Here is a 144179-nt window from a genome sequence, read left to right on the forward strand (position 1 = left end):
TTTATTTTAATAAAACTATTATTTAAAAAGGAAGAAAAGCAACTGATTATATTCCATGAAAAACTCTAAAATAAGTTTTTATCACAAGAAACTTTAATTAATAAATTTAACATTCAGCATGGTTATGCTACTTTATAAACATACAATCATTATATTCCATACAACGTGCTCAGAGACAGTCAGGTATCATCCTGTGGCCTCACATGAGGTTTAGGACAGTAATTTCCTCAGACGAGAAGTTCATTTAACAAATGGTCATGGAGCTTGTCTATTCATAGAGATCTAATGCAAAGCAAAGGCTTCATAGGGGAGGAGAAGAAGGAAGGAAGGAAACTATGTATGAGGGAACCTCTACAAACATCATAGAAGCTCACACTTCCATAGTCATAATCCAGAAACACTCCGATTCTCCCCAGAGGCCTTCTCACATACTGTATTAAGGGTGGGGAGTTTGTGGACAGGATATAATGATTGTTCACCTTCACAGAAAACAGAAAAAATGCTTCTTCAGAATCAATAATGATATCAGTATCACTTATCAGGATGTTTTTACAGACTCCCAGGATCCACCGTGAGGACTGCATCACATCCACCTCCCAGTAGTGCCTCCCGGAGGTGAAGGCCACAGCTCCCCAGGCCACAAAACTCTCCACACTCTGGGGCTGTCTGGACACGCCGTGATGGTCACCTCCAAAAGTCATAGTTGTATAATCCTCAGAAAGGCTCACGTTGAGAATGGTCGTTTTCTGACTCAGAACGTTATCCACTGCAGAAAGAGCAAAAATCAGGTCAGCAAGTGGGATTTCCATGTCCTGAGAGGCAGAGGCTCTCTACCCAATGATTCTTTTCATTTCCCTCCTCCAAGGAAATACAAAACAAAGACAGCGAAGTTCAGACTCGCTCTTCTATGAAAAGCAAGAATCATTGCTATCTCTCCAGCACAAAGACTTCAAATCATATAGAAAAAGGGGAAAAAAGGACAGATATGAATTCTGTAAAGTCTGAGTTAATGTCAATGTCTTGATAGTTTATATCAGGACTCACTGAAAACATTTTTTTTTTCATTTAGAAAACTTTTCTCGTGTCCTTTGTCTTTAATGCCATTTAACATGTAGGTAGCACTTTGCTATCATGTGGGTATATATTGGGCTATAGTCTCTACCTATTACATTTCTAAAGGTCAAAAAATTTGATAGACATCTATCAATGAATAGTTTGGAAGTTTCTGAAAGGATGTCTGGCTACCCATGTTCACATATCCCTTGCCTTTCAGTTGTTTTGAAATTGATCTAATAGCATTACAATTATTCTGCCTAAGCCAGGTTGTCTTTTCTGTCAATTCTTCTTGATTTTAGAAATAACAAATATTTTTGTACAATGCATAATAAATGCACTTTTAATACAAAACAAGTTAAAAATCAGCAATGCCATATTGAATCTTTCAAGAGTGAAATAAACTAAATAAACACAATATTGATGGATACTCGCAAAACTAAATAATCTGTCTCTTTATAACCACATGAGCAAGCTGGTGGCTCTCCTCTTGCTCTGCCTGTGTCAGATGTAACTGAATATATGTATTTGGCTTTGCATTTTCAGTAAAACTATAGGTTGCAAAGTTCAGCCTTGATCTTTGCAATGTGACTATACAGGCAGAAAAAGTGTGACAACTTTGGGAAGTTATGTACTACCTGCCTGTCAGTAAAAATAAAATAACAATAAAAGAAGGCTCCTTCCCAAGAAGCTCTAATAAATGTAGTCCTGCTCACCAAAGGGCTGACTGACTCTTACCTCTGAAGCTGTTCAGCATGTCTAGGATTCCAGCAACAGGCCAGGAAGTGAGCTCTGGGGTCACTGGCTGAGGCTTTTGCATCTGTTCCAAATCAGTCCTGTAACAAACGATGACAATTAATTTCAAGGCCAAAGGCTAATCATAGCACTGTTACAAAAAAAGCAATTTTTAATCCAGGGTATTTTGTCAGAATTCTCCTATCTTTGATTAATTGGATATACGTTATATTCTACACACTTCGGAATATAAAAATGTTACCATATTTTTTCTGAACATAAATTACATCCAATTTAAACTTCCTCATTCTTCTCAGACATAATTCCCATTTTCAACTTATTGAACTTCATTCACTTCCTGTATTCCAACTCAGGTAATGCAAAGATCCTGGGCATTTTACAGAGAGCAAAAAATTCATGCAAAGCCTTAGGGACATCAGAAATTAAGTAGTCATGAAGGACACATTGTGTCTAAAAGGAAGAGTTCACTGAGCCAGACATGTTTGCTCTTGTCAGCCCAGCAAATGAATCCATTTCCAGGCTGGCTGCCCTGGTCCTGAAGGTCTAACTTCCCAGTGGCACCAGGAAGCCATTCCCTCTGAGGTCCTGCCTACAGGGGGGCTTGCTGTGGTGGAACAAGCTGTCACTGGTACTCCTAGGAATAAAATCACAGCCCCTCTTCCCCTTCTTAGGGAATTTGCCTCTTTCCTGCCTTTTTCACCTTGCAACTCACTAGGGTAGGTGCTTCCTCTGTGATATCTTAGAAAAATCCCTTCCCTAAGCTTTATTGTGGTGAGGCTGGAGAGGATGCGGTGAGCAGGTGGAACAAAGCCTAGAATGTCAGAAGGTTTTCAGGTATATTTGAATTCAGCCAAATGTAAAGGAAACATCTAAGGCCAAGCATGAGAAGGCCTTTAGAATTCTTTTGAAGTAAAATAGAAAACAGCCAAAAGACGATGTTAATACATCGAAAGATGTACCGTTCATCATTCATATAAGAGGGTTCCGCATCTGTGGATTCCACCAGGGATTGAAGCTATAACTTCTTTGTTTGTTTGTTTATTTTACAGTATGTCCTTGTTGGTTATCTATTTTATATTATTTAATTTATTTATTTTGGTTATCTATTTTAAATATAGTATTGTGTACATGTCAATCTCAAATTCCCAATCTATCCCTCCCCTACATCTTCCCTCCCTGGTTCAGAATGGAAAATATTCAGAAAAAAAATTCCAGGAAATTCCAAATGTAAAATTGAAAATGCCACATACCAGGAACTATTTACATGGCATTTAATTTACATTTTAGTAAGTGTTATAAGTAGTCTAGAGATGACTAATGTATATGGGAGCATGTTTGTAAGTTATCTGCAAATACTATGGCATTTTGTATAAGGGATTGTGCATCCTGAAATTTAGATTTTGGAAAGGGCCTGAAAACAATTCCCCATGATACCAAGGAATGACTGTCCAACCATTTCATCAAAGAGAACAACTTTTCTAAAAGTCAATACTCATTAGTGTTTACTCACATTTCCGCTACGTTTCCCAAGGTCTGCAATGAAAAAAAAAAGAAAGAAAAATCATGTTAATCATGAGAGTTCTGTCCCTTTGCATCTTCTTTACTATTCTTGTTTGTTCAATAAGGTATTGTTTTTCTAATTCTCCTTTAAGGAACAACCAGAGGCTATGGTAAGTAACAGAACCTAACCTAAAGCATAACAGATTCCTCAGGGCACATTAAGGAAGTAAGAAGGCCAGGAAGAATCTGTGTAATGATGCAAAAACATCTAGGTTTCCAGTGTCACTCATTGCCCAGTCCTATGCCCAAGGGGAGATCTCACCATTTATGGTAACAATTAGAGCAAAACAGGGAGCCATATAAAATGAATTATAGAGTGCAATGAAATTGACTACCAGTTCTAACAATCTTGCCTAGACAACAGGCAAAACCTCAGTGTATTCAGTAAGTGTAGGACAACACAGAGTGACAAGGGAATAGGGGAACATACAGTGAGAAATACTCCAACAAAGTTAACTTTTCCCTGGTCGCAGTATTTTGCTGATTTTGGATAATCTGTCTGGATAGTACGCAGATCACACTGAAAAATTTTTCTCCTATGTTAGCTAACAAAAGGGCAAAAATCTTCCAAAGATTAAAAGCATACGAGGAGATAAGGGATTGGACAAACACAATAATGGGAGTCAAGGAGCATCATCCCTTATTGAGAGTAACAGTATGTACAGGTAATCTTTCACTGTCAGGGCAACACTGCCCAGAAAAGTATTTCTGTCTCTGAGGACGGAAGCTCCCTTCTCACCTGGAGCAGCTCCACATCAGGCTTGTAGCACATCTCCATCAGCTCTCTGTACATTTCTTTCAGACTTTCTTTCTGTTGAGTCATTCTGAATACACTCTCCTTTAGTTGTTCAAAAATCTCCTTTGCCTCTTTCTCCAGTGCCTCCAGATGAAGTTGCTCCTCCTCCTGGAGAAACAGGTGCATCCTTTGATACTGATCTTTAATCATGACCTTCCTTAAGGCCACATAGCTCTGCAGAGATAGTGGGTTCAAAGAATTATTCACCCTCATTCTCAATAGAAAACTTCAAATGTTATTTCCATCATGTCATCAAGAAAGTTCTTGACAAACGTTCTGCCTCACACCTCAAAGGGTCTGGAATATTTGCTGGTCCTTCCTGTCTATCCTTTCTCTAAGTTCCTAGTCTCTTTCCCTCTGTAAATCAAGACAACTGAGGGGTCCCAGGCTCCTCTCCCTAGGAGGATTCCTCAGGCTTCTTACTACATCAGTTATTTCCTCTCTTAACTGACTTTTGCATTTTTCCTCTTCCTTTCCCTGATTTTTTGAAGTATTCTTTTATTAGGTAAACCCCATATTGTACTGTTTTAAAAATATGCTCTATTTCTCCTCTAGATTCTACTATATTCCTCTCCTCTCCTTCACAGCCACACTTGGAACAATGTTGTTTTATGTTCCATGTCTGAGAAGTTTTATTCAAATCTTCAAAATGTGGCCTAGGAATACTTTTTATGCTTTGCTTTTTCCATATACTAGCATTCTTTGAACTAGCTTGTATTGGCCTGTTAGAATTGTGACTACTGACAGGTCATTTGAAAGCACTACTTTTTCCAGGGAAAAGATGACTATCCTTTAGCTGGTAATTTGAATTCTGCTAAAAGTCTAAGCCAGTCTCCATACAAACAAATAGATGATTTTTATTCTTACCTCTAATGTTTGAGTTTTGTTAGCTTCCTGATCCAGACTGTTTTGCATTTCTTGTGTCATTTTCCTTAAAGAGCCCATTCTCTTCAGAAGTTTCTCCTGCAAAATAACCATGAACTTTAGTGACACAGAAGATGATACCGTAAATTTCATCCCCTTGTTGATGAGCAAAGGCAGTCATTTACTAAATGGAAATCTTGAGTTTGAATGATGTGGTCAGATTTTGCCACATTAATCTAATTGAATTCTAAGGTTTTGAATATCAAAGTGACAGAAATGTAAAATAAAGAATTGGGAGAACATTATAGATGATGGAATCCATTTCCTAGGAAACTGATTCTCAGATTTTTATATAACCTGACAAAGAATATATCAAGCTCACATCAGAAGCCAGTGTCCCCGGTGCTGCCACACGCCCCAGGATGCAGCAGTTCCACATGTTTGGACAATTGGGTAACAACATTGAAATGATGCACTATATCTTAGGATCTACAATGAAAAATCCCCACCTCCACCATCTCCATCCCCATCCACTTCATTATCATCCGCAACTTCTCTCTGATTTAGGAGCCTACAGATTCCAAATTGCTTCAGAAGCATCACCTACCCGGGATTCCTCAGCAGCCCATTGTATTGGACTGTGGCTGTGAGCCGCATGCTCTGGGGATTCAGAGCAGGGGCCGCAGAGCAGGGTCTTGTCAACCTCACAGAAGAGCCCTTTGGCTTCTTTGTGTGTCACACAGATCTGCTCCTCCGAGCTGTTGACCTGGTTAGCTCTGGCCTGTCTGGCAAGGGAAGCGAGCCTCTTGAGTACAATATTGGTTTTGAAATCTGGCTTCTCTGATATTCCCCTGCACTCAGGGCAGCTCTTTGGAGTTTGGTCTTCCTCCCAGCAGAGGCACAGGCAGGGCCGGCAGAAGCTGTGCCCACAGTCTATGGTGACAGGATCTATGAAGTAGTTCATACAGATGGAGCAGGTTAGTTTGCTCTGGAAGGCTTGCAAGGTGTCTGAATTCATGTTTCTAAAAATTCAAGAGAGAAATAGAGAGGGTAAGAGAGAAAGTCCTCCTTCTGCCCTGATAAGGGAAAATAAAGCCTTTGGACAAAGTCCTGTCTATTTGAACTCTATCTAATTTACCTATTTGCTTATCCTCAGTACAAACCTAGAAATGGTGAATACAAACAGGTTGGGTTCATGCTATGATACAAATGATGAAATTAGATAAGAGAGTCTCTAGCAACTTTTTGTTTAAAATAAACCATGTTCTCGATCATACCTAAACAACATGGAAATGCTTAAAGATTAGACCAGAGGGTAAATGGTAGGATTAGTCCAGAGTTACTGTTATTAGCTGATTGGTACAGAAGTACATGTAAAATCTCAATCCATCTCTCTCTCTCTCTCTCTTTCTCCGTGACTCCATGACTGGAACCCACATTTGCACACACTTTGTCTCTACACTAATGGTCTCTACGCCTCCTGCCTCTGAACTGATGTACGTGCCTTTCTAAAGGCAAATACAATTGTTGATGAATAATTTAAACTCAACATAAGCAATGTTGCCTTTACCTTTGGCGTCTTGAAACTATAAATAGTGCAGAGTTTGCTTCCAACTTAAATAGCAAAACTCTTCCTTTCAAGACAAAAAGGAAGAAAATATGTTATTTCTAGTTCAGGAAAACAATTTTTCCTGGAGTCAATTCAGATAATCAGAGCACTTCATTTCTTGAACTGGTGAATGTTCAAGCTGCAGCAATAATCAGTAAAAATTAACAGTTGCTCTTTAAAACCAAAGAAAAAAGTTTGACTATACACGATATTTCCTCTCTACACTAGAAATTCCAGAGTTGTAGTTAATGGAAGCAACATCATATCCTCTTTGTTTCTGATATTTTCCTATTTGACCAATGTTACTTCTTGGGAGTCCCTACCAGTTGATTGGATTTATTCTGAACATTTTTCAAATCTAGACTGCAAACTGAAGGCTTTAAAAAGATAGCAAATATGACCTTTGCAAGAAGATATTCTGATGAACTCAACACATATAACTCTTATGTCCATCTGTATAAAGACTATGGAATGTACATACATTACGTGGAACATTTTAGGTGTTCTATGTGATTCATAAATACATGTCTGTAGAAATCTCTTTTAAGACATAAAAGCATCTAAAAACATATAAGGTAAGGGAATAAAAATGATTAAATAACTTAATATCACAAATATCAATATATTACAACTGCTCTAGTTACAGATATTTTAAATACTGTACTTATTTAAAAAAGAAAAACTAAACAAACTACTTGTTTGCTTGGACAAAACCCAAGCAGGCCAAGAGGTACATGGAAAATATTTGGATAAGAGAAAATAGGCATGAAGATATTTATAAGCAATTTTTTACCAGAGTCTACTGTGAGTGGTTTCACCTTTGGAAGGCTGGACGTCCTAGAAGTCTGTGAATGTCAGGATCAACAGGAACTCTCCAGCACCTCGCAGCTGCACTTTTCCTCAGTTCGCCTGAGAGAAGTGGTCACCTCTGGGCAGAGGTGCCTTTTAAAGGATTAGACTCTCCTGAGGCCACACCCACTTCTGGAGATTGGATACTACCTTCAAAGGAAGTGGAAAATACTGATAAGGTTACTCAGGAAGGTGTGGAATAGCTGATTGGGTTTGCAGCATATAGAAAACCCAATCCTAGGTGGCTAAGGCTCTAAAACAATGTAGACTTCATTTTGGGTAAATGCAAAAAACAATTGGTGAAAAATTTTAAACAAAATGCTTTATATATGTTATATATACATATATAATATATACATCGATGTATATATTCATATTAAAATATGAATAAAATGTAACTATTTACACAATAATTATGTGAGTAATTATATTTAATACAATGCATAAGGACAATTGTTTTTTATTGATGTATAATTGACATATAACATTATATAAGTTTCAGGTGTACAACATAATGATTTGGTATTTGCATACACTGATATGATCACCATAATAGTTAACATTCATCACAATACATAGTTAAAAATTATTTTTCTTGTTATGAGAACTTTCAAGATCTACTCTCCTAGCAACTTTCAAATATGGCATACAGTATTATCATCTGTAGTTACCATGCTGTACATACTGTAGAATATTATTTTTAACAGATGCGCCATATTACCTGTCTTTTGCTGACACCAATCATAGTTTATCAAATTACCAATGCTTATATACATGTTATTTCACTAAATTATCTATTGTTTGGTAATTGAAGTCCTACATATTTAAACATATGAAAATAATCTAACCTTGCTAGAAATTTTAAAAGTGAAAATATAAATAAGGTGAACTTTTTAAAATTATCAAAATGAAGAAGAGTGGTCGCCATAATAGCCAGCATATCCTAGAAATATATAAAGCAGTTGCCCTCTTACTCCATGCACAGGATTGTAAATTAATGTAAGCGTCATTTGACTAGCAATAATACTTCAGGCAATGCACCCTAAGGAGATTAAGGCCAGGACAGGAAATAGTATCCACACTAGTAAGGTACAGGTAGATATGGCTATGAGGACTTCTCATGAAATTTAGTTTTGGGAAAATTACCTCAAACATTTCTTCACATCTGCATAAGCATATAAAGGAAGAGTTTCCAATATTCTCATTTTTCAGTGGAGATTAAATGATTAGGTGTGTAAGATGCCTGCCTATAATACTGTTTTTTTCTTTGAAATGTAGATTTTCTTTTTATAAATTTATTTATTTATTTACTGCATTTATTTTTTTATTGCCTATGTTGGGTCTTCATTGCTGTACATGGGCATTCTCTTGTTGCAGCAAGCGGGGGCTGCTCTTCATTGTGGTGTGTGGGATCCTCATTGTGGTGGCTTCTCTTGTTGTGGAGCACAGGCTCTGGGTGCGTGGACTTCAGTAGTTGTGGCACATGGGCTCAATAGTTTTGGCTCACAGGCTTAGTTGCTCCATGGCATATGGTATCTTCCTGGGGCAGGGCTCGAACCCGTGTCCCCTGAATTGTCAGGCAGATTCTTAACCACTGCACCACCTAGGAAGTCCCTATAATACTGTTAAATGATGCTCTTTCTTAGAGGGCTTTATCCAACACTTGCAGGTACCATGATTTCCTGGGTTAGGGATTATTTCACACAGCATTTTAAGGTTGTATAAACCAGGCTCTGTGCTCTCATCCCTATTGCAAATAATACAGTAATTAATTGTTGCTACTCTTTCTAAGTTCTACTAACTACTGTAGTAACTTCTAGATCTACTCCCCTCCCTTTAAAACCTAGTCTACAAATGTAAATGAGACAAAATCCCTAGAATCTGGAGATTTTAGGTTAGTAGGAAATCAAATGCATATATAGAGAAATTAAAATTTTATAACATCTTTAATTAGGATGAGAAATCTTCTGTGTACAAATTGGAGGAGAAAACATCCCCTGAACAAACCTGAGATTCTTTCCCCCTTTTCTTTCCATGGGAAAAGCCCCCTGAAAAAACATTTATTAAAATGCCTTGAGCACCTCAGTTTGGTTCAGCCAACACTGAGCTTACCATAGAGCAGAAAATATCTACTCCTCTGCCTTGTTCCAATTCTAGAACAGTTCCAGTTGCCAGGTATGAATTCACCAACATTTTTGGGCTTAGCGTGATCAAAAAAAAATTAATATGAACATGAATGGAAACACAGGCAGTTGAAAAAAGGTATCTTTTGTTAGGCTAAGAAATGCTAATATCACAAATATCCAGCACATTGGAAATAAAAAAAAAACACATGGAACTTATAATATTTCCAAGAGAACACTAATAATCTATTACACCCAGTGATGCCCAGAGAAGATCAGTTTGCACCAGGGAGATTAAAAGTGACTTTCAGTTTATTCATCCCCCATAACAGGGCCTGGGACAGGTGAAAGATGCTGAGAGAAGCCAGGGCACAAGCAGTTACACATCCATCTGGACTGCTACATGGATTTTGACATGACCAGTGCCAGGCCACCATCCAATTCTATTACCTTCATATCCTGAGTCATGCAGCTCAACTTGGCTACAAGCAAATAGGAATGAACTCCTGGTTGGTATCAGTGTGGTTGGTGGGAAGTACTGCTCAGTCTGTTTACCAGAAGGTTAACAAACAGTTTTAAAACTGCTGTCAGTAATACTTGGGCAACTTGAAATAGATGGAAACACTCACTTAGAAAAACAGGGTAATCAGACTCCCCTGGTCATCTGCTTTTCAGCTTCTATGAACCACTTTTGCAGAAAAGATTTAGAACACAGCCAGAGCCTAAAGCCAGTTAACAACCTGGTATTATCAATACGCTGGATAGCAAGAACCTAAATGCAGGAGCTACAAACTTGTTAGGACTGGGTTTCAAGTGAACATTTGAAAGTATTTTATAGCACAGTTGTCTCCATAACCTAGTGTATTTCCTTCTACGTGTGGGATGCAAGAGCTACCTACTAGCATACTAGGAATCTAGGTTGAAATAATTCTCTTTTAAAGTGTTAATCTACCCACTGGTGGGTGGAGCTGAACCCCAGGTTCTCTGGCTGGAGGGCCTTGAGGTCTTGGGTCTGGTGTCTGCACACTGGTGTGTGGGGCTGGATACTGGGCCCTCTGGTGGGTGTGGCCATGTCCAGAGGCAGCTTTGAGCTCAGTGGTTCTTAAGGCAGCCTATTTGATGATTGGTTGGGCAGTGTAGTGTCCACTCCCAGAGAGTTGCTTGGCCTGCAGTGTCCCAGCATTGGCAACTGCAGAATGTTGGGCCAGAGTGGGACTGAGTCCTGGGGCTTATCAGCTAGTGGGAAGCGTTCACATGGTAGAAGGAGCTCCCCAGGATGGCTGCCACCAGTGTCGTCTATGTCCCCAGGGTAAGCTGAAGCTGCCCCCTGCCGCTCTAGGAGACTGTCCAGGATCAGCAGGTAGATCTGACCCAGGTTCCTATGAAATTTCTTCTTCTGCCCTGGGTCCTAGATTGTGTGAGATTTTGTATATGCTCATTAGGAGTGTAGTCTCTATTTCCCCCAGCCATCTGGGATTCCCCAGGGTAAGCCCTGATGGCCTTAAAAGGCAAACACTCTGAGGGATCATTTTCCAGTTGCCAAACCCCCAGGCTGGGGAGCCCGATGAAGGACTCAGATCTCACTCCTTTGGGAAAACTTTGGCAGTTGTAATTATTCCCCATTTGTGGAATGCCCACTCACTCGTATGCAGTTTGACTATACGGTGAACCTGCCCCCTCCTTCCCATCTTGTTCCGTCTTCATGTATTTAGTTTTAGAAGTTCTTATCTGGTAAGGTGTTTCTTTTTCCATCATTGGCTTTCCTGTGAATAGTTATATTTTTTTAAAATTTTATTGCAGTATAGTTGCTTTATAATACTGTGCTAGTTTCTACTGTACAGTAAAGTGAATCACCTATACATTTACATATATCCCCTCTTTTTTGGATTTTCTTCCCATTTAGGTCACCACAGAGCACTGAGTAGAGTTCCCTGTGCTATACAGTAGGTTCTCATTAGTTATCTATTTTATACATAGTATCAGTAATGTATATATGCCAATCCCAATCTCTCCCAATTCATCCCACTCCTCTTTTCCACCTTGGTTTCCATAAGTGTGTCCTCTAGGTCTGTGTCTCTATTTCTGCTTTGCAAGTAAGATCATCTATACCGTTTTTCTAGATTCCAAATATATGCGAGAATATACGGTATTTGTTTTTCTTTTTCTGACTTCTCTCTCTGTGAGTCTCTGGGTCCAACCATGTCTCAACAAAATGACCCAGTTTTGTTTCTTTTTACAGCTAAGTAATATTCCATTGTATGTATGTACCACATCTTCTTTATCCATTCCTCTGTTGGTGGACATTTAGGTTGCTTACATGTCCTGGCTATTGTAAATAGTGCTGCAATGAACATTGGAGTGCGTGTGACTTTATGAATTATGGTTTTCTCTGGGTTTACTAAACACAGAACTACCATATGACTCAACGATCCCATGGGCATATACCCAAAAAGACGACCATAATAATTATGGTCTTGCTGTGCCTGTGAGAGGAGGGGAGCTCGGCCATCATGCACAGTCTCCCCGTGTTATTGTTGAATATCTTTCCCCTTTGACTTTTAATTTTCCAAATACATCCTTATTATATCAATAGTCTATTTTTGGTCTGTCTGCTTCTATCTTTCTGTGTATTCTTGCATCAGTCCCCAAGAATTTGATATTTGTATCATCATAATATATTTAATATATAGTAGATATTCATTCTCAGAATTCTACTTTTTAAAAATTGCCCCTATATACTCACATTATTTTTCCTCAATCAGTAGCCTTCCTTGAGTGAGGCATCATAGTACACCACTGATTAAATAAGAAAATGTTTTGAGGAGCCTAAATAGGATGCAAACTCAGCCACGATGAAGAAAACATTAAAAGACAGTTGCCCCAAACTTAACAGACAATATCATATTTCTTTCACAAATTGTCTGATTTCTTTTAGTCAGTCATGTGCTATACAACTGACATGATCATTAAATCCACAATGTAGAATCAATATTGCAATTGTGCATATGTATTGAATACCAGGGCAACAGGATATGAGATCACATGCAGGGAACAAGGAAAGGGGGCAGAGTCTTAGAGAAGAACCACCAACAGCTCTCCTGTGTGCAGTTATAGATGAAAAGAAAAAAAGCAATAGTGCGTTACCAAAAAATAAAAACATAAACATAAAACAAACAAAAACTCAGGGAAGAATTTCGTGGAGAATTCAAAGGAAACTATATATTTGAGAGAATTTTAGATCAGATCAGGTTGAGAAGAGCCATCAGGCAGTAGAGGCTACCTCTGCCAGAGCAGCAACGGGTATTATTGGGGAGCCTGACAGCACTGGGTGAAAAATGGAATGTGAAGGACTCCTCTTTCTGAAGAAATATCAAGGAAGTAATACAGGCAGATTGAGACAGGTAACGAAATATGGTGGGTGATAATGGGTCTCTGCAAGGTGGACACTAACATACAGTTCATTAAATGCAGATATGAAATTCATATTTGGGGAGTTCATTTATTTTCCAAATAACTCCATTGTTGTTTACAAGTGTGAAGTCAAGGTGTGACATCTTAGCAGAGATTGGATTGTGACAATTGGATTAAGTAGGTTTCAAAAGGTTTGATTTCAATCATTGTCTTCATGATGTGTTTTCAACCCTGCAAAAATCTAATCATGTGCACCTATACCTTTTCTAAGGCTTGATAACCCTATCACTTGGAGGAAATGGGCGTGGTATTCGGAGAATATATAAAACCTCCAGCAGAGAGCCAAGCTCATTCTTCTCCAGAACCCAGAGCTGTTGTGTTTGGAGTTGGCTGGGCTGTGGAGACTTTGGAAAGTTAACCTCCACCAGGAGGTGAGCAACTAATACCTAAACTGAATTTAACAGAGGGACTTACTGAACAAGAGTGGAACATTTCATTAACTGGACCCAGAGGTGAGTTCTGATCAAGGTACAATGAATTTCTACTTTGTTCACTAAAAATGAAACGATAATGGTAATTGTGGACACAAAAGCTAAGTTGTTTTTTCTATCAGTAATATCTATATGTAAATACTGTATCAAGCATTTATTTCATGTGTGATTTGTAGACAAGTGACTTATTTTACCCACACTAAGTCACGTAACCTCATTATAAAATGGGGCTAAACATAGAAAATTAGTTAATATTGTTTAGAAGATTAAAATAATCAATATAAAAGCAATTAATCCAATGCATAGAAATAGTGAGCAACATATATTAAGTTCTCTTATCATTTGAATATTCAATATTTTCATGATCATTAATGTTAACAATCTAGAAAAGATTATATTCATAATGAATTCTCGGCCAGTTTCTATCCCAGTCTATACAGGGCTTATCTATACTTTCTCCCTGTTCATTAAACTATTTCCTCATTTGAGGCATGTTTGAGTCAATGGCTTTATGTTCTCTACCACTGAAAATTTTGCGGTCATTGATCAGAAGTCCATAACTCCCCTCTCAAGAAATTTTCCTCATAAGTAGATCTTTGCACCATCACTTCACTGCTTATCATTTTTCAAAAAGCATCTTAAAGCTGACATCACAGTTGTTCACAATTGCAATTAAGCAATTGTTTACTTTCTGTCTCTTTTGGGTCAGAACTAAATTCTCAGCCTTGGAAAGAAGTAGCCTCTTCCATTCAACTTCTCATAGACAGGGAAGATAACAGTAATCATATAGTTAAACCAAATATTTAGTTACAATGTATGATAACTGAAAGTATAGCGTCTCTGATTTAAATAATCAAATTAATTTGACATGATGGTAATCAAGTGAGGAACTTATGAACAGATAATCTTTGGGCTGATACTGTTTTTTCCAAATGGTTTTCACATCCACTGATGATTCTCTTCTGAATATATTAATTCTGATGCTTGTGAAATGGTTTTTCTATTTCCTTGATTCATGTTGCATTTATTGATTGTTAATCTCACAGTTGGTTAATTTATTGCCTCGATAACATTGTCCAAAACCATGTCTTCCATTTCTCTGTTGCCCTCAGGTTGTATACTTTGGTCTCTAGGCAAGTGCACTTTGTGATCACAAAAAGGCAGCCCATGCATCACCTTTAAACACTGTCCAATTGCACATAAAATAGTTATGTCCTTATGTTTCATCTAATGAGCAAAAAAAAAAATTGACAAAACCCTCCTAGTAATATTTTCTTCAAATCTCATTGGCCTAATGGGGTCAAATGACCATAGAATCTATCACTGGCAAAGGCATAGGGTGGGTGGTTTTAGGTGGAATACTCTGTGGTAGGGGATTGTACTGGAATTGTATTAGAAGGCTACACCTCTGATGGAAAAGCTGCTTTTGACATATCAATATGCTGTCTGAATACCATAAGGACTCTCTGTTACTCAGCATCCTCTTTCTGTTACATGCAATACATAGCCTGTCCAGCTATTTTCACTAGTGTATTGATATCAGCGGGAAGTAAATAAGTCTCATGCCCCTTGGCATTGTTAATGGTTTTGAAAAGGCACTACTTTTAAGGCCCATGACAACATACTGTTCCCTTTCTTTACCTTTCTCTCCTCAGAAACATGGGTTCCAACAGCTTCCGGAAAGAATTCACCTGTTCCCTATGTGTGAAGTATTTCATAGACCCAGTCACTCTAGGCTGTCAGCACAGCTTTTGCATGCCATGTCTCTGTCTCTGCTGGGAGGAAGGCCAACGTCCTCCTCGCTGCCCTGTGTGTGGGGAAATATCCCATCACGCGACCTTGAAAACCAACATCGTTTTGAAGACACGGGTATTCCTTGCCAGACGGACAGGACCCTATGACTTACCAAGCTCTGCAGAAGAGATATGTGAGATACACATGAAAACAAAGACCTTCTTTTGTGAGGTCACCAAGGACGTGCTTTGCTTGCCCTGCTGTAAGTCTGAGGAGCATGTGGCCCACATGCATTGTTCCATTGAGTGGACGGCTGAGGAATACCGGGTAAGCAGTGGCTGAGAGAGAAGTCTGAATCTGGGGGACTCTCTATCTGAGAGCGAATGCAAAAGAAAGTGAAGATAATTATTCTTCCTTCATGTAAAATACAAAGCAGATACTAACTAGTATTGTGAGGTTGATCGTGCTGGGAATTGTGATAAGTCAGTGTAAGACCGACATGGACAAATCTGTTAATGTCCGTGATTATTGGTCACTGTAATCATGATGGTAACAAGCCTAATCTCACAGAGTCTATTTAGAAACACTGTCTTTTAGCTAAAATAATGAAGCGGTAGATGAGAACTAGAAGCAGGACAAGTAAAATCTGACATGGGATTTACAGTATGAAAATTGAAGTGAAACAAATTTTGAGGACCTGTTTCCTCTATGGAGAAATACTGTTTACAACTCTAAGTCTATTCTGTGGTTATAAACTTCCTACCTATTAGACAATTGGGCTTAACAGGGAAAACAAATTTGCCCTTTGTCTTCTTGAGTGATCATGTATGAGATATTCCCTGCCATTCTTCATCCATCAGGATCTGAGATTTTCAATATCAGCTTCTCTGATACTCACACTGTTGGTTCTTTTGCAGCAAAAGCTTCTGAAGCAGATGAGGTCTGTGTGGCAAAAGATACAAGAAAACAAAAGAAATCTAAATCAAGAAATCAGCAAACTCAGGACATGGGAGGTAAGCAAGAAATTCTGTTTCATTCCACACAAGTTTGGGACAGTTGATGATTATTCGATAAGATCTTGAACTAAAAATCATAATGTGTGTGGTTCTCTATGAGTGACTAACCAGGAGCAAAAAACTCTCATCTCAATGAATTATGTCTCTTTCTAGGATTTCTGTCTAAAATTAAAATATCAAGCTAAAAGATTTTATTTCCTAGGCCACACCATAAATAGAAAAATCACCATCATCAAGGGATACCATAATTAGTGAAAGATAAACTCAGAGTTTCTCATAACTAAAATCTTGAAAATTCAGGGAGATATTTCTCTATTTGGATGGTAAAGGACAAGTTGAAGTTGCAAAGTCATGGGGATGGCAGCCAGGCAAATATGTGTGAGATGAAGACTAGAAACTACAGGAATCATGTGGGTATTGAGATTCTACAAATTTCATATTGTTAAATTGATAGAGAAACACATAGAAAAGGATCTGATTGAAGTCCAAGGTGTATAGGTTTTATAGAAGGAAGGATTGGGTAATAAGGAATAAGTTTTTAGTAACATGCATATTAAGAATTATGTGGATTCAGGAAAGGAGGTTCTTGTTGATATGATGATTGTAGTTTCAATAAAGGACTGGGAATAGAGGAGAGTTCATTGCTTTAATGAAGACTGAGTTTCAGAAATGTGTACAGTTAACTCACACCTGTGATCCAAAAACCTGCTTTCTTGGAGGTTAAAATGACAGCCCAAGAACCAAATGAAGACTTTGGGTCAATGGTGAATGTTTTGTTTTGCTTCTAAATATGTGAGTCAAATATTTAAAAAAGTTGAGAAGAAAGCAGGAAAAGAGAAAGTGACAAAAAGGGAGAAGATGGGAATTAAGACCAGAAGGTGGTTGTCTGTTGACTAACGTTGCTAAGATGGGGGGATGTCGGCTAAGAAGTGCAGTGTATGGCCTCAGGCAGGAGTGAAGCTGCAGGCATGCACACAAGGTTCCGGTTTGCATGCAGTTTGTGAACCTGGATGTTAATATTTTAGAAAAGTCTTATCTAATTCTATGAAGTAATATTTGTTATTATTTCCTAAAAACAGAGTAAATATCTAAGGATGAGACATTAAATATATGTAGTCATTAGAATATATTATTTAGCACAATTATTAAATCACAAGTATTCATTTTTTAGAAAGAGTGGATATTTGAGGCAGAGTTTAGAGTCACAATATCAACTTCACATTCTATGAAATAAAAAATTAGTAGAACAAAAAAGAGTCCCAAAATATCTGTTCTTAATAAATGTACCCAATTTCTAAATATTGGAAGATAAGTTGCTGATAATTGAGATGGATGAAATCAGCCAAAATATAAGACCTAATTAATTCACTGTCCATCCAGGATCATGTGACTCTGTGTAGGAAGATGGTCCGGGCTGAATGTTGGAAGCTGTGCCGCCTTGTCTACAGTGAAGAGAAACGTTATTTAAGGAAACTAGAGGAGGAAAGCGATGAGATTTTTCAACAACTCAAAGAAAGTCAATGCAATATTTACCTAAAGGGGAAACTCTTAAGGAAGATATATGCAGAACTCAAGGAATTGTGCCGTAAACCAGACATGGAGCTGCTCCAGGTAATGACTGAGGGCTAGCGATTCGTGCCGTTGCTTGGATAATATCCACCTTTCCTTGGCCTTCAGTCATGTCCTTGGAATCATGCTTTCTGATGCTGTGGCAAGAGTTTTATCTGTCTAATGACCAAGGGCCATTCTTGCCCTGCACAAGAGTAGCAAAGCTTTGTGGAAAAGTAGGTAAAAGAAATTCTACAGAATAATTCTTCTTAAATTCTCCTAACATATTATACATTCAATTATTGAACAACTGAAACAGTGAAGCTTGTTGGAAGATACATGAATTTGTATCTGGCTGCACCCAACAACGAGAAATTTGAGAATCTTTAGAACTCATTCCCCTTTCCTATTTCCTTGTACATGATACAATTTGCTGAAATTTGGGTTCACCCACCCTTGGGAATAAGAATCTAAGTCTCCACTCTGAATCTTGTGAAGTATACTAAGACTTTATCTTTTCTGTTTCTCTCTTTACAGCATTATGACATCATGTTGAAAAGGTAAGTTTGCCCTCCTTTTCAGGTTTGAAGAACTGTAACTGTTGTCAACCAGTTATGATGCTGAAATGAGCACATAAGTTATCATGATACTATAACCTCTCTCAGAATGTATTTATGTTTCCCTTTCTCCAAAAATAAGACTGTCCGAGGTTGTGTTGCCCTAGGTGCAGCTGGGTAGCGGGGTTATGTGAGGGTTCTGTGCAAAGGTCGCGTGAAGACAACTACCATTCCTGATTTCACTTTTTAGGAATGTGAGCACACAGGGGGAATGTGCCCAAAGTCATGTCAGGATTATGTGTAAGAAGTAAGGGTTTCAGAGAAACCTAACGTGGAAGCAGGAAGAGAATGGGCTTACAGAGGCTCATCAGGGTATTGGCTTTCCATGTACAGGGCAAGGCAACTACAAATGGAAAGGCTGTATGGGGCACTTAGTGAAACTGAGTCCTAGGAAGGAAGATTGCTGCCCTAGCTAAGCTCCTCAGCCGCTAGTTGTGGTTATGTAGACACTGAGCATCTCAGCAGCGGCTAGGGAGGATTAAAAATCACAGTGCCCTTTTTGAATGTGTTCCATTTCAAGCCATGGTGCATAGGTCTTGGATTGGCTGAGAGGAACCCATCATGATTAATTTGAATCAGATGCTAGCAGGTTTACCAGATGGGATAGGATTTTCTTTGATTTTCATAAAAGGAATTGGCATGTGCTACATTCCCTGGTTTGGGGATTTACTTTCATGGCCCCCTGAACCTAATGATGAGGATTGAAATGAAGCATCTTCAGAGAGATGCAGACATAATCATTGTGGTGAAAACTTTGAGCTCAAAGAGAGGAATTAAGTGTTGTTCCTTGCAGGAGTGAGTCCGTGCAGCTGCACACACCCCAGCCTGTAGTCCCACAGCTCAGTTTGTGGCCCATCCCTGGACTGATAGACTGGCTCGACCAATTCCAAGGTAACAGGCAGCCCTCTGGTGGAAGAGCTGTACACTCTCTTCTGGTAGTGTCCTGGGGATGACTTTCCCCATTGCTGGATCTGTGGATTCTTTGCTGGGAACTTTTAGAACCAAATTTACCCTTATAGATGAATAACATGTGTATGGGAAAAAATTAATTGGTATCTGGAAAAAAAGCCATTAGTGATAGGTTTTAGTAAGCTATTGGAGGGTAAAAAGTAGAAAAAGATAACTGATGGCCTGCAGCAGGCTGAGATATAGTGTTGACTGTTCACATGAAACATGAACTCTGCATGTACATTCAGTACATTCCAAGTCCTAGGGAAATGAGTTTATCATTGGTTGTGAGACATTTACAGAGTTTTAACTTGGTTTATAAAACTGTAGTAAATACAAAAGATATTTTATTCACATCATACAAAAATATTCTGTACAATCAATTTTATTACAAACATAATATGAAATTTTATACACAGTTTATACATGACATTGGCAAAATAAGCTGAAAACTTGTTTCATTAGATTTATCCCTTTTTCTCAAGGTATGCTGGCAGAAAATTCTCACAAAAAAACCAATTCAAAAAATATGAATTTTTCTTTCATTTTATTTTAACTTTGCATGCTGTAGTGAAAACTCCTTATGTCAGGAAAGGTGATCACTCTTTAGGAGTTATCATTACTATTATTTTTACTATTGTACATTTTTTGAGGAGATAGGCAAGATACTTTTACTTCTGGCAGTGACTTTTTAATTAATAGCAAATTTCAAATATTGCAAGGAAAATAATGGCCAAAACTTAGCAATACGCTTTTCCTTTTTTATATTTCTAATCTTAATTTTTTCCATTTGATCTGGTTCAAATCTTATTATGAAGACAGACCAGTACAGTTTGGACTGCAAAAGATTTCTAGAGCTCTCTTGCTGTCCTGCTTCCTATTTCGAGTAATAAGCTTGGAAATACAGACACTATATAAAGCTCATGTCCATTAGGAAGTTATAACACTGTTTGTTAATATGAGTTTTTCTTCTTCCTACAGTGTACATTGCCTTGGATAACGAAGTGGTGACTTGTCATGTCCCTGTGTTGGAAGACCTGAGACGTCTGCTGGCTGGTCCTGATCCTCCTGGTGTTGACAACCCTCCACCAAGATCTAAATATTTTCTTGCCTGGGGAGCTGAGTCATTCACTTCTGGGCAACGTTACTGGGAGGTGGATGTGGCAGGCAGTGGCAACTGGGCAATTGGATTTTGTCATGATTCTTGGGCCAGGAAGGATGACATGATGCTTGACTCGGAGGGAATTTTTCTACTTCTTTGTATCCAAGAGAACAACCAGTGCAGCCTCTTTACCTCCTCCCCACTATCACCTCAATATTTCAAAGGGCCTCTAGGCCGGGTGGGGGTATTCCTGGATTATGATGGTGGTGTCTTGAGCTTCGTCAAGGTGGCTAATAGTTCCCTCATTTGTAGTTTCCTCTCCTGCTCCTTCTCTTCTCCTCTCAAACCTTTTCTTTGCTCTGGACACCCCTGATCAGATACAGGTCAAAAATGTGACCCCAGGTGTCAGGAATGTCAATAATTGAGATTGTTAATTTAGTCACTTGATTTTCTGTAACATCACCTTCCTTTTTGAAAAGAATTGATTGATTTTATGAAAGGTTTGATACATTAAGTGTATAAATTTGTTTCTGTTTCCTTTCAATAAAAATAATCTCTCTTGGAACGCTATGCAATCGTTATTCTATGTCTTGTCTGTTCACTTGATTTCTAAGGTAGCTGGACATCAAAGAAGACCTGACATGTTTAGCCAGTTTAGTAGGTTAGAGCAAGGGTTCTTCTCACTGGCAGACTTGAAAATCTCTTCTCCCTGCTAAGCATCTGCTAAATCATGTTCCTTCATCAAATCTGTTTGAAAATGTTTTTTTTATCATGAGTATGTTTTAAAACTTCCAGACTAAATGACAGCATCTTGTTGGATAGACTCAGCACATTTTATATTTTTCTTGGTAAAACTCATAGCCTAATATTGGCCTTCCCATCTAGTTTGCCTATTTAGAAGCTTGATGTCTGCAATACACACAGATAAGTTCCAAACAAGTAGAACAATCCTACCTGCTTGAAATATATCTGTGTAAGTTAATAGAGGTACAAGGTCATAAATAAAAACATGATCTACCACTGTTTAAAAGATTATTAAATGTAACCAAAATGACATGGGAAAATAATAGAGGCTATTATTTAACAAAGTGTGAAACAGCCTACCTACAAAATTCATAGGCTCAACAAATTCTCTATTAACAGACATACTAAATAAAAATGCATACATATCTTAGAATGAAATTAATAAAGAAGAGTGCATAGCTCAGAAATTGCAGAAATTTTAATGAAGCCTGTAATTACAGAAATCTTGAATTTTCACTTACCAGAATAGACAGTAAAACTTTTTGCTGTGTAAAATGAAGATTATTCAAGAAAATAATTGCATTTAAAATGTTTCTAAATTAATCAAATTTTAAAAGTTTCAATGTAATATTACATTCCTACCATGTGAACCATATGATCCAGCAGTTTCATCCTGGGTGTGTGGTAGAAGAATCAGAAGGACTACCTGGAAAAGATATATGCACCCAATATTCATTGCAGTGAATATGATTTCCTGTGTCCCTTTATCAGAAGTTAGTTTGGGTTTTTCCCTCCCTCCTGTGTTGCAGAGGTACGTTTTGAAGGACTAAATGCATAAGTTGATAGAAGATGGCTGCCTATGTTTTTAAGATTCAAATTCATAAACTTATTCAGGTGTATAGGATAATTTTCCATAGGTAATGTGTAACAGAGGCAAGCACTTCTGAGAGAAGAGTGGAAGCAGACAAGCAGAGAATAGTCAGAAAGATTCTCTAAGAATGATACAAATCTATCTGATGTTTGTGCATGTATAACACAACATGAGAAAAAGGTTTTGATGAAACATTTTCAGGTGAATGTGTAGGTCATTCGTAAACACTATGATGAAGCCTGTGGCACCCAAAAGAGGAACTCTTGCAGGAATCCTCTTTGCAGGAATGAGTCAGTCTTGCTGTCCACGTGCCAGCCTGTGATCCCAGATCTCAGTCCAGAACCCATCACTGGACTGGTGGACAGGCTCAACCACTTCTGAGATGAGTGTAGCCCATTCGCAGAACCACAATTCCATGTCCTTCAACACTGGCTTTGCATTGACCATCTTTCCCTCTTTATCAATTTTCAACTCAGGAGAGGAAATTGGCCTGTGAATAGGCATGTATAGTCATATTTCTACTATGAAAATATGGACCAATCTACACGAAATCTGGTGAGACGATAATGAGATTCAAGCCCGTGATACATTTTTTGTATATTGAGAGAAAATAAATTCTTTGAAAAAGGGTTGCTTGAGACCTACAGTCAATCTTGGGTACAATGTCAATTGCTCAGTGAATCACAGAAAACTACAAATTAATTCAGGACATTCAAATTTCAAATTAAGTTAATTTGAAACATAAAAAACATTCAAATTTCAATTAATGATTATGATACAATGCTTTACTTTTAAAAATTTCCCCTAAAAACTTCTTAGTAATGAATTTGTTACAATGAAAACTATAATTGATACAATCATAAAAATACATCAATAAAAATGTGTTCACAGCAATTTTTATGAACAACAAAATAATGCAAGTTGGTGGCTGACAAAGATTGATGAAGCAGTATATAGATCCAAACCTGGAGGGCAACAAAGCAGGCAGAGGAAAATGACACTTCATATGCAACCAGGAATAAAAGGCAGAAAATTTCTAATAGGAAATCTCTCCTAAGAAGGAATATTTAGATTTTCTTCTTAAGTCTGAGTCTTCTCAACTAACATCACATAATAACCCTGGCAAGGTGATTATCATTTAATTAGGTCTTAGAATGGTCCCCTTCTTCCTTGACTCAAGAAGAAGCATTGGAAGTAAGTTATATTGCTAAGGACTTGCAGCAATGCACAGGTCATGATTTTTCACGTGCCAGGAAAAGTCACCAGAAAGAAGTAGCCATAGTCACCCGCCCCTTTATAATCTCAGAATTTTTAGGAAGTTTTCCCTCCATGGTCAGATATTATTTCTTCCACAGATTTGCTGGTAGCCCTTGAGTCTTACATTTTTCCAGCCAGAACTGTCCATGAAATCTTAGCCAGCTTTCTTTTTTCCCAGGGAGATTCTCTTAGGTCAAAGACAATTTGAACTTTAAAACTGATTTTCACTGGACTTTTCTACTGTTTTAACAGTGTAAATTTCCTAAATAACCAACTACAACCACAGGCTGTTTGACAATGTGAAAAGTTGGAGATATAGACATGACCATCAAGAAACATCTTTGAATTCTGAAAGATCTAACTTTGTTGTAGGGGGAACCAAGACCTTCAATCGTATACAAACATTACTGGAAGCAGGATGTAAATGGCTCTTGGGACTGAGCTCCAGGCATGTGTAAGGATTCCTGGATAAGAAAGATAGCAGACTGATTGAATCCAAAGACATAGTTCTTAGAGTCAAAAAAGATATTTCTCACACTCTTTTGTCCACCCTTCCAATGTTTTGTCCTTACATAGAGAAACTTCTGGGCAGGGTTGGTGTGTTCCTTGATGTTGAAAATAGAGATGTCAGTTTCTTGAATGTTGCCAAGAATTCTCTCATACTCAGATGAGTCCTTCTATTTCCCTGTCAGGGTTTCTTTTATACTGCACACAAATGAGGAATAAATCAGGTCCCAGACTGGTTGCCTGGGAACTCCATACCTGAGGTTGTCATTCGTAGGTGAAGCAAATAAGTAATATTTTATTATCTTTTAAATCTTCTGTAGAGGTAAAAGGAAGTGGAAATCCTATAGTAAACAAAGATTCCTTGGCTTAACTGTTGCCAGGAAAGAAGGCTTTCTTCTTATTGGGTTCTGCTCAGCTCCCAGGGCATGAGAGCGCCCCCTCCTGGTCTCCTGACTCCATTTCATTGAAGCTTTGGAGGTTTCTTGTGGGGGTTTTTTGTTTGTTTTATTTATTACAGTCTTCACTCCAACAAGAAACTGGGTTTTGAAGAAATGTTCTAAATTTCCTAAACTCTTCCAAGGCAATAAGCTTTTAACACCAATATATCCTATTAACTTGTAATGCTTTTACTCTAAAGAATTTGTGGTAAAACGAGAACATAATATGTGAAATAAAATCAAGAGAAAAATCCTTTAAATCTTTTTCATTGAAGAGCTGGATGACCTGCCCAGGTCAGGGTTAGGAAAGGGACAGGCAGGAAACTGAATGAGATAGTGGAATTGTTGGAAGAAGAAAGGAGAGGGTCCAGCATGATTTCAAATCTCATGAGTCTCATTTGCATACAAATTCCTCTTATATATATGAATATATAAATCTTTCATACATATATTTCCTATATATACAACGCCACAACTACTGAGCCTGCACTCTAGAGTCCATGAGCACACAACTATTGAGCCCGCACATGCCACAGCTACTGAAGCCCGTGCCTAGAGCCTGTGCTCTGAAACAAGAGAAGCCACCGCAATGAGAAGCCCAGGCACTGCAATGAAGAGTAGCCCCCACTCTCTGCAACTATAGAAAGCCCGTGCGCAGCAATGAAGACCAAATGCAGCCAATAAAAATAAATAAATAAATAAATAAATTTATATATATAAAAAAAGATTATGAGATGTTATTGCTGGCTTATTTTTGTGAATATAAGATTTTGATAGGTATCTCCAGACAATGCAGTTGCAGAGTGGGATGGTGCTGCTCTGAGTGGTGTGGTCTGAGACTTCTCTGATCCTGCGTCCTAACCTATTCATTGAATCAGGAGTGCATGCCATAGGCATGGAGAAAGGAATTATAGGACCAGGGTTTCAGCAGGCACGCACAGCAAGACACACCCAGATATTAAAGGGTATAGGAACTCCTATAATATGTGTGGTGAGGAAAACTGCAAGCAGGTTTAGAAAAGAAACCAGAGCCCTGGGAGTGGTGGGAATGGTGGGGCGGGCAGTGATCCCAATCAGTTTTTCCCAGTGCCCACTCCTCCCCACCCCCACACACAGAGCACTCTTGTGGGTATGATTCCAGATTCCTTTCTTGAATGCAGCAGAAGCATGGAGCCATGTGGCAAGTGAATCTGCAAGGTCTCAGCTTCTGAGACCAAAGCAGCCGCAGCCACTTCTTGTGCAGCCTGAAGGGTTCAGCATTATCATCTCCTACTTGTCTGCTATCTTCAGGTCCCACTGCCATAACCTGAAGAAAGATAGAGCACCTAGAGTTTCCTGAACAACTCTTAGGGGCCTGACACTATCTGAGACTGGAGAGAGCATCTGCAGATAGTATGTAAATTATCATTCAGTTAAAAGCGATGTTAATCTGTATTATTCTATTATTATTATCTAAGTCTTGTTGAAGAAAGTGAACTATTTTTTCTGCTTATCTCATGAGAATGTTAATATTTAATATTTCAGATTATTTTTCTTTGGCATAAAAATTTGACCTTTCCCCCCAAAAATGGATTAGAATTTACCTATGCGACTGCAAAACACAGGAAGATCAACTCAATGATTGGTGATGACCTAGAGGGGCTGCATAGGGAGGGTAGGAGGGAGGCTCAAGAGAGAGGGGATATGGGGATATATCTATAAATACAGCTAATTCACTTTGTTGTACAGCAGAAACTAGCACAACAGTGTAAAGTAATTTTACTCCAATAAAGATCTGGGGAAAAAAAAGAGAGAGAGAATATGATTGCATTTTTTAATTTAGGTGCATGGATTTCACTGTTTTTATTTGTAATGTTTAAAATTGTAAGTCATATTGATTTCATTGAGCTTTATGGCATTTTCTTTGGAAAAATACTTAACTGTATTTATAAGCCTATCAGGGGAAAATATTGAGTATGTAAGGGTACAGTTGGTCCCTGGATGCCACAGGAACCATGCAATGAAATATGTATCACTATAATTTGTCTCAGGGGTAAGTGTCATGCAGGTCCATGACAAGTCAAGGCCAACTTCCAAAGGAAGGTTAAGTACAGCCTCTGGATCTGCATCCGGCTACCTGAGGGAACCTGGTTCCAACAAGTGCACTCTAGGCTCAATGGTAATAAGGAGCAAACCATAGAGATTCTCATGTCACTGAAGAATCCTGGATAGATAGCACAGAGTTACAAGCAGGAGGAGCCAGGGAACTGGGAACCCAACTTTTTTAGCTGCAGTACCTCAGACACCTGCTTACAGGGACTGGTGGTATGAGAGAGCTCCCGTCTCCCAAGGACTGGATCTCATGAGGGTCTGAGGAAAAGCCTTCTGCTCCATTAGCTCTGAAAAAACCCCATGAGTAGGCAAGGCTCATGGACCAGAAGGGAATTCAGGGCTTAAAAATGTGATTCTCCAGGAACTCACAAAACATCTTGGGTTGAGGAAGCACTTGGCTGTACCAAGGATTCCCGGTGGCTTCGTAAGGAACTGGACATGGGAGGAAGGTTATCTGAGTGTCCCCACAAAGGCAATCTGCCCGCAGCAGATGAGGGGCCACTGGAGGCTCAGCCCTGGGCTCACGGTGGGCTGCCCACAGGGATGTGACTTCTGGATGGACGGGGACCCTGCGGCCTTTTCCAGTGGCAATCCTTGGATCCCAATCCCCTTCCTTGCCTTTTTAGGTACTCAGACTTTGACAGTTCAATGTGGTTTTCTCCAAAGAAGTTTTTCCAAAAGGACCCAAGAGCACACCTGTACTTGGAGCAGTGGCAGAAAAGCTTGGATCAAGTCTCTTTTCAGCTCAGAAATCATCCTTGGAGAATGTGTGAGTGGAAGTGACAGGCTGGTCCTAGAGCTGCTCTTCTTCCTTTTTTTTTTACACACAAAGTTGCAGCCCTCACCTCTAGCTCCTGTAGCGCTAGGAAATCCAGATCCACTCCACTCCTGGACAGAGCTGGCAAAATAACAGAAAGGACTCAGGTCCTAAGGAGTTCAAGAACCTCTGTGCTTGATTGAAAGAGCAGCTGTGGACCAGGAAAGGGGAGAATCCTGTGAGGAAGAATCCCTGGCACCTGCATTTCTCCTACTGTTGCCCAGCATTTGTCCTTCTATAGTAAAAGAACCAAAAGTTTAGGCTGAGAAAGTTCCACAAGCAAGGTCTAATAAAGTGGAGCATCTGAGTCCCTCAGCCAAAAAGGCAGAAATGCCTCTGGGGCTGAGTTGCTAGATTCCTGGCTTCAATTACATTTCTAGGGTAAAATGGAGAAGTTGTCTGGCACTCAGTGAGCAGCGCCTCCCACTCTTCTAGGTGAATTTTTCAATCAAACGGTATTTATACATTTGGCAGGAAGAAAGAAACCCATTTAACACTTTTGTGTGTGTGAATGAACTGGGAGCCAGGCACTTCATAAGCACTAAATAAATCTAATTTTCACTTCCATCCTATTTGATTGCAGTTTTATTCCCAGTTCAGGAATGAACAGATGATGAAACAGACAGGTACTCATATTATTATTTTAACCAATGCCATCTTCTAACAGTAAATTCAGAATTTTAACCTATATTCATTCAGTAATTGTACTTTCTTGCATCTTACTGATAACACTCACTGGTCCTTCTTCCTAGCTACATTATGAGTATAAGAAGATCAATAATTGGTACCTTTCATCACTGTATTTCCCTGTAACTGGGACAAGGCTTAGAAAACAGTAGACTCTGAATGAATTGGAACATGTATGATTTAAAACCATGATTCACAACCAGAGGCATAAAAATTGCAGTATTGCCATTATCTTCTGACACTGTAAGTGTATACTTATAAAAACACTATAAGGAATGAAATCTTTCATTAAGACATCAAGGAGTGCAATGAACTCTCAGTATTCAAAGGTTTTCAGATATAAGAATACAGCTACTTGCGATCAGAGTCAAGACGGCAGAATAGGAGGACTTGGGGTTCACCTCTCCTCACAAGTGCGTTAAGAATACATATGCAAGTGGAACATTTTGCACAGAGCACCTGCTGAGCACTAGCAGAGGACCTCGGAAACCTAAAAGGATAAGAAAAGATCCCCGTGAAACTGGTTAGGATGAAAGAGAGTAAAGGAAGAAAAAGAATAGAGGAAACGGGATGGGACCTGCACCTCTTGGAGGGAGCTGAAGGAAAGGAGAGTTTACCTCACCCATGGAAACCCCCTCACCTGTAGCGAGATTAGCTAAAATAGAAGGGGAGCTTCAGAGGCTATTGGAGGAAAGTGCAGCAGCCGATCTGTGGCAGGCAGGACAGAGCGAGACTTACATGGCTGACTGTACCACAGCCCTTGCATGCCAGCCTGAGATGAGTGTCCATCAGTGCTGGCGGGGACTGGGTGCTGAAGCATGGGGTTTGGAGAGTGGACCCAGGGAGACAACTGTTTTGGCTGCATGGAGACAGCCTGAGGGGATGGAAGTGAGGAGCTCTGCAGCCAGGAATGCTTCTAGAGGAAGTGTGGACTGCCATAAAAGAGAGGTGCCATTGTTGAGTGGAGCGTGAAGGGTGGGGCAGCCATCATGGTCTCTCTCCCCACATGCTAGCCCCTGCCTCTGCAGGCACTGGGAGGGGCTCCCACCACAGCAAGTGCGAGTGCCTCAGTCCCACAGACACCTCAAAACACACCCTTTGACAAGGCCCTGCACAACAGAGAGACAAGACAGAGCTCCACCCACCAGAGGGCAGGCACCAGTCCCTCCCAGGAAGCCTACACAAGCCCCTGGACCATACTTATCCACAAGGGGGCAGACACAAGAAGCAAGAGAAACTACAACCCTGCAGCCTGAGGAAAGGAGATCACAAAGTTAGACAAAATGAGATGATAGAGAAATATGTTGTAAATGAAGGAGCACATTAAAACCTACAAGACCAGCTAAATGAAGAGGAGATAGTCAATCTACCTGAAAAAGACTGCGGAGTGAGCTTCCTAGGTGGTGCAGTGGTTGAGAATCTGCCTGCCAATGCAGGGGACACAGGTTTGATCCCTGCTCCAGGAAGATCCCACATGCCACAGAGCAACTAAGCCCATGCACCACAACCATTGAGCCTGCGCTTTAGAGCCCATGAGCCACAACTGTTGAGCCCATGTTCTGCAACTACTGAAGCCCATGTGCCTATAGCCTGTGCTCCACAACAAGAGAAGCCACAGCAATGAGGAGCCCGCGCACCACAACGAAGAGTAGCCCCCACTCACCGCAACTAAAAAGAAAGCCCAGGCGCAGCAACAAAGACCCAACACAGCCAATAAAATAAATAAATAAATAAATAAATTTATTTAAAAAAAAAAGAGACTGCAGAGTAATTATAGTAAGGATGATCCAAGATCATCGAAAAAAAAAAATGGAGGCAAGAATTGAGAAGATATGAGAAATGTTTAACAAAGACCTAGAAGAACTAAAGAACAAACAGTGATGAACAATAACCAAAATGAAAAATACAATAGAAGGAATCAGTAGTAGAATAACTGAGGCAGTAGAACAGATAAGTGAGCTGGAAGGTAGAATGGTTGAAATCATTGCCGCAGAACAGAATAAATTAAAAAGAATGAAAAGAAATGAGGACAGTCTCAAAGAACTCTGGAACAACATTAAGGGCACCAACACTCAAAGGGCACCAACACTCTCAGAAGAAGAGAAAGAGAAAGAGCCTGAGGAAATATTTGAAGAAATTATAGTCAAAAACATCCCTAACATGGGAAAAGAAATAGTCACCCAAGTCCAGAAAGTGCAGAGAGTCCCATACAAGATAAACCCAAGGAGGAACACTCTAAAGATACATATTAATCAAAGTAACAAAGTTAAATACAAGGAAAAAATATTAAAAGCAGCAAGGGAAAAGCAACAAATAACATACAAGGGAATCCTCATAAGGTTATCAGCTAATTTTTCAGCAGAAACTCTTCAGGCCAGAAGGCAGTGGCATGATATATTTAAAGTGATAAAAGGAAAAAACCTAAAACCGAGAGTATTCTACCCAGCAAGGCTCTCTTTCAGATTTGACAGGGAAATCAAAAGCTTTATAGACAAACAAAAGCTAAGAGAATTCAGCACCATCAAATCAGCTTTACAACAAATGCTAAAGGAAATTCTCTAGGCAAGAAACACAGGACAAGAGAACAAAAGAGGAAGGGAAGAAAAAAGATCTACAAAAACAAACCCAAAACAATTAAGAAAATGGCAATAGGACCATACATATCAATAATTACCTTAAATTTAAATGGATTAAATGCTCCAACCAAAAGACACAGGCTGGACGAATGGAAGAAAAACAAGAGACACATTTCAGACCTAGAGACACGTACAGACTGAAAGTGAGGGGATGGAAAAAAATGGAAAATTTTCATGCAAATGGAAATCAAAAACAAGTAGCAATACTCATAGCAAACAAAATAGATGTTAAAATAAAGACTATTACAAGAGACAAAGAAGGAGACTATGCAATGATCAAGGGATCAATCCAAGAAGAAGACATAATAATGGTAAATATATATGCACCCAACTTAGGAGTGCCTCAAAATATAAGGCAAATGCTAATAGCCATAAAAGGAGAAATCAACAGTAACACAATAATAGTGGGGGACTTTAACACCTCACTTACACTGATGAACAGATCATCCAGATAGAAAATTATAATAATAAGGAAACACAAAACTTAAGTGACACATTAGACAAGATAGACAATATTTAGAAGACATTCCATCTGAAAGCAGCAGAATACATTTTCTTCTCAAGTGCACATGGAACATTCTCTAGGATAGATAAATTCTTGGGTCACAAATCAAGCATCAGTAAATTTAAGAAAATTGAAATCATATCAAGCATCTTTTCTGACCACAATGCTATGAGATTAGAAATCAATTACAGGAGAAAAATTGTAAGAAACACAAACACATGGAGGCTAAACAATATGTTACTAAATAATAAATTGGATCATCGAATAAATCAAAGAGAAAATAAAAAAATACCTAAAGACAAATGGCAATGAAAACACAATGATCTAAAACCTATGGGGCGGAGCAAAAGCAGTTATAAGAGGGAAGTTTATAGCAATACAATCTTACCTCGAGAAACAAGAAAAATCTCAAATAAATAACATATCCTTACACCTAAAGCAACTAGAAAAAGAACAAACAAAACCCCAAATTAGTAGAAGGAAAGAAATGATAAAAATTATAGCAGAAGTAAATGAAATACAGACAAAGAAGCCAATAGTAAAGAGCAATGAAACTAAAAGCTGGTTCTTTGAGAAGATAAACAAAGTTGGTAAATCTTTAACCAGAATCAAGAAAAAAAAGGGAGGGAACTCAAATCAATAAGATTAGAAATGAAAAAGAAGTTATATCGGACAACACAGAAATAAAAAGGATCATGAGAGATTACTACAAGGAACTATACACCAATAAAATGGATAACTTGGGAGAAATGGACAAATTCTCAGAAAGATACAAATGTCCAAGACTGAATCAGGAAGAAATAGAAAATATGAACAGACCAATCACAAGTACTGAAATTGAAACTTTGATTAAAAATCTTCCAAAAACAAAAGTCCAGGACAAGATGGCTTCACAGGTGAATTCTATCCAACATCTAAAGTCTCTTCCCAAAAATTGAAGAGGAAGGAGCAGGCCCAAGCTCATTCTACAAGACCACCATCACTCTGATACCAAAACCAGCCGAAGATATGACAAAAAAGAAAATTACAGGCCAATGTCACTGATGAACATAGACGTAAGTTAAAAGATTTTAAGAAGAACTGTGCGGAAAACAAAAAAGAAATTATATAATATAGCATATATTAATATATTAGCAGAAATTAAAACTCAGTGGATGGACTTCCCTGGTGGTCCAGTGTTAAGAATTTGCCTTCCAATGCAGGGGATGTGAGTTCAGTCTCTGATCGGGGAACTAAGATCCCTAATGCTGCAGGGCAACTAAGCCCATAGGCTGCAACTACTGAACCTTCAGGCTCTAGATCCTGAGTGCCACAACTAGAGAGCCCACATGCCGCAAATATTGAGCCCACATGCTCTGGAGCCTACACGTCGCAACTAGAGAGAAGCCCACACACTTCAATTAGAGAAGCCTGCACACCGCAACAAAGAGCCCATGTGCCACAACGAAAGATCCCTCATGCCATAACTAAGACCTGATGCAGCCAAATAATAAAAAAAGAAGTTTAAAATTACACATCATAAAATTCTTCTTTAAAAGAGGAAAAAACTCAGTAGAAGATGAAAATACAATTGAAAAATATAATGACAATTTTAAATACTTTTAAAAACCTATTTTTACTAAAATATACTATCACATATATATATATCCCTCATATAGCTCACATAAATAGCATGTAGATATCAGCAGTTATAGTTTTATTTTACTATTTTATCACCTACAGAAAATAATTAAGGAATCAATAGATGTTGCATTTTTAGGTTTATAATGCCAAATTTGGATTAAATTTTGATAGATTCACTATACTGAAAATTAAGAACTTCCATTACATTAATGAAGAGTTATTCAATTCCTTTAGAAAACAAATAGGTGAATAAATTTATTTGTAATGCCTTGAAAAGGATGAAAAGGGAATGGACTTTTTTTTTTTTTAAAGCTCTTTATTGGAATATATTTGCTTTACACCCTTGTACCAGTTTTTGAGGTACACCAAAGTGAATCAGCTGTATTTATACATATATCCCCATATCCCCTCCCTCCCGTGACTCCCTCCCACCCTCCCTGTCCCGGCCCTCTAAGGCATCACCCATCATCTAGTTGATCTCCCTTTGTTATACAGCAACTTTCCACTAGCTATCTATTTTACACTTTGTAGTGTATATATGTCAGTGTTACTCTCTCTTTTCATCCCAGCTTCCCCTTCACACCCCCTCCCCACCCAACCCTGTGTCCTCCAGTCCATTCTCTGCATCTGCATCCTTATTCTTGCCCTGGCACTGGATTCATCAGTACCATTTTTTTAGATTCCATATATATGAGTTAGCATACAGTATTTGTTTTCCTCTTTCTGGCTTACTTTGCTCTGTATGACAATCTCTAGGTCTATCTACCTCATTACATATAGCTCCACTTCATTGCCTTTTATGGCTGAATAATATTCCATTGTATATATGTGCCACATCTTCTTTATCCATTCATCTGTTGATGGGCATTTAGGTTGCTTCCATGTTCTGCCTATTGTAAATAGTGCTGCAATGAACATTGGAGTGCCTGTGCCTTTTTGAATTATGGTTTTCTCAGGGTATATGGCCAGTAGTGGGATTACTTGGTCATAGGGTAGTTCTATTTTTAGTTTTTTAAGGAACCTCCAAACTGTTTTCCATAGTGGCTGCACCAGCTTACATTCCCACCAACAGTACAGAAGAGTTCCCTTTTCTCCACACCCTCTCCAACATTTATTGTTTCTAGATGTTTTGTTGATGGCCATTCTGACTGGTGTGAGGTGATACCTCATTGTGGCTTTGACTTGCATTTCTCTAATGATTAGTGATGTTGAACATCTTTTCATGTGTTTGTTGGCCATCTGCATGTCTTCTTTGGAGAAATGTCTGTTTAGGTCTTCTGCCCATTTGTGGATTGGCTTATTTGCTTTTTTGATATTAAGCTGCATGAGCTGCTTGGGAATGGACTTTAAAAGGAAGAAAAGGGAATGTTATGAACAACTCTAGGCAAACAGATTTGACATTCTTAACAAAAAGTAAATTTCATGAAAGGCACAATTTACCAAAATCAAAATAAGAAAAAAATAGACAATGTCTATAGTCCTATTTTATTAAGGAATTTGAGTCAAGAGGTAGACCCTTCCAAATTAGAAAAGGTTGAAATTTATTCACTGGTGAAATGTACCACATTTTAAATGAAGAAATAATTTTTTGCAACATTTTCCAGAAGGTAGAAGCAGAGGAAATATAGCCTAACATTATTTGAAGCCAGAATTCAGTACCCAAAGATCAAAAACAGACAAAAATATCACAAGAAAAGAAAAGAACATATCAATATCTTTACTGAACATAGATACAAAATTTCTCAGCAAAATAAGAGAAAATCCAATTCAATACTGTGTAAAAGGGAGTCTACATCATCACCAAGTGAGGCTTATTCCACTTTCTAATGAAGATAAATGACATGATTGTATCAATAGATGCAACAATAGCATTTCACAAAATCCAATCTTTTATTATAAAAAAATCTCAGCAAACAAGAAAAAGAAGGGAACATCCTTGATTTGCTAAAGAACATCGACAAAAATGTACAGCTAACATTGTACTTAATTGTGAGAAACCAGAAGCTTTCAGCTAAAATCAGGAAGAAAGCAAAGGAGTTCTCTCTTTCACCTCTCCTTTTCAACACTGAATTTGAAGTCCCACCTAATATAATAAGAAAAGAGCATAAAATTAAAGGTATAGAGATTGAAAAAGAAAAGGTAAACATGTCTTTACTTGCACATGACAAGCTATTCTATGCAGAAAATATAAAAGATTGACAAAAAATCCTGGAAATTAAAAGCAATTATGGAAAAGATTGAAGAATGGAAGGTCAACTAATTTCTTATATACCAGCAAGGAACAAGTAGTGTTTGAAATTAAAAACACAAAACCACTTACATTACCACCTCTGAAAATGAAATATTAAATATAAATATACAAAATAGGTGCAAGATCAATAAGAAGAAAGCTAGGAAAGTCTGATGAAGGAAATCAAAGAAAAAGTAGGGAAATTGAAGGATATTCCACGATTGTGGATAGGAAGACTCTACAGTGTCAAGACATCAGTTCTTCCCAACTTGGTGTATAGATTCAATTCAATTCCTATCAAAATCCCAGCCAGTTTGCTGTGGTTCTTCTGGAGCTAAAGCCCTAACACATCCAGGGAGAGAAGGCTGAAGTGCCCAACTGTTTGCCCCTGGCTCCTCACCTCTGCTGCAACCAGCAAAGCAACATGGACTTCAGTCCATAGTGGAGCTGCTGGTAGTGCTGCTGTGTGTGGAGTGTTCATGTGCAGCAGCAGGGGTTACAAATAGAAAGATTTGGTTGAAATTCCACTCTCCCTTCACCAAGTTTCATCCTTTTTCTAAGCCAATGGCCAATGTTTCTCACATCACCGAGGAGTCCACCCTCCTCCACCCTGATGGGTGTGACTACACTGGCCTGCCTGCTGTGCTTCTGGTCACTATAACTCCATCCTCCAGAGCCTCTGTTTTATAAGGACTCCCTTCTCAAATTTGTCCTGAGATTAAGAAAGGCAGATGCTTCACAGGTGGTGCTGCCCTGGCTAAGACACCTGAGCAGCTGGCAGGAGACCTGCAATCCCTCTTCCTTCCTTGGTTCTGAGCTGCGTTCATCTCACCACACTTCTCATTTAGTGGAGGCTTAAGGAAACCAGCTCACAGTCCCACATATATCCAGTCACAGCAAGGCCATCCCAGTCTGAATCAGGACAGTCCACTGGCAACTATCAAAAGCTTATATCCACATATCCTTTTAACCCAACAACATTATCCTTAGCCATCCTTCCAACAGGAATTCTCACAAACAAGGATATATGCACAAAAGGATGTATTATGTAGCGTTTTCAACAGCCAAACCAGTAAACATAAAATCACTCAAAATTTCAGTAATGTGAAGTATCATTTTATAAGTATACTACATATTATTAACCTGTTATGTCAGTGACAATGTTTGGTAATTATTGACTTCGTCCATGATCTCTTATTTTCAAATAATGGATTTCATTAATATTCTAAAACAACTGATTCTACATGAAAACAAAAAACACTGCAAGACAATTCACAATACTGACTGATGTAAAATTAAAAATAAAGTTGCTGACATCTGTCAAGTTGAGAGTACACTTAGAAGCCAAAATTTTACTTTCTTCCTTTTTTAATTGGAAATGCATTAACCCTGTGCTAACACAGATATACGGAATCTAAAAAAAAAAATGGTGCTAATGAACCTAGTGGCATCTAAGATCCAGATGTAGAGAATGGACTCGAGGATGCGGGGGGAAGGGGAAGCTGGGACAAAGTGAGAGTAGCAATGATATATATACACCACCAAATGTAAAATAGAAGGCTAGTGGGAAGCTGCTGCATAGCCCAGGAGGATCAGCTCGATGCTTGGTGATGACCTATAAGGGTGGCAGAGGGAGGGTGGGAGGGAGGCTCAAAAGGGAGGGGATATGGGGATATACATATAAATACAGCTGATTCACTTTGTTGTACAGCGGAAACTAGCATAACATCGTAAAGCAATTATATGCCACTAAAGATCTGAAGGAAAAAAAGGAAATGTATTAAGATCCGTTTCATGAGTACCAGAACATATATCTAGGACATTTACTCTGTGAGTGGTCTTCATAGTAAACTTACAGTGGAACTGGGAGATTTGTTTTTATGTTTGATAATTTTTGTGGCATATAACCTCATGATGGCTTCTTGACATGACAACTTGGCAGGGCTAGACCACAAAGGGGTTGTGAGGGCAGCCGCATATTGTAGCATGCGCACACCTGCTTTGCTGATTCACTCAGGCACTAAACTAATCCAAGTGGTTCCATGAAGGGAGTTTTCACACCTAATTAAGTTTCTTATCGTGATTTTAAGCTAGAGAGCTTACACTAATTTATCTTCCTAGCTGCTGCCTGAGGGGCAGGCTCCTAAGTAAACACAGTCTTACAGGCCCAATGTCATCCTCTCCAGGGAACTCTGGGCTAGTGCTGTCTTCAAGCTGCTCCTCTGAGGAGATCCAGAGCACCAGTGCCTCCACAAGAGGAACCTGTATACTTGGCTCTGGTGCCCTCATTTTGTGCCTGCCATCATTTTGTAAAATTCAGAAAAACAGAAATAAAATAAAATCACTTTCATGTCACCATTCCTAAAAACACTTTATGACTGATGTATAACAGAGTTATTATTGTAGTAATTAACCTATATTGCCATCCTTCACTTAGGAAAGGAGGGTGTTAGGGAAATTGGTTAAGACTTGGAAAATAAAGCCCTTGGGGTTGCTGTTAACAAGAGTCAGTTCCCAGGAGAGAGTGGTTGTGCTTTTGCATTTCAGGGTCATTTTAGAAAGCTTGTTCGTAAGCACTTAGGAGCAACAACAACTTGAAATATATCTGTACTGTACAGGTGTCTTAAAAGACTTAAAGACGGGGTCATGATTCCCACTCCTTCCAAAAACTCTGTGCTCTCAGGTAGATGTTTTGGTGGGAAATATATCAGGAAAGGAAGGTAAGGGTGTGTATTATTTCTTCAAAATGTTTCTTTGTCCTAATTTTCCCATTGCCGTCATTGTTGTTTCTGTTTGGTTCCAAAGCAACCTATAAATGACATTCTCCCAAAGGGGTCTCTGTGCCGGGGCCTTTCTCTACTGTCCCCCCTGAACTGGGTGGGGGAGCACCAGGCAGAGAACCTCCTGTCATGCTGTTGCTGGGACACACTGTGAGGGGCAGCGGGAGTCGCAAGAGAAATTTCCATTCTGGAGTGGTGGCCGCAGGTGTTCTTACATTAAAGAGTTACTTTAACATGCAAAAACAAATCAGTCAATAAAATGAAGCTCTTCCTTCATGACAAAACATATGTAACCAAACCTCAGGAAACAGATTTCCAAGTTTTCTAAGACATTTGCTAAACTAAGTGATGAAATAATCTTTCCAACTCCTTTGGTAAGTTAAAAATTATTGATATTCAGAAACTCACATATCAAGGTATGTTTGAAGGTGGGTTTGTGGTACAACCGGAGACTCTTGATGAGATGATGTCTGCCGAGATGTGTTTATGAAGATAAGCCAAGGTGTTAAAGCAATCTTGTGCTAGCTTTCAGACAATCTAATTATCTGTATTAACCCCATTGGAAGACTGGTGAAATGCAATCACTTGGAACAAATAGGTGTGGTTTAGAGACAATATAAGGAGAATCCAGGAGCTAAACTCAGTCTCATCCAGAACTGATAGTGAGTGTTTAGAGCTCATCTGGCTCTGGAGACTTCTGAAAGCTGCTCCCACCTCATTTGGAATCCTTGACCCTGAGCAAACTTCATCTTATTCTCCAGGGAACGCTCCTTAGGTGAGTACACAGTTCACCATAGAGCAGCTCCTGGGAATATCCTGAGGTAAACAAACAAAATTTCCTAATTTTAATTTATCAGCAAACTGAGGTTGTTTAAATGAAATAACTCGATTTACCAACTTAGTGAAATGACTCCATTCCCACTGTGTCATTTTGTCCCAGCAGGTATGTTGGAATCAATAGGGGGATTAATTTTACTTCTGTGATTGTATTCCTTTCTTAAGAGTCCCTATGCATTATAAGGACCTAGAAAGTGGTTGCCTGATATCTTATAGTTCTGTGTTTGATGTAGATTCTAAAAATATTTCTTAGGACTAATGATTCTACATACAGTACCTATCATCATTTACCCTAAAAGTGGAGCATGTCTGTAAATAGAGGAGAGAGGATATTCCACACGGTAGAAGTACACAATGCATGCAACGACACGTAGAAAATACTGTTAAAGTGAGGGAATTGTCTCTTCAGAAATATGCATTTTCTGACTGAAATTTAAAAGAAGGTAGGAAATGATTGAGCAGGCAGAAAAGTGACACTGGTGAACATACCAAAATATGAGAAAGTGGAGGCATTTCTATACTTCACTAGTACAGACACAGGACCCAATTTTTTTTAAGCTCTTTATTGGAATATAATTTCTTTACACTCTTGTACCAGTTTTTGAAGTACACCAAAGTGAATCAGCTGTATTTATACATATACCCCCATATCCCCTCCCTCCCGCGACTCCCTCCCATAACTCCTTCCCACTCTCCCTGTCCTGGCCCTCTAAGGCATCACCCATCATGGAGTTGATCTCCCTTTGTTATAAAGCAACTTCCCACTAGCTATCTATTTTACAGTTGGTAGTGTATATATGTCAGTGCTACTCTCTCACTTCATCGCAGCTTCCCCTTCACACCCCCTCCCCCCAAACCCCATGTCCTCCAGTCCATTCACTGCATCTGTATCCTTATTCTTGCCCTGCCACTGGGTTCATCAGTACCATTTTTTTAGATTCCATATATATGAGTTAGCATACAGTATTTGTTTTCCTCTTTCTGGCTTACTTCCTCTGTGTGACAGTCTCTAGGTCTATCCACCTCATTACATATAGCTCCACTTCATTCCCATTGTATATATGTGCCACATCTTCTTTATCCATTCATCTGTTGATGAGCATTTAGGTTGCTTCCATGTCCTGGCTATTGCAAATGGTGCTGCAATGAACATTATGGTACATGTTTCTTCTTGGATGATGGTTTCCTCTGGGTATACAGCCAGTAGTGGGATTACTGGATCATATGGTAGTTCTATTTGTAGTTTTTTAAGGAACCTCCAAACTGTTTTCCATAGTGGCTGCACCAGCTTACATTCCCACCAACAGTGCAGGAGGGTTCCCTTTTCTCCACACCCTCTCCAACATTTATTGTTTCTAGATGTTTTGATGATGGCCATTCTGGCTGGTGTGAGGTGATACCCCATTGTGGCTTTGACTTGCATTTCTCTAATGACTAGTGATGTTGAGCATCTTTTCATGTGTTTTTTGGCCATCTGCATGTCTTCTTTGGAGAAATGCCTATTTAGGTCTTCTGCCCATTTGTGGATTGGGTTATTTGCCTTTTTGGTATTAAGCTGCATGAGCTGCTTGTATATTTTAGAGATTAATCTTTTGTCAATTGCTTCATTGGCAAGTATTTTCTCCCTTTCTGAGGGTTGCCTTCTTGTCTTGTTTATGTTTTCTTGTGTTGTGCAAAAGCTTTTAAGTTTCATGAGGTCCCATTTGTTTATTCTTGATTTTATTTCCATTAATCTAGGAAGTGGGTCAAAAAGGATCTTGCTTTGATGTATGTCATAGAGTGTTCTGCCTATGTTTTCCTCTAGGAGTTTTATACTGTCTGGCCTTACATTTAGGTCTTTAATCCATTTGGAGTTTATTTTTGTGTATGGTGTTAGGAAGTGTTCTACTTTCATTCTTTTACATGTTGCTAGGACCTAATTTTTTAAGAAGTAAAATTTTAAAAACATGATTTTTTTTGTGACTTATTATCATAAAATATAAAATGCATCTGATCACAATGTGAAAGGGATACTTGAAAATATTTTAAAGATTGGAAGATATAAACATTCTCTTTTTTTGTTTGCTTGATGAGTGTGGATAGGAAGAAAAATTCAATCAATTAGTGTGTTCATGTAAATCAGTTCTGGCTAGAATAGGATCCGACTTACCAAGATTTAGTTTCCTCTTTACTACACATTTCTTTATTATACATTCAGAAAGTGTTTTAGAAAGAAAAAATTCGGGGATATGGGTTCAGAGTGAGACAAAAAAAGGACATCTAAGGAAAAAGGCCTGACAATTACATGAAATAATAAAAATACAAGCATAGTCAAGTGTCTTGCACTAAATCAATGACTGACATTGAGTGTCATGATTGTTTATGGCAATCAGGAACCACCACGTAGAGCTATAAATCAGGTTAAACTCCTGAAGCTCATGCTATCTAAAGGAAAACAAGATCTCGATGAAACTGAGCTTGTCCTTTAGGTAGGGGAAAAGAGGGCAAGAAATAAATGGTGTTGATTTAGCAGCTAAGAAAATTTTTTGCAGATTTTGAGAGTTCTCTTTCTCTGTAAGCTTTCCATTTGTGTCAAATGAAAAATCCAGCCTCTTCTGTTCCCAAAGTAGTGTATTACTTAGTCACAACCTAAGTCTGATTTTGTTTAGACCTTTTTTGTCTTTAGGGTTAGAGAAATAAACTCCTGATTTTCTTCCTTCAGAAAAATGGACTCAGACATCCCAGAAGCCTTCCAGAAAGAGCTCACCTGCCTCGTGTGCCTGAATTACCTTCTAGACCCAGTTACCATAGGCTGCGGGCACAGCTTCTGTTGGTCCTGTCTCTGTCTTTTCTGGGAGCAAGCCAAAGATCCTGCCCGTTGCCCAGTGTGCAGGCAACAATCAGAGCAGACCAGCCTCAAAACCAATTTTCTTCTGAAGAATCTGGTGTCCATCGCCAGAAAAGCCAATCTCAGGCGGTTCCTGAACTCTGAGGAACATGTGTGCGGGACACACAAGGAGACAAAGAAGATATTCTGTGAAGCCGACAAGAGCTGGCTCTGTGTGGTCTGCTCTCAAAGTCAGGAGCACAGGGCTCACAGACACCGTCCCACTGAGGAGGCTGCTGAGGAGTCCTGGGTACGTGATGCCTCTGGGAGCACTTTGAAAGCTGGAGGACAGCACACCTAAGAGATTAAAAGGAGATGATGATCGTGATGATGATTAAGCCCTCTTTTTGCTGAGGGTCAGGTGCAGATCTAGTGAGCAATGATAAAGCTGTGAAGAAAATACAGCAGTATACCTGCTTTATGGAACTTGTATCCAATGGTTGGATAATGAAGTTCACTGAAGTTATTTGAATGATATGTTATTATGCTAAAGGCACTGTAAGGCCTTCATTTTAAGAGAACTCTTTGGCTCTAAAAACTCTAAGTGTAAAAAGTCTCTTCCATTGGATACAGGTTTCCTAATTCTGGACAAAGAAAGAATATACAGTACATTGGAATTAGCAGGGGATGAGCATCACTAGATCCAATTTCTGTTACAACTGGGTTGTAACTGTTACTACCTGAAAAGTAGTCACACCGTAGACAGATGATTACCTAATGGCGTGTGGCTCTGCACTGTAGAATTTCACAAAACTGACCATTAGTGAGGAAGAATAGGGAAACGTGATGATCTGTCATGGTCCTTGGTGTCTCCCTCAAGGACCTGTATATAACAACCCTTGGTACACTCCATCATTTGAGCTCTGAAACCTCACTCTGTTTGCATTTCTTTTACTAAAATTCATAGTTCTTTTACAGGAGAAGCTGTCAAACCAGATGAGATCTTTATGGGAAAAGATCCAAGAAATTGAAAGAAATCTCAAGAAAGATGGCAGAGGAACTGACCCTTGGATGGTAAGTAGGAGAATGTACTTCTCTTTGAAAGAGGTTGAGGCAGATGTGCTAGAAACTTAGCCATTAATAATGTGAGCTGAAATCACCATGTATCAAGAAATCCAGAGAATGGGTTGAACACCATCAGAAAAAATATTCCATCCACCATTTCAATCAACATTCCCATGTCTCTTGGGAGCTTTAGAATGTAGTGGATCAGTAACTACAACAAAAGATCAATTAGAAGAATGTGCCGCACGTGCTTAGGTGGAGGCCAATGGAGTGACGTAGATGATTCCATATGCATGATTTAGAATCTCAGGGAAATTTTCTCAGGTTTAAGATCAACTCCAGTTCTGAAGTTCAAGTGGGTATTAAAAATCCAAGGGTTATTTCAGGCACAGATTTCTGTAAGTCATACATTCCAGAAGGTAAAGGGCATGTCAGGGGAAAAAGTACTTAAATCCATTTAGTACAGGAGCCTAGGGGAATACAAACGAAACATGAACAGCCGTTTAAGGAAGTGTGCCTGTCATGATGAAAAGTGACAGCTCACTATCTAGAGAGTGATATTTGTTCAAGTAGGAGAAAATGTGACACGTTAAAGCAAAACCTCAGAGCGGAAAGAAACAAGGAGAAAAACAGAGGTGGAGAGTGAGAGTGAATCCATCAGTACTGGGGGGCATATGCAGTGGAATCAGGACGAACAGCCTTCAGAACAACACAAGGAGGAGCCTGGGAGCTCCACAGAGGGAGGATGGAAACCCATTCATGGGGTGGTGGGGGCGGGGTTAGAACGAAATGGCTATGAGGCTGGCCATGTGTTTGAGCTCAGGCAGTGAGATTCTTAGGAAGGTATTTCCTGAGGACACCAATGCTGAGAGTAAAATGGAACATGGCTGCTAAGAGAGAAAGTCAGGCTGTGACATTCAGGAGGTATTAAATGACATAAATTTACTTATTAACATGGAAATGAGGATATTGCATAGGATGTATGCAGTGATTTCCCTGAGATTCTGAATCACCCATAAATTTCAATTGCCTGCCTGGGGTCTTTCAGATCTGACAGGAGGCATATGAAAGAAATGATCCATGAAAAATTTTTCTCCAGATGTTTCAGGAACTCATGAATTAGATGAAAGTGGTTTGAGGAAAGACTGGGTTTGGCTCTTGATCTGGTTTTGAAGAATGGGAAACAAATGATGGAAAGAGAAATGAATTTGGTTTCTGAGAAGAGGGAGGACATGAATTTGGGATGGATGTAGCTTCTTGGGAGAGAACAGGAATCAGAGCAAACTAAATGCTGTTGTTGAAATCCATCTCCCAACAGTTTTACGTGTATCGACATGGAGACATGATTAGGAAAACTTATCAGATGTCACCTCCATTTCTCCAGGAGGAAGAAAATTACTGCATAGAGAGTATTATAAATGAAGGCCAAAAGTTGTGTAAGCAAATCAGAAAAAGGCAAGAGGAAATGATTGGAAAGAAGACAGACCTCAGAGTAATACACAAAGAGCTCATGAACATGTGTTCTAAACCAGACGTGGAGCTGCTCCAGGTAAGAACTGAGGACTGCCTTGAAAATACATTATGTGAAGCTCACACCTTTGACTTCCATGACATGGTAGTCATGACTAGGGGAGTCTCTTCTAGGTGGAAATGTAGATGAAGTACAATTCATCCAAATCATGATTGAGCAAGTTTACAGGATTGCAATTCTAGAGATTTTCCAGGGAATTTTCCCTTCTTAAAAGCTTCTTTTGTACCTTGCTTCTGTCAAAATTAGAAAGGAACAACTTATGTATTGTCATTCAATTTTTTGGTCTCCAAATGGCCAATGGGAGAAATCTGGGAAACGCTCATATGTATATTTCCACCTCTGTTGGGATATCCAAGGTTTCAGTTGCCTTTAGTTTGGGGCATATTACCCTTTGGGACAAACCTTAGGAAAGACCAATTTGCAGATAGCTGAGGGTTGTCCAATCATTACCCTTGTCCTTGCTCTCTTTCTCTCCTTCTCTCTTTCACCCTCAGCTTTGTTAACTCATCAAGAAATTGCATTCTGTCCATGTGCAATATGTAGTGCTAGAGGGTTTTGTTTTTGTTTTTTTTTTTTTGGAAGAAAAGGAAAATGGATTTCTGAGACTCTTTTCTGGAGGTGGTGTTCAGAACTCTACTGAAGTTTCCCCCAAATCCTGGTTAGCTATGTATGAAAAAGTCTAAATTATCTTTTTTATTTTTTTCTTGACAGGAATTGGAAGTCAAACTGAAATGGTAAGTTTTCCAATGCTGTTGAGGACACCCTGAGGGCTGTGAAAGAGATAAAGCAGCATTTAACAAAGTGATGACATAATTTACTAGATAATAGTACATTGCTTTTATGCGTGTCTGTGCCTGTTTCACTGCATATGATTTCCTGTTAAAAGGAAGTTAGCCTACTTGCTCCTGTGGCCAAGGGAGGTTTCTGTTGTCCAGCTCAATGCAAAGGTTTCTAAAAGGCCAATTATTTCTGAGTTTAGATTTCAAAATCATAAACACATTGAAGTGCAAGGACTAGTTTTTTTCAGGCATCAGATAAGAGAGGTAAGTATCTCTGAGAAATGGGCTGGAATCAGGCCAAGAAGAATAGTGAAAATAAATTTCCAAAAATGGCACAGTTCTATTCCCTGAGGGTGGAGAAAGGATTTTGACCAAGAATGTTGAGCTGAAGGATGCCCACTTATCTTAAAGTCTGTGGTTAAGAACCCTGGGCAGCAGAAAGATTAAGCGCACTTCCCTCCCTGCAGGAGCGAGTCGGCACAGCTGCACCTGCCTCAGCCTCTGCTGCCAGAACTCCGTGCACGACCCATGTCTGGGCTGATGGACTGGCTCAGCCGCTTCCGAGGTGAGTGTCTCCCCATCGGTGTGTCCACCCTGCAGGGTGCTTCCATCATGGTTTCCACAGACAATCTTTCCCTCTTCATCTCTCACCTAGTACAGGACAACAGTCTGCAAAGAGGCACGTATAGACCTGTGTCGTCACAGAGTCACTAAAATTCTTACAAAATACAAGCTGCCGCAGGGACAGATGTGATTCACACCTCATCAATTACTTATACATTTGATAAATAATTTGTATAATGAAAAAAAAGGACATGCTCCAAAATGGCTCCTTAAGCCCTAGAAGTACCATCACATACAATATCAGGTGTTCACTGAATTCTAGAAAACAGGTTATGAATCCAGGATATTCCAATTTCAGAGTCTAATGCAGTTACTTAGAGTTTAAAAACATTTTTGCTTGAAAGTTTTAGCAATTGAATGTGTAATGTGTTTTTCTATTGATACAATCTGAAAAAAATGCATAAGGCTCAAAAATTAAATGCATAAACCACCAGGAAGCAAATGATGAGCCACACGGAGCTCCATAATAAACATGACCCTGGAGGTTCCTTAGCAGAAAGTGGAAGATGAGGCCTCAGGTTGGAACCACATACCAAAATCAGAAAAACCCTGCAAGGAAACTACTCTTAAAAAGCCACACTTAATTTTTGTTTTTTCAGTATCCATTTGCTAACTTAACTGAAATAGAATGATCACCGATTCTCTATTCTACAATGTATTTTTCCCCTAAGCAGGGGTGTGAGAGATGGAGCTAAGATATATTGTCATGGTCTTGGAGGTGATCAATGCCCAGGTGTCCAGGCTTTTAGATGCCATGAAAACTACCCAGCCAGAATAGCTGTGATCTTCCTCTAATTTAAAATTTCTGAACTTGTGGGAAGTTTTTTCCATGGTAACTAGTTATTTGTTTCTTCAGCAGATATGCTGGCAACATTTGAATCCAATACTTTCTAGTCAGAGCTGCTCTTCTAATCTTAAAATATTTTTCCAATAAGAATCTCGTGGACTCTCTTCTCTGGTAGATAATTTTATTTTTAACATTAATTTTGACGGGCATATTCTCTCATCTCTCCACAGTAAAAGTTTCATTCAATAACGAAGTAAGCAGTCAGCACATCAGGCTGTTTGATGATGCGAGAAGTTTGACGTGTACACATGACAGCCTCTATGCGTCTTCGGATGGTGGAACGTCACAGTATTCTGCTGCATGGGGAGCCCGGGGCTTCACCTCTGGCAAACAATACTGGGAGGTGCATGTGGACAGCTCCTGGGACTGGGCTGTAGGCGTCTGTAAGGATTCCTGGATAAGGAAGGAGGACAGCATACTGAAGGAATCCAACAGGGACAACTTTCTCCTTGTGTGTGTGAAGGAGGACCATCATTACCGGCTCTGGACCACCGCCCCGACCACTCCTGTGTACATAGAGAAACCCCTGGGCAGGGTTGGTGTGTTCCTTGACTTTGACAGTGGGAGTGTGAGTTTTGTGGATGTTGCCAGGCGCTCCCTCCTTTGGAGGTACGAGGATGGTGTGTGCACTTTCCCTGTCAGGCCTTTCATTTGCACTGGCCACACGTGAGGAGGGCCAAGTCAGGACCCTGACTGGACGTTCAGGACTCCTTCTGTGAGGGAGCCCTGCTCAGGTGCAGCAAATCGAGGATACTTCATTGTCTTTAGGCTCTTTCTACTGTAATGGAAACTTCTTTATTGTTGTTTGGTGTGAAAGTGTCAAATGCAAACTTTTGTTGGTTTCTTCCTTCTTCTTGACAATAAAATCTTGCCTTATAGACCTGTGTCTGGAATATATGTTGTGGTTGTTCACCTCTGTTGTGAGCTTGCTGGATTCACCACAATATGACCATGTGCTTCCCACTTCCTGGTCCCCAGTACAGGAACCCAGGGCTGGCACAGCATAAACAGGCCTGCTCACCAACCAGACCCAGGTCAGCCCCCAACCTTCTCCTCCTTCCTCGTGATCTACTCTGTCCTACACAGCTATCCACCCTCAGGGTGAAAACTGATATACAGGGAAGTCTCCACTGCCCTTGGAGATTGGGATAAGCATTTCTTTTAGAGAACTCAGACTTTGCAGATCCTTCTCTTTTGCAATAGATTAAGGGAAAAGAGATAAAGAAAGAAAGCACCTCTTAAAGGAAGCCCTGTGTGGCTTCTCTTTGGCATATCCGATATACCACCATCACTACTACCGCACTTTGGCACCACTGTTAAATATAATAAGGGTTACTTGAACACCAGCAGCATGATTTTAGGACAGTGGATCTGATAACCCAGAAAGCTACTAAGTGAAGGAGGGTGGGATGAGCAGGACAAAGGGATGATTCACGTTCCTGGCGGGATAGAGCTGGACGGTGTGGGAGTTCATCACACTACACAGAATGGCTCACAATTAAACACGTCTGAATTATTTATTTCTGGGCATGTCCATTTAATATTTTATGAACAAGGTTTTAACAACCAGGTAACTGAAATTAAGGAAAGCAAAACTGTGGATAAGGGTGGATTACTGTATATTTAAAAAAAAAATTTAGGGAAGGGAGTGAAAGAAGTGCTTAGACTTCAGGTAATCGCCATGTTTCCTGTGGGTCATGTTACTCTGGAACACACAATAAACATCTAGGTCATCAGAAATAGGAAGGTATAAATTTTACATACCCAGAGCCCTTGCATAAATGTGATTTTGCTGCTATAACAAAGGTGGAGAGAATTTGCCTGAATTTGTCGTACTGTCAATGAAGCATGAATATGTGGGTTCATTTCCGGAAAGTCACAGAACTTATTAAGTAACCCATTAATATATTTGCCTTATATTAATGTGTCTGAGGAAAAATCAGATTGATAGATGAAAGAAACAGTTTGATAAACAAATTAATACCCATCATGGACTAAAACCAAAAATAAATAAATAGATATTGACTCAACATGTTAAGAATAATTTAAATTCTGTAAAATCAGCACATCACTGGAAACGCTGCTTTAGAGCTTTGAAGCATCAGCTTTAAAGCCATAACCAGGACGAGAACATAGCATCACTATCAACACTGTTTCAGACACATTGTAAAATAAATTTCAGGTATTAAAAGTTAAATACTATCACTACTTCTGATATTATGATTGATCACCTGAAACACACTTATAAACAGTAAAATAAATCACTAAGATTTCTGGAAACAAAATTAACACTCAAATTTTTTTTGTATATAAAAGATACAACTAAGTAAATGCAAATGTTTATGAAAACAAAAAATGAAAAAAAAAAAAAAACAACACAGGAACTTTAAGGGGAAAAAAAGAAAAAAGAATCATGTGAGTGCATTAGTCCTAAACAGATTTTCCAATATCATTCATATATCAGTGGGATAATATATATATATATAAGCAGAAAAGAGTTGCGGTTTTTACGGAGAATAAATGCAGATACAGCCTGGAAAACAAGTGAAGCACCTCTTTCAAATGAAACAGGTAAGTTTGTATTTTTTTTTTTCTAAGTCAGAAAGAAACCCTTTATTGGCAGATTAGTTTAAATATACATATGGAAATACTGCTGCGCACAATCTATTCCCTCCCAGTTGGAGAATGGCTTACTCCTAAATTGAGGCAGTAAGGAAAAGAGATACTAAGACTTTGGCCATTTTCTTCAAGTCCCCTAGCCCACCTCCCATCCAAACGCCCCACTGCAGTTCCAGTACAGGGGTCCATGAGGAGAGAGCCACAGAAAAGGAATGGATCATGGACTGATGATGAGAGCAACACTTTTCACTCCAGGATAAACAGTCTAACCATTGTTTCTATACCCAGCAGCTCAATTATCTCATTGTTTTCTTTTGTTTTTGTTTTCCAAGAACCTTAATTGCGTGGATTTCCAGGAGGAGGGGTGGGTGGTATTAGAGCTGGGAGCAATAATAACTCATATTTACAGTCATTCTCCCAGTAGAGTCCCCCTCCTCCCCTGTTTATAGACTTGATGCAGTGGCTACTGCCTCAAATTCTCTCCTTCCCAATCTGTCCTACTTTATATGGAGAAGGAAGTAGGAGGGAAGGAAGGAAGGAAGGGCGGGAGGGAGGGTAAGAGAGAGGGAGGGAGGGAAGGAAGGAGGGACTGGCAAGGAGGAGAGTCCCCTCCCTTTGGCATAGATTTCCTAGAGTTTTGCTTGAAATTCCTCTGTCCTACCCGGTAAGGGATGAAAAACTATTCAGTTGGAATCTGAGTCAGAGAAGAAAACAGACAGCCCCTGACTGAACGTAACATCCTTTCCCCCCTCACCTTTCCATGAGAAAAGCCTCCTGAAAAAAAAAAATTAAAATGTCTTGAGCCCCTGAGATGGCCAACACTGAGCCTGCAAAGATGCAGAAAATATCTACTCTGCCATGTGCTAGTTCTGCAACAGCTGTCAGATGTAAATTCACCAAGGTTCATGGACTTAGCTCGATAAAATCTCAATTTGAACATGAATCTAAAAATAGGCAGTTGAAAAAGATATCTTTTATTAGGCTGAGGGATACTAATATCATAAATATCAGACACTTTGGAAATAAAAAACAGATGGAACAAATAATATTTCCAAGGGAACACTAATAATTTGTCATGCCTAGTGATGCCCAGGGAAGATCAGTTTACACAAGGGAGATTAAAAAAGGGACTTTCAGTTCATTCATCTCCCACGACAGGGCCTGGGGCAGGTGAGGGATGCTGTGGGAGGCCAGGGCACAAGCAGTTATACATCCATGTGGACTGAAACATGGATTTTGACATGACCAGTGCCAGGCTACCAACAAATTCTGGCACCTTCCTATCCTGAGTGGTGCATGGATGGATGTTGAGTTACACGAAATGTTTTTTTCCTGCACATATGTGTGTGTGTGTGTGTGTGTGTATGTGTATATATATATATATATATATTTTTTTTTTTTCCTGCTTTCAGGTGTTAAAGACTTTACCTTTTTAAAACAAACCCCACTAGGGTTTGTTTCATTCTGCTTTCAGGTGTTAAAAGACTTTACCTTTTTAAAACAAACCCCACTAGGACATGGTATATAATGCCTTTCTCTCTCACTAGGTTTGATTAGCTCATTTTCTTGTTTAGAATTGTTCCATCTATGTTTATGTGGGAGTCTGTACCATAATTTTCATTTCTCTTAATACCTTTGTCAGGCTTAGATATCAAAATTGTGATTTGGGAAGTATTATTTCTCTCTCTGATATATGAAAGAGTATGTCTAAATTTGTGGTGTTTTGGGTTTTTTGGGTTTTTTTCCTTAAAATTTAGGAAGATTTCACTGAAAGATTAGTGAACATTTTTTTTTTCAAATATGGGCTCAATTCCTTCAATATAAATCCTGTCATTTCAAATTTTCTATTTGTTTTTCTGTCAGCTTTTGTAAGATGTGTTTTTCAAAGAATTTGTTCATATCAGCTAAATTGTCAAGTGCCAAGACATAAAATTGTTCATAAAAACCTCATATTACCTTATTAATGTCTAAGGAATCTATGTTTGCCTTCTTATTCTTGATTTAAACATCCCTTCTTTTTTGCTGGAGGATTATCAGTTTAATTGCTCTATTCAAAAAGCCAGTTTTTGATGTTGTTGATTTTATTTATTGTCTGCTTTTCTTTTTTATTTTCAGAATTTTCTGCAAAATTTATTATTATTTTAATCCCAGTTTATTTGCCATAGATTTGCTTTTCTTTCTTTATCTCTGTGAGATAGGCTTTTCTTCTTTTTAATTATGTGCATTCAGTGCTACAAATTTCCTTCTAAGCATTGCTTTCATTGCATCTCAAAAGTTTTGCTTGGATGCATCCTTAATATTATTCAATTAAAATATTCCATCACTGGTTTTTATTTAATTCTTGCAGTTGCATAAGAAATACATAGCAGGAGGAAAATAGAAGCTGAGTGCCAAAAAGAATGGACTGTCCCGGCTGGGACTTGAATGTGTTCAGAATCTCTGTACATCTTCCCCCTAGTTTGTTGTTTATCTCATGTAGCCTGACACTATAGGCTGAGATTCCAAAACTTTTATACAAATTGGTGTCTAGCAGGCTCTGGAAAGACGTTAGAGGGTGAGAGAAAGGGAGAAGTCCCTATATTTCTTCTCTGTCTCAGACACCACCTCCTTCATGGTTCCATCCTCCATCCCTGACTCTGGCTCTGAGAATAAGTAATATCACTACCACCCTAGTTTGTGGTGGCTCCTGCTGATGCTAATCTCTGAGTGGTTCTGCTGTCTCTTATTTCTATTCTTGTGTCTCATTTCAGCAGTATAACCAGTGTAACACAACTTGGTTGCACTACATTCCTTCTGTTTTAAATGCCCAGAATGTTTTCAATTTTTTTTTGTTTAGATTCTTACTGACCTATTTTCCCTTCATATTTTAAAGCCTCAAGACCACGAGTTATAATGTGAATCAGATCCAGGTAACAAATTGTCCTTTATAAAATGAAACAAATGCAGTAATCTCTTCTAAAATGGACTAAGCGTGCCCTATTTGTGTTTCCAAGAGGAGAGCATAATCTTTTTCCTCTTTTTTTCCCCCAGAGTTTTTGATTTATACATAACTCTGAGCTGTCAATATTTATTTAAATTTGCTGAAATTTATTTAAAGCTACATCTATAAACTAAAGGCGTTAAAGATATACAAAAGTATGGCATTTCACTACCTGTGTTCTCAATTGATTCAACACAATCCAGTCTATATGAAACACTTACCTTTATCTCTCAGGTATGGTAGGTGAACCAAAACAAGACAGCTGAGACTTCTTCCCTAGAAAACTTATTAGAGAGTTAGAAAGATAAGGCAAACACAAAACAGTTTTTGGAAATGTGGTTAAATTAATCACAAGATTTAATAAAATACAACTGAAATGCTTAACGCAAAAAAGATTTAAAGAATAAAATAATAATAAAATTTTTATAGAAATATAATCTGAGCCATATATGTATTTTTAAACTCCTTAGTGTCCACATCATAAAAGGTAACCAAAAACACTTGAAGTGAATTTAAATAATATATTCAAACCAATATATTAAAAAATTATCATTAAAAATATAATTAATATTGAAAATATTAGAGAGCTATTTTATATTCTTTTTCCTATACTGTTTTTGATGTCCAGCATGCATTTTATACTAACAGCACAGCTCAATTCAGAATAGTCACATTTAAGTGCTTGATATCTACATGTGGCTACCTATTAGGCATTATGGAATTACACGAACCACCTATTACATGGGAGACAACTTATTTTCAAATCCTCAGCTGATAGAACAATTTCAAGTAGTCTTAGGAAGAGAGGGTGGATTGAAACCCACTATCTCCAAATTCCATAGCAACAGATGAGCATTATAAATGGTCTCATGATGATAGTCTTAGAGGAAAAGTTGTCAAAGTCAGCCAGGCTGTTTGCTTTCTAAGAGAGGACTCACTGGCGGCTGTATTTGGCATCCTAATGTCCAACAGTGAGGATTTTTATTTTCTGGATAATGTGAATTGTATTCTTTAACCCTTCTGTAGAATTTCCAAAGACTGGACTTTTCTTAGGATATTATACTACACTCTTAAAGGAGATTAGGTTATCGTAGGTGTAAACACAAGCTCAGATCACTTTGACTGGGTTTATACAGTGGCCTAATTTATTTAAGAAAATATCTACATGTTCCTGCAATCCTCAATCCAAGGGACGGTGATTGTTCCATATATCCATAATTCTTATATTCTTTAAACTTCTTTTTACCTTCGACTAAACAATACTTCATTGCTCCAATGCTATTATAATTAATCATTGTTTATGTTAACTTTCCTTGTTTACATTTCTGTGTGGTTTCTCTGTTTCGACTGGATAAGTGTTAAATCCATGCAAGCAAATGCTCTATGTCAGTGAAATCTAATGACCTATAACCACAATAACACAGGGATGAAATGTCAAAGGTAAGTGAAAAAATCAAGTCCTAGAAAAATACACATGGTACAATTTTATTTATAAAAATTCTAAAAATACACAAAGCCAAAAATATGAAAGGGATACAGCCATGTATGGTAAAATTATGAATAACAGGAAAGATTAACATAAAATTCAAGAAAGTGAGAATCTCTGGAAGAAGAGGAAGGTATATGGTCAGCAGTATACATGGGACCCAAAGATACTGGTAATGTTCCTTTTCTCAATCTGGTTATTGCAGGGGGTTTACAAATGCTCATTTTTTAATTACTTATCACTGTACATATATGTTATGTATACCTTCTGGTATACACAACATATTTGCTAATTTTAAAAAAGTAATTATCCTTTCTGTTATAGAGAGACTATACTTACCTCCAATGTGTTTAAACTAGAGTTGCCCAGCTAGTGAAATAATATAGTGATTCTCTCAGCCCTGGGAGGTCAGGCAGACCAAGGCCTCTGGCTTGGAGCAGCCCTGTGCATTTTCCAGTGTGTTCTATAACAAACCGATGCTTTCTATGTGTGCAATGACAGGAGTAGATTCGGAAGTCCTTAATCAGACATGATTCTCTGATAATGCCACATAAGTGTATTAAAATTGTAGGCTCTTCTTAGTTTCAACACTTAGTTCAACTTCAGAATAACTTTCTATAAAAAATCATCCATCTTTCTTATTTGATCTAAAGGGAGAAGAAAAAAGAATGCCTAGATGGATATATGTACCTATCTGTATCTATATGTGTATATGTATATATGTACACAACTTTATTTTTCAGTTTATCAATACATCCAACATGATTCTTTCTGACGGATACATCATACCGATTCAATGTGTTCTCTGAAGAAACTTCTTAGGCTACTTCTCTCAGAGTCCCTGCTGCAGCCTGCACTGTGAAGGACGCAATAGAAATCTGTCTCTTCACTTCTCCCCAGGCCTTGGAAGGATCCACTTTGCTTTCAATATCAAACAGAGCATCGTAGATCCCTGGGAATGACTCCCCCATGTACTTGTTGTGGCTGCTTGGAGCATAGATGACATGCCTGTTGATAAAAATAATTTGCAATCAGTTGCTCAAATGATAGACATAACGGAAAAAACAGGGCACTCTACAATTCATGGATTGTATAATTCTAATTGCCACTTGTCAACTAAACTTCCAAGTTCAAACTCCAAAGACTAGTCTATGAAATACATAGCAATTAATTGTATTTTGACTTTAGACAGATGATTTAAAGTGGCTCAGAGCAACAAAAATGACAGCAATGACAGCAACAGCCTGTCACCTGCTATGGATCACGTGTGGCATTAAATCAGTTACCTCTAATTTTTCTAATCCTTGAAAATAAGCTCTACAAAGTCGACATTAACATTTCAAAGAGGATGAAATTGAGGTCTGGGAGATGCAGTGATCAGTCTCGAGGCACACTGCAAAGCAGTGATAACTTCGAAACACCACTCTGTCCTCTGAAATGTAGCACAATTGTGATGATAAGGTCTCATTTGTGACCAGCCAACCTATCATTGTGTTTTCCTCCCATTTAAAAAAGAAGTCCTGTTACAATACCTAGCGTCAAGCATGAAGAATCATTGAAAACAGTTTTATAACATTCAACCTGACCTCGGAAGAAGATGATGTTTTACTGAAGGAGCTACACCAGTGCGTGTAACAGCCCTGGAAGAGGACAAGTCCCACAGTAAAGAGGTAAAGAAGGAAAGGGCACCATCCCGCCACCAGGGGGAGACCATTCACCCTGTTTGAATGATGCCCTTACTCCCAATTCTAATTCTTTCATAGATAATCCCTAAACAGAAAGATGGGGCCATTTCTGGCTGGTCAATGATTTGACTCTTTCTGAATACTTAGTAAGATCAACCTGGGGACAGTTGGTGTTTATCAGAAATTATTATGATTGTCAAAAATTAAGGAAAAAACTAAATGTCAACATTAAGAGATAGAGTAAATAAGTACATATTTATTATGTCATATATACACATAAATACACATATATTTAAAACAAAATAAGAGAGGGGCTAAAATTATGTATACCAAAGGACAAGCATGATTTTATATATGACAAATAGAATTGGGGAGATTTTTATTTTCTACTTCTGGCTTCCTGGGTCTTCTAAATTTCCTACAATGAACACATACTCTTTTATATACAGAAACAAAAAATACAATAAAAAATAGATCAGTAGTAATCATATTACATTATATAAATAAATATTTATCATTTACTACATATATTTTGGAATTTTTTATTTGCTTGCAAGAAATCAATTATATTTTTCCCACAGTGCAAAAAATTATATTAAAATAAAGAGTCATATTTTTATCCTTACCTATAGAAAGGCCTGTCTGGTAATCCTAAAGGATCAATAAATGCTCGTTCTAAAAACATCAGTTGATCATTCATAATTCTTAATAATATTGGGCTAGAAAAGGAAAGGAATACAGTTGTAGCTTCATGAAAATATGTGCACTACTCAGCAAACTAAAAGCTCAGAACAAAACTAAACACAGCTACTTTAGCCAGCATTTACTTTCATTATGCACAAAACACAGCTGCAGGTGTTTCAGGATATGTAAACAAAATATAGAGACACAAACTGTACCTTAATTGTCATTTAGAGATGATAAGACAAATACAGAAATGCTCAAAGAAGTGAAAGCCCAGTGTTCTAGATTATCATACCATGCCATCAGGCAGTTCCCCAGAAGGAAGAAACATCATTTATTTAATGATAGAAAATCAGCTTTATAAACTGTACAGTATTTGGCATTTCTCTAAAATTTATTTAACACTGTTGACTTTTTTTTACCCACATAAGAAACTTGGAATTTTCTTAAAGCTCTTTATTAGAACATAATTGCTTTACACTGTTGTGCTAGTTTTTGCTGTATAACAAAGTGAATCAGCTATATTTATACATATATCCCCACATCCCCTCCCTCCCACGACTCTTTCCTACCCTCCCTATCCCAGCCCTCTAAGTCATCACCCATCATCAAGTTGATCTCCCTGTGTTATGCAGCAGCTTCCCACTAGCTATCTATTTTACATTTGGTAGTGTATATGTGTCAATGCTACTCTCTCACTTCATCCCAGCTTCCCCTTCACCCCCCACCCCGTGTCCTCAAGTCTGTTCTCTACATATGCATCTTTATTCTTGTCCTGTCACTGGGTTCATCAGTATCATTTTTTTAGATTCCATATTTATGAGTTAGCATACAAGACAAGAAGACAACCCTCAGAATGGGAGAAAATATTTGCCAACGAAGCAACTGACAAAGAATTAATCTCCAAAATGTACAAGCAGCTCATGCAGCTCAATATCAAAAAAGCAAATAACCCCATTCAAAAATGGGCGAAAGACCTAAATAGACATTTCTCCAAAGAAGACATGCAGATAGCTAACAAACACATGAAAAGATGCTCAACATCACTGATCATTAGAGAAATGCAAGTCAAAGCCACAATGAGGTATCACCTCACACCGGTCAGAACAGCCATCATCAAAAAATCTAAAAACAATAAATCCTGGAGAGGGTGCTGAGAAGAGGGAACCCTACTGCACTGTTGGTGGGAATGAAAATTGGTACAGCCACTATGGAAAACAGTATGGAGTTTCCCTAAAAAACTAAAACTAGAACTACCATATGACCCAGCAATCCCACTACTGGGCATATATCCTGAGAAAACCATTATCCAAAAAGAAACATGTACCATAATGTTTGCTGCAGCACTATTGACAAAAATTTGGAATTTTAAAGTATAAGAAAAAAAAAATCTCCATATTCACCCAAGGATAACACAATTATTATACTGATTAGTTTTCTGTAAGATTTTCTCTATATTCAATAAAATATTGTATATGTACAATTTCATGACCTCTTTGTATGCGTAACATTTTATTACAAGTATCTTATTATACTTCCTTCATAATCATCAATTTTATTGCTTACAAAATGTTTAAACTGGTGCACATTTGAGCGTTTAGTAATTGCTGTCCTCATAGGTATTGAGGATGTTTTGAGTTATTCAGTATTATAATTTGTAACTTTCTCTGAGAAGCCATTTTATTTCCTCAAACTTGAGACTCTTTCCTGAAGAAAAAAAATTCAAGGAATAGAAAAACTATGGCAAAGTGTAAGAACCCTGTCATGGCCCTAGAAACTTTAATAGTATGTATTTATGCTTTTTAATAGCTAAAGATGCAGATGTAGAGAATGGACTTGAGGACACAGGGTGGGGGCGGGGTGGGGGGCAGGGAAGGTGGGACAAGGGACAAAGCGAGAGAGTAGCATTGACATAAATATGCTACCAAATGTAAAATAGATAGCTAGTGGGAAGCTGCTGCATAACACAGGGAGATCAACTCGATGATCTGATTGGTGATGACCTAGAGGGGTGGGATAGGGAGGGTGGGAGGGAGGCTCAAGAGGAAGGGGATATGGGGGTATATGTATAAATACAGTTGATTCACTTTGTTGTACAGCAGAAACTGGCACAACAGTGTAAAGCAGTTATACTCCAATAAAGATCTGAAAAAAGAAAAAATTTAAAAAAAGAAAATATAAAGAACTTCTACAACTCAACAACAAAAAGGCAAACAATGCAATTAAAAAAAATGAGCATAGGACCTGAACAGACTTTTTCCAAAGAAGATATACGATTGGCCAGCAAATTTATGAAAAGATGCTCAACATCATTAGTCACTGGGAAGTGCAGATCAAAACTACAAAGGAAATATCACTTCACACCCACTAGCATGGCTATAATAAAAACAACAACAGCATAATAAGGGCTGATGAAGATGTGGAGAAATTCGAACATGCATATGTTGCCAATAGGAATATAAGATGGTGCAACTATTGTGTGCAAAAGTTTGGCAGTCCCTTAATACGTTAACACAGAATTACCACGTGACCCAGTAATTCCACTTCTAGGTATATACCTGAAATAATTGTAAAAAGTGCTCAAACAAAAATTGTACACAAATGTTCAGAGTGTCACTGTCACAATAGCCAAAGGAGGAAACACCTAAATATCTATTAACTAATGACTGCATGAAAATAAAATGTGGTATATCATACAATGGAACATTATTCAGCCATGAAAAGAATGAAGCACTGATACATTCTACAACATGGGTGAACCTTGAAAGATGCTAAGTGAAAGAAGCCAGACACAAAAGGTCACATACTGCATGATTCCATTTATAGGAAATATCCAGAATAGTCAAATCCATAAAAACAGAAAGCAGATCAGTGGTTGTCAGAAACTGGGGGAATGTGCAGTGACTGCTTAACGGGTGTGGGGTTTCCTTTCAGGGAGATTAAAAAATTTTAAAAATAGTGGCGCTGGTTGCATTACATGGTGAATGTACTAAATGTTACTGAATTTAGACTTTTAAATGGTAAAAATGGTAAAGTTTATGTTATGTGTATTTTACCAAAATAAAAAATGATGTTTTCCAAGTATAAAAAAGAAAAAAAAAAAAGAGAGAGAGAAAGAAAAACATGAGAGCATCTGCTTCAATGTACTTGCCTGTAGCAATGTGCACAAACAAGTTTTAAATTGCTACTCATTGGTATGAAAATAGTATGACATTATTTTCATTTGTATTTTTGAATTATTAGTAAGTTTGAACACTACATTATTTCCATTTGTAATTTTGAATTAATAGTAAATTCGAATTTTTTTATATCTGTTTCTGTACAGGTGGTATCTTCTTTTCGAATTATTTCTCTTGTCTATTGCCAACATTTCCAACTTTGTTATTTTGATTTTTTTATCAATTTTCAAAAAAAATTTTTATAATGTCTATACCACCCCAGTCCACATTTTCTATAAAAGTTTTTCCAGTCTTTTATCTTTGATTTGGATTATTAGTTTTCATACTATTAACCATTTTAATGTTCTCAAATCTGATTGCATTGTCATTTCTAAATCTGTAATCTCACTTCCAAGATATTTCAATTTTTATTAAAAAATTCTTCTATACCTGTTGTTTATCTTTGTATAGAATGTGTAGTGAGATTTCAAATTCACCTGCTTATCAATTCCTGAAAGAGCTTATACAATATTATTGTTGAATACTTTTCTTTCTCATTAGATTTTAATATATCCTTCATTACAAATACATCCTTATATATCACTAGCCTATTTTTCGGTCTGTCTGCCCTTTGTCATTCTATGTATTTTTCTATCAGTCCCCGATGATTTGATATTTGTATCACCATAATACATGTAATATGTAGTAAATATTCACTCCCCAAATTCTACTTTTAAAAAATTGTCCCCAATATTCTCTTTTTCTCCAATCTTAAAATTTTGTTCGTATTACCTTTTACTTTTGTGATTTTACAAGAATTAATCCCAAATGCTCAACATTTGAAAAAAAAATAATGGCTTTGCCTTATTTGCTAATCTGAATATATTTTCCAGGTGGAAGTGGAGATTAGGAACCCTTTGTGGGGGTAATGACATAAAGAAGGAGGAGGATGGAGGTGTGTTTTGGGAATATGAGTTTGGTTGAAGTATGATGAACAGATGCTGAAAGAACAAGAGATAAAACTGGAAAAAGATGGGGAGATACAGTGGAGGAAATCTTGAGGTTGAAATTTGATAACTACTACCCAGTTAGTAGTAAAGGCAGCACCAGCATTTCTCAACAGCACACATGCCACTCAGAATGTCAAAAATATCTCTGTGAGAGATACGGCAGCCCTGTATGGGATGTGTCAGAATGGAGAGAAAGAAAGCAGAAAGAAACTTTCCAAAGATACTTCAACAACAAAGATGTCAACTAGTATTTCTTTTTCATTATATCTATTACATGCATAACTTATATCTATATATATAGAACATACTTGTTTTTGTCCAAGTCTTGGAGTCTCTCACTGAAGTTAGAAGCAATTTCTGTAAAATTCTTCACTGCAGAAAAGAGTGAATCTGAAATAGAAATTAGGACTTAATAGCATTGTTCTATAGTCTAAGTAAAGGGAGCAATATAGGAAGCTGTTCTCTTTTGTATTTAAAAAGGTATTTATATTTTGTATATTGCAAGACAGGCATCAATGAAATAGAAGATACCTTTATATGCATAGAATATTTGATCATATGGAATAGCAATAAATAATAAATGGACCTAAGGTAAGTATTACATTTTAGAGATTAATAGAAACATACTGATTGTGAATTTTGAAAGAGGAAGGGCAGCATACCAAATGACACACTGTATGTTTTCATTTCTTCTGGATGTTTCATTGAAATATTGTAGATAGTATCAGCATACTTTCTTAAGACAACAGCATAATCTCGACAGTCAAAAGGGAGCACTATGGAATTGGCTAGTTCAAAGATGATTCCTCCCCGAACCTTGGCCACAGCAAGGTGATACTTAAAAGCTGGATCATAAAACTTTTCCACTAATTCATATGTTTCATAGACACTGTGATACAGTGGATAGCTGCTGATTTTGTTTGTTGCCTACAAAAAAAACCAAAAAACAAAATATATCTCTTGTAATACAACTTATATAAAATGCATAGTATATTTATATTAATATCAGTAAGAATGTTTTTGTCAGTAATGAGTAAAGTATTTAAGTATCTCAATAAGCCACTTACTAAAGGGTTAACATTATAATATTAAAACCCGCCCCAGGGATTTCCCTGGTGGCACAGTGGTTAAGAATCCGCCTGCCAATACAGGGGACACAGGTTCCAGCTTTGGTCCGGGAAGATCCCATATACCACAGAACAGCTAAGCCCGTGCACCACAACTACTGAGCCTGCACTCTGGAGCCCGTGAGCCACAACTACTGAGCCCATGCTCTGCAAGAAGAGAAGCCACAGCAATGATAAGCCTGTGCACTGCAACAAAGAGTGGCCCCCTCTCACCGCAACTAGAGAAAGCCCGTGCACAGCAAGGAAGACCCAACACAGCCAAAAATAAATAAATAAATAAATTTATAAAAATTAATTAATTAATTAAAACAGATATATTTTAAAAATAAAGAAACCCGCCCCAGGTTTTCACTAGTAAAAAAGTATCTGTGTATAACATAAACAATACTGTAAAAATTATCTTGGAAAAAAACTAATATTCTTGCCTTTAAGAAAACAGGAGTTGTAATAGAAATATTTCTGAAATAAAACTCAAGACGATGTTGCATATGAGTGAAAATAACTTAAGATAGAGAATCATTAGAAGAAGCAAGGAAATAAGCATGATACAATATTATATAGGGCAATGCTGCAAATCATTTAATGATTGAAATTCCATGAATGAGTACTTTTCTGTCAAGCAGTGTGCTGACAAGTGAAGAGTCTGAACAGTGAGGATTTTAGTAGTAGATCCAAAAATCTCACTAAGAAGAGAAGTAATGTTCAAACAGGTATAAGAAAACAAGAACACACACAAAAGGCAAGAGGGTACAACTTTTCAAATTCTAAGTTGCTGATTTATGCTTTTTGCCAATCTTTTAGATGCTTATCTATTTATTCTTTTTTTTATACTGATTTAATAGAATACTTTATGTAATGGTGCATTGAGAGTGGGACTCTGGAATTAGCCTGCCAGAGTTTGAATCCAGGCTTCAGGACTTATTACGAAATAACTTTGAGAGGTTATTAACCCAAAAGTTATTTACCTTTCTTTGCTGTAGTTTTCTCATAAGTAAAATGTAGATAATATTAACACCTACCCTCATCAACAACCCCAGTGGTAAGAGATTATAAAGATTTTCTGTCTGGGGAGAATAGCCCAAGACAAAAGACCTATAGATTCTCAGTGTTAGTTGGCTCCCAACAAAGCAACTGGAGAACAGGTGTTCTCAATCCCTCTCGTGTGAAGCTTCCCCTTCAACATGTACCACCCCTGCACACAGGGATTCAGTCAGCTTTTTATGGTCTCACTCCCAAATAAGACAGATTGCCAAAGATGGCTAGGCATTTGAAGAAAGCCTTTAACTTGAAAGATACAGACCAAGCACACAAACTAAAATAAAATCAACTCAGAGTAAGGAGGTACTACAGGGAATGGAGGGAAACAATAAAAAAGAATGAATGAATGGTGGAGGTGAGAAAAATATCACAGAATGTGTCAATAGAAAAAGATACAGACAGGAACACAAGAGAACAGATAAAAACACTGAAAAATAATCGCCCAGATGCTAAACAAATTAATAATAGTTTGAGAATGAGGAAAGATGGGATAATCAAAGAAAAAAAAATTTCCTCCAACTACAATACACAGGATTCCAGAACAAAGAGTTCACTTTGTTCCCAGCTCAGCACATTAAAAAGTGGCATAATACACACCTGTACCCCAAGGAAACACAGTCATAGAGAGAAGACAATAAAATCTTCCTTTTAAAAAAAATAAAACACAGAGACGAGAGATCAGAAAACAAACCCTGATCTCTCAACAGGCTGGGAGGCAATGAAGCAATGAGTTCAAAATTCTAAAGGTACAGAATTTTCAACCAAAATTTTGTTCCCAGTGAAATTATTGAAGAATTTTGTATAGCATGACAGACATGCAAGGCGTTTAGCTTTCATTCACCCTTTTCAAGAAGTGCCTGAAGGATGTGCTCCAAAAAAAATGGAGAGTAAATTAGAAAAAGGAAAACACAAAATCTGGGAAACAGAAAATCCAAAATACGAGTGAAATGAAAAGATACTCTCAGATTTCTTAGTGAAGGAAGATTTCACAGCCAAGAGCTGTGCCACTGGCAGAAAGAATAACCAGAGAACCCAGAGAAGCAGGAGAACCCCAACAGGGAGAATGAACTCTGCCACATCACCTGATGTGTTTGAATGTACTAAGAGTTCAAGGTGAGTTAATCATGGATACATGGAGGAAAAAAATGTCTTCTAATCAACAAGTGTAGCACAACTATATACTGAAAAAAATGCCATGAGGGAAAGTATTTGGGGATATGGAAGAAGAAGTGATATAAGAGAACCAAATGCCTAGCTTCCCTAGTAAGAAGTAAATGGATAGTACCTAAAACTGAAAAAGAAAGAAATAGCAGCAGAAGCACATTATTTACAAACATGCAGATAGATAGCAAAAGAAACCAATTAAAAAATTGAAAGAATTTTAATTTGCTGAACAGAATTAGAGATGGCACAAGCATGGTACTTGTCACTTTTTTGATCCAGAATTATCTGTTTAGCTAAAATATATTCATAATTAATCATGAAGAACTTATTGATAGACTTACCCAATTTTTAGTATACCGTGCTCTGCCTGAAGCAATTCCAAGTCTTTGGAAGAACACTTCAAAATCATTACCAGATCCTAATTTGCTAATCCTTTTAGGGATAAAATACAGGATTACTTGAGTAACTTCTTCACTGAGTACAGATCAAAATTAATTATACTAATCTCCACTCAATACTATAAATATAATTTTTAAATCTATTGCCTTTAGACAAGCAGCAAAAAAAAGGGGGGGGAGAGGGAGGGGAAGGAATGTCAATTCTGATCACAAAATATCTACTTCCATAAGACTATTTTGGAGAGGGGTGACCACTGTTCTTTTGGGTTTCTGGACCCAATTTCAACCTATTTGTGTGGGGGGGGGTGGCGGGGGGTTTCCCCCACACCAACAACAAGCAATTCCCCAGGACATCAGCTGGGTGTTCTACAACTCAATTCTGACACTGTCCACCCAGAGATAATATCAGGTCCCACACATTAAGGGCTCAGTCCCAAGAGACTCTCCCCCTCCCCACCCAACACCACCACCTGGTACTTCTGACCAACTGGCTACAGATGGGAGGTTCCCATAAGCCCCTCCTTGTGCTTGCTAGAGTGGCTCACAGAACTCAGAGAAACATTTACCTACGAGATCATCAATTTATTATGAAAGGTTATAGCTCAGGAACAGCCAGATGGAAGAGAGGCACAGGGTGAGGTATGGGAAGGAGGTCAGAACTTCCACACCCTGTCCAGGCTCGCCACTCTTCCGGCACCTCCACGTGTTCACCAACCAGGAAGCTCCCTAAACCCTACCCTTTCGGGGTTTTATGAAAGCCTCATTCCACAGTCATGATCAGTTAAGTCACTGGACACTGGTCAACCTCCAGGCTCTCTCCCTTCCTCGGAGGCTGAGGGTCAGACTGCAAGTTGAGACCCTCAGATCACTTGGCTGGTTCTCCTGGCAACCAGCCCCCACCTCAGGTGGGGGTCCACGTCACCTCATTAACATAACAAAAGAACTTTGTCCCTCTCATCACTTAGAAAATTCCAGGGGTTTAGAATCAGGAGGACTTCTTATTATGAATCACAATATCACGATTGTATGTCACTTTTTTAAAAAAAACTTCTTGAAGTTGTAAAACATTTTCCGTCACCAATTTATTTTATTACCTATATTTGCTGTACATGATAAAGTTAAAAGAATCAGAAAATTTTCAGATAACTCATATTTCAATCTTAACCTTAAAAATTTCAATCATTACACGAGGGGGGGGGGAGTCAAGGAAGGGAGGGAATACGGGGATATGTGTATAAAAACAGTTGATTGGGGACCTCCTAGGTGACACAGTGGTTAAGAATCCGCCTGCCAATGCAGGGAACACAGGTTCGAGCCCTGCCCCAGGAAGATCCCACATGCCACAGAGCAACTAAGCCCATGCGCCACAACTGTTGAGCCTGCGCTCTAGAGTCCGTGAGCCACAACTATTGAGCCTGTGTGCTGCAACTACTGAAGCCCATGTGCCTAGAGCCTGTGCTCCGCAACAAGAGGAGCCACCGTGATGAGGAGCCCGCGCACCACAATGAAGAGTAGCTCCTGCTTGCCACAACTAGAGAAAACCTGTGTGCAGCAACAAAGACCCAACGCAGCCAATAAATAAATATATATTTAAAAAAAAAAAAACAGTTGATTGAACTTGGTGTACCCCCCAAAAAATAATAAATAAATAAAATTAAAAAAAAAATTTCAATCATTGGTACTATTATCTTTAATCTCAAACTACTGAGATATTTATTCCTCTTCCCATGTTGGGAAGACACAAACCTGAAAAGATGCCTATGTTCTTCTCAGAACATTATGCAATTAGCAAAACACTTGTTAATTGTATAATGTTCAGAAAAAAGAAAATTTATAATGTGATGCGAGGACAGACTTAGGCACCATGTGTATATATTATCCATTCAAAAGTGAACTATATTTTGATGTCCTACAGATTTAATTTCAAAAGACACAGCAATATTTTGTAAGCCAATAGGGTAGGGGGTCTGGAAGCCTACCTCTTTTCTCCAGAACCTGGAGAAAGAAAACTAGGCATGGCTTTCTTGACATAAGACAACTCAGTTTTGGCCTAAGCCATTTTGTGATAAAGGCCTGGCCACAATGCTTATCCTTGAACAGGTCTCAGTAATTAATGATCTTAAAAGAACAAAATAATTCAGGAACAAATGACTTATCAGGCAAAAGAAGTAACAATAGCAAAGAAAATAAACCAGTTGTAAAGACTCCCAGTTCTGTTACAATGGCAAAGATTAGCCTGAAGAACATTTTTGAGCTGTTTTGCAGAATTTGGACCCCCTTGTGTGCTCAACCACCAGATCAGCTGGAAGCTAAGGAATGGTGATGTTGACCCTTTCTGAATTCAATCAACTAAAGCTTAGACTCCATCAAACTTTGTCCCAAATTTATCATGAATTCTCCTCTGCTCAAGCCCCCTCATGAATATGTATATACCCTTAGCTTAAAACTTACCCAATTTTGCTGTTCAGGGAGACACTGCTTTGGGAAAGATCCCCAGTGTTCCCCATACTTGCCATTGCACATCCTTCCTTCTCCCAGTCTTTGGCTTGGTTGTGTCTTTTGGCGAAACCCACCAAGAGGCGAATCCAGTTTTCGTTCGGGTAACAATTTTATGTGTAAACCTAAGCTTCGCTTTTTCTTTATTGGATGTTAGAGAATTTTAAATTAAATTTTTTTTATTTATTGAAAGAAACTACCCCTTTTATTTTCAACACAATTCCACACTGAATTCAGCAGAGAGCTTTATTTGTTTACCTAGGCAAGCCACTGAATTCCGGTGAAGGACTTTTTTCATTCCAGCTCTCAAAAAGAGATCTGCCTTCAAAATCTTCATCAGGACTTTGGAGCTACACAAGTTAAAAGGAGAAAAGGAGAGAAAGAGAGAGAGGGAATACTTATAAATCAGATGTTTTAAAACCTAAACATCTATTAACCTGGGAATGAGTAACTAAATTATATTCAGGAAAATAAGGAAGGCAATTCATACATTAGCAGCCATTAAGAATTACAACAATGAGTTCCTGACAATATGGGAAAATGCTCATGCTATTATATATAATGCACATATTATTAAAAAAAATACATGGAGTGTATGGAAAAGAAGGCTATACCAAATTATTACTGAGCCATTGTATTCAGATGAATGGTCATATTATAAGATTTTTTTTTTTCAGTCCATTTTTCCGAATAAAGGGAAGCTGCTCTCAAAAACACATTCCTCCTTCTCTTATTAAAAAAAAAAAGAAAAGAAAAGAAGCAAGCTGGTTTAAGGGAAGGTCTTTTTTTTTTTTAAATACTGCTTTGTGCCAACAGGGTTGTCAGTCATTGAATAATACATAACAAAACAAATGTACTAATATTTTATTTAATTAGTTGAGTATCTATTGGAATGGTGTTAAACACAGGGCTTTCAATACATTTTCAGGTTTCACAGATGAGAAAACTAAGGGAGTAAAATATGCCCTACTATTGAATGCTAGAGTCAGAGCATTAAATGTTACGCCAAAACATTTAGCATACTAAATAATACTCCATCATTATTCACAGGTAATTGAATAATATATAGTATAAAAAGTTTTTATTTTCTATTTAATAAAAGTGCTATGCTCTATTTTTAACAGATTCAACTCAAAATTTTTATAAACTACTTATGCTGTGGAAGACTTTTTGTAGATGCCAGCCATATAAAGTTTAATAATACAAATTACATACCATCTACTAGTGGGAACTGTAAATAAAAATGTGGAATTCATGTGCTAGGTGCTATAATAGAGAGATGTGCAAAGGTCAATGGGAACACAAATAAATTTATATAAGCATGGGGAGAGAGTCAGAAGTTATGTCAACATCTTAACTCATAAAATATCAATACACAAAGCAACAAAATAATTTCACCCAAGCTTATAAATTTACACAAAACTTTGATACAAGGGACAGTACCACTCCACTTATTTTAAGTAATATGAATTTGAAATAATGTATTTAGAGATATATTACTAAAGTTCAGTTTATCACAAAAATTTGAAATATGGCAAATCACCTTCCCCAAACAAAAACAGAATTTAAAAAATCCAAGTGCCAAGCATCGTATAAGTTCAAACTGGACCTAAAAGGTAATATTTTTTTGCATTTGTCACAGGGAGCCACCAATCCACCTGTAAACAAATATAACTGCCAAGCTTCCTTAGCATTGACCTTAAATTACATAAATGGTGGGAATTCTCTGAGACACAATGTTTCAGATATTTAATTCTGTACACACTTCATGGGAATTGAGAAAACTACAGGTATCTGACAGAGCTCTCAAGTAACAATATGAGTACATTAGTGCCAAATTAAACTCTTCTATTCCTACTGGAGATGTTAATAAATTAAATTCCATGCTTATGAAACCAAAGCTTAACAATATGTTTAGGACCTATTTAAAATCCCTATCTGAAGGAAGTAATTGTCTTTCTTGGAAATTACATTTCAGTTGGTAATTCTGTTAAATAAGCAAGCCTTTTTATCCTTTCCAGTTCAAATCAGGTAATTAGCAGTAACAGCAAAAATCTGCCATGCAAAACATTCATTATGACTGACTTTAGGAGCAATGGTTTTATGGGGCAGGAGAACTAAAGTGAAGAGATGCCCGTCGGTCCTATAGAAATTCAGGGACCACCTCACCACCAGGTTCAGTATCTTGTGCTGCTGTCAGAATTAAGATAACATTAGCTCAGTGGACTGAAGCCCACAGCAGGAAATCAGGAATTGGGTACACGGTCTTAGCCAGTCTCTGCCCCAGGAGTCAGCACCTGGTGTTTTCACACATATTCTTTCTCAATCGGTTAGAAATGTCAGCTCTTCCTAAGTCCTGAACTAATGGTACCACTATGTTAAAGAACAAAAACCAGTTTTAAAATTAAGGAGCTAACCCACAGGACCAAGTCCTGGTTCAGCTACTTGCACAAGTTGTGTGACTTTAGTGGCTTACGCTTTTCCAACTCAGCTTTCTCATTTTCAAGTGGCGATGGCAGATGCAGAATTCCCCATACACTGCCTCAGACGGGTGTGGGGAGACACAGGCTAGCATGTGTCAACCTTATATTAGATGTTTTTGTGGAGTGGATCTTCGCTATGTGAAAAAAAAAAGTTATAAAACAACACAGGTATTTAACATCATATGCCACCTCAGAAAAACATATTTGTAGAACTTAAAATTCCATGTAATTATTTTTACCTCCTTTGTTATGTTGTATATCAAGCTGTACATAAGTGGGGTGCAATCAACTCTTAGCGTGTAGTTTCCTGAAATACAAAGAGAAGATAGTTTGTTTTCTATTTCATTTCTTTATTTTATTCTTCCATTCAAAGACCATTCCTAACTTCTTAGCTAGAATGATCCCTTTATAACCTAAGTCTGGGGAATTCCCTGGCCGTCTGGTGGTTAGGACTTCGCACTTCCACTTCAGGGGGCATGGGTTCAATCCCTGGCTGGGGAACTAAGATCCTGCAAGCCCAAAATAAATAAATAAATAGATAAAACCTAAGTCTGATCAAACTTCTCCAACTCATCACTCAATAAAATACATCCTCACCCATGACCCTTGGAGCCTCACATGAAACCACCTCAGGTCAGCTCTCTAAATCTTCACCTCCTATTCCACCCAAGCAAATGTTCTATACAAGAGAGACAATAAAAGTACTTACCTGGCAGGATTATTGTGTTAAATATATGTTTATTTTTAAAGCACGTAAGTCAGTGCCTGCTGCTGTTAGCACTTTGTGTGAGCTAAATTCTATATGTGAATGTCAACATGATGGAAACACCCCGAACTGAGGACAACGGTGCCTTTGAAGAGAGGGTTATTTGAGAATGGTTTCGGTAGAAATTTTTCCTTTGTAAGTTTTGCATTTAACATTAGAAAGCTAATATATAACTTTGAGAAATGAACAGTTAATAAAATTTTAAATATAAAACGAAGTGAGATAAGGTAAGTTCCAATCACAGTAATGAGTGTTATTTGCTCTTGATCCTGAAAATGCTGAGGAGACAAGGCAGCATTTTAAACCAGGGAATGACATAATCAGCAAAATCAAAGATGAAAAAGATGCATTACAATCAAGTTAGCGTAGACGTAGAGAATGGACTTCAGGACCCGGGGAGTTGGGGCGAAGCTGGGAGGAAGTGAGAGAGTAGCATTGACATATACACACTACCAAGGGTAGAATGAATGGCTAGTGGGAAACTGCTTCATAGCCCAGGGAGATCAGCTCGGTGCTTTGTGACAACCTAGAGGGGTGGGATCCAGAGGGTGGGAGGGAGGCTCAAGAAGGAGGGGAGATGGGGATATATGTATACATACAGCTGATTCACTTTGTCCAACAGCTGAAACTAACACAACATTGTAAAGCAATTATACTCCAGTAAAGATCTAAAAAAAAAAATCAAGTCCTAAAAAACAAACTAGCAATAGAGAGAACATTATCGTACTTTCGAAAAATATGTGCTTGGTGTACTAATTCTGTGTGGCAAAGGTGTTTCATCTTCATATGTATGTTTAAATAAGGATAATAGGGAATTCCCTGGAGGTCCAGTGGTTGGGACTGCACATTCTCACTGCCGAGGGCCTAGGTTCAGTTCCTGGTCGAGGAACTAAGATCCCATGAGTCACATAGCACAGCTAATAAATAATAAATAAATAAGGATAATAATAATCCAAGCTAACATTTTTGAACATTTACCCTGTGCAAGGCACAAGTCTGGGAGTTTTGCAAATATTAACTTCTTTTGCCCTTATAACAGCCTTTGAGAAACGTGCTCTTAGGAACTCTATGGAGAGGTGAGACAGTAACAACCTGAGGTCACATAACTGCTGTGGGAAGTAGCAGTGCCAGGAATAAGGCCAATCCCTGAGCCATTAACTAAGGAAAGTTAGAGGGAGGAAGAAGAGATTACTGAAACGCACTAACTAAGTTAGGGGACAATGCAGCTCAGATACGTGGACAAAGAAGAAAATGTAAATGCCAATGCGCCTCCATCAGTAGGAAATGCCCCAACTATTTTTGACATGGCAGAGTTACTAATAAACTAAAGAAAATATTCTGTAAGTCCAGCCTGCACTCATTCATTCATTCATTCATTGCACCCAAGCAGACAGCATTTATTTATTAAGACATTAAGAATCCAGGAATGAAGAAGTATGATCTTGCCTGTTCCTGCCAGAAGAATATAGTCTAGAAAGGGAGATAGTTTGTAAAACGGATAATTAATGAATAACAGCAGTGATGAGTTCTACAAAGATACGGCTTCTCAGAAAAAAACAACATTCCTGGGGACACTGTAAGAATAAGAATTAAACAGACGGTGTGTCGAACAGCAATCTGAGTACAGAGAACAGCAGCCACAATGGCTAAGTTGCATGTGGTCAAGGAACAGAAAGATCGCGAGGCTACAGTATAGTGAGTGACAATGGACTGTTGGAGTTTCTTGAAAATTGACTTGAGATTGTCCCTTAATTTGAATCTCTGTTTATCAAAGCAAATCCATTCTGAAAGATCTGTCCTTGATGCCTATCTCATTTCTCAAGCCTTCCCTGAAGTTGCTATCATTCTCTCTCCTCTGAACTCCAAAACGAGTCTGATAATATCCTTCTGAGAGTATCTGCATATATTAGAATCCTAGACTGATTTATTTTATCATCTCTACTGAGTCTGAAACTCTTGAGTACTAGACTGTTCTTCACTAACCCCTAATTCCTTTGAAATCCTGGAAAGTACATTGCATAGAGAGGTGCTTAGTAAATATTTGTTGAAGAAAAAAAAATTTAAGAAGAAAAAATTCTTGGTAAAAGATGAAATCTTGGAAATCAGCATTTGTTTTCAAAATTTGTATGCATGATATTATGATGACAGGAGTTAAATCATACCTTTTTGCTACCCCATTCTAAAATCAGAGAAATCTTTAGTTCCATAACTGACATTCATTTAACAGATATTCACTGAATTCCTACCATAGATAAGATCATCTGTGAGATGAAACAAACAAATCAAAGAGTGTTGCTTCAAGAGAGCTCAAACAGCACCCTAGAGCTCACAGCTGCCATGGGCATGACAAACGAGCAGCAAATTCCCTCACCACCTGTTAATGAACTTGAATTCCCTGTTAGTGCATAATTTATGAACTAAACTGCTGTTACTACCAAAATCATATATGTTCCTATTAAACCAATGATATTCACCTTCTATAGAAGAATCAGCATTAATATAGGCCACACCACGCTCTTGAAGGAGTCTGGAATTCTCCTATAATATAAATAAATAAATACATACATACATACATAAATACACAAACAAATAGCCATAACCCTCTTCTAAAAAATGCACATCTACATTTACTGTATGGAGGTCTCTGAGTTAAGCTGGCCCAAGTTCACTGCAAATTTGACATATAAGATTTTCAAGGGTATGTCTGAAAGAATTTCAGTAAAGGTGATTGGTAAGAAATAACAAGCAAAACATTTTTGAGACTAAAATTTGAGATGAAACTGTCCACATTCTTAATATGGTGAGTGAAAAAGGAGTTGATTTCCTTATCTTTTTAAATAAGTTTACTTATTTTATTTATTTATTGTCTGCGTTGGGTCTTCGTTGCGGGGGCTACGTTTCATTGTGGTGCACGGGTTCTTCACTGTAGTGGCTTCTCTTGTTGCAGAGCACACAGGCTCTAGGCACCTGGCGTTCAATAGTTGTGGCTCATGGGCTGTAGAGAACAGGCTCAATAGCTGTGGCACACGGGCTTAATTGCTCCGCGGGATGTGGAATCTTCCCAGAGAAGGGCTTGAACCTGTGTCCCCTGCATTGGCAGGCAGATTCTTAACCACTGCGCCACCTAGAAAGTTCAAGGAGTTGGTTTCTTAAGCACACTATGGTTTAATCCTTCCAAGGTGCGTTCTCCTGTGTGATGGTACCACCTACTGGTCAAAATTTTGAAACTTTTTTCCAGCTGACAAAGTGTAGCAGGATTTTTTGGATATAAGTGTATTTTGAATCACCAAATCAAGCAATTTTCTAAGTGTCCTGACTGTAAGAAATAAAGTGAAAAAACATGCAGCTCTAGGTGATGAGAATAATATGAAAGAGGCAAATTACACCCTTAAAATATTTAGAATTTTCATGATGCCAGCATAAATCTTTATCTACAGGAGTACTATTTTTTTTCTACCCAAATAAAATTGAAGTTTACAGGGCTTCTCATAATTCCTAGATAATAAGATCCAAGTAAATATTTACAACATGACTAGAAGTTAATGGAATAAGTGTAAATTTTGCATATATTTACCTTACAAGTAACACTTGTATTCCACAAAGCCAACAATGCATGCAGGTAAAATTACTTTCCAAGGAGCCTAGTGAATATTCTGTGCTGGGGCTTTCCATTTCACTTTTAGCATGATTTAGAGTAGGTTATTATGATATAAGGAAGACAATACAAGCTCAAGGAGCATTTAAATGTGATAAGCTTTAGGAGCTAATTTGAAAACATTAAAGCATAATTATCTTATTATGATGTCCAGTTTCTAGTGAATTTACTTAGCTACTATCAAACTCCTAGACAACAAAGATTAAATTGTTTCCACAACTGATATCAAGTGCCTTTAAAAGTTCAAAGCAAACTTAGTTCTCAAGTGATGGAAAAAATTTTATCATTAATTTTTGAACAAGATATGTTGCTTCAGACTTTCTGGAAAAAAGTTTGAATATTTTCTGGCTGGACTGACTTGTTATTCTTACATTCTTGTGAATTAAATACTAACTGCTATATTATTATGAAAATGTATCTTGTATCAAAGTATCAACTAACCTCTGCCCACTCAGTGGAACCAAGAAGACCAAATTCTTCTGCATCCCAGCTTGCAAACAAAATTGTTCTTCTAGGCCTCCATCCTGAAATATATGTACATACCTATAAAAGCTGGAAAAATGCATAATATAGCCAAGACATCACCATGCCCAACAGAATAACAGCAGCAAAACTTCTTTGATTGTTTAGGAAGGGTGAATTAGGGTGACAATCTTTACTTAATTTCCTCTTTGAAAGATTTTAAAGCTAATCTGTCAATACAAAATAGCACATCTGTATTGAAAAAGGGGGAAATGTAGACATGGTAAAAATCCTGTGAGATCATATAATATTCTAATAAGTTTATAATGATTGGCTACGCATAGGAAGCCATCTGTGGTCTGCAGCTGCCTGGAGGGAAAAAAGAAAGCGCTAGATGCGGTCTGTGCTCTAAGACAATAGAACTGAGAGAAAATCCTTTACAACTCTTCCATGCTGTGTTGGCATCACACAAACAATTGTTCAATGTCAGCTGATTGCATGATTTCACTCCATTCTCTGCCAGAATTAGTCAACAGAAGCTCCACTCGCAACACTAGTGTCTGCTGCTGCTGAAAAGTACACCATTCAGTAGGAAGGTCATATGGCTTGTAGTTATAAACACTGATCTTGGAGTTAAAGAAGATTTTATTTCAAGCCCTGGTTTTTTTGCTTACTAGCAGTATGACCAAGGGAATATTACTCAACCTTGTTAAGCCTCTGTTTCTTCATCTGTACACCAGGAAAGGCAGAGTAAAGATAATACTCCTCAATTGTTGGGAGGATTAAATGGAATCATATTTATAAATATAGCACTGAACAAGTGCTCCAAACATGAATTGTCATTATTTGAGTACAAATTTCATTTGTGCTTATTAAGAATGTATATCCTTCTAGCTGCTGAGTCCAGTGCTTCATTTTTGATAAGTGTATTAATAGTATTATCCAAATCTATTAATTATTATTCCCCATCCTTGCAGTCTTCTGGTATACTCTGTAATTGTCATAGTGATGTTTGGTATTTGGCACAGGAAATCTTCTTTCAAAATCATGAAACTTTTTGTAATACTATTAAACACAACCTAATTCACAAACTATGTAAATTCAGGTCTCCATAGTTCTATTTTCTTAGAAAAATAAGATAACTGTGTGGAAAAAAAAATAGAGCACCTTCACATTTGATTTCAAAGAGTGATGGTTTTGTGGACTGGGAGCCAGAAATCTGAATTTTATCCCTAGTTCTCTGACTCTGCCACACACCAGCTGTACAATATTGGGTGAATTACTTGATTCTGAAAACCTCAGTTAACTTATTTATAAAATGAAAACAGAAATAACTAAACATCTCCCTCATCCTATAAATTCAAAAAAGATAACAGGTGACAACACTGTTTCTCTGAGAAAGTAAGTACTAGGCAAACGTAACATAGTTTTACCACGTTCATTGTTGCTAAAAATATATATACATGGATCACATTTACAGCTGGTAGACACCTTGTTTGCAGGGTCAGTAAGCAAAGCAGATCTTCTGTTCTCAGTATGTAATGTTTATTTTAAAAAGCAACCATTTGAACTAAATTTTATTTTGCTTTTCACATGAAGATTTTAAAATGACTGAAGTAATGATGCTAATAGTATAATTTTAAATTCTGTGAGAGAAACCAAAGTTGGGGATGCGAGAATGCAGGTTTCAAACTTTTGGCAGCATCTTATGAAGCAAGAAGACCAGCATTTTTCTGAATAAACTTTCGTCTCCTCAGTCACTTAGTGCACTTGACCTGAGGCCTGAGGCTGGAAGAGCCCAAAGAATTCCTGCTCACATTTCTCAGAACAGGACACTTTGGCTTCTGGCCTAATTCTGGTATCTACTCTCCAGTGAAGAAACCTGTCTCCATCTTCTTTGTTGCCAAAAGAAACCACTAACTGTATAATATCTTTACTTCAGATTATAAGTTAATATACAAATGTAAATAATATGAATATTGTATAAATAAATGAATTATTTAAAACGAATATATAAAAACAAACAATATCATTAACCAACATAAGTAATATAGCTGCTAGTTATTGAAAGCTACCCTCTGCTACTAAATACTACTAAGCACTCTATGCCACTAAAATGATATGATTTGCATGCAGCCTCTCCGTTGTGTTTCACACAAACCTAGGAGGTAGCATTTTTACACTCACTTTACTGAGGACCAACCTGAGAGTCAGAAAAAATGGTCTTTTTACTTTTTGTTTACATTACCTTCTTTTTTCAACTTTCCAAAACTCCTGACAATTTCATGAACAACAGCTGCTCCACTCTGAGGGTCAATGCCACCAAATACCCACGAGTCACGGTGACCTCCAAGGATGACATATCTGTCTAGAAAGCATCACTGCAAAATTATTTGCTATTCCAGGTCAAAAACAGAGCAAATTGCAGATGACTAAATAGCTTCTAAACACAAAGCACTCAGGACTCAAGTTATAAGAGCAAGGTTCCTGAGGACTTATGTAGATATATCACTTTATTCTGAATTTGATGTATGAAGAAAATGTGAATGTGATAAGCAAATGTATACTTCAATGAATTGCAGTGATTATAAGTATATAAGTGAATATAAAAGTATCCTCATCCACCTCTTCATATAATTCTGTTGCTCCTTTCTTACCTATTTACACTATTCCCAGTATTTTTCAGAGCAACAGAACACAGTGGCCATATGAGTTCTCCGCTTCCTACTCCTTCTACTTAGTTTTTAAGGTATGCCTCAAAGAATCTACCCCTCTATGATCTGCTCCTATTTTCTACAGGGAGAGGGAACAGCACCCCTACCCAGCTTTCAAGGCAGTCTTTTCATATTGATAAAGCATTTACCACACTTAAATGTAGGAGGTTTCTTATCCCTGGTCTGTGTCTTTTTTAAAAATCCCTCCAACCCCAGACCTAGAGTCTGTCATACAGAGTGAAGTGAGTCAGAAAGAGAAAAACAAATACCGTATATTAACACATATATGTGGAATATAGAAAAATGGTACAAATCAACCGGTTTGCAAGGCGGAAATAGAGACACAGATGTAGAGAACAAACATATGGACACCAAGTAGGGAAAGCAGGGAGGGTTGGGGGGGGGGGAATGAACTGGGAGATTGAGACTGCCATATATACATTACTAATAAGAAAAAAATACCAAGTTGTACACTTTAAATACATGCAGTTTATTGTATGTCAATTGTATCTCAATAAAAGTTCTTAAAGGAAAAAAAAAATCCCTCCATCCCCAAAGCCTAGCACAGAGCTGGCACAAAATACATACTCAGTGAGATTCGATAAATAGCCAGCTATATATTATCTAGTGCTCATTGGAAGCATATCAATATTCATTATCCCTGAAAGAAAGTACTGGTTTCTTGTACAAAAGATATGCAGTTCAATTCTATCTGCTTTGGTAAGAAATATATAATCATATACTTCCTAAGGAATCAAAACATAATAAAGTAAGATTATTTTCAAATGTACCACTGAGCAGGTTATCTGAAATCATATGGGAATCACGTGTCTATACATTTTATCCATTTCAATGTAAAAAAAAAAAACACCATGTAAGGGATTCATTATCTTAAGGTTATACACGTATTAATTTTCTAAGAGTGCTATTGATCATTATAATGAAGATATTTCTCCATGCAAAACTGCGGTAAAGAAATCCAGAAAGCTCACATTAAACACCTGTAAACGATCTCTCTCTGTTCTTCCTCCCTTGATCCTTTAATTGAAGCATGCATAGTTTATCACCAACCTTGGTCATCTGACCAATCTAGTCCCAACATTTATTTTCTTCACAACAGTATCACAATGCAAAATTATCTCCTATTGATCTATTTTGTGTTTATGTGAGTTCCATCAGGACGAAGAGTCGCTTTGCTTTGTACACCCTACATTCCCAGAGCTCAGAGCAGTGCCTGGTACCAAAGAATTGTCTGACCGATATTTGCTGAGCAAATAATTAACTTACCTGGCTCCGCTGCCCCTCTGAGAGTTCCAATCACATTGTAAATTCTTTTCACTTCATTGTTGGAATGGATGTGCATCTTGACTTTTCTAATGCAAAAATAAAGGACACAGGATAAAAATACTGGCTAATAGCTTGCCACCTACAATTTTTAAATCTTACATTGCTTTGAATATTTCTAAATGCACACAGGCAATAATTACATTGGCCAATTGTGCAATTGTGAGGATATAAGTGTATTCCCCTTTTCAACCTGTTGTTAGGTCTCCTGCTGGTAGATTTTACTTTCCAGTCATCCTCTATAATTGTTTGTTGAAAAAGGTTTCCGCCCCCTAAAGAGAGTTACAATAAAAATAGTCTCTTAACTGGGTAGAAAAATTTCCAGTAAATCCAGGTCCGACATTGTAGGGCACTTGGAGACCTCCTCTCCAGCTGTAATCTGGTGGTGCTGATCCACCCATTTTTCTGTTGAACACAAAAAATATTATTAGTTGAAGGAAACCTTTGAAGTTATAACTTGAAATGTCAATGAATTTGCCTTCTTGAGTGCCTGTTCATAATAGCCTCCATGAGTCAGGGTAGTACAAAGTGCTTTGCATAGGGTTACGCTATTTAACTCTCACTCTACCTCTTACAAGGTGGTTCTGCTATTACACCCACTTCAAAGATAAGGAGGGTGAGGCTTAGAGAGATTAGGTAACATGCCCTAAGTCAGGCAGCTGACTAGTGGTGCCACTGGGATTCAAACAGTTGGTAAGAATTTGGACTCTGTGTTACCAGTTTCCAGCAGTAAACCATGTGAAAAGTGCTCTCCAGAGCATGCTCTGAAGAAACAGCTGATAACAAACTCTTTGGAATTTTCCGTTATGTTATTTCTCCCACTGATGAATACACTACCAAATATGTGTATGGTCATCCTTCACAAAGTACTTTCATACTCATCTATTACATAGGAAGGAAGAGCAAAGGAAAGGATATCACTTCAACCAACAGCCCCTCAAAGCTTTATACTCAATTTGTCTTTTTTAATTCAAAAAGGTGGAAAGACTCAGGTGGACCAGCATGTATATGCCACTAGCCCAGGTTATCTCTCAGCAGGTGATTGAGAAAAATAATAATATTTGTGGAACGGTGAGGTTCTTGTTGTTTCATTTCAGCATGCCTGCCTTTACTGTTTAAGAGCATGGTCTGACATTGATTTGGGCATGGAAACCAAATGTACCTTCACTAAAGAGAAGCAGAGAGAAGAAGGTGGCTCTAGACAAACTTCAGAGAGTGGAAAACATCAATCTGTCTTTTGTGGCCCAATCTCTGGTCCACATACCTGCATGCACCCTATGATTTACAGTGAAACATTTCCTGTAGCTTCCTCCTTTTTCCTGCACCTGCACACAGGTGCTTATTCCCTGCCTACTCATTTGAGATAATGTGAATAGCTCCACTTGACCTAGAATATATTATATACGGAAAACTAAATCAATATGATTATCTTCTCGAAAACTAAGTATAAATAATGTCGTTTTAAAACGCCCTATCAGACAGTAAATGCTTACTCTTTTTTTTCTATCTCACAAAGGAGTTTGTTTAATAAACATAATTTCATGCACTCTACTAAATAATTTATCTATTGACAATAAAATTTCAGGTGAAAAGCATCAAGTAAAATGAAGGGGCATTATACATTGTTAAGTATCATAATGGATAGTCAAAACAGCAAAGTATTATGCATGCGAAAAATGGCAGAAGGCAAGTGAAGAATACACATATACTTGAGCATACATGAAATAGTCCTATAATACTATATTGTAGACTAATAACATTGATTGCCATTGGGATGGAAATGGGTAAGAGGGAAACTTTTTATTGCATACACCTTTGAATTTTGAACTGTGTAAATGTATTTCCTTTTCAAAATAAAAATATGAAAAGCAAGGTGTAAATTCATCAGGAAATCAATTATAAATTCTAATATAAGGAAGGTAATAAACAGTCCATATTCCCAGAATATAATAAAATATCAAGCCAGGATTATAGTGCCCCCACAAGGACAAGTAAATAGATGACTGGAACAGAACATAATAATACTTGTAGGTAAGAAATCTGATGTATTAATGAAGGAAATACACATCTATGGAGAACAGAGGTTTTGGTCACTAAATTTCACTGGGATAATTAATCAGGGATATAATATTCTTTAGGTCCCTCTCTCACTCTATAAATAAAAAATAAGTTCTGGGAAAATTAAAAGGTTGAATATTTAAATTTGAAACCACAGACATTTCAGAAAATATAATATTGGAAATATCTTTGAAAGGATTTGATAGATAGTAGATGCTCAATAAATATATATAAACAACACAATTTTAAAATCTGCATTGTGTAGCATGTTAATCTTTATTTATCCATTTAGCAAATACTTATTCTCTGTAATGTTCAAGCACTTATTGCACTCACTAAGGAACACAAATGTGTGTAAGACATGATCATTCTACCAAAGAGCTTATAAGTCAGTTAGAAAAAGATAGGTATAAAAAACCAACTATAACATAAAACAGAGCATGACAGATGACAGAAAAAGTTCTGAAGGACAAAAGAGAGCTTGATTCCTCTTGTGGGATCAGAAGTAACTCTTTCTATAGGAGGTTTTACTTATCTGGATTTTAAAGGATGAGTAAGATGTGGGCAGGGAAGATGGAGGTGAAGAGCATTCCAGATACAATGTATGATGTAAACAAGCGTGAAGGCAGAAGAGTCAAAGCAAAAGTAAGGCATGGTGATTAATCTGGCTGGGGTATAAGATGATTAGGACACCACAGCAGCAAAGCTTGAAAAGTAGTGAGACTTTGCTTCTGAGAAGATAGAGAAGATGCACTTTACCTTATTCCTCCTGCTAAGTACAACTAAAGTCTCTGGACCATAAATATACAGAAAATAAACATATAAGACTCTGAAAGGTGGAGAAAAGAAAATAAACCAGCTCAGGACCTCAGGGTACAGGAATTTACAAAGTGGTGAGTTCCTTGGGCATTCTTGTGAGCTCACATATCTCAGACATAGAGCTGAAGAAGCTGGCAAATCAGAAAAGCCAAGTGGCACATATGGAACACATTACCCAACAAAAGCCTGGGGTGTGAATACGTATTCTTCTCAAGTGCACCTAGGCCAGTTTTCAGGACACACCATATACTAGGCTATAAAACAACTCTGAATAAATTTGAAAGGCTGAAATCATATTATCTCTTTATTAATCATACAATCCTTTTATTAACCCAGCTACAATATAAAGAACTTAGAAAGCAATAACAGAAGAAAATTTGGAAAATTTGCAAATATATGAAAGCTAAACAACTGACTTCTAAATAACCAAGGGTCATAGAAGAAAAAACCACGAGAGTAAATAGAAAGTACTTTGAAATGAATAAAAATGAAGACATAAGACACCAAAAGTTACGAGATGCAGTTAAAACAGTGCTTAGAGGAAAATATATAGCTGTAAACACCTATATTAAAAAAAGTAGAAAGCTATCAAATCAATAAACTAATCTGCCACCTAAAGAAACTTAACAATGAAGAGCAAGCTAAACTCATACCAAGCATAAGAAAGGAAATAAAGATTGGAACAAAAATAATGAAATAGAGACTAGAAAAAAAAATAAAGAACAATCAATGAAAGCAAAAATTGGTTCTTTGGAAAAGATCAACAAAATTGACATATCATTAGCTAGACTGACCAAGAGAAAGAGGGGTGAAGACTGTTACTAAAATCAGGAACAAAAGAGGGAATACTACTACTGACGTTACAGAAATAAAAAGGATTATAAGGGAACACTATACACAACTGTATATCAACTAATTAATGTACATGAAATGAATTCCTAAAAAGACACAAACTACCAAAACTGAAGAAAGAGAAAATGCAAGTAATCAAAACTTCTCAGAAAGAGAAGCCGATATGGCTTCGCTGCTGAATGCTACCATTCAACAAAGAATAGACACCAATCCTTCACATCCTCTTCCAAAAAACTGAAGGAACATTTCTAAAGTTATTCTTTGTGACAAATATTACTGATACCAAAACCGGATAAAGGAACTAACGATTCTTTGTGACAAATATTACTGATACCAAAACCGGATAAGGAAACTAAAGATGACTATGAATATTGACACAAAAATCCTCAATAAAATACTAGCAAACCAAATTCAATAGCACAATGACCAAGTGGGATTTATTCCATGAATGCAAGGCTGATACCACATAAAATCAAAAAGTGTAATATACCACACTAAGAGGCTATAGAGAAACCACATGATCATAATAATTGATGCAGAAAACAACCACAGCAACAATAAAACACTGGAAAAAATTCAACACCATCATGATGAAAATTACCAGAAAACCAGAAATACAGAAAGAAAATACAAGATAAACCTGAAATATATTGTGATGTCAGAAAACAAGGGCTTAAAAAAGGATTGGAAGGACTGTATCTTTTTTTACATTGCTGGTAGGATGTAAAATGATACTACCACTATGGAAAAAGTTTGTCAGATTCTTAAAAAAGTAAACATGCTACTATTGTACGACCCAGCAACCGCACTCCAGAGAAATGAAAACTTATGTTGATGCAGAAATCTGTACACAATTACCTGCAGCAGCTTTATTCATAGTAGCCACAAACTAGTTGTCCTTCGACTGGTGAAACAAACTGTGATACTAAATACAACAGAACACTCAGTATTCAAAAGAAAAACTATGTACATGACAACTTGAACAAATCTCCAGAGAATTACGCTGAGTGAAAAAAAATCCCAAAAGGGTACACATTTATATAACATTCTTGAAATGATGATGTTAATAGAAATGGTAACAGATTAGTAGTTGCTAGGAGTTAAGGTCAGAGGGTATGGATGGAAGGGGACAAGAGAGGAGTGGGTATGGCTAAAAGGGCAACATGAGGGATTCTGGTGATGATGTGTCATAACTATAAAAAAAAATCAGTATCTTGGTTGTGATACTGTACTGCATTTTGCAAGATGTTACCATTGGGGAAAGCTGGGTAAATGGCCTATGAAGACTATTACTTCTTATAGCTGCGTGTGGATCACAATTATCTCAAAATAATGAGCTTAATTCTTAAAAATTAGGGATGAGTTAGATGGGGCAGAAAATGATGTGCTAGAATTTTGTGGTTTGTCATGTAGCCTCTATTAAGCTGTGAGCCTGTATACTATATTTTGAGCCCCCTGGGAACAAAGCCTATATATAAATCATACTTTTACCTCAGTGCTCGACAAAAAGAAGAGATTCCATAAACAACCCTTGAGTGGACAGGCTGTGAGAAGCCATTAAAGGTCTTCTGAGCAGAGACACGAGAATAAGACAGTGCCTTGATGAAGAGGTGCCTACTAGATGCTTGTGTTGTTGAACAGAGAACAAGTGACGCTCAGCAAAGCAGCCTTTTACATCAGACATGAGTTTGCGTCCCAGATCTCTCACATACTCTCTGAACTTTGATTTCTTTATTTGTAAAATTAGCTATCATGATACGAACTCACGTAGTTGTTTTATGGGTGAATTGATAAAAAGTACATAAAGCATTTAGTACAAAGTAAGTGCTAGAACATTACTAGCACTCTGTTAGATGCTGTTGTCACTCTATTATTATTGTTGTTGCTATCATTATAATCCTGGTAGTTACTCAGGGAGGCAAAGAGAAACCATATAATCACGTTCCTTTCACTAGAGATGTAAAACAGAATAAGAAAGAACATACACATTATTCCCCTTTTCTCCCACCTAGGTAAAAACAATTTTCTTTTACTATAATTCACATTTCATCAACTTTTTATTAAGGTTCTTGGCATTCCTGCACCATTATATAATTTTATGTCTCTCTTCTCACGTAGTTATTAAGAAACTTTCATTTTATGATATATCCAATTTATAAAATACTGTCTATTCTAATTAATACATAATGTTACACTGCTAACCATTTGTGGGAATATGAGAACTGACCATAGTGGACATGTAGCACACTCCCTAGGTAATTATGCAGAGGGAGTAAATAGTCCCAATGAAATTCATAAACAAACTACATGTTCTTAAAATTTTTTAGGACTAAATTCCAGCCTGAACAATGTTTCACTATACCTGAGAAGGTATGAATGGTGAAACAGAAATTATCTTATTGTTTTTAGTATACAGAGCTCATCTCCCCCTTCCAAATACATTGTACTTCCAAAATTCATTTTTAATTACAGTGTTTTGAATGTGAAATATACTTCCATAGAAGTTATGTTATTAATGATGATTGCATGTACAAAATAACTTACTAAAGCTGACAAATACATTTGGTAATTTTTTTGATCAAGTATTAATAATTCTACTACACAGCCTATTTCAACTAGTTTACCAGAGCAGTCAAATGGTAGACATGGTCAAGTAAACCTCACATCCAATTCCATATGATCTTTCCTTCTTTCCTTCCATGCACTCTTTTTCTAACTACAAAGATAATACAGGTTCACTTTTTAAAACTTTTATAGCATGAAGATTATTTTATGTATATATAATGTTATGTATATATATATTTGAAATCTACTTTTCCCATTTAATAGCATAGCATAAGCATGTACCTACATCATTAAAAACTCTTGTACAATGTGAATTTTAATGGCTTCATGTACTGCCATTGCCAGTAATGTATTTAACTACTTATCAATTATTGAAGATGTGTGTTGTTTACAGTTTTCCACTACCACAAGCAATGCTACAATCACATCCATCTTTTAAATATAATGAATATTTAGATTTTATATTAATACAAACACATGGTCTGTGGTGCTCTCCAAAGTTGAGCCCCATCCTGAATCCTAACCCATGTGGTAAAGCTAAGAGCTCAAAGGAAAAAAAGACCAGGCTGCTTGCTGTTCTTTAATCTGCCCTTAAATTGGACAGACCCCTCCGACTCTCTGATGACAGCCTCCTCACCTGTAAAAATGAGAATACTGAACTAGGTCATAAAAGGTTTTCTTATACATTCTAGAATAAAATGATTAAGAATGCCTTAAACTCAAAGAAGAAAAGAGACTAACTGGATGGATGCTTTGGTCTCTAGCGATTCTACTTTCAGAGAAGTCAGTGCTCTCTCCCCTCCTCAAGGAAATGGAGAAGAAGGGGCATGCAGATGGCAGAAAGCAGGACAGGAAAGAGGAAAGGGCTCCAATGTCAAGTTAAACAATAACAACTTTGGAGAAGCTTCAATAATGAAAGCAGAGGAAGAAGAGGAATGGATAAAGATGAAAATCAATGCAAGATGCTTTCAAAGGTCCACCAAGAAGTAGACAATAAGAGGATTCAATAAGTAAGAGATTTATTAGGGGAGGGGCATGTGAAGGAAATAGCAAGGGAGCTAAGAGAGGCTGAGAAAGCCATCAGACTGCAATGCAGGTCGGAAAAGGGGTAAAAGAGAAAGAGAAGAAAGGAGAGTACTGATGGCAGTATCCCCTGACAGCAAGAGCCAGAGTCTCCCACCAGAGGAGTCCCATGCCGCCCAGTAACGGGCCTCATTTAGTACCCTTGCTGCATTTATTACCGACTGGGAGCAACTGGGGGAAGCCTTGACACAAGCAGAGTGATGGATTTCAAAGCACAATGGAGTACCTTATCAGTTATACTCCCCACAGTCTGGAAGACACTTTCATGGCTGTCACACACTGGATACCAGTATTTAAACCAAATCCCAGATTAGAACCACTGTTGTATAAAATGGTGATAAAATTGTATGCTCCACTCACCACAGAAAACTTCAGTATCGAATAACGGAGATAAAAGCATGGAAGTTGAAGACTGCCAATAAAGAAAATCACCCAAATAGCCATCTGTTTGATTCTTACAAACTTACTCCAGGAGCTTCTGCGCATCATAGTATCCAATCGGATGAACAGGAATATTTGGAAGACCAACAGCCTCTGTGATTGCACGTCTATAGGCATATTCTGAAAAAAGTTGAACACACTTCTAATAAAAATGGAGTCCTTTTCAAAATGTTCTCTGTAAATCACACAAAACACATTCTTAAACTGCATCTACTAGAACTGTTACAATGAAAAAGACAGACAACTTCAAATGTTGGGGAAAATGTGGAGCAACTGAAAGTCTCATACATTTCTTGGAAGAGTGTATAATTATAGTCACTTTAAATAACCTTTTTTTTAAACTTCATTTATTTAATTTGTGGCTGTGTTTGGTTTGTTGCTGTGCGCAGTCTTTCTCTAGTTGCGACGAGCAGGAGCTGTTCTTCATTGTGGTGCAGGGGTGCACTTCTCATTGAGGTGGCTTCTCTTGTAGAGCACGGCCTCTAGGTACATGGGCTTCAGTAGTTGCAGCACGTGGCTCAGTAATTGTGGCACACGGGCTTAGTTGCTCCGTGGCATGTGGGATCTTCCTGGCGCAGGAATCAAACCCATGTCCCCTGAATTGGCAGGCAGATTCTTACCCACTGTGCCACCAGGGAAATCCCTTAAATAACTTCTTTGAAAAGTAATATTACACAGAATTCTGCCCTATGGCAGGAACAATTACACTCCTAGGTATTTACCCAAGAAAGATGGAAACATATGTCCACAAAAAGACCTGCACAAAATTGCTCATAGCAGCTGAATCTGGGTAGCCAATATTGGACACAGTCCAGCTGTTTGTAAACAGGAGAATGAATAAGCAATTTGTAGAACCGTCCCATATTTGAATTCAGCTCAACAAATAAAGGGAAGAAACTATTAACACACACAATAACATGACTAACCTCTAATCGTTATACTGAGTGAAAGCAGCAAGGTAAATGATGAGGAAAAATCATAAATTTTTCTATGATAGGAAAAGCAAACTAAGACAGAAAAAAAAATAATGCCTGCTTTGTGGTAGACCTTTCCCAATGTGCAATGTGCATCTGCATTATACATTAACCAGACCTCCTCAAAGCAGAAGGGTGTAATCAACCTTTAAGAAAAACGGTCCCTTTATGCAGACACCAGCATTGTAATTTTTAAGTTCTTTTAATTTCTTTTTCATCCCATACAGGGGGTTGTATTGACCAAAGGCTCACACTATACATGCATAACTGACCAAAACGTCTTTGATCAACTTTATGTAGAATGCTAACCTGTCAATATAACACATAAATTCTTTGTCTCAGAAATGTATAAAACTGCATCTCTAACTCCTGACCAGTGGAACAGTTCTCAGAGCTTTTGAAAATCTGTTCCCTGGGTTATAATCCTCAGTTTGGCTCAAATAAAATTCTCTTTTCTTTCTCCTTAGTTTGACTGTTCTTTGATTTTCTGTCAACACACAAAAGAATATATATTATCTGATTCCATTTATATGAAGTTCAAAACCAAACTAATCAATGATGATAAATATCAGAAAGTGGTTGCTTCTAGGGGGTATGGTAAAAATTGACCAGAAAGGGGCACCAGAGAATTTTCTAGAGTCATAAAAATATCCTATGTCTTATTTTGAGTGATATAGATGTATGCAATTTTAAAAATTTATTGAATTAACTCAAGATCTGTGATTTTGTTACATGTAAACTCTACCTCAGAATAAAAACACATTTTCTGTCATTTCTTCACATTTAAAAAAAATAAGAGCTTTTTTTCCATTTTTTTCTGGAAAATTTTAAATTATAAGACCTTTAGGTGATTGCAAAAGCTATTCTTTTCATGGTAAAATGACATAATAATAAGTTGCATGGGATTTGTTTTAAATTTCTTTAGAGTAATCATCAAAAAAGGGAAGATGAGATAAAAGAAGATTGACAAAGTGGTGATAATTTTCTCTATTTTTTATATGTTAGAACTATTCCATAATAAAAAGTAAAATTAAAAGGAAAAGAAAAAAGAATAGGGCACAAAAAGGAATTCAACAAATGTAAGCCTCACAGGCATAACATGATTTTTCCTTCTACATAATGTCATCTTTTAAAGTTGAGGGTAATAAACAGAAATATTCCAGCTAATCTTATTTTATGTTCATAATTTTAACTTTGTATAACCAACAGAGCTCGGGAGAAGTTGCATTTTTCAAAACTTAGGAATAAAAAGGCTAAGTAAGTAAAATTCAGGTAGACTTATGTGATTTTATTATAGGCTAACATGTATTGCCAAAAAAGAAAAATCTATGACAATGTATATGTTCCAAGAAGACTTACAAAGCCAAAACACATAAGCTTTAAGGGAGTCTACAATTTGAGAGAAAAAAAAAAAGGATGAAAAATAAATATGGAAATGCCATGGATACTTTGGTAACCTATTTTATCCAAGTTACACACCTTAGTTAGTTTTAAACCACACAAACTCAATGATTGCAGATTTTTGTAAATGTCATCAACTAACTGAGCATGTGCAAAACAAATAAATTAGCTGCCTTTGTTAATGATCTACAGTTTTACAGCAGAGCATTTCAGCGTAAGAAAAACAAGTGGAATCTGGAGCCAGACCACCTGAATTTGAATCCCCACGGCTCATTTCGTGTGCTGGTCTAGGGCAGATTGCTTACTTCTAGTCTCACTTTCCTCCTCTGTCAAATAGAGACAATAATACAACAAAGCTTGTAGGGTTGTTAATGCATGTAAAGAGCTAGCATTTAGGAAATGCTCCTTGAAAGTGATCACTATGGTCTTTATACAGAATGATACAATAAGCATTTTCTAGCCTCTACATTCTAAATATGCCATTTCAGGGATTTATAGAACTTCTGCTGTTCTACTATCCCTTATCTACAGCTAGAAATTTTAAAAACTGTGAAATCCATTAATTGGGGGGAATTTACTTGGCAACAAAACGTGATCTGATGTAAACTAATTTGGCAGCAAGATCTGACTTGAGTAGACATGAGGCTATTGACATTACTTAGGTACCTCTGCTTAATATGATTATTCATACATTTTACTACAAAAATATTTACACGCTTGCTTCCCATATTCTGCCCCAGCCTCCTATATGAATGCTATGCAAGAAATGGTATATGCACCATATTACTTTTAAATATCTGAAAATATCTGCATTTCAAAACCTATCGGACCCAAGGATTCCAAATAAGGGATAAGGGACCTGAACCAACAATTTTCTGAGTTCAAAATCCTCTAATTTACTGAACAAGAGGGGCTTCCCTGGTGGCACAGTGGTTAAGAATCTGCCTGCCAATACAGGGGATATGGGTTCAAGCCCTGGTCCAGGAAGATCCCACATGCCGCTGGAGCAACTAAGCCCGTGGGCCACAACTACTGAGCCTGTGCTCTGGAGCTCACGTGCCACAACTACTGAAGCCCACATGCCTAGAGCCCGTGCTCTGCAACAAGAGAAGCCACCGCAATGAGAAGCCTGTGCACCACAAGAAAGAGTAGCCCCCACTCGCCACAACTAGAGAAAGCCCTCGCACAGCAACAACGACCCAACGCAGCCAACAAATAAATAAATAAGTAAATTTAAAAAAAAGAGAGAGAGAACAAGAAAAAGACATACTTTATCCATATGTCAAAGGAAATCCTTTGATAAAATCACTTTAAAATGTTAAGGTTTTTGTGATTACGGCCTGATCGCTTACCATTTGCTGGGTAGCCAGGTGTTAGAGGGTCCCCTGCACCATTAAGATTTAAGATATTTCCACGCTGAACACCACCTCCAGGAAGATTCCAACTATCTGGATAGGATTCCACCCCAGGAGCAAAGTAATCAGCAGGGTCTGAGTACAAAATGAGCCCTCTGGCCCCTGCCAGTTGGGCATTTTTAACCTGGAAAACAGAGTCTTTCTTATTTTAGGTTGGTTACTCAAAATTACACTTAAATAAGTAGCTAAACCTTATCTTCAATCTTTTATCCTTAGACTTACAACAAAGGACATCTCAGAGAACTGGCTTTTTCTTTTTCCTACTGCAAGCTCTAAAGATGAGTTTCCAGGGCTGCGTCAGCCCTCAGAGCAGCCGATTTTAAAAATGTACATATTTGTGGTCATGAGTATGTGCTGTTTCCTTCCTCTAGTCTAGAAGCACAATAAGCAAGTAGACTCCACAGACTGGATTCCCATTTCTTCTGTGATTGAAAGGGAATACTTCTGAAATCTAATTTCCCACAAAGGAGGAAAAAATATTAGCATGTTAATTTGATAGTAACTTTCAAAACTGCTGTTGTATAAATTGTTTTTCTCATTACCTATAATAATTAATACTAAAATTTAATTTAGTAAATATTTTCAAAGATAACATTTAAAACAAATATATTGAAGGTTAACAACAAATCCAATGCATGCTTCTTTGTTGACCACAGGCACAATGTATAGCTATGGAAAAAACCTATTCTGTTCTCCCTGAACTTCTACACTGGCCAAATTCTGATGACCCAGTTTAAAATCCCTGTCTACAGCTAGTAAATGTATCTTCCCTGCTAGGTGGGCTGGTGGAGAGTATGAGAAGATCACAGTCCTCCAAAAGTTTTAAGGATGTGGTTCTACCCATGTAAGATACAATATAACTTTTTATTCTTGTGGAAAAGAAAAAAGAGATTATGTTTTACCTTATTTCCTCTGAAAATTTTCCCATATCTGGCAATCAGAATCTTTCCAGAACAATTGATTTTCATGTCCCGTTCTAGTTTAAAGAAGTCTTCAGTTCGTGCATAGTTAACATACACTAGGTCACCCTGTTGAGATTACAGACGACTTAGTACAAGTAAGATTTAATAAAAGAGGTTTTTCTGCATGAAGACTGTTTCACATCTTTGAAAGAGGGAAGAAACAGGAGTATGCAAGAGCATCAGAAAAGCATGAGCCTCAGATAAGAGTTTTAAGGGAGAAATGAACTTGAATTGAGAAGACAATTAGCTGGGTAGAGACATGAATTAAATATTAAGTTTTCTTTATGTTGATGTCTCCTATAAGGTGACTATAAAACTATAGAAGCACTCCCCAGAAAAATGCACATAAATATACACTCTGCCACATGCAATTTAGAGGGGGCCAGGTACCCTAGGTTAAAAAGCCCTTGATGAGAGCTTTATTCTCTTTGAAGTGTATCCACAATGGGTCTTCACACCACCAGGTAAAAAAATGTCAAGCAATATCACTGATTTACAGGTCTGGCTTCACATCATTAGAATGATTATGTGCGAGTCCTCTAACATCTCTGAGTCTCAACATTATCATCTGTAAAATGGCCTGTTAGAGTAGATCAGTGTCCTTCACACATTTTTTTTTTTTTTGCTCACCTACTCTGTAAGTTATTTTTGAAAAGCAATGTATCCCTCCTTTAAGTTGACATCTGAAATTTTTTGTCATGTCTTTAAGTTGCAGCAAAGAACGCAATTTCCAGCACATTATAAATATTAACATTTTAGAAGCAATTTTATCTCACTTTTTATGTATATCCAAAGGAATTTAAGTAGTAATGAATTATTATTCAGTATCACCCATTTTAAAACCACACTCTTCAGTCAGAATTTTATCATCACTTTTTCTCCTTGAACTTGTATTTGACCCTTTCCCTAAAGCATTTTACTCTAAAGTAAAACATATTTGTGCTGGACACCAGGGTGCGCTGCCCAGATTCCCCTTCATTGATGATGTTCTTGCTCCGGCTGCAGGGAAGGCTCTCTGCAGGCAGGCTTCAGTAGTCAGGACCTCGCTCAGGATCAGCTACAGACAGCAACCTTGCTCAAGGTCATGCCCCTTCTTAGGATGCACACGTTCAATGACTGATTGATGTGGAGATATAAATACCTAGACATCTTTGTCCAGCCCAAGACAAATCCTGAAGGGCTATTCTGACTCCAGAGTGGCCCATCAGGTCAGCTGAGGCTGTCTTTGAGCTGGCATTGAGGTGCAACTTCTCCCTCTGCCAGCTTCCTTCTCCTCCATACCACAGATATTGGTCCCAAGAGAATACTACTTAATTAACATCTAACATGCTAAATTCCATTTCAGTTTCTGTTACCTAGGATCTGGGTAGGTTTGTAAGTCTTTTATTAATTACTGCCAAACTTGGCTTGATTAAGAATGTGTGTGTGTGTGTGTATGTGTGTGTGTGTGTGTGTGTGTGTAGTGTTTAAAAATATTTATTTCCTATGACAAGCTATACGTGTTAAGAAAATTCTTCAAGAGTAACTTACTATTATAATTATTAGTAGTGTCAAATTGAGTCTAACAACATTATATCATTATAAACTTTTATAAATAATGCCTAAACATAAAATTTTATTTCAAATACAACTTTTAGTACTATGCGATGTTAAAACATTAGGTCATGGATCTATGGATGAATAAATTATTTCCAGAATGAGTTAGGACTCACTTTCAGTTCTATTCCCATTTCTTGTTTTTAGACATAAGTTCTGAGAAACCTTGGGATGGGGATGAAAAAAAAATTGGAATTTTCCTTAAATTATTTAAACTCTTTCCAAGTTACAACCCCTAAATTTCACACTGATCTATTATTATTATAGTTAACTCTAATGATATCAGCCGGAAACTCAATTAGGCTTATCTTTAATTTTGTTCAAATATAAACCATTTGACTTGCCGAATTTTTGTTACATAGCTATTAGAATCTTTCACCATTGTCTCTTTGTTTGGAGCCCCAGAGATTTTTTTTTATAACTCAGAGATATTCTTCATACTGTTTTAGGATGGAGGAGTGATGTTTCTCATTCATAACTTAAGAGAAAAAAATAATTGTAAATAGGGAGGTGGAGACAGAGTACCAGCAGGACCTTACCACAGGCTAGTTCTCAATTCCATGAAAGAGTCCACTGAAAAATTGATGATGCAACTGACTTATTTAAAACAATCCTATGTCTGCCTTTGGAAAGTCTTCACAACCCTAGAGTTTGAAGTCCCTGTCCTACATGATTTCTAACATCCTATACTTTTCTTTTGGTTATTGTTTTCCCCTTTGACTACATCTCATAACATGTACACAACAAATTTATGACATACTGCCATAAAGTCGTTTCAAAGCTGATTGCAGGATTCATTTCACAAACTTGCTGAAGGCATATCATTCTAGGAATTAGGGATACAGCAAATCCCTGTCCTTACATTCATGTAGAAAACAGAGAGATAAGATAATAAACAATAAAATTAATAACTAAGTAAATTGTATATTAAAAGCTGATGAGTTCAAAAAAAAGGTTAAATACAGCAGGCGAACAGAACTTGTACTGTACTCAGTTGGGTGCAATTTTCAAAATAGGGAGAAAGTCTATTGAGAAGGTGACATTTGAATCTTTGCTTCAGTAAAAGGTTTACTTTTAGCTATTACTTTTCTTCCTAAGATCAACGCAATATTAATGCACTATTGATGATAGAACTGTATGTCTGATTTATAACTGTCAGTCTTCTCTGCAGCTCTTATTCTAACTGTGAATACAGAGCCATTAACCAATTTGATTTCAGTGAATTCTGTTTTAGTGTAAATGTTCTACTTGAAATGTATTCCTATTTAATATCACCAACTTTGGGAAGACTGCTTCTTTAAATGTCTGTAAATTGTGGCTATCTTTTAATAAATCTGCACTCCTCACAAAGCAAATTATGATGGAGAAGGGATTGGAGAAGATATTACTTTGAAAATGACAGTAACCTTTGAAAATGAAAACAAGTGTGGACAGATAGGCCCTCCCGGCACTTCACAAACGCAAGCTGTCACTGCTAGTTAGAAAAAATCTTTGTTTTCAGACAATGACCTTCTTGTAAAATTTACACTGTGCCATTGTTCTATAACTGGGAAAAAATACAATCTTGCACTGTTAGCCTAAAATTTTCCATTTGTCTCCAGCTTCCATTTTCCTGCTCTTGTTAACAGAGACAGAATTGGGATGTGAGACCAGTGGTTATCAAAGCATGGTTCTTGAACCCACAGAATCAACAATATCTAGGACCTTGCTGGAAACAAACTCTGAGGCTTCACCCAAGACCTACTGAGACTCAGGCGGTGGGAATCAGAATCTGTGTTTCATAAGCCCTCTGGATTATTGTGATACATGCTGAGTTTGAGAACCAGATTAAACTATATTTTATGGACAATGTCAAATTGCTAATTTCAAATAACCTAAAGCAAAACCCAGTATTTCATACTTCAGAGGATTCCCGATGTAGATTCATAGATTACTCATAGTGAAATACATATACAGACATACATCATTAAAAAATAAAATTAACACTCCACTGCCTGGGTTACAGGTAATCCGGCGAAACATACCAGCCAACAAACTAATTTAATATTTGAACATAAACAACAATTCCTTGAAGAATCATATGCACCTTCTAGCCTCCTCTTAATGTGGAAGAGTTTAAATTTACTTGAAAGAAATGAGTTAATAATCTCTATGATTTTCTCATGAGTAGAATAATTCTGTCAAAACTGGACATCTACATGCAAAAGAATCAAACTGGACCACTTTCTTACACCATATACAAAAATAAATTCAAAATGATTAAAGACTTAAATGTAAGACCTGAAAACATAAAACTTCTAGAAGAAAACACAGGCAGGACATTCCTTGACTTCAGACTTAGCAATATTTGTTTTTGGATAGGTCTCCTCAGGTAAGGGAAACAAAAGCAAAAACAAACAAATGGGACTACATCAAAATAAAAAAAGTTTTGCATAGCAAAGGAAACTCTCGATACAATTAAAAGGCTACCTACTAAATGGGAAAAGATATTTGCAAATGATATATCCGATAAGAGGCTAATATCAAAATATACAAAGAATACCTACAAATCAATATCAAAAAAACCAAACATCCCAATTGAAAAAATGGTCAGAGAACTGAATAGATATTTTTCCAAAGAAGACATACATGTGGCCAACAGGCACATGAAAAGATGTTCAACATCATTAATCATCAGGGAAATGTAAATCAAAACTACAATGAGACATCACCTTACGCCTGTCAGAATGGCTATCCAAAATGACAACAAATAATATGTTGGTGAGAAGGCAGAGCAAAGGGAACCCTCTTGCACTGTTGGTGGGAATGTTAGAGGGTGAGTCAAAAATTATCCACACTCTGGCTGTAGAATTCATTTTAATTAACTTTCAGAAAAGACAAATACATCACTTTTCGATGTAATCTTCTTGCTTTTCAATACACTTTGTCCATCTGTCAATGAGATTTTGTATTCCCTCATTAAAAAATGTTTTAGGCTGAGCTGCGAGCCACGAATGCACCACTGTCTTCACTTCATCAGAAGTGAACCTTCATCCTTGTAGGGCTGCTTTCAGGAGACCAAAGAGGTCAAAGTCCAATGGAGCAAGATCATGACTATAGGGAGGATGATTTAACACCTCAAAATGAAGTTTTTGCAGAGTGTCAACAGTGTGGGCAGAAGTGTGTGGACATGCATTGTCATGCAAGATCACCATGTCCCTGGATAGTAGTCCTCTGCGTTTAATCCAAAGCTTAGACTTCAGCTCTTCAGTAAGCATTTCTATCCATTCATACACACTTCGCGACAAAACATTTTCTACATACTGCACACAAAGTCTTCGATAAATAACGGCACCAGGTACACCCTCAGACCACAAAAAATGAATCCCTGCACACTGCTTTTCTTTCATGCAAATCACAAGTGGGGCATCCATTTTTGCTCGCACCGCAGTTACAAGTGAATTGATGTAACACATTCTCACCTGCACAGCAGTGACTGAGGAGACAGTAGCCTTGAACGGAAAGCACTGATATGACAGTGCAGCCAACAGAAGTTTTAATATAACTGGAGTGCAGATAATTTTTGATTCACCCTCATAAATTGGTGCAGACACTATGGAAACAGTATGGAGGTTTCCTCCAAGATTAAAAATAGAACTAGCATACAATCCAGCAATCCCACTCCTAGGGTATTTATCAGAAAAAAAAAAAAATACCAATTCTAAAAGATACATGCAACCCTATGTTCATTTCCTCATTATTTACAATAGTCAAAACATGGAAGCAACCCAAATTCCCATCAATACATGGATGGATAAAGATGTGGTATATACAATGTAATATTACTCAGCCACAAAAAAAATGAAATCTTGCTATTTGCAGCAACATGGATGGACCTACAGGGTATTCAGCTAAGTGAAATAAGTCAGATAGAGAAAGACAAATACCTGATGATTCGACTTATATGTAGAATCTAAAAAACAAACGAACAAACAGAAACAGTCATAGATACAGGGGACAAGCAGTTAGTTGCCAACGGGGAGAGGGTGAAAGGTGGAGAGAAACATGTGAGGGAGATTAAGAGGTATAAACTTCCATCATAAAATAAATGAGTCACAGGTATGAAATGTACAGTGTGGGGAATATAGTTAATAACTATATCATATCTTTGTATGGTGATAGATGGTAACGACTTATTGTGGTGATCATTTTGAAATATATAGAAATATTGAATTATATTGTGTAGTAGAAACTAATAGAGTGTTGTGGGTCGATTATACTTTAAAAACAAATAAACAAACTCATAGAAAGAGATCAGATCTGTGGTTACCAGAGACAGGGGATGGGGGGAGGGGGAATTGGATAAAGGTAGTCAAAGGACGGAAGAGCAGTAAGAGAAATTAAGGAAACTCTCCCATTCACCAAACAGAATAAAATACCTAGGAATAAACCTGCCTAAGGAGGCAAAAGATCTGTATGCAGAAAACTTTAAGACATTGATGAAAGAAATCAAAGACGACACAAACAGATGGAGGGACATACCATGTTCCTGGATTGGAAGAATCAACATCGTGAAAATGACTGTACTACCCAAAGCAATTTACAGATTCAATGCAATCCTGATCAAATTACCAATGGCATTTTTCACAGAACTAGAGCAAGAAATCTTATGATTTGTATGGAAACGCAAAAGACCCCGAATAGCCAAAGCAATCTGGAGAAGGAAAAATGGAGTTGGTGGAATCAGGCTTCCTGACTTCAAACTATACTACAAGGCCATAGTGATCAAGACAGTATGGTACTGGCACAAAAATAGAAAGGAAGATCAATGGAATAGAATAGAGAACTCAGAAGTAAGCCCAAACACATATGGGCACCTTATCTTTGACAAAGGAGGCAAGAATATACAATGGAAAAAAGACAGCCTCTTCCATAAGTGGTGCTGGGAAAATTGGACAGCTACATGTAAAAGAATGAACTTAGAACACTTCCTAACACCATACACAAAAATAAACTCCAAATGGATTAAAGACCTCAATGTAAGGCTAGACACTATAAAACTCCTAGAGGAAAACATAGGCAGAACACTCTATGACATCCATCAAAGCAAGATCCTTTTTTGACCCACCTCCTAGAATCATGGAAATAAAATCAAGAATAAACAAATGGGATCTCATGAAACTTCAAAGCTTTTGCACAGCGAAAGAAACCATAAACAAGACTAAAAGGCAACCCTCAGAATGGGAAAAAATAATTGCCTATGAAACAACGGACAAAGGATTAACCTGCAAAATATACAAGCAGCTCATGCAGCTGAATACCAAAAAAGCAAATAACCCAATCCACAAATGGGTGGAAGACCTAAATAGACATTTCTCCAAAGAAGACATACAGATGCCAACAAACACATGAAAAGATGCTCAGCATCACTAATCATCAGAGAAATGCAAGTCAAAGCCACAATGAGGTATCACCTCACACCAATCAGGATGGCCATCATCACAAAATCTGGAAACAACAAATGTTGGAGAGGTGTGGAGAAAAGGAAACTCTCCTGCACTGTTGATGGGAATGTAAGTTGGTACAGCCACTATGGAAAACAGTTTGGAGGTTCCTTAAAAAACTACAAATAGAACTACCATATGATCCAGTAATCCCACTCCTGGGCATATACCCAAAGAAAACCATAATCCCAAAAGAAACTTGTACCATAATGTTTATTGCAGCACTCTTTACAATAGCCAGGACATGGAAGCAACCTAAATGCCCATCAACAAATGAATGGATAAAGAAGATGTGGCACATATATACAATGGAATATTACTCAGCTCTAAAAAGGGATGAGATGGAGCTATATGTAATGAGGTGGATAGAACTACAGTCTGTCATACAGAGTGAAGTAAGTCAGAAAGAGAAAGACAAATATTGTATGCTAACTCATATATACGGAATCTAAAAATGGTACTGATGAACTCAGTGACAGGAACAAGGACGCAGATACAGAGAATGGACTGGAGAACTCGAGGTTTGGGAGGGGGCAGGGGGTGAAGGGGAAGCTGAGACGAAGAGAGAGAGTAGCACAGACATATATATACTACCAAGTGTAAAATAGATAGTCAGTGGGAAGTTGCTGTATAACAAAGGGAGTCCAACTCGAGGATGGAAGATGCCTTAGAGGACTGGGGCGGGGAGGGTGGGGGGACTTGAGGGGGGGGAGTCAAGGAAGGGAGGGAATACGGGGATATGTGTATAAAAACAGATGATTGAACTTGGTGTACCCCCAAAAAATAATAAATTTAAAAAAAAAAAAAGGGTAGTCAAAGGGTACAAACTTCCAATTATAAGATAAACAAATACCAGGGACGTAATGTACAACATGAGAAATATAATTAACTCTGCTGTATGTTACATACGAAAGTTGTCAAGAGAGTAAATCCTAAGATTTCTTATCACAAGAAAAAAAAATTTTTGTCTATTTCGCTTTGTATCTATATGAGATGATGGATGTTCGCTAAATTTATTGTGATAATCATGTCATGATGTATGTAAGTCATTATGCTATACACCTTAAACTTATACAGTGCTGTATATCAATCACATCTCAATAAAACTGGAAGAAAAGAAAACAAAACTGAAAAAACAAAAAGAAACAAAAAAAAGTACAAAAAATAATTGGTGGATTTTAATTGATTATACAGTAAACCCACAAACTACTGTGGGTTTAATGTTCTCCTTATAACATTCTGTCTTCCCATGCAGAAACATGATCTTTTTCTTTATATACAATATTTTCACTGCTCAATAAATTTCAGTATTCTTCAACTAGTTCACACTCATTTAATTTAATAATTTTTACAATATATTTTATATTTTACCGCTATTTTTAATTATATCTTTGTTATATTTTCTGCTCTTATCATTTGTCCATATATTTAACTGTAATCTGGTAACATTAACACTACTTTTAAGTAAAGAGATATTAGTATTTTCGGTATATTCTTGTTACACAGACATATCACTGTAAACAATGAATGAGGAAATTAATAAAGACCTAAAGTGTGAAAATATAAAGAGAACATTAGACAATATCACAATTAAAAAATTCTTTTCATAAAAAGCAACACAGATAACACGAACAAATATGGGTGAAAAATTAGGAGAAGCTGTTTGCAATATTTAAACCAAAATGAGATGAATAACTAAAGTATTTAAGAAACCTCTGTAGTTAATAAGAAAAAGGCCAGACACTCAACAGGAAAAGATGGCTATAATTAATCATTTCAAAGAGCAAAAAAACAGAATAGCTAATAAATATGTTTAGAGACGTACAGTCTCATTTGTAATCAAAAGATGTGAATCTAAATAAATTAAAACAATAAAACAATTAGATGGGCAAAATTTAGAAAGTTACATAATTTCAATCATTGATGAAAATGTGAAGAAAAAGGAACACTCATATAGTGTTGGGAAGGAGCAATAAACTGCTACAGTCTGGACATTGTGAAATGAAGTATTCCCTACAAACCAGCAATCCCACACCTGGTTTAGTTTACACAGAGTCCATGAATGAGCATATTCACGCCAAGACTGTTTGTGGTCGTTTAAATTTAGAGGCAAACCATGTGTCTGCCACTAAGAGAATGGATAAGTTACATGCGGTGTGCACATAACATGGGATAATATGCAGCAGTGAAAAGTGACAAACTACTCTGACATAAAGCAATAGATTAAAAAAAAAGTTGATTGAAAACAGAGACCAAGTAAGACCTAAGGTATAATATTATTTGTGTACACTTAAAATAAACCGGTCACAAAATCAAGGCCATGTTTCTGTAAGAATACATACAGTGCTAAAGTATAAATACATTAGAGTGGGTGGCAGGGTGTAGTGGGGTGGAGAAGAGGAACGAGATTGAAAATAGGGATGAGCAATGAAAGGAAAGAAATTGAATGAGGGCTCTTACATGGACCCTTAATGGTAACGTGCCTTACCCTGAGGGATAAGTCTATATGACTTCAGGACACTTGAGATCTAAAATATACTATCTCTTCATTCCCAATTATTATCTCCCTTCTTTCTATGTCATGTCAATTATGAAATAATAACAATGGTTGTAAGCATTCTATTTACGTGCAAATTCTTAGGGAGGATTTTTCTAATATTGTGTCATTAACTATGATGTAAACTGCTCATCTGAAGTAAATACCATACAACCAATAGAAAATATTCTATTCTAAGTTTATGATAATTTTTAAATTACAAATTAATCAAATACATTAGAAAATAACAAAAAGTACGTTCATTAACTTTACTTATTAAAAAATATGGCATTGCCTAATATTTAATCATCCTTATGTTCTTGCAATAAATCTTAATTGATTGGTAAAGACAGAGCTTTAAATATCAATTCAATTCTAAACAAATTTTTTACTTAGGATGTTTCTGGTGGCAGTCAAGCCCTTATCTCTCTGTTGAGCAATACTTCAATATGTCCAACTGTCTATTAGCAACATCTTGGAATATATCCTAGACACCTCAAACTCAATGTGCCCAGAACTGAATCCACTTGATGTTGAATATTACAGTAGGAGAGATAACATTTTTAAAAGACATTAATAAATTACAGTCAACGCTTTCAAATTTAGCTTTCTTATAAAAACACACAGCACTATGCAAGAATCTGGTGATTTACTTTAAAATTTCAGATGATAGTTATGCACACAGCTTTACTGAGTAAACCACATAACATTTTCTTTTCTTTTTTTTTTAAATTTATTTATTGTTTTTTGGGGGGTACACCAAGTTCAATCATCTGTTTTTATACACATATCCCCATATTCCCTCCCTCCCTCAAGTCCCCCCCACCCTCCCCGTCCCAGTCCTCTAAGGCATCTTCCATCCTCGAGTTGGACTCCCTTTGTTATACAGCAACTTCCCACTGACTATCTATTTAACAGTTGGTACTATATATATGTCTGTGCTACTCTCTAGCTTTGTCTCAGCTTCCCCTTCACCCCTGCCCCCACCAAACCTCGAGTTCTCCACTCCATTCTCTGCATCTGCATCCTTGTTCTTGTTACTAAGTTCATCAGTACCATTTTTAGATTCTGTATATGTGAGTTAGCATACAATATTTGTCTTTCTCTTTTTGACTTACTTCACTCTGTATGACAGACTCTAGGTCTATCCACCTGGACATTTGTACTTTCATTTGAAAATGGTAACAATTTCAAATTCTCATTCGAGTTCTTTGAAAATGGATCCAAGTTATACAATGGTGGTAAGATATGTAGTATTTTCATACAAAGGAAATTACTTGGCAATAAAAAGAAACAGCCAACAGATAAATGAAAAACGTGAATTTCACAGGTCCTATGTTTAGTGAAAGGAAACAGACACAAATGATTACATGTTGTCAATTCCATTTATATGAATTTCTAGTGTAGGCAAAACTAATCAAAGGAGGCAAAAAAAAAATCAGGAGAATGATTGCCTTGGGAGTATGTGGAGTTGATTGAGAAGGGGCTTAAAGTATAATCCAAAGTGACAGTAATATTCTGTATGTTGATGGGGTTTGAATTACACAGGTATATGCATCTGTCAAAAGTCAATAAATGTACATTTTGGAGTTCTCCATCTCAGTGTAGTAAATTTTATCTTAAAAATCACTATGAACACAAAACAATATATATTCCTTTTTATTACTAAGAAATTCTATTTCTTAAATGTGGAAAAAGATGAATTTGTATTACATCAAAAACCTCCTTAATATCCCTTTAATTATTGCCTGTATGTATGAGGAAGTTCTGTTTGTTATTTTTATTTTATTGCATGCATTTTTACCTCTGGCATTCCTTGTGGAGAAAAGGCACTAAAAGGTGGCACAACATCAGAAACATTTTCATAACCTGGAGGAGGTGGTTCAAATAATGATGTGTTGAAAATCTAGAGAAACAAAATATAATAATCAGAAGCAAATCAGGTGTAGTTTGATCACTAAAACCAAAAAAGGAAATGTGTATTATCTCTTCCATCAGTAGACAGTTAATCAAGCCTTTGGTATTTTAAAGCTACAAATCAAAAAGCCAGCTCTGTGCTAGAAGCTATGAGGACTTCATGAAATGAATAAACTACAGACCTCTGGAGGATCTATAGGCACCAGCTTTTGATTTAGAATGAAAGTTTAATTCCCAAATAAAAAATAATATCATATAGTATTCTTAGTCACTTATAGAACTGCTAAGATAATTACTATGGAGCAAATTAAATGTTAAATTCACTTCGAACCAAATATAATCTTTTAACTATATCACTGACATTGTGAGGTAGGGATCAATTTTTTTTTAGTTTCCAACCTACTAAAAGAAGAAGAAAAAGGAAGCAGAAAAAGGAGCATTAGAGGGGAAAAAAGAAAAAGTAAAAATCATATAATAAGAAAGCAGAACTATAATTACTACCAGTCAGTAATTACAAAAAATTAAAGCAAAAATCTGTGATTAAAAAGCATAGTATGTCAGACTAGATAAATTCAGCTGTGTACCATTTCACAAGAAGTGACTTAAACATGTCACAGCAAGTTTGAAAGTAACAAACTAAAAAAGAAATACCAAGAAAATACTATTTACATCTAAAAGAGAGCTCCAAACTACCGGAAGAAGAAATTGACAAGATTCCAAAGAAAAACAAAAATAATCCACCACTATAGTGAGATAATCTAATATTCCTTTACCAGTAATTAATAAAGATTGCAGACAAAATGAGAGCACATCAAGGATAAAGGAGATTGTAGCCAAACAATTAACAAACTTGAACTAATGAACAAATATAAAATTATTAAACTCAACTGAAGAATAACATTTTTTTCAAATAAACACAGAACATTTATAAAAATTGACCACATAACAGGCTGTAAAGGAAGCCTCAACAAATGCCAAACAATGTGTCATACAAACCATATTATCTGATCACGATGTAGTTAATTTAGAAAATCAGATCAAACTGATAGTGGAATAACCTTTAAATTTAGAATTTTAAAAATACCTCTAAATAGCTCCAAGGTTCAAAGATGAAAACATAGCAATTAGAAAATATTAAGATATTAATAACTAAAACACTTCAAACTTGTGATTTCTAGTTGAAGTGGTTCTTAGAAGGAAATTTATGGTTTTAAAAACTCATAATAGAAAAGAAGAAAGGTTGAACATCAATAAATTAAGTATTCAACTGAAAATGCTACAAAGAACAGCAAAATAGACACCAGGAAGGTAAAAGAGGAAATCATATAAAGTAAGAACAGAATTAATGGAGCATAAAACAGATATACAAGAAATGATTGCCAAAGCTGAAGGTTTAGTCTTTGAAAATACAGGTAAAATTGACACATCTCTGCCAATGTCAATAAGAAAAAAATATAAGGTAAGCACAAATAAATAATATTAGGAGTAGAAAAAAAAACATATCTATAGATGTTGCACAGATTCAAAAAGATAATAAGAAAATACGAGGAAGAACTATGCCAGTAATTGAAAACTTAGATGAAATAGAAAAATGCATTTTAAAATATTTACTAAAACTGACAGAATGCATTTTTTAAAAATCTAAATAGTCCTATAACAATAAAGAAATTGAATCAGGAGTTTAAAATCTCCCACAAAACAAAGAATCAAAACCAACTGGTTTTCCTTTGAGTTTGAAAGATTAAAGTAAAAGATCATTTAAATATAACACAACCTATTTCAGACATTAAAAACTCAACTCATTTTGTAAGGCAAGTCTAATCTAGAAATTATAACCCAATAAGCAAATTGCAGAAATACAGGCCAAATATGCTATGAAAATAACCTGAATATATATAGATATGAGCTGAAAACTCTACTACTAATATTACAAATTTTAAAAATATAAGATTAGTCTAATATTAGAATATTATTTAATATAATTATCATTATGAAAAAGAAAAATTATATGCTCATCTCAAAAGATATCCAAAAAAAAGAAGAAAAGTGTTGATAAAATTCAACATAAATCCATGACAAAAAGTCTTAGTAAACTTGGAAAGGACGTGAATTAACGTAACCTGATATAAATATCAAAATTAAGGTGAAACATTAAAAACATTCAAGTCAAGGACACCTGTTATCACCACTCATTTTTAACATTAAACTATAAGTCCTGGTCAGTGCAATAATGCAAAGGGTGATGGGAGATGGGGAGTGAGTCTGAGCTGACATTGTATTGTAGTAACCAGAGTACCAGTTACCTACTTCTGATGCTGATAGACTCTAAAGCGATACCAAATCAACTACTACTCTACAGAAATTCCCACATCTTTCATCTTTCCTGTAATTTTTCTGTGATCCACATAGGGTACAAACTCAACTGAATCACTGGGAAAGATTATAAGAAACACTATACTAAGTGCAACAAAAATCCACCTAGAGACAAAGTCAACCCACCAGCAAGTCTTTTAGGCAAGGAAGTATTCAAATTCGTCTCACCTGATTTGCCTTTATGGTAATCTTCAATTTTACAATACTACTGAGCAGGTGGATTTTACATGAAGTGTATGAGTTATTCTAACAACAAGGAAAAGTTTCTTAAAGTCAAGGAAATGATGCTTTCAGGTGACTTTATCAAAGGTAGACTATACACCAGTGAGCACTGCTCACTAACCAAAATTCATTAACATAGCCTCAAATTATGTGTTCTGGGTATAAGTAAAATAATTTTGGTTTACGAATTTCTATTTACTTTTCTGTGACATAAAAAAGGCAATATTTACAGTTCAATCTATATGGCATATTACCCTAAATAAACAAAAATAAAATAATTCATATATGTATTACAAATACTTCCTGCAGAATCTACTAAATACTAATCATATTTGTTCCCTGTGGGAAGGGGAACTCATCTGTGTTGTGCAGGAGAGTAAAAGTTTGCAGTTTATCACATAGCTTGGCTATGAATAGTCACAATAATTAAACTGGGAGATGGGGACACAGTAAAAGAGCATTTGTAGTTGGGGTAAGAATAGAGCTGAACTGTCACAAGGTCAAAAGATATAATGTCTGAATCTGAAACACAAACAATACAAACATGTCATTTAAAGAAACAGAGGTAAATATCAAAAGAATCAACTCAGGGCAGAATAGTGATTGCCTCGGGGAAGGGAGATATAGGGAAGCCCTTTGGAGAACTGTGTGATTCTTTATGTGCAGGTATAACTTGGATAAAAATAAAAATGAATCAATGATATAACTTTCAAAAAAGTTAATAAGCTTTTGGCAGCTAACACCATTCAGGAAAATCTCCAAAATGAAACTTCTACAAGATAGATTTATATTATGTGGCAGGCTTTAGAAATTTCATAAATGCTTATAATAGTAAAAACAAGAAATGAAATAAAAGCAAAGGTACTGTCAAAATTGGAAGTGAAGAGGAAGGAAAAAAGAAGAGAAATGAAAGTTTGCTATTTTTCTCATTGTACACAATTGCCAGATTTGATAGATCAAATTTAAGTACACGTATTTTTTAACATTACCAATATTTTACTGTATCATTAAATAATCTTCCTAAATACACAAAGACCTCAATATTTAATTATATAGACATGTCCCCACTTATTTAATAAAGGTTATGGGACCACATGAAGTATATTGATATTCCCCATACCTACCATAAAAATATTTTTAAAATTTTGAAATAGTTTGATAATATTTTTAAAAGTTAAACTGTATTAACTACTATACTTTAAAATAGTGAATATGGAAAGTTTCAACTCATGCTAGGAAATTTAGCATGGGATTACATCACTGACTGCAAAACAACATATTAGTTGTTAAGAGGCTGATTCATTAGTCAATAAGAGGAGGTGATTAAAAATTTACATATACTTAAATCATATGACATTTTGAGCTGACTGATCAAACTGGACATATCTGAATCTATATGCAATTTAGAAGGCCCAGCTAACAAAAGGACTGAAAGAAGCTATCTAGAGTAAAAGGGGCTATTTTAGATATGATAGCTCTAAGGCAAATAGGGATGAATGTGTGTTATATTTTATGAGCTTTCATATCAAATATCTACAGTGATAAGAAATATCTCAATTACTTGTGTTATCTTCTTTCCCAGGTATGTGCCCTAACTAGCAAAGAAGACTGTAAATTCTTTAGCATAGATATAATTCTATAGCATTTCTCTCCAAACTTTCTTCCTTCCAAATGCCCACATCCAAGTTCATTAAGTACCAATAAAAACCTGCTAGCTCAAACAGCACATCTCTGAATTTCCTAGCATCTTCAAATCTATGCAAGATCTTTATAGTCTGAACCTATCAAAAATGTATCTAATTTAGTTGTTTAAAAGTTTATTAATATATCATTTTATATTAGTGTACAATATTAAAAAACAGAAAATAGCAACTGTCACCAAGCATCAATTTCTCAGAATCTTTCCAACATCACATTAAATTCAAACATCATAAGAAAACGTGGGCACCGGTAGGAAGATTATTAAAGGGATCATTCACAAGTGTCAATACTGATTTCCATTGATATCTGGAGATAGTATAGAGCATTCTTTCACAGAAGGTATTTCAAAAGATTATACCAGGGGGCTTATATTTTCTTTCCTTTTACCTCATTTCCATCCTCATCAATAATTGAGATGTAGTTGGGATGTGTCTTATTTGGATAGGACAACAGGACATCATAATGGGCTAACTCAACAGAATCCAGGCCAAATTCTTTCCACTGAGATTGAATTTGCTTTGCAAGCTGAAAGTTTTGTTCTGTTCCAGCTAAATGTGGTATCCGTGTAAAATTACTGTAGAATAAAAATTCAAAGTGGTTAGAAATTGTTTAGTCAGCCTTTATTTTAAATCAACAACCAAATAAGGCAGATTTACATTAAAAAATGAAGTGTTATACATTAAAAAAGCAAAGTGGAACTATTATTGCGTCAAATAGATTTTCAAATGTGCTTTGAAATTTTCATGCTCTAATTTGTACTCATTCAAGAGAATAATTAGAAAAACTGATCTTTGTAGAGAATTGTTATATGCAATCCTATAGATGTATCTCTATATATTAAATGAGGAAAGTGTTATATTCTTTCCTTAAGACTCATGCATCTTTGCACTTTCATGGAATTATCTGTTTACTTCACCTTATAAAATATAATTGGAAGATAAAAAATATTTTCAATCAAAGATCAAGCTGTGACATGTTAAGAACTACTGATAATTACATTTACTTTTAAATACTGAAAGTTATAGCCAAGTGAGAAACCTTTTGATTAGTAACCATTTTAAAGTATCTTCATTAAGGAGTAATCTGAACCTATTTACACAAGCTCAAACTGAATTTTTTGTACTCTCTTCACCATGCATAGTAAGTATAATACTTAAAATCAAAGATGAGAATTAGTCTGACCAGGAATATCTTTAACAAATTAACTATGTGGCTAAAATTTTAGCTACCACAAATACTTTCATGGACTAATTTCTCATTTAATATGTCCAGATACTGGTGCTTTTGTTTGTTTTAAATTTCTCTCTCTTGGAAATTTGTTGTTTCCCTGAAGATTCAGTTCATTGGTATTTTTCAACTTAAACCCCTTCAAAAAAAAAAATTCCATATGACAAAGCGTCATGTATCATGAAGACATTTATTTATTTCTAGCTCATGAACTTCTTGAATTTCATGAATTTCTGGTTCTAAATATGTAGATCTTTTCTAAGCTCAACACACTCCCATCCTTTTGGTGATTTAAAAAAACTGATAGCTAACATGGCTATGAGCATCCCAATTTCAAATGTTTGATTTTACTGTGTATCTTTAAAAAAAAAAAGAAGGGGGATTCCTGTGATTAATTTTATAATTATATTAAAATAATTTAAATTGTATTTACAAAAATAGTATTAAAATTCTCATTCAATAAATTTTTTAGGGGCTTTAAACCTTACATAGGATTTCTAATTTGTATTTGCAAAATTATGAAAAGAACACAATCTTAAGAGGCAGCTGAGGAGTCTATATATGCCTTCATCAATGGATACCTGCAAAGAAAACAGAAAACAGCCAACACATTGATATTGTCTTCCAAATTACATAAATCCAAACTGTAACAGAATTAAAGTAGATGCAGATTATGCATATTTCCTTAAATCACAGTTATAACTGTTCTTACATGAAAGAAGAATTGTTACGGGAATCTTGAAGCTGCTACATACACAGAGGAGATCATTATCAGATTTTGTTATTATTGAAACCAAGTCCCCTTAAAACTGAGCTCCCCTGCCAAGTTTATGATTAACCTCTCTAACCAAAGCTTTATTCTCTTTCTCATTCCACACCTGTTCCTCTCAGGATTAAAGAGTATCAAAGAAAAGGGGTGATTAAAACCAAGCAGCACCCCCCAGGCCCCTGCAGTCAAGCAAGAAAAGTAATGATAGCTGAAACAATATAACAATCTGATGCATATCTCTGAGCTGTTCTGCAGAAACTAAGAACCCCATCCAGGTGGAGGATGGTGACTACATGCTGACCACAAGCACAGACCAAAGACTAGTTAGAACCAGTAGGTTGATGACTCAGATTTCCAAACCATCACCGTCGCCACCAACCAATCAGAAGAAAGTCCATGAGCTGCAACCCTCACCCCAAATGTTGCCTTTAAAAACCTTCCCCACGAGAGAGTAGCACAGACATATATGTACTACCAACTGTAAAATAGTCAGTGGGAAGTTGTTGTATAACAAAGGGAGTCCAACTCGAGGATGGAAGATGCCTTAGAGGACTGGGGCAGGGAGGGTGGGGGGGACTCGAGGTGGGGGAGTCAAGGAAGGGAGGGAATACGGGGATATGTGTATAAAAACAGATGATTGAACCTGGTGTACCCCCAAAAAATAAAAAAATATATTAAAAAAAAAAAAAAACCTTCCTCTGAAAGCCACCTGGATTTCTAGTTTTCCAAGCATAAGCTGTCTGTTCTCCCTATTTAGCACCCTACAATAAATGCTGTACTCCTTCACCTTAACCCAGTGTCAGTAGATTGGCTTTGCTGTACAGTAGACTAGCAGACCCAAGTTTGGTTAGGTAACATTGAATGAAATTCCTGGTAAAAGTTCTGTCATTACCCACCAAGATGCAATGGTGTTCTATGATCAGGTTTAGAACCCACTCATTTGGAGCAAGCTTGATCCTGAAAATGATGAGTAGGAAACAAACATTTGTTTCCAAGGATAAATAAATCAATTGGCACAAAATCAGTGTATTACAGGTGACAACCACAATTGGCATTTGCCATCTACCTCTATGAAGATTAAATCATGTGCTGCTGCAGCTGCTAACTGCCAATGCCCCCCTGAAAGGTGTCCAGGGTGGAGAGCTGAAATGAGGCACTCTGTGCTCTGGGAAAAACTGGCAGAACAGGCCTTTAGATAGATATTTTCAGGAGCCAACTTTATAAGCCCAATTCTTGTATCTCCTCATATCTAGGAAAAAAAAAAAAAAACCTCCTTCATGGTGATGACTGCTCCTCATGACTAGCAGTAACCTGCACAAGACTAGCAGAAAGCTTCTGTAAACAATATGTGCTTGATTGCAAGTTTTTCCCTTTCACCAAAATCACATATATACAGATCTTCCCCCTTACCTCTTCGGAACAGTTTCTCAGAGCTATCTGGGATGCTGTCTCCCAGGCTACAGTTCTGATTTTGCTCCAAATAAAACTTAACTCACAACTCTCTCGTTGTGCATTGTTTTTTAAGTCGACACAGGTTTTGCCACTAACTTGTGTATAATCCTGGCCATGTCTTAAATTTCTCATCCCTACATGGGGAGAATATTGCTACCTCACTAATTCACAAAGATTTGAGGCTCAATTAGACAACATCTAGTAAACAGAAATTCATACTTTTTTTTGTTTTAATCATTTGAGAAGTGTGTCACAATTTCTTGCTTCTATTAGAACGTTATTTTTTAATAAGAAGAATAATTTACAAATTATCCAAAATAGCCAACAACATGTATTTGAAAAATAGGCTCATATATCTCTGTCTGCTAGAAAAGTTTAAACATATTCCAAGTATCATCATATTATCTCAGTTAATAAAGGGAGCTACTGTATTCCTGTTTTAATACATTGCATCTGGTTTACAAATGAACAGTGCTTAGAAAAGTTAGATAACTTAAAGACAGTCTGTGAAAGTTGGAACTGGTATTCAAATGCAGAAAAGTGAAATTCTAAAACTCCCTTCTAAAATAATCTTGTCTTTCAGAACTGGGTGGAGAAGGAATAGATCTGAGAATTTAACCAGGTGTTACAAAACAAAACAGAAAACAGAGGACAAGGGAGACTGAAAAGGCAGCCCCTACTTAAGATCCTCCCAGTCACTACTGAGAGTCAGATAACTTAGAAGTAGTGGAGAATCTTTAGTAGTAAAGCAAAAGATTAGAAAGGGGGACAAGATACAAGATCTGAGGCTTTAATGACCCCTCACCTAAGGGCCTAAATACACTGAAAGCACTCTGATGGACAAATGGCAAATTGGAATTTTGGAGAGTCCAGGAGGCTTCTGGAGATTCTGTGGTCCTTGGAGGGATGAGTGGGGGTTCTGTTAATCTCTTTCTTTTGTATGTTAATGATGAAAATCCTTGAGTTCTAAACAGTTAGAGGAGCTTGGTCAAAGCCATGGAGAATAAGCAAGAAGTTGATGGCCCAGAAAGTGAGCTAGAGGGAGACACTCATTTTATTTCTTTGCTAGTCACTCCTTGTCACAGGTCAGAACAGGAAGGAAGAAGCAGAGGTAGCACCTCTGTCTATCTCGCCAGACTTCCACTTTTATTATGACTATTATATATAATTACAGTAAAAGAAATGCAAGAGGCAGATGGATTTCCACAAAATTTAAGCTTCCAGATCTCTCACTTGAAATGGCTCTTCCAAAGACTTGATAGGTGCCCTAGTAAATTTTATTGTTTTAATTCTATCATAATTAAATAGACATATGTGTTTTTATGACTACATGTATGTACATCTATATGTATATACATGTATATATTTACTTGACTGTTTTTACATAAAATTGTAACTTGCGTTCACTAAGGAATCCTTTAATTGTCATCAGGACTTCAAGTACTTCGCTCTGAAAAAGCTAAGTATTCCAGTCAATTATTCAATTAAAGTGTTTTATTTTTAGTTGCCTTGCAAATACCTTTTAAATTTACTCATTTGCCCCTTTCTCTCTATACCAGGGATAGCATGCTCTTTCAGGAAATAAGGAGCTGGTTTTTACACCAGGTCACATACATGCTCCCTAATTTCATGCTCATCAGAACAATATCACTCTCTGCATTTTACAGACGTGAAAATGAGAGCTCAGGAAGGTTAAGTATTCACTCAAAGTTACTTTAATATCAACAGGCAGAGATGGAATTTAAACTCGTGTATGTCTGACTTCAAAGTCCAAATTTATTCTTTTGAGTAAAATACACCATCTTCATCTAAAACAGGAGTCAGCAAACTATGTTTCATTGACCAAATCCAGCTCACTTCCTTTTTTTTGTACAACCAAGAAGCTGAAAATGGTCATCACATTTTAAATAGTTGAAAAAAATCAAGAGGAATAATACTTTGTGACATATTCATATGAAATTTAAATTTCAGTGTCTACAAATGAAGTTTTATTGAAAGCATCACACTTATTGATCATGTATTTTCTAACACTTTTTTTGGTGCTACAATAGCAGAGTTGAGTAGTTGTGACAGAGATCAGCCGGCCTACAAAAGCTGGCCCTTTACAGGAAAAGTTTGCTGACACCTGCTTTAAAACACCTATCATGATAAAGTTCAGCAGAAGGTACAATCCTCTGCAGATGAAATGTGACACAAGATCTTCAATAATAAAACTTCTTTTAAAAGTCAGTCTCTGTTTATGAAATATTGGATCAAAACTTCTAAACAGAATAATAAATTTTTCTAAGTCCATATAAACTCTGAAGTATATGCTTACTACAAGAACATCTTGATGTTCTCTGCTTTCAGCTCATCCCAAAATGCTTTCTTCACATTATGCTGGGGAATGTTAGTAGCTTCATTGGAGGATTTTATAAACCATCCTGTAAAACACGAACAAATATAGGAATGAGATATGAGCTTACAGCACAGGGCCTGTCTTTCCTTATTATTATATTTATCATATGTAAAACATAAATTATCAATGACCTCTGGCATTAACTGAGATTTTCTTAAGTTTTACTGCTCTTGCCTACTTTCATCAGGAAAAAAAATCATGCAGACAGACTTAACTACAAATCAGTCACAACATATGTTTTAATCTAATTTCAAAAAGTATTGCTGTTATTCTAAGACGTTTTATGAAATCAGCACTAAAACTGAATACCATTCAACTAATGGGGGAAATGAAGGGAAAAAGGAGATTCACCTTCTTTCTCCTTAAAGCTTCTTTCCCCAGTGACCACTCTGCTGATCCAGAATAAGCATTTAGTAAATGTCTGTAATGAATTAATTATGAGTATATTTCAAGTACCTAAATTATTTCAAAGAGTTGAAGGCAATTCAGCCTTGTAATGTGTTCTGAAGGTAAAACAAAATGTGCTGAAGTATTTTGTGCTTGCAGTTGAAGTAGGCTTGAGAAGTTCAACTTCAGAGAGTTACAGTGAAACTACAGTTCACCCAGCATCTCTGCAAGGCACACAGTGAACACAAGCTAGAGGCAGTGCGTAGCCAGATCGCATAGTGCCATTAGCCCTTGTAGTTGGCTTCAGGACAGAGTTTATTTAGATAATGATATGATTTGTGCATAAAATGGTTACCAAAATCACCCAACTAGCTTTCATGGAGCTTTCCAGTTATTAATCACATACATGCTACAAACATGCATATATACATGTATACTGACATAAATGGTTGGCAGTAAATGGAAATACAGTTCCACCAGTACGTAAAATAAAGGGACTTGGATTGGACTGTAGAATCAGGGCACATGGAGGATGAAATGCTTGAGTCGTGATCTAAACAGTGGATAAAGAGGATGGAGGCCTAGGGGAGGGAGGGAGCAGAGAATCCCAGGAAAAAATTAACAAACATTAATAAAGAACCCATTCTGTGTCAGCCACTGAGCAGTGAACATAAGGATGGGCTGAGGGCAATACTGGGAAGAATACAATGCTTTTAAAAGACGCAGATCTTGATCCTCATGTTAGCCTTGCCAAGTGTATTTCTCATGTTTTCAGTTGACAAAATTGAGTCTTACGTTGGTGTGTGTTCTTAATGACACACTTATCTAAGCCCCACAACTCTAATAGCCACCTTAGTTACGAGCAGTGTGGCTCAAAGGTCACACAGCAAGTAAGAAAAGACTGCATTTGAGCCAACTTAACTGGTCTATGCCCTTCTAAATCTCAGAAAGCAACCCAGAATTCAGAGTAGGGGCGAACTATCTGGCAATACCTTACACTCGTCCTGTGCATTAAAGCCCAATTAGAAGCATCTCCTCACCAGGGAAGAATAAAGAAAAGTGCCAATACTGTGTCAGGAGCTTCAGATGCTATTTGGCTTACTATTCCCAGTAAGTTACAGATAGTATGTATCGTATAAAGATTGACAAACTGAGTCTAACAGAGACTCCCTAACTTGCTCAAGGCCACAAAGAAGTTGCAGTTAAAATTAGAATTCAAGAGTCTCAGCGTATCTGTCCTGCTACCTGGTTATCTTGGAGAGCTGGGTTAAGTCTACAAATCAGTACACAGGGGAAAACTCCAAAGAACTGCTGTTAAACATCTGTTCAGAGTACTGACAATGTCAGCCAAGTAGTTCCTAAATGTTCCTCTATTACTTACTCCCAAGGACGAAAGAACGTGAGAAAAGGGCTCCCACGCAGCAATCCCCTGAGTTCTACCTACTGTATACACGAGGCAGTTCCAGGCACAGACACAATACTAGATAAAGACCCCAAACAGCTAAGAGTTGTTTCTTGCAAAGCTCCTTGGGCGATGTAGCAAATGCCCCAGGGCCGCTCCTGCTAAAACGTACCGATTTCTCGCAGGGCCTCAGCAGGTGGAACTTTCTCGAGTCCAGAGTCTCTCTGTTCTCCTCCTCACCCTGGGTGACTGTTCTACAGTAGCCTCCAGAACCCCCAACTGTGCACCGCCCCCAGCAATTCCCACCTAACTCGCGGGAGTTCGTCCCCACGTTCCCCCAGCCCGATCACCGCCCCCCGGGAGACCCGGAGACCAGCCGCGGGACCGCACGCGGCAGCTGGCCTGCGAGTCCCGCGAATCTCGGAACAGCCGCGTATGCAGGGGGCTGGGCCTGGCGAGAGCCCCCGTACCGAAGAGGAAGCCGAGGACGAAGAGGCAGGCGGCCAGCACCAGGGTCCCCGCACACAGCCAGCGCGGGCGGCGCCAGGCGACAGAGGTTGAGTCGGTTTCGTGAAGGGGATTCCACATCTCGGCGTGTGGCCGGCGGGACCTCCGGGGACCGGTGCCTCTGCGGTGGCCCCACTGCGGCCACGCGGGCGGCGGGGCAAAGGCTTCCTCCCTCCAGGGCCGCGCTTATCAGTTATGCAGCCTAGAATCCACTCCCAGCCCAGGGCTCCAGTTTCTCCGCCCCTGAAAATATTTCTAGTTTACTCTCAACCAATCCGGGCGAGCGAGAGGCAGTATCCGTCCCCAGAAGAAGAAAACCTGGCACCTTTGGGGAGGTGGCTTAAAAAAAAATAAAAAAGTAAAAAGTTTCGCTTGAAAACGTGTAGTCCTTATTTTAAAATAAAAGGAAAAGAGGGAAGAAAGGGAAGGAGGAAGCAAAGAACAAACTCTTCTCCTTTGTGCACTCCCAGACCACAATCCGATTCACAAAAACAAACACAAACAAACAAAAAAACAGTTTCCTGTAATTCAGTAGAATGATCCTCTTTTTTTCTGTCTAGGAAAATGCGTATCCAAGGCTGGTTGGTAGACTAGACTAAATTATTCCTCAACTTTTTTCAGATCCGATATCCTATTAAATATTATTACAGCCCTATAAGGAGTAAAATCAAGTAGAAAACGATGGTGTCTGGCACTGCTTTGGATATTCAGGGAGTGAATTCTGGTGTCAATGTGAGTTACGACTGTGCTCTTTCTCCTAATGAAGATCATTGATATTAATAAATTATTAGGGAATTATTCCTCCCCTTACATAACACAACCATTTTTAAAGAAATAATATTGGAATTTGCTGAAGGCAGAGACTGCATCGCTTTTTATATCAGAGCTGCACTTGGCACTCTCTGACATTGTAGGTATGAAATCAGTCTTTGTTGAATTAACCTGAAGAGTCAGTCACACATAATTCTACCCCGGTTATAAATTCTTAAAAAATTATAACAATGATATCTGAAGGGGGACAATAACCACATGCTTTATAAAATCAACGATGTTCTTATAGTCTGTACGGGAGACTGCATGCATAGCCTCTAGCTAGGAGTGCTTTATGGAAGCATTGTATTTAACAGAATCGTGAAGTACCAGCAGAGTTTGAACCAGGGGAGATGAGAAGAAACTTTGGGTCTGGGAGCTGGAGGGATAGTCAAGGAATGGCAGATAGTTTGCTTTTGGGAAGGAAGTGAACAGAGTGAGGAGAGACAGGGCTAAATCATAGAGAGTCTTGGGTACTTTGATAAAGAATTTCTAACCTAAGTGAAGAGATGTGGGAAAATTAAAATGTTAACAGTGAACCAAGACAACTGCTGGATGACTTAGGACAGGAAAGGAAGGAGTTTCTTAATCCCTTTCTAACAATATCTTATATTTTTTTGATGTCTACTACTGTTCCTATTTTTAAATGTAACCAGGAATGGTGGAAGGATAATACTTACTGAGCACTTTCTAAATGAAGCACTTTATATACATTAACTCATTTAATCATTGGTACCCTTCATGGCTGATACCATCACCCTTCCCATTTTACATGTAGGAAAACTGAAATTTAATGAGATGAAATAAATCATTCAAAGTCACAAAGCTAAGACATAATCCAACGTCTGCCTTACTCTAAACCACTCTACTGTCTCCCTTGAGCATGGGCGACATTTGCTAAGAGCTTTGCTTGTATTGGGAGAAGCACTGGGCTTGGAGTCAGAAGACTTGGTCTTAAGCTTTTGATCTGGTCCTGTTTAAGCCATGTGCCCTCAAGAGCCACATGTTCAGTTTACTTGAATGTATCTTCTCATTTGTAAAATATAGGATCATCTAATAACATTATTAAGTACCAACTGTTAATAAAGATTTTCTTCTGAAGGTCAGATGCTAGTATAAATGAGGTAAATTATATTTATTAACTATAAGAAGTTTTTGAACGATACTAGAACTACCTAACAATTTAATTAATATCCTTTATGGTGAGGTGGGCTGCATTTGAAGAAATCAGAGAACAAATGAACATCTGTCAAATCCTATTGAAAGGATTCCTTCTCTCCTCATGAAGCTTACAGTTTGGTGGGAAAGACATAGCTTTTATGAGTGATTGGTGACTAATTAATATTATGAGCACATTCTACGTGGCAGGCACTTGCTATATGCTTGACAGAATTATTTCATTTAATTATCAGGATTTTGCCCGAAAGAATTTGAAATCTCTAACAGGTGGCTTTGCAAGCCACACTAGATTTTTCTGTTGTTATTGCTTCTCTTTTACAGCTGACAAAACAAAGATTTAGTGAAGTTGATTAACTACACACACACCCCCCAAGAAAACAGGCATATGTTTGCTTTGATAAGTGTTACATCACACTATACTTCCTTCTTTGACTATTGAAGAAAGATTGTAGATGACTCTTCATATAAGGACGTGTAGAAGAAGAGGAATGCCAAACCCAGTAAGATACATTCTTATTTCTCTTTTTGTTTTGTTTTGTTTTTGTGGCGCACGGGCTTAGTTGCTCCGCGGCATGTGGGATCTTCCTGGAGCAGGGATCGAACCCTTGTCCTCTGTATTGGCAGGCGGATTCTTAACCACTTCACCACCTGGGAAGCCCAAGTTTTGTTTTTGTTTTTTTTGTTTTGTATTTCTCTTAATTATGACATTTATCATACTATATTGTGACTGTATTCACTTGTCTGTCTTCCTGGATATTGTGTTTTTTGAGGTTCAGGGACTTTATTTGACACATATTTATACCTATAATTCCTGGCACAAAATGGCTACTTGATAAATACACTTTTAATGAATGAATAAATGAATGATTGAACTGAAGAACAACTTTAATGTTAAAAAGGAAAGCCATTTGCTTGATAATTCACTATGTATTATGTCACCTAATGACAAATGAAAAATCTGATATACCTACATCTTGCCTGGGTCCCTATCTGAGATTTCAAAAACACTGGTTTCATACAATACTCTCCCCAACCCTGCACCATTTACTTCCTTCACACATTCATTGTGATTCATAAACTCCCAAGGAAAAATGAATATAACATTTATTTAATAATGCTTTATTTGAAAAGTGTCCAAAATTGCAACTGTACTCCTCTAGGTGGACATCTTATTTCCACTTTCATATGCATAATTTTTTCTCTTTTTAAAGATCCTGCTTCAAAATACTTGTGAAGACTTCTTGATATTCATAGATATTTGCTACTAATATACTGATCTCTAATTTTCCTTAATTTTGTGTCAGCCTTTTGTTACACATTTTACTCTCTTTTTCCCTTTCAGATTCTAAGCTTGGTGCCAGCAATCATATCATGTTCCTGACTATTTTCCAGAGTTATCACAATGCCTAGCATATAGAAACATCCTTTTGAATGAAAGGATGACATTATGTGAAGTAATGAAGCAATTATGAGGTAAAAGAGATGATTACTGTTACTGAAGAACTTTACTCAAAGGGAGAAGACAGGGCCTAAATAGAAAGATAAATTACAATACCAGAAAGCAGAGGTTATGAGCCAAAAAGAACAGCAATAGCTTGTATTCAGGAAAGCATTATGGGTTCCTTGTTTGTACCTAATAATATAATGATTCATATTAACCTCATTAGCTTTTATTTGAAGAACACCTTGAAATGCTTCATAGTGCCACATACCCATCCTTACACTAAAAATGTGTGACCTTACTTTGTGACCTGACCATCCTCTTCCTCTCCCGGTGCAGGAAATAAGAGATTCAGAATAGAAATACTAAATGAAGGAAACGTAATACACTTGCATCTGCTACTAGTTATCAGCAATTACAGAATCTCTAGACTAGAAGCTCCAAAGAGGAAGGGTTGTGCCTGACAGAACTCTTGGCACATAATACTTATACAATAAATATTTTTAAATTAATGAACTGTACAACTATTAGATGATGAATAGTTATCATCTAGTTACAAAACTTTTAAACAATAGAACAGTATGATACAAAATAAAACTAACTTTAATTCAATAATGAGAGAAAGCAATTTTGTCCTTTACTAATATATAGTCATGTAGGTATTTTATTCAGTCTGGAAAGCATTTCTTAAATTTATCACCAAGGACCAAGTACTGGGCTGGGTCACAGAAACACCAAATAATATCTTTTTTTGTTTAAGCTGGGATTTCTGACTCTTGGAACTGTAAGGTTTGGTAAAAGCAGATGCTCAATAAATAGTAGCTATTATGATTCCCCACATATGCCTGGCTACAATTGAACATATGTAAATCAGTAAAAAAAAAAAAAAGATAGTTATGCTGGCTAACCAACCTTGGAGAGAGTGTGTATAATCCAAACTTATCATGCTGAAATTATTTAAATCAGTCTTGACCAAGAAGTCTTAAAATATCCTTGTGAACTCAGGTGGAAGAAAGCTTGAGAGCTCAAATAGAACAATGTTGTCAGATTAATTTTCCAAGGTCTCTACTCTGTTTTTAATTTCCCAACTCAGAAATCTTAAATAGATTCCAGTGAACGATATAGTGATTCTAAATTCCTTAACAAAGCACTGTAAGCTGTCTACATTTTGGATTCTTTTTGGCAGCATCCTCCATTAATTTCCCTGTCGTGTAAACTAATGTAATTTCCTTAGTCTTGCTAACGTTCAGTTTACTCATCTATAAAATGGGAATAATAAAAGTTCCTGTTGCACATGGTGGTTAAAAAGTTAGCAGACACACCTGGCACTTAGATCACTGTGAGGGAATAAGAGATAATGTCATTCCATATCGAAAAAAAAAATCATGTAAAATCATAATCTTTTTTTTAAGCTCTTTATTGGAATATATTTGCTTTACATTCTTGTACCAGTTTTTGAGGTACACCAAAGTGAATCAGCTGTATTTATACATATATCCCCATATCCCCTCCCTCCCACGACTCCCTCCCACCCTCCCTGTCCTGGCCCTCTAAGGCATCTCCCATCATCAAGTTGATCTCCTTTTGTTATACAGAAACTTCCCACTAGCTATCTATTTTACAGTTGGTAGTGTAAATATGTCTATGCTACTCTCTCACTTCGCCCCAGCTTCCCCTTCACCCCCCACCCCAGCCCCGTGTCCTCAAGTCCATTCTCTACTTCTGTATCTCCACTGTTGCCTGTCACTGGGTTCATCAGTACCATTTCTTCAGATTCCATATATATGAGTTAGCATACAGTATTTGTTTTTCTCTTTCTGACTTACTTCACTCTGTATGACAGACTCTAGGTCTATCCACCTCATGACATATAGTTCAATATCATTCCTTTTTTTGGCTGAGTAATATTCCATTGTATATACGTGCCACATCTTCTTTATCCATTCATTTGTTGATGGGCATTTAGGTTGTTTCCATGTCCTGGCTATTGTAAATAGTGCTGCAATGAATATTATGCTACATGTTTCTTTTTGGATTATGGTTTTCTCTGGGTATATGCCCAGGAGTGGGATTACTGGGTCATATGGTAGTTCTATTTGTAGTTTTTTAAGGAACCTCCAAATTGTTTTCCATAGTGGCTGTACCAACTTACATTCCCACCAACAGAGCAGGAGAGTTCTCTTTTCTCCACAACCTCTCCAACATTTGCTGTTTCTAGATGTTTTGATGATGGCCATTCTGACTGGTGTGAGATACCTCATTGTAGCTTTGACTTTCATTTCTCTGATTAGTGATGTTGAGCATCTTTTCATGTGTTTGTAGGCCATCTGTACATCTTCTTTGGAGAAATGTCTATTTAGGTCTTCTGCCCATTTGTGGATTGGGTTATTTGCTTTTTTGGTATTAAGCTACATAAGCTGCTTATATATTTTGGAGATTAATCCTTTGTCCGTTGCTTCATTGGCAAGTATTTTTTCCCATTCTGAGGGTTGTCTTCTTGTCTTGTTTATGGTTTCTTTCGCTGTGCAAAAGCTTTGAAGTTTCATGAGGTCCCATTTGTTTATTCTTGATTTTATTTCCATGATTCTAGGAGGTGGGTCAAAAAGGATCTTGCTTTGATGGATGTCATAGAGTGTTCTGCCAATGTTTTCTTCTAGGAGTTTTATAGTGTCTGTCCTTACATTTAGGTCTTTAATCTATTTTGAGTTTATTTTTGCATATGGTGTTAGGAAGTGTTCTAATTTCATTCTTTTACATGTTGCTGTGCAATTTTCCCAGCACCTCTTACTGAAGAGGCTGTCTTTTTTCCATTGTATTTTCTTGCCTCCTTTGTCAAAGATAAGCTGGCCATATGTGCTTGGGTTTATCTCTGAGTTCTCTATTCTGTTCCATTGGTCTACCTTTCTATTTTTGTGCCAGTACCATTCTGTCTTCATCACTGTGGCCTTATAGTATAGTTTGAAGTCAGGAAGCCTAATTCCACCAACTCCATTTTTCCTTCTCAAATTTGCTTTGGCTATGTGGGGTCTTTTGTGTTTCCATACAAATCATAAGATTTCTTGTTCTAGTTCTGTGAAAAATGCCGTTGTTAATTTGATAGGGATTGCGTTGAATCTGTAAATTGCTTTGGGTAAGATAGTCATTTTCACGATATTGATTCTTCCAATCCAAGAAAAAATCATTATCTTATTTGATCAAATTACTTTAAGTAGAACTTTGTATATGTACTTAGAAATCTCCTGTGTTTGAAACCAGTACATTATCATTATGGTAATCTAAACTTAAGAAAAAATTATTCTTATGAAAACAGTAAAGAAATATATTCCAAGGAGTAAAATGAGATTCTCTATGCATAATACTAATATTTCTTTCATAAATTGAAAGGAATTAGATCAATCAAAATGGCAATAAAGACAAGATACATCTGTATATGGACATGAACTAAATCAAAGAGTATCACACTCCTCTCTGGAATCTGTTTGAAAGAAAACAATTAGAATTATTTTAGCTCCTTTATCCCCAGGCTCTAATACATATTTACTGTACAAAAATACTTTAAACTTTCTAAAGAAATAAAGTACTTTAAAACTCTATGACAAAGGAAACCATAAACAAAACGAAAAGACAACCCACAAAATGGGAGAAAATATTTGCAAACGAAGCAACCGACAAGGGTTTAATCTCCAAAATATACAAAGAGCTCATGCAGCTCAATATCTAAAAAAAGAAACAACCCAATCCAAAAATGGGCGGAAGATCTACATAGACATTTCTCCAAAGAAGATATACAGATGCCCAAGAGGCACATGAAAAGATGCTCTAATGTCTTTACTAATTATAGAGAAACACTAACTGTTAGAGAAATGCAAATCAAAACTACAATGAGGTTATCACCTCACACTGGTCAGAATGGCCATCATCAAAAAAATCTGCAAACAATAGCTGCTGAAGAGGGTGTGGAGGAAAGGGAATCCTCCTACACTGCTGGCAGGAATATAAATTGGTACAGCCACAATGGAGAACTGTATGGAAGTTCCTTAAAAAACTAAAAATAGAGCTACCATAAGAGCAATTCCACTCCAGGGCATATATAGAGAGAAAACCATAATTCAAAAAGATACACATACTCCAATGTTCATTGAAACACTATTTACAATAGTCAGGACATGGAAGCAACCTAAATGTCTATCATCAGAGGAATGGGTAAGAATTATGGGAAATAAAAAACTCAAGAAATCATTTACACTCTTCTTTCCCTTCCTACAACATATCACCCTCCAGAGGTAAGCATTGTAAATGTTTTGATATTAATCCTTCCCGATATTTTTCTATGCACATACACAATAGCTTTAAAAATACAAAATGATGTCATGCTATGCATTTATTTTTTTTAAGAAAGCTTTTCATTGATGTGTACATACTTACAGAAAAGTACACAAATCATAATCGTACAGCTTCATGAATTTTTACAAGGTGCAAACGCTGACAGTTCAGCATCAGGTTTAAGAAACAAAACTTCACCAGGAACTCCAGATGCCCTCCTCAATCCCCTTTACATCACTACTGTTCACACTGAATAATATCCACTATTCTATTCTGAATTCTAGCACCAATGTTTAGTTTTCCAAATTCTATAAATAGAATTATATAGTACACTGTTTTTACTTTTGTGTTTGGCTTCTTTCACTCAGAATTACATTTGTGAGATACTTTCAGTAGTGTGCTAGTAAATCAGCTCTGCCAACAAAGGGAAAGGCCCTGATTCATGCATCTCTTAATTTCCACGATGCAAATACTCCCACAGTGGTAGATTTAAAGCTAACATGATGTAACTGAACGTAGGTTGGAAGGAGATGCCCGTAATTGCCTCTTGTAAGCTGGTAGGAGCAGGTGCCAGCATACCACTGGGCCATGTTTTATCCATGTAGCAATCATTTATTCACTCTCAGTGCTATGGGCTAATTATACAAATATGCCACTATCTATTTATCCATTTTCCTCTTGATAGACATCTAGATCATCTCCAGTACTTAGCTGTTAGCAACTGTGCTCCTACAAACATTTGGAGATGTTATGTATTTCTTTCTGTGGGTATATATATAGAAGTCATAGGTACATATACATAGAAGTCATAAACAATGATCAGCTTTTGTAAACAATTTCACTTTTTATGTACTACTCTAACCAGCAATGTATGTGACCTTCTCATTCCTCCACATGCTTGCCAACAAAATTGTATTTCCCTGACAGCTAATAAAATAGAGCAGCTTCTCCTAAGTGTGTTGCTCTACTCGTATTCTTAGAATTGACTGTTGAAGAGTTTTGTCCAGTTTTCTATTAGGTATTCTGAGTTTTTCTTTTTGTTTTGTAGGAATTTTTTTATGCTTCTGCCTATAATTTTATAATATGTTTATGTTAATCAATAATTCAGACTTTCATATTAGTACATAAATTTTCTCCTTTATTGTTTTTAGTAGCTTTATAATATTTTAAAGAGTAGATGTGAAAAAAAGAATTTTTCATTCTTAAGCACACCAAAAATTTCTATGTGTATCTGATTCATATAAGAGTTTAAAATTGTAAATCAAAGCTGAAATCTGTCCTGGAAATTAGCACCAGGAATTTTGTTATGAATAAACATTTAAAAGGAAGAGTGGCCCTTAAAGAGCTTGAAAACTGAAAAGGTATTCTCCAGACTGATGAAATAGAAAGGGCCATTTTATTCCACACTCAACAGAATAATCACAGAATGCTAGCAATTTTAGTTTTATAAAAAGCAAGGTGAGTGGGATTTGGATAGGATAAAGTGAAAACTGTTGAGATTTGTTTGGAATATAAGAGTAAGAGCTCAGCCAGAAGCTGATTAGGAATAACTATTGGCAAAGGTCAGGGTTTTGAAGGTCTGTGGTGGGAATTCTGAGAAAAAGTACATTATTAAGACCTAGACTAAAGGGAATTGAGTTAGCATGTGTCTAAAGAAATATCTGCTTCAAAGCTCTTGAGAAAATATGGGGAATGGTAAACTAAAGATTCAATTAAGTGTAATTTTATTGGGAGAGGCGAGGAGTGTGAATTGGAGGGATGTTTCATTGTTTATTCTGAACCAGGAACTAAAAACTCTGTTTTTTGGTTATTTGGTTTTGTTTGTTTTTTAAATAGTTGGAAATATTTTACACTATTGGTGGGAGTGCAAAATGGTGCAGCCACTATGGAAAAGAGCATGAAGGATCCTCAAAAATTTAAAAAGAACTACCTTATTATCCAGCAGTTCCACTTCTGGGTATTCATTCAGAAGGATTGAAAGCAGGACTTGAAGAGATATTAGTACTTCCATATTAACTGCAGTCCTATTCACAACAGAAAGGATGTAGAAACAACCTAAATGTCCAACAACAAATGAATGGATTTTTAAAAATACAGTAGGTATACATAAAATAGAATACTATTCAGCCTTAAAAAAGAAGGAAATCCTGCTATATGTGACAACATTGATGAAACTTGAGGACAGTATGCTAAGTGAAATAGGCAGTCACAGCAGTGAAAATACTGCGTGCTTCAACTTATATGCAGTATCTAAAGTAGTCAAACACACAGAAGCATAGAATAGAATGGTGGTTGCTAGGGAGTTGCTAATCAAGGGCTATAAAATTTTAGTTATGCAAGATGAATAAGTTCTAGATATCTGCCACACAACACTGTGTCTATAGATAATATTGTGCAAAATAGATAACAGTGTTTTTTTGAACACTTCTAAATCTGTTAAAAGGTCAGATCTCATATTAAATATTCTTACCACCATTAAAAAAACTAGATGGCAATTCTGAAAACTAAAGGATTCTAAAAGGCCCCAAATATAACCAAAGCAATACATTAACAAAAATTTAGTTTTTAAAATGTTGTATCTTAGATTCAGAGTATTTACCTCAGAAATATTAGAAACAAATACTTAAAAAGACGCAAACATTCACACATACAAATATGCTAAAGTATGTGTTTTCAAAGTCACAGCTTTGAAATCATACATATTTGATTTTCAATCTACCTCAGTTGCTCGTATACACAATTAGAGGTAGATTGTTCAGTTTTACCCCTTTTATAATCTCTACCAGCTCCACAGAAAAGGCTCTTCTCCACATTATCAAAGCAGTCAGTTCTCTTGGCTCCTCCTTTCCTCTCCCTTTTCCTCTCTCTCTTTCATTAGTCGAATGTACTGCACCTTGGCACTGTATAGCCATGAGTTATCTACACACATGAGGAAATCTGTTCCTACCAAACAGGAAAAACTTGACCAAAGTGCAGATTTCCATTAAGGTCAGAGCTCTTTAGACCTATGTAGTAAGAATTTTAAATAACATAAGAACCAAAGGAAAATTAAATCCAGTGATATAACAATCTGAGTGAGGTTGCAGGGTCTTATGAGAAGAAAAATTAGGTAAAATCTAAACCCAAGCATGTAATCTCTGTTGCTTAGTAGACCTACAAGATTATTAAGTGAGTTGAGATAGTGACTCCAAATAGGGCATCATGGGTATAGTATCTCTGGTCAGTATCTCAAGTAAATATGCCAAACGTAAGAGAGTATCCTTGAAGAATCTTTGCAATGACATCAATATTTCCTTGTGAGAAAGCATATTTTTACCTCTAGAATAGATTTAAGTATAGAAATGTTTAGGTAATCAAATTAATTATTTATTATTCCATTAATTATTTAGTATTTCAAAACTGTGCTGTGTGATATTTAAGAGAATTTGGCCTATTCAATTAGACTTGATTCTAATATAAGCTATATAATTGAGTAATTCAGTTAATCTTTTGGGTTTTAAATTGAAATTACTATATTTATATTCAGTTTTACTGAAATATGTAAAAGAAGTTAATATTCCACATAATTATAAGTTAAATTTTTTAGACTCATAAGAATTAATTTTAAGTACTTGATAACGTTTGTTAGGTGACTGAATTGCCTACAAATTAACAGAAGACATTAAATGTATAAATGCTGTTTAAAATGTTTGACAGTATTTAATTAACTATGTAAAATAAGACTAAACTTATAAAAGGTCCCAGGGTTATTGTTCAAATTTACTTGATTTATAAATTGAATAGAATATATATGCTGAAATTAAAGAAGTTAAGAAAGAATAAGTTCTTTTTATAAATTTAGAACTTCAAACAACCAAGTATTGATTATAAAAATTAAAATAAAATTCTGAATAGTTTCTTTTTCTATATAAAACCTGCCCTCAAGGACATTTGAAAAAAAAATTTAAATGTTGCAATACAGATCCTCAGAGAGTTTAGTAAAGTGAAATGCTAGTTCCCCAGTTAACACTTTCTCTTCTAGACAAGATGATGTTGCTTCTCTCAAACTGTCTGGTATTCCATCTCAGTCTCCTTTACCAGCCCTTTAAATGTTGGAGTTTCTCAAGGCTCTGCCTTTGGCCCTGTGCTCTCCTCTTTCTATAGCATCTCTTGAGGTGATTTCAAACTCTAAGTACCATCCATGCTCTGGTAGAAACTGTTCACCAAACACATTTCCTGTTTCCTAGGCATACAGCTAGACCTCAAGTCTCAGCGTCCCTTGAAGTTAAGTAGGCCCACATTACTGTGTAAGAGTTAATAAAACATAGAAGGAAGTGATATATACCACTGCCAAGCCTAGCCTTTAAATACCTCCTACATAATCCTCTCTCTCTTCACTTCAATCATTTAGCTGAATACACAAGATCTAGCAGAGATATCAGAGGCTCTAGGGGATGGTATCGCCTGAAGATGGAAAGAGCATCATGCACCCCAATGTTCACTGCAACACTATTTACAATAGCCAGGTCACAGAAGCAACCTGAATGCCCATCAACAGACGAATTGATAAAGAAGATGTAGTACATACATGCAATGGAATACTACTCAGCCATAAAAAGGAAAGAAATTGGGTCATTAGTAGAGACATGGATGGACCTAGAGACTGTAGTACAGAGTGAAGTAAGCCAGAAAGGGAAAAATAAATATTGTATATTAACGCATATATGCGGAATGTAGAAAAATGGTACAGATCAACCAGTTTGCAAGGCAGATAACAGAGACACAGACGTAGAGAAGAAATGCATGGACACCAAGGTGGGAAAGGGGAGGTGGGATGAATTGGGAGATTGGGATTGACATACATACACTAATATGTATAAAATAGATAACCTGCTGATAATAATAACCTGCTGTATAGCACAAGGAACTCCGCTTCGCTGTACAATAGGAACTAACATAACATTGTAAAACAGCTATACCCCAACAAAAAAATAAAAAAAAAAAAAGCAAAGAAAGAAAGAGCTTCAATTTCTGAATCATTGCTTGGAGAAGTGACTAGAGATCAAGAACACCCATTGGACTTTATAGATATGAAAAAAACTTCTATTTTTTTAATTCAAAAGATCTGTTACAGAAGTCTGTGTCACTAAATATCACTGATCTTGATAGAATCCTCCATTTTTTCATGTTTGTTTTCAGCCTAGACTTCACTCCTGAAATCCAGAATTAAACACCCAATTGCTTAATTGAGATCCCCATCTGGAAGTCTATTGGGCCACTAAAACTTAACATGGTCAGAGAGAAGATGATCTACTACCCATCAGTATTAGTCAGGATTCTACAGAGAAACAGAACTGATTGGCTATATAGAGGTATACAAAACAGAAGGCTTATTATAGGAATTGGCTCACATGGTTATGGTGGCCAAGAAGTCCCACAGTCTGCTGTCTGAAAGCTGGAGAGCTAGGAGAGCTGATGGTATAATTCAGCCCTAGTGTGAAGGCCTGAGAAGGAGCATGGTGGGGGTGTGTCTCTAGTACAAGTCTTCGAGTCTGAAGGCCCAAGAACCACTTCCTCAGATGTCTGAGTGCAGGAAAAGATGAACAACCCAGTTCAAGGAGAGAGAGAGGAAATTCACCTTTCCTTCACCTGTTTGTTCTATGACGACCCCAATCACATCGGTGGGGGTGAATCTTCTTTACTCAGTTTACTGAATCAGATGCCAACCTCTTCCAGAGACACTCTCACAGATACACACAGAAATAATGTTCTACCAGCTCTCTGGGCACCCCTTAGCCCAGTCAAGTCGATACATAAAAGCCACTTCATCACCACCCCCAACACATTTACTCTCCATTCTCCAACATCCACCCCCACCTCCAGCCAAATTTCCCTGTCTGCCCTATCTGAATAAATGACACCATTCTCCATTGCTGTTCAGGATAAAAGCCTAAGTCATTCTTTATCCATTTACTTATGAAATATTTATTGAGAGTCTCCTATGTATCAGGAACTATCTCAGGTACAGCAGATACAATAGTAAACAAAGTAAACCTGGTTGCTTGTTCTCTCTTTAATCATGCCCAACCACTGCTAGTGTCCTCCTAAAAAATAAATATGATTATATCTGACTCTTGCTTGAAAATCTTTGCTTTTACTCTTTTTTTTCCCTTCAAAATAAAGTTTAATTTTTTTCATTAAGACCTGCACATTTTCCCAAGACCTTATACAAATCTATTCTTGTAGTGGACATCTACCTTGAAAACTTCATATCTCTGGGTGCAGTTAGTTGAATGAAAAATAGGTACCTGATTCAGCTTAGAGCAGGGGTCCCCAACCCCCAGTCTATGGACCGGTACCGTTCTGTGGCCTATTAAGGACCAGGCCACACAGCAGGAGGTGAGCGGTAGGTGAACGAGCAAAGCTTTATCTGCCACTCCCCATCGCTCCCCGTCACTCACACTACCACCTGGACCAACCATCACTCACATTACAGCCTGAACCATCCCCTCATCGCCCTCATTACCACCTAAACTATCACTGCCCCCCTCCCCCCCAACCCCCTTCCATGGAAAAATTGTCTTCCACTAAACTGGTCCCTGGTGCCAAAAAGGTTGGGGACTGCTGGTTTAGAGGAAGGTCATTTTTGCTGAGGTGTTGGAGTGGAGTTTGAAGTGGCTGGAAGTGCTACATATGTGACCAGTCAGCTTCTGCCTACCACATGGATACATTCTCAGAGAAACGGGATTAACTAGAAAGTATAATAAAGCAGGTGTCCAGAGAGGGGCAGAGGCAGTTAGAAATGGAGTACTCCCTTAATTCCTGACCTTCAAGATCTTAATTCCAGGGTTTCTTGAGATCCAGTGTCATTCCTACTCTTGGGTTCCATGAGATACTCTTGTGTGCTTGTAATAAACCCCTGCCTCTTTGCCCATTCTCCCTTTTGCTTAAAATAATTTTAGTTTATTTTACTTGCAACATTGAATTTTGAATAATTAAGCTCTTCAACTTCATCTCTCCTTCAGCACTACTCCCCCATTCTCTACTCCCATCACCTATCATAAAAACTTGTTACATAAAATTTCAAATGGTTTCTGAAACATTCTTGGCTGCTTTGTGGCATTAGGCTTTTGTAAAATCTGTCTTGTGCCTCAAATTCCCATTACCTCTTAAGTTTCTGGAAGTGTACTAGTTGTGTATTACGGTTCTTCTCAAATGTCACCTCTGCAGTTCATTTTTTCTGGACTTTGGCAAGAAGATGTTTTCATCTTCTGTGTTTCCATAGTACTCCATCTACAGCATGAAGGACATGAAATCACTACTGAGAGATTTTCTTCCACATTAGACTAACTCAAGTGTAGGATTGGTTTTTAATTCTGAATAGCATTTGGGTTATTTTCTACATTTCTGAGAGTACACATGATGTATAGAAATGCTTTGTCTTTAAGGCAAGTAAATGAAATTCTTTAAAAATTAACTTTGGCAATACAACTGGAAGTAGAAAACTATCACACATTTATACATACACAGACATACATAAACATACAGAGAGACAAAAACATAGAACTTATGGTTCTAAACTTTTAGGCAAGAAGCAGATAGGGCAGGGGGTCCCTGGAGATAGAGAACCAGACATGGGTTTCTTGACATAAGAAAAGCCATTTTTGGCCGATGGTATTTTGTGATCTGAGCCTGGCCACAATGCTTATTCTTAAACAGGTCTCAGTAAAAGAACAAAAGAATTCAGGAACAGATGACTTATCAGGCAAGAGAAGTAACCATAGCAAAGATAATAAATCAGCTATAAAGACTACAAGTTCTGTTGCCAATGGTAAAGATTGGCCTGAAAACCATTTTCGAGATGTTTTGCGGAATTCAGATCCCCTTGAGCACTCAACCACCAGATCAGCTAGAACCTAAGGAATGATGATGTTGACCCTTTCTGAATTCAATCAGCTAAAGCTTGGACTCCATCAATCTGCTCCAATTCTATACTGAATTCTTCTCTGCTCAAACCCCTTCATGAGTATGTATGTACCCTTAGCTTAAAACTTCCTCAATTTTGCTATTCGGGGAGACCCTGCTTTGGGAAAGATCTCCAGTGTTCTCCTTACTTGCTGCAAATAATACATCCTTCTTTCTTCTGATCTTTGACTTGGGTGTGTCATTTGGTTGACACTCACCAGGAGGCAAACCCAGTTTTTTGATAACTGTGTAATAATACAAAACTCACCAGTTTAGAAAAGAGTGATTGGATCCAAATTGTGTTTCTGGAAGATGCATAAGTTAAGTTTACCTGCTCAGATGGCACAAACTTTTTATTTATTAATATTTGTGGAGAGTGTTAAGATTTTCCATTTTTTCATTTGCAGAGTTTCCAAATAGCCTTTACCCTTTTCTTTTTCTTTTTTTCTTCTGATAAGAATTACCTCTCTGAAGTTTCCATTTCAAAGAGATGGCCCTCAGGTCCTAGAGAAGACCAGGTAGAACATTTACATCTGGAAGATACAGGGAATGAATGCAAGTTTCTTCAAGAAGGACTTTTGATCCTAAATTAAGAATTTTACAATACCTATAAGTCTTTTGAGATGAATAGAGGAGGTTTGGGGATTGGTAAAAAGGATAGGTGAGCTTTTAATTGTTTCTAGAGCTGCATTTCTGTTCTTGTAAAGACTTGATTTGTAAGACAAATACAGCTGTCTTTAATTCCTCAAAGAATGAGTTGCAGCCTAAAGGACAATGAGGCTGGCCTATGCATGCAACTACATTGTCTTCAATTTGCTTTAGGAAAATTAATAAACAGAAACCTCATTTAAAATGGAATTGGGAGGCCAGAAAGGGGAGCTCTCATGCCCTGCCACAATGTCAATTGCAGACCCAACAAGAAGAAACTCACCTTTGCACCTCCAATAGGAAGAAGGTTACTACTTTACTGCCCAGCAGAAAGAAGAAAGAATTTCTCCTCCCCTGGAAACAGACCAGCCAATAAGAAACTGTCACAGCTCAGCCAATGAAAACTTCCAGTTCCTGTAATAGGACTCTGTTTATAACAACTCCTTCACCTCTCCATTTTCAGGAAAAGAACTTTCTTCTCTGTTCTCCAGACTTGCCTGTGGTTCACCACCATAAATTATATGTCCCAAATTGCATTTTTTCCCCCATTCTCAAATAAACTCATTTTGCTGGTAAAACAGCTGGCTGTTTTATTGTGTAAGTAAACATTACTTGGTGTCAGAGAATGGGATCCAGAGAAGACCCCCCCAATAACTCTGAGACTGATTATTGGGGGTATTCTCTGTTGCTGGTACCCACAGAGCCCATTAAGCTCACTGGTTTCTTGCAGAGCCTGGAGCTCTGCTCTTTTTGCATTTTAAGGCTTTCCAGGCTTTTCTCAGGGGACTTGCTTTTTTTTTTTAAAAAAAAAAAGGCTTTGTCTTTTCTGTTAAAGGCTTTGTCTTTTTTGTGAATACTCATTTGGCACTTTGGCCTAACCCTTTTGAAATTGGGCTGTTTGGGATTTTTCTTTGCTTTTCTCTAGAGTGAAACCTCTAATAAATGGGATCCAAGTTATCTAAAAGTTTTGAACATGCCCTTTCTTTTCAGAAACCCCAGCTAGTTTTGTGAATTAAAACCACAGTCCCTCCCCATGCATGTTTCTATCTAAATGGACCTATTTAACTGAAAGTAATTTAGAACACTGATGCCATTTGGGGGAACTTTTTGAACTCCCCAAACTTACTTTTCTTAAAATTGAATTGCACCACCATGGCTTTAAAATCATCAAAACTGAAGGGGCTGCTTATTTCGATTGGTATTTTGAGGCTTTCAAGTGTTATCAGAAGTCTAAAATTGCTTCTCTGAAAAATATAGTTTTTAAATAACTGAGGCAAACAAACAATTGAAGAAAAACAAAATGGTTTCTGAGCCCTCTCTTTCCCTCCCCTCCCCAAGTCTTTTTATCCAGATTCGTGGGAGCCATCTTTGTTCTCAGGCCCCACCTCCAGGGCCATCTTTCCCCTGTTCTGTACTGCCTCCACCTCCTCTATAACCTCTGCTTCTCCATTCCAATTCTCTCACCAAACTTCCCTTTTTCCCCTAAAACATTCCCCACTCTCTCCTCCTCTAAACATATCAGAACTTGCCCTTTTAAAGTTGTCTTCTAATGATAAAAACAAACCTCAAGTTTTTTATGTTCCCTGGACTAAGGCCAAATTGTGAGCCATAGTTAAAGGGTTTCCTAAAGTAACTAAGGACCATCCCCACCACCATAGATGTGCTGAAGAATTCAACGTATTTATCAAACTTCCCAACCTGGTTTTTCAGATCTATATCAGTTAACTCACATGCTTGTTGGTGAGAGTCAAGCCAAACATTGGATGAAACTTGCCCCATGGGAACTTCATGAGAGAGTTTTATAAAAACAAACTCCTAACTTTTGGCAAAACACTAGAACACTCGCTGTAGAACGCTACCCAGCACTTACAGTAGCTTTTCTTAAGTCTATTGATTGGAACAAAATTCAGGCTAGCACACAAAAATCTGATGAACATTTCCATGGCTATTATAATCAACTTCAGATTTTTTTCCAAGAAAATTCTCATCTTCCTTCAGATGTTGAATCTGCTTGGGTAGACTTTAACTCCATGTTTCTTAACATGCTGAACAGGCGTCTTTCTTTTTTTAGTTAAAAGGACCAGGGTAGAATGAGAAACTATGTCCACTCCAGATTTAGTTAATTTGGCAAATTATCTCACGCGCACCCTAGATGAGTCATCTGAAAGAAAGACTGCTAAAATTCTTAATTTTCAACTCCAGCAAATGAAGGTTCCCAAAGAAAATCAAAGCCCTCCTAATTTCTGCTATTATTGCAAAGAGCCAGGACATTGGAAAAAAGATTGTCACAAACTTAAGTGCTTCAGATGCCTTCAGCCCTCTAACCACCTTTTTCAACATCCTCCTAATTCTTGATGGTCCAAAGGAATGCAAAAGATATTATTCCCTCAATATCCAGAGCCACTTCCATAAATAGCCAAAGGAAAAAATGACTTAGACAATTATCTTGAGAGCTGGCAACAGTGGTAGAACCCTAAGTGCAAATATCATACAACACACACTTCTGTTCATCCATATCTAGCCACAAATAGGATGGAACCCATATTTATCTCTGGTCATGTCATGGGAGTCTGCAAGCTGACAATATTAAAGCTAAGTTCTCAGACACAAAACAAAACAGAGAAGAAGGTAATAGCTCTTCCTGGGAGAGAAAGGATTGACAACCAATGAGTACCTGAAAACAAATTCATGAGTCACAATTCAAAGATCTAATTCTTACTTTTTTTTTTTTTGCCTGACAATCTGAATTTGAAATGGAAGGAACAACATAAAATTTACCCTCCTCTCTCTACCAAGCACCACAGATAGAGATTTGAGAGAGCTGACTTCGGTAAGAATTTTCATCTTGTGCTGGCTTCTGCCAGTTTTCCCAGGATCCCCTTTGCAGGCTCTGGAAGGAGTGGGATATCCCAGCAGGTCTCATTTTGGTCACCAGAAACTGTAGTAGAGGAAAAATTATTTTCCCTCTACCCTTTATGGTGAGTGCTTGGCTCTTTTTCTCTAGGGCACCTCATAAATAGATAAGCTTATCTAAGTTAAAATTTCTCCACTGTGGTCACTGACTTCAAAATATTTGTTGGTAAGGTTAACTGCTTGTTTAGCCTTAAGACAAAGTTTTATTTACCTGAGGCTTAGGTCAGGCCCAGTCCAACCCCAGACCCAGTCCAGTAAGTCAAACCTAGTGTGACTCTGGCCAGATTCCAGACCCAGTCTGGAAAAAAGAAATGCACAAAAAAAGTCTGCAAGCTAATAATGTAAAAGCTTCAGAGCTAGGATCCAAGAGAGATGTACCAACCATCTCCAGAGGCATCAAGAAAGCAGGGAGTTGTAAAGCAATGATACTCCAATAAAAGTTGAAAGAAAGAAAAGAAAGGAAGGAAGGAAGGAAGGAAGGAAGGAAGGAAGAAAGGAAGGAAGGAAGGAAGGGAAAGAAGAAAAAGAAAAGAAAGAAAGAAAGAAAGAAAGAAAGAAAGAAAGAAAGAGCAAGAAAGAAAGAAGGAAAAGGAAAGAAAGAAAAAGAAAGAAAGGAAAAGAAAGAGAAAGAAAGAAAGCAGGGAGTTCAAGGGCTCAGCAGATACATTTTCTTGGTTCCTTCTTGCTCCTGGGGGTCTTAGGGAAAGCTGGAGGGGGGTCTCCTTTGATTCCCTATTCTGACACCAGAACCATTAAAAGAAAAACTCAGGTGTATTAAAAATTTTAAGAGTTTATTTGAGCAAAAAGTAAAATTGAAAAAAAGTTTTTGGCAGCACCAAACCAGAAGTGGTTAGGAATGCTCCACAGAGAGGAGCATGCAGAGAGGCCTTTCTAGAGAAAAGGCAGGAGAAAAGTAAGAAAAGTACTGATTGGGTACGGTGTAAAGCCTAGTTCCCTGTTTGTGATTGGTTGTGTTTAGCATTTTGATTTCATAACATTGAGGCATTTGTAGGGTTAGATTTGGATTTGCTTACATGGGCGACCATGGCATTAGGGTCACACCAGTCTCATGGTTTCCTGGTTTAATTAATTTAACACTTCTTATTTATCCGTTCAAGATTTTGGATTTTATTTCAAGTCCAGTGTGTATCAGGCAGGAATCTCTTGCCAGTGATATCTCTGTGCAAGTTATTTAGGTTTATAAGGCTTTGTTGTTGTTGTTGGAGTAGTAGTTTATCAAGCAAGCATTTGAGGGCTTAGAAGAGGTTGTGAGGTATTTCACACTTCTGATTTATATTGGGGTATTCAACGCCCTCTTGCACTAGAATACTTGTCATTTTCTTCTATACTAAGAAACGTCTATACTAAGATTGTGTTAATTTCCAATACGTACTATATCTTGGTTAAGAAACTCTTTATGAATTTCCGTGTTTTATTCTGCCAAGAGTTGAACTAAACAAGATGTGCTTTGAGCCACCGGCCAATAATGTACAAAAAAGTTATTTGTTTGATATAAGGTTACCAGCTAGAATAGCTTTGGAGGAGAAAGACCTCTTCACCCGTCCGAAGTGGCAGGAAAATCAAGCTTTTCCTCAGAACTGGCTCATCCACTTGTGACTCTGCCATGATCATGTGAAGTGATAATAATGCAGGTTTTATAATTCAGTTCATTGTTTCCTGCCCTTTCTGATGAGGAACTGGATCTGTTCTTCTGTTCCAGCTCTTCTGCTTCACAGCAAGTAAGTCCAAGGAGAGGAGGGAGTAGTGGGGGGAGGGTGATGAAGCCCTGAGAGTGAGGGTTTCAAGGTGACATTCTCCAGAAAGATTGAAGAATTGTGCCAACCAGTCAAAACACATTTTGGAGTTTGAATGTGGAGTAGAATTTTTTCCCCTTATGTCTTTTTGCTCCAGTTTTTTTTTTTTTAATTTTCCTTTAAAAATGTGTTTTAGTACAAATTACTCGTAGATTTAAAAACTCTACCTTTGTCCTAGCTGAATTGACAGGTTAAGGAATGCTTGCACATCTTAGACCTAAATAAATAGCAGAAAGTCTTATCCCTAAAAGGAAAGCCAGTGAGAAGGGCTCTCCTTGGAAAGCCCAGTAACAAGAAAGTTGATGTGAAGTGGAAACCAAGAGTTTTTCTAAAAAATAATCCTTTACCCTTCTGCCCATAAAAAAAAAAAATATTTAGTCTTTACAGTGTTCTAAGGATTTTCCAGCTACTGCTAATTGTGAGGAAACAGATTTAGTCTCTGGACAAGGACAAAGTGAGAATTACAATATCTTCAGATTCCAAAAGGACTAGGGTTCCCTCCACAGATTGTCAAAATACCCTTGCATAGCTTAGCTTCTGCTTAGGTGATCATTCCTGTCCCTCTTATATACTCTTCTTCCTGATCTTGGGACAGCTGCCCAATTCCATGTGTGTTTCTATATGGATACTAGGCACTTATTATTTTCTTGTTATCATATATTACTCATATATAATTCAACTGGATTTTGCTGTTTAATGGAAAGAACACTAGACCAGGAATTAAGAACTGTGGTTTAAAAGAAATGATAATAAAACAATGTCAATTCCTCTTACTTTGTAAGTATTTAGCTTTTAAAATTAAACTGTATCTGTTTTTCTGATTTACTTCACTCTATATGATAGACTCTGGATCCATCTACCTCACTACAAATAACTCAATTTCATTCCTTTTTATGGCTGAATAATATTCTATTGTGTTTATGTGCCACATCTTCTTTATCCATTCATCTGATGAACCTAGTGGCAGGGCAGGAATAGAGATGCAGACATAGAGAACAGACTTGAGGACACGGGGAGGGGAGGGGAAGCTGGGACATAGTGAGAGTGTAGAGTTGACATATATACACTACCAAATGTAAAATAGATGGCTAGTGGGAAGCTGCTACAGAGCACACGGAGATCAGCTTTATGCTTTGTGAAGACCTAAAGGGGTGGGATAGGGAGGGTGGGAGGGAGGCTTAAGAGGGAGGGAATATGGGGATATATGTATATATATAGCTGATTCACTTTGTTGTACAGCAGAAACTAACACAATAATGTAAAGCAATTATACTCCAATAAAGACGAAAAAAATTTTTTAAAAATATTTAAACTGCTACAAAATTATTCGTAGTACTTCATTCTTAATTACTTTTCTTAACAAGCTGCAACAGCTGCTGTAAAAATTCTGCAATCATCTTTGAGTAAATAAAACAGCACATAGTCATGATAAAAATTTTTTTAAATAAAAGAGATAATAACGTAATAATAACTAACAGTTATTGCTTATTTGCTCTGTGTCTGGGATTGTGATAAATGTTTACATGGGCGGTTGAAAATAAATAAAATGTTAACGTGATATATATGATAATATTTAATTTGGTTACAGAATAAAATATAAAACAAAATTATCTACAGTGTACACGCAATCATTAGTGTGCTTTGTATTTAGGCATCAGTGGGAAGTGCTTCAGACAGTTTTTACAGCCAAGCCAAGTAACTCAGTAGAAGAGAAGCCTCCCTTTATTATTACTATTTTTTGTCAAGCCTAAGCAGCTGGATGTCTTATTTTCATTAGAAAGAAGCCTGGGCATTGCAAGACCAGTGCATTTACTATCATAGATACACAGCACATTCATGCCCTTCTTCAGAAACCCAGGGGAGCATGGTACTGTATAATGAGGTGAAATGGGAAGCAGGGAGGCGAGGAAGCATACCTTCTTTAGGGGTATGAATCCAAGATTCTTAAGAGAGCAGAGTAGTTTTCTCATTTTTTAAGTTTCTTTATTTACCTCCCTTCAAATGAAGAGATGAGGTCATAAACACTTTTTTCCCTTTTCATTTTCATTATTGACTTTACATAAAGATGGAGTAAGTTATTGACAAAAAGACTCTTCCTGGACTTTGTCATCCCAGATTAACTCTATCATTCAATTAAAACTCTGCACACAGGAAAGTAATTTGAGTTGTTAAGCAAATGGGACAGATGTTTGTGCTAGCTCAAATTTCAGCAGACAGGACACCTCCAAAACCATCCTCCTCATCATCCTCGTCGTCATCACTATTATAGCTTTGGGTTTGTGCATTCTGAGTTCTGAATTTTTGACAGCAAGAGTAAGGTAAGATTGTCAAGCCCAAAATATGGAGGAATTCTATAACTGAGGACTTTGATATACAATTAAAGAATTTTTGAAAGACTAATTAAAGAATTCCTTTCCTTTAAAGAAAAGAAGTTATGTACTTTTTAACACTATTAATTTAAAAGTCATTATGGGCAATACATTATCAATGGTAAATGATGGGGTTCTTTCAGATCCAGGATTTGCACAGCTGCCCTTTAGGCTCACTGGGTACTAATGTGGACTGTGCACCCTGGCGTCATTCATCTTGGAGCCCTGGTCTGGTATAAATATTTCATTCATTTTAGTAATCCCTTAACCAAAAGTGCCTAGGAGAATCATTTTTCTTCTGGTTTGATTGAATTCTTCTCTTTTGTATGGCCTAAGTTCTGCAAATTCTTTTCTACATGTCTTCATATTCTGTTCTGCTGCATTTTGATTTTGGAATCTAGCCTCCAGAATTGTGACTGTGAGTCAATAAATACCTGTTGTTTAAGCCACCCAATTGTGGGATTTTTGTTATACCAGCCCTAGGTAACTAATACACTGCCTCTATTAAAACAATTCTTAAGTGCAGATTTTTTTCTTCAGCATTTCTGTTCCATACTGGAGCATGCATTCATCAAGAGAAGTAAATTTCCTTGTCACACACTTTACTCTGTGGTAGTTTTGCAAGCGATACAAAATATAAGACATGATTCCTGCCCTAAAATATGAAATTTATTAATCAAATATTTATTGAATGTCAGATGTAATCATGTAACAGGCATTTAGCCAGGAAATTGTCACACAGTGGTGAGCCCTATGCTGGTGATCCCTACTCTCATGGAGGAAATAGTCTGGAAGATGGCAGTGGAGTGAAGCATTAAGAACGTACACAAAGGGGACTTTCCTGTTGGTCCAGTGGTTAAGACACTGCACTCCCAGTGCAGGGGGCCCAGGTTGGATCCCTGGTCAGGGAACTAGATCCTGCACATGGCAACGAAGGTCCCGTGTGCTACAACTAAGACCAAGTGCAGCCTAAATAACTAAACAAATATTAAAAAAAAAAAAAATACACAAAGATAAAATAATTGCATATTATGATAAATAGTCTGAAGAAAAAGAAGACAAATCACATTCTCATAATAGTAATTTCAGTGCATACAAATATGTGATCATTGCCAAGTAGGAAAGAAACAGCTGTATATGAAGAGGAGGGAACAGCCCTGGCCATGAGATGGTCTGGGAAAGCCTCCAAAGGAGGGCATTTGAGCTCAGCTTACAAACAGGAGTTGATTTTCATAAAGCGTAGGGAGAGAGCCCATTTACAGTTGATATACACTTGATTACATTTTGATTCCCGAGATGGGAATAAGCAAGAACCCCTGGGTCATTAGTAATCCACTTGTCTGGAGCATAGAGAAGTAGAATAAGTAGAATGATATGGTAATGATAGCTATTATTATATTTTAATGCTTACTAAGTGCCAGGAACTGAAATAAAGATTTACATTATCTTATTTACATTCACATTTTTTTTGAGGTAGCCTGTAGTTGTCCAATTTAGATTGAGGATGTTGAAGTTTTCTCAACAATTGCTTTGAACTCTTGTTATTATACCACACTGCATGCCACTAAGACTGATTCATACTAACTGTGATTTGGAATGAGGTCTCTTACTCCAACAAATTGTTTATTCCATGAAAGAGGACTGTCCCCCCACATACAGTCAGAGGATAGGCTGCAGTCAGATTTCAGGATACCTCATATTCTTAGCTAAAGACTGTAAAGTTTACTTTAGAGAAAAACAAAGGGAGAAATAGAACTTTGGCAAAGTAGTTACGTGACCTGAAATGTGTTTTAGTATATACATGAAACATTGAAGCAGGAAGAAATTGGGGAATATAGAATCCCTTAGCCCTTGATAAAGGGAAGATCCAGATGAGAAATATAGGTGTATTATTAGGATGGCTTAATGTGCACAAGAAGCATCTGAGTTGCCTTTTAATAATTCCTATTTCCAGGCACTACCCCAGGGGATTGTTGATGTGGGGAGGCTTGAGACAATATTCTGTTCTCACTTAGCCAAAAGATTAGGGAAGCAATGTGAACCAAACTTCCTTCTTCACAGCAAGCCTTTGGCCTGCTGGGACCAGAATTCATTCATCTTTTCATTCCTTTCCCCCTAGGACCTGAGATCTTGCTCATAATAAGCATGTGGATGAATTGAATTGAACTGTCAGAGTGAAAGACTCTTGTCAAAGAAGAATAGTTAGGATTGTTTGAATTGAAAAAGAGAGCAAATTCAAGAAAACATGATTTGTGAGTCTCGGAGAGAGAACACATGGGGGTACAGGGATGGTTATATGTGACCAACAAAACACAACTAAATGAAATCTCTAGCCAATTATATTTGAGTGATCTGCAGCCTTAGGGTGCATGATTAAGTTCCTAGCAGGTTTTATGTCTTTTGGGTACTTTTCCTCTACAGACTCTGAAAGCACTTTGAAGAGACTGTGTCACCATTAGGAGACAGTATAAAGCACCGTTTGATTAGAGCCTCCTGCTCTGGAAACATGCAGGCAGCATTCTTTCTGCTGAGTGCCGGAAAGAAGCAGAGAACAGCCTTTTTTTTTCTCCATGGAAATAGCAGGAAGATATGTAGGGAAGCACAACACAGTTTTCTGAGTTGGAAATTGGCTAGAACATAGAGATGTGAGTGCCCATCTTCTCTAAACCATGCTGGATTCTAATACATATGAATGGGGTGAAACATTAAAATAAATGGCAACCTCAAACAATGCTAAAGCCTTTAAGAAGTCCTCTTTTATTGACCTGAATGCAGCTGGCATTCCATTGAAATAAAGATCTCAATAACAAATTTAGGGCATATGTGCTCTCAAGGGGTTGCTGGCTTTTTCCCCATACCTCTTCTGTTGCTGGACCGAGATGTGGACAGGTTGTCTGTCCTTCTTTCTCCTAGTTGACATTTCCAAATCACTTTCCTTCTGTCCCCCTTAAAAATCCCACAGCATGATCCTCCTATCATCAGATTATATTACTTATTACTCTTCTTTATTGCTTCAAGATTGTATCATATGTGTCTTTACAACACTCCTGTGTGTCATATCAGTTTTTACAACAGTCCTGTCATAAATCTTGATAAATGTTCATGGAATAAAATTCCAAAATCCTGACCTCTCTTGCAGAGAACTTCCATTCTCCTTCAGCTACTCAAGTTCTAGGTTGTACCCTAGAACAGTCGGTAGATAGCTCCACTGTCCTGCTGCTACCACATCAACTAACCTGTTCTGTCTGCACATGAGTATTCTCCATTCCTTCATGCTACTAGGAATGAACTAACCATGATCCTATCTGCTAATATTCGTACACTGGTCTCACTCCTTTCCACTTGAGCAATTAGACTCTCTCTCTCCTTTATGCAATACTTCTCTCTCTCAACCAGATCATTAACATAATCATGCGAACATACTGGAATATCTTCTTTTAAAAACAAAAAAACAAAAAAAACCCCTTCTTTAAATAACCTCCAACTATTACCTGATTTCTCTGATTCCCTATACATCAAAATTCCTTGAAAGAGATTTCTTATATTCACTCTGTCCCCTCTCTCTCTTCCAGTTCTCTCTTGAATCTACTCCCAAAGGTCTCCACAATTAAAAAAAAAAAAGTAGCCCTTCTCAAGATTATGTATTCCATTTTGCTAAATTCAGTGGTTAAATGCTCGGTCTTTGTCTTAATTAACTTCTCCGTAGCTTAAAATTTTTTTTATTGAAGTATAGTTGATTTACAGTGTTGTGTAAGTTTCTGGTATACAGCAAAGTGATTCAGTTATATGTATATATATTCTTTTTCATATTCTTTTCCATATAGGTTATTATAAGATATTGAATATAGTTCCCTGTGCTATACAGTAGGTCCTTGTTGGTTATCTATTTTATATACAGTAGTGTATATGTTAATCCCATCCTCCTAACTTATCTCTCTCCCTCTTTCGCCTTTGGTAACTGTAGTTTGTTTTCTAAGTCAGTGAGTCTGTTTCTGTTTTGTAAATAAGTTCATTTGTATCTTATTTTAGATTCCACATATAAGTAATATATGATATTTGTCTTTTTCTGACTTACTTCACTTAGTATGATAATCTCTAGGTCCATCCATGTTTCTGCAAGTGGCATTATTTTATTCTTTTTTATGGCCTAGTAGTATTCCAATGTATATATATACACCACATCTTAATCCATTCATCTGTTGATGGATATTTAGGTTGCTTCCATGTCTTCGCTATTGTAAATAGTGCTACTATGAACATTGGGGTGCATGTATCTTTTTGAATTACAGTTTTCTCCAAATATATGCTCAGGAATGGGATTGCAGGATCATATGGTAGTTCTATTTTTAGTTTTTGAAGGAACCTCCATACTGTTCTCAATAATGGTTGCACCATTTTACATTTCCACCAACAGTGTTGGAGGATTTCCTTTTCTTCACACCCTCTTGAGCATTTATTGTTTGCAGACATTTTAATGATGGCCATTCTGATTGGTGTGAGCTGATACCTCCTTGTAGTCTTGGTTTGCATTTCTCTGATAATTAGCAATGTTGAACATCTTTTCAAGTGCCTATTAGCCATCTGTATGTCTTCTTTGGAGAAATGCCTGTGTAGATCTTTTGCCCGTTTTTCGATTGCGTTGTAAATGACTCTTTCCTTGAAATACTTCTTCACTTGGCTTCTGGAAGCTGCCCTCTCAGTGCTGCTATTCTGCTTGGTTGCTTCTTATAGCTCCCATTGCTGATCCACTGGGGTTCAATGAGCTTTGGTTCTTAGGTCCCTTCTCTTCTCTATCAACACTCATTCCCAAGGTGATATCACCCACTCTTACGGCTTTAAATATTATCTGTATGTTGATGATGCTCAAATGTTCTTTCCCTTGAACTTAAGATTCTGTTCAACTGCTACTGGACATCCTCACTTGCAAAGTTAATATACATCTCAAATTTAATATATCCTAAGTTGGACTCTTGATACCCAGCACCTCCAAAACCTGATCTTCCTACACATTTTCTGATCTCATTTAATGTCAACTTCTTCTTCCAGTTGCTTAAGCAACTTGGAGTCAGCCCCCTTTCCCAAGTGACTTTTCTCTTTTTCTCATATGTAGTTGATCCATCAATCAATATTGTTAACTATACCTTCAAAATATATAAATAATCTGATTATTCCTCTCCCAAGACTAACTTCTCCAGGTGGACCTGATCTGTTTCCTAGGTAAATACAATACTCCACTTTTGGTGTCTCTGATTCAGCACTAGCTTCCCTCCTATGGTCTGTTCAAAACATAGCAGCTAGGTCAGATTAGGTAATGTCACCCTTGAACCCTAAACTCTACAATGGTTTCCCACCATCCTCCTTACAATGGCCAACAGCCCTGCATGATGTGGCCACCATTTTTCTTGAGAACTAATTTATTCTTCTCTTTCCAGGCCTCATTCATTAGTCACACTGTCCTCCTTGGTGTTCTGCACACTCAACCCATAATCCCAACAGAGAGTTTGATTGTTTCCTCTACTTGGACCCCTTTCCCCCAAATACCCACATCTCCCTCTATAACCTCCTTCAGGTATTTGCTAAAATGTCGATTTCTCAGGGAGGCTTTCCCTGACCACCATACTTAAAATTATACCCCTCCCAGCACTATCAATCCTCCATCCTTGATCAACTTTTCCTGATAATATTTATAGCCATCTGACTTACTATATATTTTACTTATTTATTGACAGTCCTCCCCTCTAGAATGTAAGTATAATGAGGGCCTGGCTTTTGTTTACTATTCTATCTCTAGCACCTTGGAGAATATCTGATACATAGTAGACACACAATAAATAACACCTGAGTATCTCAAAATCAGAAAACTCTGCTTTCTCTCCCCCAGCTCCTCTACTTACCAGATATAGAAATAAAAAATATTGAGAATACTAGGAACACCCTGTGTTATTGACCAGAAATAGTAACATACTCTTTTTCTCTACAAGGACCCAGTTGATCAATATAGAAGAAATATCAGTGACATTCATACTAATGAAATGAAATTTAATAAAAATATATTTGCTCATTTATTTATTTTTTATTTTTTAAGCCCTTTATTGGAGTATAATTGCTTTAAGTTGTTGTGCCAGTTTCTGCTGTACAAGGAAGTGAATCAGCTTGTATTTAATTTAGACTCTAGATTCTTTTTGTTACATTTAAGAGAATGAATTGAGACTTCTTGCTTTTTAAGTCAGGTGGACTCCAACTTCTTTTAAGGGTGACATTAAAAAGGTTTCATTTTCTCTGAAGCCCTTCTGACTTCCCAGTCAGTCACTCTTTCCTCAGCATGCTTTCATCAGAATATTTTTACATATCTTAATTTTAGCCCTTATCACATTTATTATACTTCCCTGTAACAAGTTTATTTCTCCACATCGGTAGTGAAGTTCCTGAAGAAAGGGGTAATAGATATCCACCTTTGCATCCCCAGCCACTAGAACTATTTCTGCTATGCAGTAAGTTCTCATAGGTCTTTTTTGAATACATTATGTAACTTAGGCTCAGATGGCACAATATCGGCAACAATTCACTGTTATTAAAAAGAAAATTACTATAAAACACAGCTTTGTTCATAGACCAATTACTAAGGAGGGGAACCATGAAAGACTGTCTTCAAAAATTTTAACATACTTTTCAAGTTTTGAATTTAATAACCCTATAAAAGTGTTAATAAACATAAATGCAAAAGCGCTTTATTTTTATTATTCCAATATTTTGTATTACCCTGATTTAGACACCAGAT

The 144179-nt window shown here is 37.1% G+C and overlaps 4 protein-coding genes across 6 annotated transcripts; 2 read left to right on the forward strand and 2 right to left on the reverse strand.

The window, feature by feature from the left end:
* Positions 1-272: 272 nt before the first annotated feature.
* On the reverse strand, positions 273-6047 carry LOC130860899 (tripartite motif-containing protein 64C-like). Its single transcript, XM_057749439.1, has 6 exons — positions 5637-6047; positions 5033-5128; positions 4109-4339; positions 3320-3342; positions 1792-1889; positions 273-766 (listed from the first exon to the last, which is right to left on the reverse strand). Exons 1-6 carry the CDS (start codon positions 6045-6047, stop codon positions 273-275), a joined length of 1353 nt encoding a protein of 450 aa, XP_057605422.1.
* Positions 6048-15171: 9124 nt separating this feature from the next.
* On the forward strand, positions 15172-20850 carry LOC130860900 (tripartite motif-containing protein 43-like). Its single transcript, XM_057749440.1, has 6 exons — positions 15172-15573; positions 16164-16259; positions 17643-17873; positions 18348-18370; positions 19221-19318; positions 20357-20850. The coding sequence occupies exons 1-6, from the start codon at positions 15172-15174 to the stop codon at positions 20848-20850; spliced, it is 1344 nt and encodes a 447-aa protein (XP_057605423.1).
* Positions 20851-41204: 20354 nt separating this feature from the next.
* On the forward strand, positions 41205-46821 carry LOC130860901 (tripartite motif-containing protein 43-like). The gene is made up of 6 exons (XM_057749441.1): positions 41205-41615; positions 42284-42379; positions 43689-43919; positions 44613-44635; positions 45148-45245; positions 46322-46821. The coding sequence occupies exons 1-6, from the start codon at positions 41205-41207 to the stop codon at positions 46819-46821; spliced, it is 1359 nt and encodes a 452-aa protein (XP_057605424.1).
* Positions 46822-53233: 6412 nt separating this feature from the next.
* FOLH1 (folate hydrolase 1) lies at positions 53234-114171 on the reverse strand. 3 transcript variants are annotated; one of them, XM_057748964.1, is made up of 20 exons: positions 113924-114041; positions 111584-111689; positions 106206-106392; positions 101410-101511; positions 89931-90056; positions 88966-89152; positions 85265-85358; positions 77727-77825; positions 77364-77449; positions 75611-75730; positions 73342-73424; positions 71720-71783; positions 68719-68786; positions 66255-66346; positions 63444-63534; positions 60436-60700; positions 60082-60163; positions 55548-55640; positions 54026-54244; positions 53234-53883 (listed from the first exon to the last, which is right to left on the reverse strand). In XM_057748964.1, exons 1-19 carry the CDS (start codon positions 114039-114041, stop codon positions 54055-54057), a joined length of 2253 nt encoding a protein of 750 aa, XP_057604947.1. In that variant the 3' UTR covers positions 53234-53883; positions 54026-54054. The 3 variants fall into 3 exon arrangements, with proteins under 3 accessions (XP_057604947.1, XP_057604946.1, XP_057604948.1); XM_057748963.1 differs by lacking the exon at positions 53234-53883 and having other exon boundaries at positions 53936-54244; positions 113924-114171; XM_057748965.1 differs by lacking the exons at positions 53234-53883; positions 55548-55640 and having other exon boundaries at positions 54123-54244; positions 60086-60163.
* Between the last annotated feature and the right edge of the window lie 30008 nt (positions 114172-144179).

The sequence above is a fragment of the Hippopotamus amphibius genome, chromosome 9 (assembly GCF_030028045.1).
Source record: "Hippopotamus amphibius kiboko isolate mHipAmp2 chromosome 9, mHipAmp2.hap2, whole genome shotgun sequence".
Taxonomy (NCBI): domain Eukaryota; kingdom Metazoa; phylum Chordata; class Mammalia; order Artiodactyla; family Hippopotamidae; genus Hippopotamus; species Hippopotamus amphibius.

Coding starts and splice junctions, on each gene's coding strand:
- LOC130860899 (XM_057749439.1), bottom strand. CDS start 6,047: ATGAATTCAGACACCTTGCAAGCCTTCCAGAGCAAACTAACCTGCTCC. Junction 3,343..4,108: donor CTGATGTGGAGCTGCTCCAG/GTGAGAAGGGAG, acceptor TTTTCATTGCAG/ACCTTGGGAAACGTAGCGGA. Junction 1,890..3,319: donor TTGGGAAACGTAGCGGAAAT/GTGAGTAAACAC, acceptor CGTTTGTTACAG/GACTGATTTGGAACAGATGC.
- LOC130860900 (XM_057749440.1), top strand. CDS start 15,172: ATGGGTTCCAACAGCTTCCGGAAAGAATTCACCTGTTCCCTATGTGTG. Junction 15,574..16,163: donor GGACGGCTGAGGAATACCGG/GTAAGCAGTGGC, acceptor GTTCTTTTGCAG/CAAAAGCTTCTGAAGCAGAT. Junction 16,260..17,642: donor GCAAACTCAGGACATGGGAG/GTAAGCAAGAAA, acceptor CTGTCCATCCAG/GATCATGTGACTCTGTGTAG.
- LOC130860901 (XM_057749441.1), top strand. CDS start 41,205: ATGGACTCAGACATCCCAGAAGCCTTCCAGAAAGAGCTCACCTGCCTC. Junction 42,380..43,688: donor GAGGAACTGACCCTTGGATG/GTAAGTAGGAGA, acceptor ATCTCCCAACAG/TTTTACGTGTATCGACATGG. Junction 44,636..45,147: donor TTGGAAGTCAAACTGAAATG/GTAAGTTTTCCA, acceptor CCCTCCCTGCAG/GAGCGAGTCGGCACAGCTGC.
- FOLH1 (XM_057748964.1), bottom strand. CDS start 114,041: ATGTGGAATCCCCTTCACGAAACCGACTCAACCTCTGTCGCCTGGCGC. Junction 111,690..113,923: donor CGTCCTCGGCTTCCTCTTCG/GTACGGGGGCTC, acceptor CGTGTTTTACAG/GATGGTTTATAAAATCCTCC. Junction 106,393..111,583: donor AACATCAAGATGTTCTTGTA/GTAAGCATATAC, acceptor TTTATTCTACAG/TAATTTTACACGGATACCAC.